At 38.7% G+C, this 144179-nt stretch overlaps 5 protein-coding genes and 2 long non-coding RNA genes across 8 annotated transcripts in view; 3 read left to right on the top strand and 4 right to left on the bottom strand.

Annotated features, from left to right (window-relative positions):
• Nucleotides 1-11207, top strand: part of arhgap25 (Rho GTPase activating protein 25) — a 43966-nt gene extending 32759 nt beyond the window's left edge. The window contains exons 7-11 of the mRNA XM_022664717.2: nucleotides 880-953; nucleotides 1981-2102; nucleotides 5705-5865; nucleotides 8085-8710; nucleotides 9605-11207. Coding sequence (XP_022520438.2) covers nucleotides 880-953; nucleotides 1981-2102; nucleotides 5705-5865; nucleotides 8085-8710; nucleotides 9605-9806 — 1185 coding nt within the window. The 3' untranslated portion in view covers nucleotides 9807-11207. The remainder of the gene's footprint in view (nucleotides 1-879; nucleotides 954-1980; nucleotides 2103-5704; nucleotides 5866-8084; nucleotides 8711-9604) is intronic.
• A 2352-nt stretch (nucleotides 11208-13559) lies between these two features.
• Nucleotides 13560-19149, top strand: bmp10 (bone morphogenetic protein 10). The gene is made up of 2 exons (XM_007228785.4): nucleotides 13560-14513; nucleotides 14671-19149. Exons 1-2 carry the CDS (start codon nucleotides 14114-14116, stop codon nucleotides 15747-15749), a joined length of 1479 nt encoding a protein of 492 aa, XP_007228847.3. The 5' UTR covers nucleotides 13560-14113; the 3' UTR covers nucleotides 15750-19149.
• A 33200-nt stretch (nucleotides 19150-52349) lies between these two features.
• ch25hl3 (cholesterol 25-hydroxylase like 3) lies at nucleotides 52350-61599 on the bottom strand. Its single transcript, XM_007228791.4, has 2 exons — nucleotides 61021-61599; nucleotides 52350-55841 (listed from the first exon to the last, which is right to left on the bottom strand). Exons 1-2 carry the CDS (start codon nucleotides 61446-61448, stop codon nucleotides 55451-55453), a joined length of 819 nt encoding a protein of 272 aa, XP_007228853.3. The 5' UTR covers nucleotides 61449-61599; the 3' UTR covers nucleotides 52350-55450.
• An 8074-nt stretch (nucleotides 61600-69673) lies between these two features.
• Nucleotides 69674-71707, bottom strand: LOC125786949 (uncharacterized). The gene is made up of 2 exons (XR_007428924.1): nucleotides 71248-71707; nucleotides 69674-71131 (listed from the first exon to the last, which is right to left on the bottom strand). It is a non-coding gene; the product is annotated as an uncharacterized LOC125786949 (long non-coding RNA).
• Nucleotides 71708-71709: 2 nt separating this feature from the next.
• On the bottom strand, nucleotides 71710-104721 carry erlin2 (ER lipid raft associated 2). 2 transcript variants are annotated; one of them, XM_022664727.2, is made up of 13 exons: nucleotides 104618-104713; nucleotides 102398-102460; nucleotides 100289-100407; nucleotides 99142-99223; nucleotides 95588-95634; nucleotides 94074-94135; nucleotides 93820-93945; nucleotides 92731-92804; nucleotides 82708-82766; nucleotides 81532-81623; nucleotides 81323-81412; nucleotides 75249-75328; nucleotides 71710-74302 (listed from the first exon to the last, which is right to left on the bottom strand). In XM_022664727.2, exons 3-13 carry the CDS (start codon nucleotides 100390-100392, stop codon nucleotides 74126-74128), a joined length of 993 nt encoding a protein of 330 aa, XP_022520448.2. In that variant the 5' UTR covers nucleotides 100393-100407; nucleotides 102398-102460; nucleotides 104618-104713; the 3' UTR covers nucleotides 71710-74125. The 2 variants fall into 2 exon arrangements, with proteins under 2 accessions (XP_022520448.2, XP_022520447.2); XM_022664726.2 differs by lacking the exon at nucleotides 102398-102460 and having other exon boundaries at nucleotides 104618-104721.
• A 6854-nt stretch (nucleotides 104722-111575) lies between these two features.
• LOC125786950 (uncharacterized) overlaps nucleotides 111576-144179 on the top strand; it is a 227710-nt gene continuing 195106 nt past the window's right edge. The window contains exon 1 of the long non-coding RNA XR_007428926.1: nucleotides 111576-111777. This is a non-coding gene — a long non-coding RNA (uncharacterized LOC125786950). The remainder of the gene's footprint in view (nucleotides 111778-144179) is intronic.
• znf703 (zinc finger protein 703) lies at nucleotides 128593-135445 on the bottom strand. Its single transcript, XM_007228778.4, has 2 exons — nucleotides 134851-135445; nucleotides 128593-130975 (listed from the first exon to the last, which is right to left on the bottom strand). Exons 1-2 carry the CDS (start codon nucleotides 135079-135081, stop codon nucleotides 129431-129433), a joined length of 1776 nt encoding a protein of 591 aa, XP_007228840.3. The 5' UTR covers nucleotides 135082-135445; the 3' UTR covers nucleotides 128593-129430.

The following is a 144179-nucleotide window of genomic DNA, read 5'->3' as shown; positions in this document are numbered from 1 at the left end:
AATGCTCATTTTGTTTCCAGTTATAACTCCAAGATGCACTTTTACCACACTCATTGACTTATAGAAGTCTATATTTCAAATTACACACGATACATTATAAATACAGTGGCTTCAAAAAGTTTTTGTTTTTGCATTTTTGTCATACTTCCTTGTTTTTAGATTATCAAACAAACTGTAACATCAGAAGAATATAACCTATGTAAATATAAAAAGCACTTTTTAAATGATAAATGTATTTATTAAGGGGTAAAAAACTATAAAAAACTAATCTAGCCCTGAGTGAAGAAGTGTTTGCCCCCATAAATTAACTGTGATTAATCACATTTTTTAGAATCAAGAATTTACCAGAATCCTAAAGGAGAATGATGTCTGTCCATTTGTTTGTGACCTCAAGCTCAGGTGTGCTTGGGTTCTGCAGCAGGACAATGACCCAAAGCTCACAAACAAGTCCAGCACCTCTGAATGGATTAGAATAAAAACTAAATAAAGGTTTTGGAGGAATGGTCTGATTAAAGTCTGATTGAGACGCTGTGGATGATCTTAAAAAGGACTTTTATGCTGGAAAATCCTCCAACGTATCTGAATTAAAACAATTCTGTCTTTTTGCCGCCAAGAGTGGAAAAACAGGGTTATTAGATTTAGGGGGAAAACACTTTTTCATACAGCGCAATATTGGTTTGAATAGTTTATTTTCCTTTAATAAAAATTAATTTATCATTTAAAAAGTGCTTTTTATATTTACTCAGGTTATCTTTGGGTCGTAAATGTCTTCAAATATTAATATAATATTTTAATATAATATATTAATATAATTTTCCACAGGAATTAATAGTGTCACTAATAATAATGATAATAAAAATATATATTTTTTCTGCACAGGGGAGGGAAAAGCTGGAGAAACAGATCAGCCTGCTTCCAAAAGTCAACTACAACCTCCTCAGTTACATATGCAGGTACATCACACACCTGAGTTCACACCTGAGTTCACACCTGAGTTCACACCTGAGTTCACACCTGAGTTCACACCTGAGTTCACACCTGTTGAACTGTGCTCAAGTTTTGAACAGTGGATTTAAAAAAGTACTCATGGCTCCGGGAGGTCCAGCAGTCTAAAGTGCTGCCACTATCATCAGATCACCACTGGTTCGAATCCCGGTCATGCAGCTTGCTATCAGCTGCCGGAGCCCTGAGAGAGCACAGTTGCTCTTGCTCTCTCTGGGTGGATACAGTAGATGGCGCTCTTCTTTCCCCTCATCACTCCTAGGGTGATGTGGATCAGCAGAAGGCTGCGTCTGTGAGCTGATGTATCAGAACCGTGTCGCTGAAGGCGCTTTCCTCCGAGCGTTAGCGTTGTGATGCTACTCGGCAAAAAGAGTTCAAAAAGAGGCGGAGTCTGACTTCACATGTGTCGGAAGAGGAGGCGTGTTCTAGTCTTCTTAACCCTCCTGGAGCATCACAATCCTGATGAGTGGGTTGTGTATATTAAGGAGAAAACTGGGCAAAAAAATACATTTATTTTATAAATGTATTTTATTGAGATGTTTAAAGAGTAACTAACTAAACCCCCTTAATTTTAGGTGACTTCAACCTCAGCTCAAATTTGAAAAATGCAACAAAATACTAGTAGTAGTTTGGTAGTGGCAATGGGTGATGTATGGGTTTAGGGGCGAGGCTGAGCAGTACTACTAATCATATCCAGACCTGATTACTGACAGACCTGTAGAATCAAAAATCAAGAATTTACCAGAAAATCCTAATTTGTCTGTTTGTGACCTCAAGCTCAGGTGTACTTGGGTTCTGCAGCAGGACAATGACCCAAAGCTCACAAACAATCTTAAATGTATTTTATTAAAATCTCAATAAAATACATTTAAATTTGTGGTTGTAAGGAGACAAAATGCGAAAACGTTTAATGAACGAGGTATGAATACTTTTGCAACACACCGTATAATTGTATATGTTTATGTATTTGTATTTAAGGTTCCTGTTTGAGGTGCAGCAGCACTCCAAAGTGAACAAGATGAGTGTGGAGAATCTGGCAACCGTGATGGGAGTGAACCTGTTCAAACCACAAGTGGAGGACGCGATCAGCATGATGAAGGGTGAGATCTTCTCATTACCTCTAGATAGAAAAGGGGTGGTGATACTGAGATAATCGATAAAATCTCAAGATAATTCTCTACGATACTTCACAGTATCTGTGTTTCTGAAGAGGATAAAATACTCCTAAATACTCAAATACATGCAATTACTGTATAGATTTATTGGTGTTTAAGTTTCACACAATTTAACAATCGATATTAAATCACCACAGGTTTATTAAACCTATTCATTTAGGGATTATTATAGCGCCACCATGTGGAGTAATAAAGCAGTAACGTTAGTAAGTCTGATTCGGGGGCGGAGCTTAGTGAGTTATATAAAAATAATACATACCGAATGCACAACATATACGATAAAGTCGATATTTTGTCCAAACCTTAATCTAGAAGTGTTCACCTTAGGCAACAACTTGGAAAGTTGTTAGGTGTTATCTTGTGAGTGAAGTAGATTGACCCAAGTTCTTCAGCTTCCTTGCTACACAAGCCAAAAATCATGGGACATGCCAAAAGTCATGGGACATGCCAAAAGTGATGGAACTCCATACTGTGTTTATTATATAGTAATTAAATAATACTACATCATTGGAACAGACAAACTGTTCCTTACATGAACGGACCAATAGAAACTCTTCAAAATGACCTGAAATAAACTCATATTCTGAATCTGGAAGTTGTTCTTCATACTGTATCAGAAATTCATGATGCAGGGACCAATAGAAATGCTCCAAAATTACATCGAATATATTGACTTCCATTGAACAACAAAATGTTCATTTTTGGAGTTTTCATCATATCTTGTCAAATATATGTTTTATGCATACAGTGGCATTAAAAATTATTTGCCCTCCTACAGATTTATTTTATTTTTGCTTTTTTGTCATATTGGCATTTTTCTGATTATCAAACAAACTTTAATATCAGACAAATATAACCCAAGTAAATATAAAATTTATAAATTTATTTATTAAAGTGAAAAAAAAAACAACTATCCAAGCCAATCTAGCCCTGTGTGAAAAAGTATTTACCCCCTAAATCTAATAACTTTACTAATAATTCTCTACAGAATAGTTTTAATTCAGACACATTGGAGGATTTTTCAGCATAAACGTCCTGTTAAAAATCATCAACAGCATCTCAATCAGACTTTAACTAGCAGTGCTTTAAATGTTGTTCTGGGTTCTTCTGGAATCTCCTGGATGAGTTCTTCATGCCCTTTTGGAGTAATTTCGGTCGGCCGGTCACTCCTGGGAAGGTTCACCAGTGTTCCATGTTTTTTCTCCATTAGTGAATAATAGTGAATCACTGTGATTCTCTGGAGTCTCAAAGCTTTAGAAATAAATGACTTTTTAACCTTTTCCAGAATGATGGACAGTGTTGGGAGTAACGGCGTTACTTTTTTTCAGTAACGAGTAATCTAACTAATTACTCTGACTGTAACTATAACGCCGTTACCATTTCCGACACCCCGTTACTGCACGTTACTTTAGCAGCTCTATTAACTTTTTTTTTTTTTGTTGTAACTTCGCTTTGCCCTGGTTAACCCCTCCTCTGTCCGGTGAACTTGAGCTTCTGGCCGCTGTGCCTGTGGTTTGGCGTGGTAAAGTGAGGCACAATTGTGACGATTTGCTGCTCTAATCAATTCAGTGATTGCCGTGGACAACCCAAGTTCCGAATTAAGGACGTTAAGCTCTTTTTAGCTGCTCCGGTTTTTGTGGTGCTGCTGCTTTCTATTTTAGAGCTTAGATTCTCTGCCCGAACCTGACCTGACCCGAGGACCGACCCGAAATCAGGCTCCTATTTTTATTTTATATAAAGCTCTGGTGTGATAATCACAATGTTGCTAAGTAACCAATTATTATTGTTCACTAAAGCGAACGAAATAGCGAAAATTGAAAGTGAAAAAACATTTGTGTTAACTGAATCTAATAAAAACGGTAATTAAAAGGAAAAACATAACTATCTCGAACTGTATTTTGTGTTTATAAAACTAACTAAAACGAACTGAAATTACTGATAGAATACCCTCATTTTTGTGTTTAATTTATTTATAAGCGCTGTTTTCACTCTTGGAGTTGTACAGCGGGCGGTGTTGTGCCGATTCTGTTTGCTAAGCGGAGTCTGATTCAGCAGGGAGTCGGATTCAGCACAGCAGCAGCAGCTCGCGGCACCTCGCGGTCCGTGGCGATAGTTCTTGTTTAAAGCGCTCGTGCCGCAAAATACGACAGAAAACACTGAGAAACTGCAGAATTAATGTATGGGATTACAATATGAGCGCGAGGAGATAAAAGAGAAACAGGAGATACAGTGTGTGAGAACATTTACCTGTGAGTAGCTCATACCAGAAATCTCTCTCTCTCTCTCTCTCTCTTTCTCTCACGTTTATTAGATTGATCTCTCTGATAAGATGTGTGAAAACTAATAAAAACTAGCAAGCCCACCCTAAAAACATATGAAAACTGAATGAAAATGAAAATGAAAAAAAAAAAATTAAATTAAACTATAATAGAAATGAAAAAATGTAATCACGTGAACGCCTCCGCGTTTGACTTGCAGCACTGCTGTGTGTAGCTGTTCTTAAAAATCATTTAAATTAAATAATAGTTCTATGCTTCTATGTTACAGTGTTAATTAACATAATTCTGATCATATTTCACTCATTCAATCAGCCCGAAAACAGACAGTTCATATTTCGGGCTTGGGCAGAACGTGCTCGGGCTGGGTCGGGTCAGATTTTTTGGGCACGATCTAAGCTCTATTCTCTTTTGGTGAAGCTGTTATATTAATACCATTTTAACGGTCATTAGATTGCTGTTTTTGTCCATTATTTTGTTTTGTTTATATATACATATTTCCTTTGAGTGTGGCTTGGTTTGTTAAATTTCATCCCCAGACGCGTTTTTCATTTTTTTCCGTTTTTTTTCAGTATTACATGTTTTAGTAATTTTCTTTGGTTGTGTGGAGAATTTCGTTTTTTTTTTTTGAAATTCATTAGATTATATTTTTGTCAACATTTTGGGTTTATTTTCGTTTGTTATTTTTTGTTATTTTTCTAATAATAATAGTAAATGCATAATTGATTTCCTTTTTTTTTGACAGACAAATAATAAAAGTAACGCCATAGTTACTTTTACAGGTAACTAGTTACTTTTATAGTTGAGTAACTCCGTTAGTAACTCAGTTACTTTTTTTGGAGAAGTAACTAGTAACTATAACTAATTACTTTTTCAAAGTAACGTGCCCAACCCTGCTGATAGATGATCAATAACTTTGTTTTCCTATCTGTTGTTGAGTTTCTTCAGATGGGGGTGTAATACAATAATGTGTTGCTTTTTGGGATCTTTTATCTGCTTCATGTTGTCAGAAAAAGTCTATAATAAAAAAGTGATTTATTGATTCTACAGGTCTGGCAGTAATCAGGCCTGGTTGTGGTTAGTAGTGAAACTGAAATCAGCTTTATAAAAGTGTGAAATCATTTAGAAAGTGCTTTTCATATAAACTCAAGTTATATTTGTCTGTTATTAAAGTTTGTTCGTATGACAAAAATGCAAAAATGTAATATATGACTCATATTCTCACATTCTCACTCACATCTGCTCCTACAGGAACTCCTATGATTCAGAAGGTTATGACGGTGATGATTCGGCACCATGAGCTGCTCTTTCCTGCCCATAAAGACCTGCCCCCAACTCCGCCTCCCAGCAAGAAGACCAAGAGTCAGAAAGCCAGTAACCCTCGCAGCTTCGTGGGCTGGGAGTCTGCAGAGGTACTGCATCACTACGCATCACTACAATCAAGACAAGAACTACAATCAATCACTACAATCACTGTCCAACTTCTATTTGTGCACACGTTTCCATGCTATAATGTTTTTATCAACTGGAAAAGCTAACAATGCTAACATGTTAAAAATATTAGCTGCTTCAACCCTTATATTTCTATTTACTTAATGCTTTAACTCATAACTTTATTAATGATTTGGCACTGGACTGTTTGCAAGTTTGCAAGTACGCACCATGTGGCCTCGGTTGCTCGGTCCTGCCGCTTTGCGCTCTATAACATCCAAAAAATTAGACCGTTCTTGACGCAACAGGCCACCCAACTCCTGGTGCAAGCGGTCGTCATCTCACGCCTCGACTACTGCAATGCCCTGCTAACTGGCCTCCCGGCCTGTGTAGTAAAACCACTCCAGATGATCCAGAACGCAGCAGCACGTCTGATCTTCAACCAACCAAAACGGGCACATGTCACCCCGCTGCTCATTGAGCTCCATTGGCTACCAGTTGATGCTCGCATCAAATTCAAAACTCTTACTATCCCCTACAAGGTGATGACAGAACAGGCTCCTTCCTACCTGCACTCGCTCCTGAAGGCTTACGCTACCTCCCGGCCGCTGCGCTCCTCCAATGAACGTCGCCTCGCTTTGCCAAACATTCACACAAAGCAATCCAGACTGTTCTCATACAGAGTTCCCCAATGGTGGAACAAACTACCTTCCACTACCAGATCAGGAGAATCTCTCGCTATCTTTAATAAACTCCTGAAGACAGAGCTCTTCAAAGAGCACTTACTCTCCTAACACCTCTAACTAACTACCTTCTACTACCAGATCAGGAGAATCTCTCGCTATCTTTAATAAACTCCTGAAGACAGAGCTCTTCAAAGAGCACTTACTCTCCTAACACCTCTAACTAACTACCTTCTACTACCAGATCAGGAGAATCTCTCACTATCTTTAATAAACTCCTGAAGACAGAGCTCTTCAAAGAGCACTTACTCTCCTAACACCTCTAACTAACTACCTTCTACTACCAGATCAGGAGAATCTCTCACTATCTTTAATAAACTCCTGAAGACAGAGCTCTTCAAAGAGCACTTACTCTCCTAACACCTCTAACTAACTACCTTCTACTACCAGATCAGGAGAATCTCTCACTATCTTTAATAAACTCCTGAAGACAGAGCTCTTCAAAGAGCACTTACTCTCCTAACACCTCTAACACACTAACTACTTCTAACCTCATTTCCTTCTTCCTCTCCTTCACTCCTCTATCCTATTATTCCCCTTTGACCTCCTTTTATCCCTATCCAAAGATGTTTTACCTTTAAACTTATTTTACATTGTACTTGAATATTGTAAGTCGCTTTGGACAAAAGCGTCTGCCAAACGTAATGTAATGTAATGTAATGTAAGTTGATTTAACTACGTATTACATGCTTTTAAATTTTGAAATACAGAGAAATGTTTAGTACAACGAGTTTTTACTCATAAGTAAAACCCATCCATACAGGCAATGGTAACTTGCTCTGATAGCCTTCAACAATGAGGCTTTTGTAAAGCATAACAACAGAGTACACTAGGGAAGATAGACTGTGGGGGAGGGTGGGGGGTCGACTACCTACACACTGATGGTAAGTAAAGGCAAGATGGAGAGACATGCACTATGCAAATAAATAAATTTTTTTAGAAAACCTATGTAGTTAAGACCAGGGGCCTGATTCATTAGTTGCCACAAAAAATAAAATTAATAAAAAAAATTAATAATAATAATCTGTATATATATATATATATATATATATATATATATTTCACCTTTGAATTGAGCATAAACATAATACTACATAGAATATATATAAAGCAGAATAAAATACGGGATGCATCGACACTTTGTACATGCAGACAAAAATCCTTAATCTTCTGTTCTTAATCTTGGTTTATGTGGTATGAACTAATTAATATGCTTATATGTTAATTATTATGTTATTTTCACTTGCAGTTCCATGCTTTACCACATGATGTCACTAATTCCCGCTCTTTTTTCAATCTTATAAAGACATACAGACACCTTATAACCTCGATTAAATATATATTTTCTGATCCTGTGAATTTTCCCTTTTTAAGCTACAAAGTTTTTGCGTGACATGTTTAAGTTGTGGCCACCACATGCCCACACACGTCCTCTCTCTCTCTCTCTTTTTCCGCAGTGCGAGGTTTCGTCCCTGTCCGAGTCCCCAGAAGAAGAGGAGGTGGACACGCCGGAGATCGAGAGGAGAGGACAGCAGTCTTTTGACTCAGGCTCAGAGTTTGGACCCATTTCCCCGTCCTCTCCGTCCTCCTCGTCTCCCACAGGAGGAGGAGACATGTGGTCTGGAAGCCCCAGGAAGCGGACGCAGACCCTGCCCAGCCTGGGCGGCCCCGCGGTGGGTAAAGTGTCTCGGGAGCCGTCCTGGGACCGCTGGAGCCGCCTGCCGGGGTGCTTCGACGAGAAAGACGAGAAAACGCTGTCTGAGGACATCTTTAAAATCCTGGACCTGCAGAAGGTCCAGCTGTTCCCGGGGAGACAGAGCAGTGAGGACAAACCTGCGGCCGAGGATCCGGTGCTGGAGAGGAGAGGAAGTGATGTCACCATCGTTCAGGAGAATCTTCCGGAAGCGAAAGAGACAGTGGTGGCGACGGCGACGGACACGAAACCACAAGGAAGCCCTCAACAAAGTGCACCAATCACGGCTAAAGAGGAGAAAGCCACGCCCACTACTGGAGCATCTCCATCACAGAACCTCACAGCAAACCAGAAAGACCAGAGTACCGACCAGCAGGACCTTATCGTCAGGTACCTGATCTGTTAATATTTTATTATGTAGAACCTCTATAATATGGCCTGTCACGATACCATTTGTTTTTTGTGCACGATATATCATCCCAGAAAGTATTGCGATAAACGATAGTCATTTTAAGATTATCTTAACATCATTGACCTGGTTATGCTGTATTAGTATCATTAGGTCAATGATGTTAAGATAATCTTAAAATGACTATCGTTTATCGCAATACTTTCTGGGATGATATATCGTGTTACTGTTATTCATAATTATTTTTATTCTATTTGCAATTTTTTACGCTGTTCCTTCCACAGCTTTCAACAAAAAAATGCATAATTTTGCGAGATGTTAGAAACTAGAATTACTGAATTACGTTGCTTGTGCTTTTTGTAGTGATTTGTGGTACAGTTTTCGTACAATGGACATTTTTAGTAGATTTTAGGGCCACTTTTGATGTAAATGCCCAGAAATTGCAGTAAATGTCCGGAAAATTCTGTAAAGATTGGAAACCACCCCCAGAAACCATTTGAAACCGTTCCACTGTAGCTCTGGCTGTATGTTTAGGGTCATCGTCTTGTCGGAAGGTCTCAAGTCTTTTTTACAGCCTCCAACAGGTTTTTATATCTATCCATCTTCCTTCTATCAATTCTGATCAGCTTCCTAACTGGGCATCCCCACAGAATGATGCTGCCACCACCATGTTTCACAGTTTACCATTTTATTTGATTTTGTTTGATTTCGTTATACTTCACAATTATGTGCTACTTTGTGTTGATCTATTACTTAAAATCTTGATAAAAAAAAAAAATAAGTTTGTGGTTGTGAGGAGACAATATGGAAAAGTATAAATGGTATAAATACATACCATTTTTTAAAGCCTCTGTATGTTTTTTGTGTGTTTTTAGTCTCCAGCAGAGGAATAAGGAGTTGGGTGCGACGGTGGCGGAGCTTCAGTCCCAGCTGGAGGCCGAGCGTCGCCGTAAATCTGCTCTGGAGATTCTGCTGCGTAACGCAGAGCGCAGCAGAGACGAAGCTCTGAGACGCAACGAGCAGCTGGACAGGGACATCCAGGACTTCCTCAACAAGTCCAGAGCTGGACCAGTATAGGACACTGGACTGCTTTGGACTCTGGACTGTTTTTTGGAACTGGCTGGTATGATAAGGAAGTTCTACTGGGTTTATTGGTCCTTTAATTTCCGTAGGATCTGTTTTTTTATCAGTGGACTGGAATAAAAGATTTAGGAGTCTTTATTTTCTATTTAAACGCACTTAAAGGACATTAATATATGAAATTTATAAAATTAGGTAATAAAGACTGGGTGCCCTCTGCGAGGTATCATTTATTTTTTTTAGTGAAGATGTTTTATAATATATCATAAATACAGGTGAAACAATAATCGGCAGGTACCGATAGTTGTTTGGGGATGTGTGTCCGATGTTTTCAGAACAGAACGATCTAATGTTCTAAAATAAACCCAAACACTGTGTTGGTGTGAAATACCTGCTAGTGCCATTGAGTGCTGTAATTGTGTGAGTGTCATTGGTTGCTGTATCTGAGAGAGTGCCAGTGACCTGTGTGAGTGCCTGTGTGAGTTCCAGTGACTACTGTGGCTGCTGCACCTACAAATGCCAATGGCTGCTGTACCTGTGTGAGTGCCAATGAGTGCTGTATTTGCATGTGTCAGGGCTTGTTCCACCTTTGTGTGCCAATGAGTGCTGTACCTGTGTGAGTGCCAATGAGTGCTGTGTTTGCATGTGTCAGGGCTTGTTCTACCTTTGTGTGCCAATGAGTGCTGTACCTGTGTGAGTGCCAGTGACTGCTGTGGCTACTGCACCTCCAAATGCCAATGGCTGCTGTACCTGTATGAGTGCCAGTGATCGATCTACCTGTGTGAGTGCTAGTGACTGCTGTACCTGTGTGTGTGCCAATGAGTGCTGTATCTGTATGCATCAGGGCTTGTTCTAACCGTGTGAGTGCCAGTGAGTGCTGTACCTGTGTGAGTGCCATTGGTTGCTGTAACTGTGTAAGTGCCAGGTACCTGTGCGAGTGCCAATGAGTGCTGTATTTGCATGTGTCGGGGCTTGTTCAACCTATGTGTGCCAATGAGTGCTGTACCTGTGTAATTGCCGGTGACTGCTGTACCTGTATGAGTGCCATTGACGGCTGTACCTGCATGTGTCAGGGTTCATTTTACCTGTGAAAATGCCAGTGACTGCTGTACCTGTGTGAGTGCCAGTGAAAGCTGTACCTGAGTGCCAGTGCCTGCTGTACCTGTGAGCGCCAATGACTGCTGTACCTGTGTGAGTGCTAGTTACTGCTGTACCTGTGTGAAAGTGCCAGTGCGTGCTGTACCTGTGTGAGTGCCATTGGCTGCTGCACCTACATGTACCAATGGCTGCTGTGTGTCAGTGACTGCTGTACCAGAGTGTGCCAGTAATACTTTAGAATTAATGTAATATAATTTTTAATAAAAGTTTTTTTGTTAAGAAGTGATGTGAAGTGTGTTCTTTGAGCTCAGAATACACACTGGTTGCTGAGTATAAACCAGATTCAGCCCAATTCAAGCACGTCCGGTGCCTAATCAAAGCCGATACTGCCATAAATTAACCAAACTCAGGCTGAAACTTCTAATGCATGCTGGGTTTTGGACTTTTTCACATTTTCCTTTATAAAACAAGGTTTGGAGCCAAAAAGCAAGACAGCGAGAGTGTCCGCGAGTGTGTCCAAGAGTGTGGGATTTAGGCACAATATCGTGCCATTAGAAATAAACAAACGATCAACAGAGGGAAAACATTACGTAAGAAAGGAAGGAAGGACTGCTGGCGGGATTGACAAAAATTGACAGAGAAACATCAGGCCTTCTCCAGATCAACAAGAAAACATCCAGTGGCCTCTTGATAATCTGCAGTTGGGTCGTCCATAGCAGAAGCACAGATTCCAGACGGTCCAAGAATGTTTGTCTGAGATGTTTCTGGAAGGTTCTGCGCAACACGGTCGGTGACAACGGCCAAGCCAGTCGGCGATAACCAACGCAATCGGCGAGTGTGAAAAGACGAACGTGAGCAAGAGAGGAATGCTGGAACGTTCGGTCACTAGGTCAGCTTTCTTCTGCTCACTTTTCTGAGGAACCATCTTTGGCACCTTTGACCTTATACGTCATTTGCAATCAGAGACACATGAGGCAGCCTTTCGCATATCTGACCCCCATCCTGGACCTTTCCTTTGTTAAGTGCTGGGAGATGTTCCCCTCATTCACACTGATCTCAGACCTGTTGCTAAGTTCACTCAGTACCCAGTACAAGTCCCTCAGGCTTGCTGGAGCTGATCCCAAACCAGCTCTAAGTAGTGCACAGGGTGGGCTACTCCTAAATGCCTTGGAGAATTTGAACTACGCAGAGCATTGCTGCTGGATGTGACCGTATTCACTATGCGGGGCCACACCAGGGGACATTTTGACGTACCCTCGGCCCCGCTGCAGATTTCTACCGGCTGCAAGGCCTCCTCGGTCCCAGAACAACCGAGATAAGGATTTCCCAGCACTTCCGAAAAGGCTGTTTGCTTAACGCGTGAGCGTCACCAACGAAGGACTGCTACTTTGGAAGCCACCGCTCTGACAGCCAGGCACTGATAAGGATGTCAGGGCAGTGGAGGGCGGAGAGTAGAGATGTTTTCAGTGCAAAGCAAAAGTAAACTGCAAATTATACTTCAGAAATATCTACTTTACATTACTTTGCATTTAGCGGATGTGTTTTTTCCCAAAGCCACAGCAGTAGGTAATTTGTTTTACCATTGGGGAACTCAGTATGAAATCTTTTCACAAATCACAAATAAAAAAACATTTTTAGCATTAAGTTCTTGAAGATTTGAGACTGAAGATTGCTGGACTTGGAATAGTCCATCATGAGTCAGCAACTTCTTCCTAATGGGAAGTAATTACTATTATTCCACATATGTGTTTCCTAAATGTTTTATTTTGAGGCATATGTTGCCAAGAGTTACACCCTTTTAAATGTCAGAATCTTTGTAAAAACTATTTTCTTCTTAATGACATTTGTTGAAAAAGACCCCTTGCCTTTTGCGATAGTTTCAGATTTTTTTGGCATTGTATTCTTGAAGATTGGAGACTGAGTGTGTAAGTTATGCAATGGTACAATAAATGTTCACAAAAATTTGCAACAGAAATGTTTCTTTATGATTCTTTGAATGGATGTATGGTTTTAGGGGGGGAAACTAAAATTTCGTACAATTGCATTGCCTAAAAGAAGACTTATTGGTCCCCATGAATCAGCAACTTCTTCCTAAAAAGTGAAATCATTTCTGTGATCTCCACTAAGATCACACAGTGTTTCTGAACTCACAACAACAAAGAACCTTCAGTCGTTTCTTTTGATTCACATTCATGTTTCCTAAACGTTTATAATTGTGGATTATATGTTTCCATGAGTCACGCCCTTCTAAACCATGGTAAACCTCAAAGATCTCCAGTATAAATTCCTGCTAGATGGTTCTTTGTTGAGGACATGGCTCCTCACACCTCATTTCATTTCAATTTCCAACATCAATTTCCCTGTTTTGATGAGTCGTGTCCCCAGATATCATCCGACAAAACTCCAAAATATCAAGACCTCTTAACAACTTTGTCCGAAAGAAACGCTCAATGAAGCGGTCGCCCAACACTTGAACCACACCATTGGAAAAGCAAATAAACAGTAGGCCCAAATCTTCCCTGGCTCACCCACCCAAACAAAAAAACACCCTAACAAGGAAGGGGCTTCTGCTGGTATCGGACCAATGTTTACAAAGTCCTCATTAAGGAAAGAAAGTAGATAACGTAACGTACACACACACACACACATACACACACACTGGGACACCACCAGCAGCAATGCAGAACTTCCCAGCTCATAGATAAGGGTCAGAGCAGGAGATAGTGAGAGAGCAAGAGAGAGAGAGAGAGAAAGAGAGAGAGAGGAAAATACACAAGAAAAGAAGAAAAGAGATGCCACAGTAGAGCTCAGTGAAGTCACCCTTCAAGCCAAACTCTTCAGACATCAAACAAACATCAAAAGGTGTACGAAGGAATAAATACGCCAAGATCTGGACCACCAGGAGCACTGCACCGCTGTGACCATCAGCGTCCAGCAACTCTAGGCAACACAGAGCAGGAAACCAACACCAGCATTCAACTTTCACCAAGCTTATTTTCTTGCAAGAACCTTCAGGAACCATCTGGATCTGCAAGGGCATTCAGGGATCTTTTTTTTTTTGCGACACAGGCTTGGGATTAGTCAATTTCTTTCTGTATCTACTGGATCTACCAAGATTTTTTTCTTCTTGTGTAAGACCTCCTGCACATTGGAAAGCGCCTACAGCTGATACAAGCTACCCCACACCCCTTTTTGCCCCTCTAACCATGGCAGCCACTGGGGTTTGGAAACATGGGTTTGTCATCGCCACCTTGTCTTTTCTACCCTTTCTCCTGCTTCTCTTGGTGCCTCTTTCCCCGGGAGACTCCAGCCCTATCAGCTCCCCGGAGAGACACCGTCCTGCCCCGGGGCTAGAGGACGGGCGTGGAGGGTTTGTGGACCCTTCCTTTCTGGAGCAGGACAGTGAGGTGGACTTGCAGAGCTTGCTGGAGAATCTCAAAGGGCAGTTCCTCAGAACCTTCAACCTGACGGGCCGTGGGCCACCTATGCAGCCTGGTGCACCACGAGTGGAACCACCAGAGTACATGCTGGAGCTGTACAACCGATTTGCCAACGATCGCACTGCCATGCCGTCTGCCAACATTGTGCGCAGCTTCAAGACCGAAGGTAAGGTTTTTATTAAAAGATGTTTTCTTCATAAGTTTGTTCGAAATCTATTCTCAATTAAACAAATATAAAAGTGACATTATGGGAATTGTTAGTACATTGTGGCCCTTACTCATAATTTTACTCATTCTGCTGTTGATGTGGTTGCACTTCACAGACTCCTCCCTGAGCAACGTTGGAAGCGATGGCGTAAGGCGTCACCCTCTCCTCTTCAACGTTTCAATCCCGCATCACGAACGAGTAATGGCGGGAGAGTTACGCCTCTACACCCTCGTCCAAGCTGACCGCCACCTGTACGCTGGCGTTGACCGCAAGGTCACCATTTACGAGGTGGTACAGCGGGCCATAAACAGTAGTCAGCCCAGACGAGGAGACGTTTTTGAAGAAGGAGGAGAAAAAGAAGAAGAGACGCAGTTTGTGGAGTTGGCCTCTCGGCAGGTGTACGGTATGGACAATGGCTGGGAGTCGTTCGACATGACTTCCGCCATCCATCACTGGCACAAGTCTGACTCCAGCACGACCCACAGACTGGAGGTCCATATCGCAAGTATAAACACACAGAACATGGCTGAGCAAAATGAGTCCGAGGTCGGAGGCTCTTCTACGGGAGGGAAAATGGAAATCGACACCAGCCCGGAAGAGAAGCACAAACCTCTGATGATCGTTTTCTCCAACGACCAGAGCGGCGACCACAGAGGCGACAAACAGGAGCTGAGCGAAATGATCAAGCACGAAACGCCTGGCCCCGGACTCAACGATAACCTGGAGCTGGAGTTCACAGACCTCTTGGAGGAGCTGGGGACTGTGGGACACGGAGGACAGGACAAAGAGGAGGAACCGGATGAGGAAGCTCTCCTCCAGATGCGATCCAACCTCATCTATGATACAGCGTCCAGGATTAGAAGGAATGCAAAGGGCAACCAGTGCAAGAAGAGCTCCCTCTACGTTGACTTTAAAGACATCGGCTGGGACTCTTGGATCTTAGAACCTCAAGGATACGAGGCTTACGAATGCACTGGGATCTGTTCTTACCCCCTGACCAAGCACGTCACTCCAACTAAGCATGCCATCGTGCAGACTTTGGTCAGCATCAAAAGTCCAGACAAGGTCGCCAGAGCTTGCTGTGTCCCCACAAAGCTTGATCCCATCTCGCTGCTGTACCTGGACGATGCAGGGGTGGTCACCTACCAGTATAAGTTTGAGGGAATGGTGGTGGCAGAGTGTGGTTGCAGATAGTCCTCATTGGGCCTAAGGGCTTGAGGTCTTGACTTTGGATTGGAGTGGTTCTTGGCCAAAGATACTGAGAAAAGAGGGACCTTTGTATGTCTTAGTTTCAGAGGAGAAAAGACTTTTATGAAACTGTGAACCAGGAGGAAGTAGTTCAGGACCAAGCAGACCAAGGCCAAGATCAACACAGAAGAAGGATGGCTCCTTTGCGAACTCAAATTCCTACGTGGAATCTAGAATTACTGAACGGACAAGGTGTTGGGAAACTTTCAGCATTGTGATATGACTGCATTGTGGCGTAACTGTGGACTTGGCGCTTATTATAAAATTATAAGAGAGTTATATTAAAACCTTACGTTCATTTCAGGAACAGAAAAAGGGAACGCGAAGAGCGAAAGACATTAAGACTTAAAATTTGTATAAGTCATGATGGCTCTGACTAATCTCTGCGTAGGAAGTTCTAAATTGAGGAGAACTTGCAGAACATCCCCCTTGATGAAGTGCAATAACTTATCACAAATCATCAAAAAAAAAAAAATCATAGTCAGAATGTATAGAAAAGCAGATAAAAACAGATAAGAAGAGCATCTTTTGGAATTACTTTTCCAAACCAATTCGCCTATTGGCCAATTTCTTTAACCAGTTGCAACAACCACGTTGGACTGCTGGTTCTTTCAATTTTCAACATTTCAAAATCAACAAAGCTCTAAACTGTGGGCGGGCTCTAAACCCACCCAAGAGGGCCAACGAACTCCAAACACTCTAGGGTCATCCTAATGACCCTGGCAGAGGCAAGATGCCTGCAAAACCGCCTAGATCCAGTCTCCTCAGAGGCCTATCTGCATCCCCCCTCTGCCCTGTGTCAATACGCCGTTTCCTGCTCGGCTGAATGCATTTGATATGGACCATCCCAGGCAGAGCAGCTTTGTTATCTGGGAAGTCTTCTCTCGAAAGGAAATGTGTGAAACTAAGCAGAATGATTTGGAGTGAGATGTACTCTCTGAGGTCCATGAGAACAGAAATCTCTAAAGCTCAAAGCTACAAACTCCAACGAGTTTTCCTTTCCTAGTGCATGTTTTGCTTCATGTAGACACTATTTATATTGCCAAAAAATATAATGAGGACCAGGTACTGTACTGGAGTCCTTCTATTGCAGGTTTTGACCAGATCTATAATCTATTTGGCTTTCTTTTCTTTGCCCCATGCTTGACCTCGTTTTTGATCTCTCACCCTGGAATTCAAAGAGAAAGTAGCACTTCTGATAGCTGAGATACTATCAGGTCAAAATAAAGAGCAGATGTAGGGAAACCGTACGGTCTTTCCAGTGTCCAAACTGGCGGTTGGGAGTAGATGTGTGTTGGGAATAGATGTGGTTGATGTGGTGGATGTGGGGTGCAGGGGGTTATCTAGGCTCTTTGCCTTGCATGGCGTGTGAGCTGAGCTCCCAGTCCTTAATCGGTCTGAGATAAGAAGGTGTTGGGGCTGAGAAACATGCGACTGGCCATTCCAAGCAACTGCGGAGGTGGGAACGAAGGCTGTCAAGATTCTGAACTTCTGAAGTCCCAGAGAAAGAATGAAGTCATCATTTGCAGAGACAGACGCAGACATCTTCCTCTCAATGGTTTGATTTTTTAGCTTCTTCTTCTTTTTCTTCTTCTTTCTCAGACCGAGAGAATAGAGGAAAAAGTATGACCTCAACTTTTAAGAAGCTTCTGGACAATATACAGTGCTCCAGATTACAACAAGGACATTCAATTTGATTGTTGACTCATTTATGCAATAAAAAAAAAATCTGTAAAGTGCCTAATAAAGCAATTGGGTCAACTTTAGCATTTTGCGTAAGGGACGTGTGGTGGAAGAAGTGGTGGCTAGTGTAGTGGTGGCATCAAATAAGTACTGAGACACCTTCTCGTTCCTTGGTTCTTTCCAAAGTAAGTATTTTAAAAAGGTATTACAAAAGAGTGTTTCCTCCTCAAAAGCATTGCTTGGAACATTGCATTCAGCCACTAGTTAGCCACAAATTTTAAGTTATTTCAGAAAAGGTCATGATATTGGATGATCACCACACCAACTTATCTCATCCAAAAGTATTGCATGGAGATGGTGTTCCAGAGATGTTCCAGAGAACATTAAAGGGGATTTATACCAACTGATTCACGTTACCAGTTTCAGAAAGTCCTATTCAATTGGCAATAAGTCTCTACAGCTGTTTGTGCAAAGTGAATTTGCAATGGATGCCAACTAAAGTTTGGACATACAGTTTTGCATCGCATCCTTTGCTAAACTGACTCTTCTGTGGACATTTTTTCGGATTGCCTTTTCTTTTCTTTTCTTATTGATGACAAACTGACTTTTTCGGACTAGGACTCTAACAGGGACCTTATTGGACCTTATCGGACCTATCGATAAAGTGTAACTGCTAAAAACTGACAAGACTGAGGTTCCTTCAAACCTGTCCACATCATGAAGCTCCTGAAATATGGTTTTTGTACTGCTGCTTTAAGACAAATGCCTATTTATTGACTAATTTATTAATTTTATTGTGTATTTTAAGTCATTTTGTATAGCAGTATATGTAAATAGATACACTACAGACACAGATGACACAGATGACGGTTTATACGGTTTATAGAGCTCTTCTGTTGTTGTGCCTCACTAATGCCTGTACAATGCTCGAGTCAAGAAACTGCCTGAGCAGCTTTGATAAACTGCATTTGAGCAGATGCGGGGATTTGGGATGCTGTGCAGATCTTTCAAAAAAATCACCCCCCTCTAAAAAACAGCAGATATATTTAGACGCAGGACCCTTTATTTAAACACAGCATGGCGGAGCAGCAATTCATCACTTTTAACTTTCCATTCAGAGCCACTGAGTGTTATCTGCGCCGGGGCCAAAAGTGTTAGAAACCTCTGAACTCATGGGAAACTGAGTGAAAAAGTGAAAACGCTAAAAGCTAATGACCACATCCAGCGATCTGCTCAAATACACAAAGTCCTGCGGTCTCCTGTTGCTGCTCTCGTGACGTTTTTTTTTTTCCTCTGCTTTAAAGAAATATTCACTCTTCTGTGGATTTTGGGACTTATTGATGTTGAAACAGTGATGTATTTGTATTGTATCTCCTGTCATGAATGTAAATAAACTGTAAAAAGACTGTGAAAGAAAATGCCGTCTAGTGTCTTAGTCTACGAATAGTAATACTATTTATTAATATATCCTAATACTTAAATGTTTAAAAGATAATATTTGGGTTTATGTATAATGGACTCATTTTACATCTCAGAATGCAATCACCAGAATTAATTATTTAGCCATGCAAATATTAACTTTCTTTTTAAACAGATTTGTTAGGATTAAAATAAAATAAGTTTTATTACTTTCTTTAGGGTTCAGACCTGTACCCGTTACATTAAAGGCAATAAAGGCCACTAAAACAACTAAATCTGTCAACGTCTAAGTCTGTTCTTGCCCTGAAAATAAGTAAATTCATATTCTACAAAAAAAAAAACGACAATTTCAACTTATTTCAGAAATATTATACATCAATATATTGATTCACTGCAGGACTCTTATTATTTATTGTTCACACTTTTAATTCCACCTTAAAATATATCCCCTTCCACCTTAAAAAAAAGCATATGTGTTACACTAAGCCTGTAATAATGTTAAGTGATATATTTCTGCTTATGACCACAGTCCACATACATCTAAATGTTCCACCTTAAAAGCATGACACAATCAGTTCACAGTACCTAAAAAAACACATCTTCAGCCTGAAGCCTGTGTGGAACTACAGCAGCATTTAAGGTGGAATGTTAAATTATGATAAATTAGCAACATTAGGAATTTGGAAAAATAACAGCATTTAAGGTGGAATGGTAAATTAGCAGCATTTAAGGTGGAATATAGTAAATTAGCAGCATTTAAGTTGGAATATGGCAAATCATCATTTAAGGTGAGTTGGTAAATTAGCAGGCAGCATTTAAGGTGGAATGGTAAATTATCAGCATTTAAGGTGGAATATAGTAAATTAGCAGCATTTAATGTGGAATACGGTAAATAAGCACCTTTTACGGTGGGGTGGTCAATTAGCAAAATTTTAGGTGCAATGGTAAATTAATAGCATTTAAGGTGAAATGGTAAATTAGTAGCATTTAAGGTGGGATGGTAAATTATGGTAAATTAGCAGCATTTAAGGTGGAATGGTAAATTAGCAGCATTTAAGGTGGAATGGTAAATTAGTAGCATTTAAGGTGGGATGGTAAATTATGGTAAATTAGCAGCATTTAAGGTGGAATGGTAAATTAGCAGCATTTAAGGTGGAATGGTAAATTCGAACAATCCATCAGGCAGACCAAAGTTAACAATGAATGATGATGTCCACCTTTAGTTTCTATTATAAATGACTCAGTATCTATTAGAAATTACTCTGTATCTATTATGAAGGATTCAGTATCTATTATAAATAATTCATCATACCCAGACTGATTGTTTCAGTAACAGTCGGCCTGCGATCATCATACCCAGACTGATGGCTTCAGTAACAGTCGGTCTGTGATCATCATACCCAGACTGATGGCTTCAGTAACAGTCGGTCTGTGATCATCATACCCAGACTGATGGCTTCAGTAACAGTCGGTCTGCGATCATCATACCCAGACTGATGGATTCAGCAACAGTCGGCCTGCGATCATCATACCCAGACTGATGGCTTCAGTAACAGTCGGTCTGTGATCATCATACCCAGACTGATGGATTCAGTAACAGTCGGCCTGTGATCATCATACCCAGACTGATGGATTCAGCAACAGGTCTGTGGTCAGTCAGTGGTTTTCTCAGGCTCAGGCCGTGTTCTCAATGTGATGTTGGAACGGGACAGTCTAAATACAGAACTGGGGTTCAAGCACCTCCACCGGTTACACAACACCCCCCCCCCCCCCCCCCCCTTTAAGCCTTTGAGCTTTTCCTCATTAATGAGATATTTACTGTCCTGCTGAGAAATTCCCATCTGGACTCTGTCATCTAAAACCCAACCGCTGCTGTGATGCTGAAATGGGAAGTTATTAGTGTGTGATTATCATAAACACACAGCGTACAGATGTTCTGTACACACACCCTCAGAGAGAGAGAGAGAAAAATAACAGAGGAAGATCTGATCAGACTGTATTTAGGAGAGATATCAGCATGGGTTGGGATGTCTAAATAAATATTTAATAAACTATATCTACATTCATGTATTACTCTTTCACATCTTGTAATTTGTTTATTATATTTCATTTTTGTCATAATTTGATTATAATTTTTTTAATATGGTGATTTGTTTGCTTTGGCAACAGTTATTTGCAATTTATGCCAATAAAGCCATTTCTCTCAAATTCAAATTCTCTCTCAAATTTGAATTTGAGAGAGAAAGTGTAAGAGAGAGAGAGAGAAAGAGAGAGAGAGTGTGAGTGTGTGAGTGAGTGTGTGTGTGTGTGTAAGAGAGAAAGTGTGAGAGAAAGAGTAAGAGTTAGAGTGAGGAAGTGAGAGAGAAGTAGTGTATGTAAGAGTGTAAGACAGAGAGAGAGAAAGAAAGAGAGAGAGAGAGAGAGAGAGTGAGGTAGAGAGAGAGAGTGAGGTGGAGTGAGGTAGAGAGAGAGAGAGAGAGAGAGAGAGAGAGAGAGTGAGGTGGAGTGAGGTAGAGAGAGAGAGAGAGAGAGAGAGAGAGAGAGTGAGGTGGAGTGAGGTAGAGAGAGAGAGGAGAAATTGCTTCACTGTAGCTCTTAAAACTTTTGCAAATAAAAATGAGATAAACCAAAGAAAACTTATGGAAACTCCTAATTCTTGCGTGGTCAGTCTCAGTGATATGAGTGAGAGAGAGATAGAGGTAGAGAGAGAGAGAGAGAGAGTGAGAGAAAGTGATAGAGGTCGAATCAGGCGTGGTCATGCTGAGTAAAATGACGTGGGCGTGTGATGAAGCTCGCTGCCTCAGTTCAGATCATCACACGACTCCATATCAGCTCATCACCCCCACAACACCTCCACCCACAGCACACTGTGATCTTCCTCCTGTCCCTGAAGACCTGCTTATCCATCTACAGGACCTCCTCAACCATCTAAAGGACCTGATACAAGTTTTCCATATACTAATGTAATTTTATTTGCTGTATACAACCGAGTTCCATACATTCTGATTATACATGTAATATATGCAAACCAATATGTGTTGGTACAGTACATATCAATATATGTCAAAAATACATGGTCCATATTTGGCATGTGTCTAACATAAATTACATATATTACATATATCTCATTATGTTACAATTATCTTAATGTGTGTAAACCTTTGCTGCATATTACTGAATTCCATACTTTCTAATTCTATATGAAATATATTCAAAATATTTTCGACATTTAAAATATATTATCTATTATACAGTCACATGCCCCTGTTCTGCTGGTCAATGTTTTTTTTTTTTTTTTTTGCAATATAGATTGTACATGCCATGTGTGAAAAAACTGAATATATTTATGGACATAAAATGAAAGAAAATACATTCGAACCAATGTGTGTTGGTATAGTATATATATCAATATATGGCAAAAATATATGTTCCATATTTCCAAAAAGAGCCAGTCTTACATATATCTTAATATGTTACATTTATCTAAAAAAATGTGTGTTATATTGCGCTGCATAGTTCTAATTCTATATGTAATATATTTAAAATATATTTGAAATTAAATTATGAAATATATTATTTTTGATACTCTCATAAGCCCCTGTTCTCCTGGTCAGTGATTTTTAATATAGACTGTATACGCCGATTGTGTAAAAAATATATATATTTAAATATATATTTTGGATATATGGCGTATGAACTGAGCATGACTAGTAAAGTAAATCCTAGGCGTACGTGTGTTCGGAAGTATTTCTACTGTACACACATGATTGGGAGTAATTATCTTTAGTTTGAGCCTTGCGCAAGTGCCAGTGCCAGTGCCAGTTCTAGTGGCAGTGGCAGTTCTAGTGCCGGTACCAGTGGCAGGAGTATGGACTGTTCACTTCAGGCTGGCAAATGAGAATGCCACAGCCTTTAGCATTAGCATTGTAGCATATTAACAGCAGAACTTGGTGCCAAAAGAGAGGGAGAATGGGAGCATATAAAAGAGAGAGAGAGCACGTGATCAGACAGAGAGAGAAAGAGAAAGAGTGCGAGAGCAGAAGTGCAGTAACGTGGGTATTTACTGGGCGGATGCTCTGTAATTGCCTGTAATGAGGCAGGAGGGAGGTCTGGCGGAGGGTGACGGGTGCCGGCTCGTTCAGGCAGCGCTGGGATGGAGTGATGGAGGGAGATAAAGGGCACGGATGGAGTGATGAAGGGAGTGATAGAGGACTCGCTCGCGGGGAGAGACGTCACGAGGGCCGGCGCTGTGGCGGGCGGGGGGCGTACAGTGGGCTACGTGTGAGACTGCAGGAAGACCGCGGGACCCCCGCCCACATAATACTCAGCACTGCACCATATTTCATCATACGCTAGAGAGCTCGCCGATACGGCCCTACAATACACGAGATCACGATATTTCAGGGAGTTTTTGAGATAACGATATTTTTGGCAATATGACACTAAAAAAAAAAACCTGAATAATAGTTTATTTATTTCAAGCAACAAAATAAATAATTCAACACAAAATTAGTATAATTAAACTGTGTGTTGGTACCAGAGCTGGGTATACTTTTAAAACTTTTGATACTGATACTTTTTTCGATACCTTTTTTTGACTGAGAAACAGTGCAAGTAAGTGAGAAGCAGAGTAAGACAGCGTGAGTGAGTGAGCGACAGACTGAGCAAGAGACAGCTCAAGCGAACGAGAGACAGACTGAGTGTGCAGGACAGTGAGAAATGGAGCGAGAGCAAGAGACAGCACGAGAGACAGTGCGAGTGAGCAAGAGACAGCAACACTATAGCAACCACCTAGCAATGCCATAGCACCCTCCTAAAAAAATCCCATAGCAACCACCTAGCAACACCATAGCATCCTCCTATAAAAATCCCATTGCAACCACCTAGCAATGCCATAGCATCATCCAAACACTATCCCGTAGCAACCACCTAGCAATACCTTAGCACCCTCCTATAAAAATCCCATAGCAACCACCTAGCAAGGCCATAGCATCCTCCCCTACAGCAACCACCTAGCAACACCATAGTACCCTCCTGTAAATATTCCGTAGCAACCACCTAGCAACACCACAGCACCCTTCTGTAATACTCTGTAGCAACCACCTAGCCACACCATGACACCCTCCAGTAAATATTGCACAGCAACCACCTAGCAACCCATATTTAATTATATACCTTTTATTTTTGTTTAAAGTTTCTTTAAGGCTTTTAGACCATGCCTAGTGCCTAAATTTGATGAATTAAACAAGTATTACTAGTAGCAACCACCTAACACCACCATAACACCCTTCTACAAATATCCCATAGTAACCACCTAGCAACATCATAGCACCCTCCTGTAAATATCCCGTAGCAACCATACAGCAACCCCTATATAAATATATATACTTTTTAAGGCTATAAGACCAAGCCTAGTGCAAGTTTAGTTCATTAATCAGTATATATTTTTATTTTAAAAATGCCTTTTTAGCTGTAAGAGCACTTTTATTCGAATTAATTGTGCTAATTTTCCTTCTTTTAAATATATTGTTCTAATCATGTTTTATTCATGCTTTATTCCCATTTTATTTTTATTTCCATTTTTATTGTTATCCTCTTACATGTTTATGTGTCTCTCTTTGTATTTTCTAGTTTGTACAGCACTATGAACGACCGTTGTGTGTGAAAGGTGCTGTATAAATAAACTTACCTCGCCTAAAACAGTGTATAATCGTTTTAGAACATATATATTTTCATTCTTTTTCACACATATATTTCATTAATATATGTGCTCGATGTTTTGTAGCAAATGGTTGAGCCTCTTTTTCTTCAGTAGTTGTAGATGTGCAGACGGCAGCTGTTTGGGGGGTTTTGTTTATGAGGCTACGCTACACTTTTCAGCTGTTATATATATTTTATTTATAGTATCTTAAATCTTTAGAGTTCCTGTGGTTCTAAAGGAACCCAGCCTGACCCCCCTGATCTACAGACCCCTTCCTGTTCCAGCAGAACATCTCACCCGAGGCCGGGTCCATAAAACCGTGTGGAGGAGATTGACTGACCTGCAGAGACTCGGAGATGAATGGTGACGCGATGGTGATCCTGGTGTTTTAGAGCTGAACCCCTGCGGTTCTGATCCAGAACCGAGCAGAAGAAGATTCTCAGAGAAGATGAGGAACTGATCCTGAAACAGAGAGAAAGCACACACTTCATGTTAAACATCACGGCTGTGGAATTAGACGTTTAGCAGCTCCATAAACTCAAACACTGTTAAGATCTCTGGTCGTAATGTTGCTCTGGTATCCGCTAGCGTGTGACAGTAAGTGTGAAAAGTATTTTTTTTAAATATATGAATTAATAAAATACTTAATTCGTATGTAGTATACTTATACCTTAATGATACAACAACTCTAATAACATCCAAACAACCACAGCAAGAGGTACCACAGTAACCACTTAGCAACACTATAGAAACCAACAGGGAAAGTATAGTGACAGCCACTTATCTACAACAGCAACCACCTAGCTACATCACAGAATCCAGACAGTTACACCACAGCAACCACCTAGCTACATCACAGCAACTACCCTGTATCACCATGGCAACCATCTGGGATAATGTAGTGACCACCTAGCAAGACCACAGCAACCACCTAGCTACATCACAGAATCCAGACAGCTACACCACAGCAACCACCTAGCTACATCACAGAATCCAGACAGCTACACCACAGCAACCACCTAACAACATGGCAGCAACCATCTGGTATAATGTAGCGACCACCTAGCAAGACCACAGCAACCACCTAGCTACATCACAGAATCCAGACAGCTACACCACAGCAACCACCTAGCTACATCACAGAATCCAGACAGCTACACCACAGCAACCACCTAGCTACATCACAGAATCCAGACAGCTACACCACAGCAACCACCTAGCTACATCACAGAAACCAAACAGCTACACCACAGCCACCACCTAGCAACAACACAAACCAGGCAGCTACACCACAGCAACCACCTAGCTTCATCACAACAACCACCTAGCAACACTGCAGCAACTATCTGGGATAATGTAGTAACCACCTTGTAACATGATAGAAGCCACCTAACATTAGCAATGCAACCAATTGGGGTAATGTATCAGTTATCACATTGTGACATGACAGAATCCAGACAGCTACACCACAGCAACCACCTAGCTACATCACAGAATCCAGACAGCTACACCACAGCAACCACCTAGCTACATCACAGAAACCAGACAGCTACACCACAGCCACCACCTAGCAACAACACAAACCAGGCAGCTACACCACAGCAACCACCTAGCTTCATCACAACAACCACCTAGCAACACTGCAGCAACTATCTGGGATAATGTAGTAACCACCTTGTAACATGATAGAAGCCACCTAACATTAGCAATGCAACCAATTGGGGTAATGTATCAGTTATCACATTGTGACATGACAGAAGCCACCAGAAATACCATGGCAACCCCCTTGAGACACCATAGCAACAGTCTCATATAATGTAGGAACCACCTTGTGACACCATATAAGCCACTTGAAATACCATGGCAACCACCTTAAAACACCACAGCAACCCTCTGGGAAATTGTAGCAACCCTTGTGTGACATAATAGAAAGATTCAGGTTCCAGATGATCTCAGTATAAACTCTACAGGCAGGGAAACTAATAAAACACAGGAAACAGGAAACATTATCGTAATCCTCCCCCTCAAACTCCTGAGATCAGGAGATGATGAGATCTGTCCACAGTGTAATAATGATTTCACAATACAAGCACATCAATCACCCTGACTCCGCCCACAACACTAGAAACAATGAATCCTGATATGCACAATTACAACATTTCAGATATTTTAACAACTGACATTCCCTGTAAAATACACAAAAAAAATTCATGCATTAATTAATTATTCATTAAGAATTTAACTAATACTTCAATCTATGTCCAGCTATAAACTTTAGACAGAATAGAAAAGACTTTCTGAATACAGTTTCTATTTGACTGACCAAGTGCGGTAGTCTTGTGACACCACAGTAGCCACCTGAAATACCATAGCAGTCACCTTGAAACACCATAGCAAAAAGCTGATAATTCATGTATTCCACAATATTTTAATAAATAATATTAAGGAGACAAAAATTCACAATTTAGAATTATTATAGTATATTATAAAGGTCTCAGATTATAAAAAAAATCTTAATTCTTAATAATAATGCATACTTAAAAGTAAAGAAAAGAATGTAAGAATATTGGCAAAAGGAAACTCTTTCTATACAGTAAGGGGTGTCAATCTCTTTGTAATAATAACTGTTAACAAAAATATTATTCTTATTGTTTTTTTTATGTTGCTTTGTTTATATCGCTATGCAATGGTCACATGATTAATTTGTGTATTTTAAAAATTATGTTTTAAAATTAATTTTTAAATTAATTGCGTGTGTTAATGACAATATATTTTTTAGAATTACTGCAAAATGATTTGTTACAAAAACAGTGCTTATAACAGAATGTCTAAATTCATTATTACTTACAGCATTAATCATTCTGAAGCATGAATAATAATAATTAATTTAGTAACATTTAATAATGTCTTAAGTGTTCATTATTAATTGGTTAAATCATTACTGAACCATTTAACGATGTTTATTACTGCCGTAATTACTGTTAATTGATGTAGCTTTATTGTAAAGTGTTACCAATTGTTCTACTTGAATGAATTCTATTAAAATACAAAAAAAATGTATAACAATAATAATTTGATAATGGAAGGCAGAAGAGTTAAGACATCTCCTTGATTTTATCTCAGAGAAAGCAGCAGCAGGAGAGACAGAGGAGAGACAGGTGAGAGAGTACGACTGAAAGTGTATAAACTCTGGAAAATCAGCAGTATTTCTCTCTCAGAGACAAAATCTATACAGTGATGACCCCCAGTGGACTTCAGGGGTAATCAGCAAACTCCACATCCAGCTACAGTGGCTTGCAAAAGTATTCATACCCCTTGATCTTTTCCACATTTTGTCACCTTGCAACCACAAACTTAAATCTTTAGCATTTTATTGAGATTTTAAGTGATGGACAAACACAAAGTATTGCATAAGTGTGAAGTGTAACAAAAATGATACATGGTTTAAAAAAAAAAAAAATCAAATTAAAATCTGAAAAGTGTGACGTGCAAAAGTACTCAGCCCCCTTTCCTCTAAAACCCCTAAAAAAAATCCAGTGCAGACAATTTACAGCCTTCAGAATTCACTTCATTAGTTAATAGAGTTAATCCAGCTGTGTGTACTTTAGTCTCAGTATAAATACAGCTGTTCTTTTTTAAAGCCCTCAGTGGTTCGTTAGTAAACACTAGTGAACAAACAGCATCATGAAGACCAAGAAAGGATCTCAGCAGACAGGTCAAAAATAAAGTTAGATAAAGTTGTGGAGAAAAAGTTTATTAAAGCAGGGTTAGATTATGAAAACATATCCTAAGCTTTTAAAGCATCCCAAGGAGCACTGTTCCATCAATCCATCATCCAAACATAGAAAAAAGAAAAACGTATTCTACAACTATATTTCTACAAACCTACCAAGACATGAATCCATCATCCACCCAAACTAACAGATCCTTGGTTAACAAAGCACTGATCAGAGAAGCAGTTAAGAGGCCCATGGTCACTCTGGAGGAGCTGCAGTGATCCACAGCTCAGGTGGGAGAATAAATCGACAGGACAACTATCACAAGTCATGCGCTCCACAAATATGGCCTTTATGGAAAAGTTTCAAGAAGAAATCCTCTGTTTAAAAAAACATATGAATTGCTGTTTGCAGTTGCAGCAAACATGTGGAAAAAGGTTCTGTGGTCCGATGAGATCAATGTTGAACTTTCTGGCTTTATTTAATAAAAATGTTAATAAAAATACTTTGTGATTGTCTTTCACTTAAAATCTCAATAAAACACATTTAGGTTTGTGGTTGTAAGATGACAAAATGTGGAAAAGTTTAAGGAGTATGAATACTTTTGAAAGCCACTGTATTATAATATTAATAGTAATAAAAATATATAATAATAATAATAATAATAATAATAATAACAATAATCCAGACTTGAAATGGAGATTTCACATAGATGTTACTGTAAATATCTCACATTATTTATATATAATGAGAGAGTAGACTCTGGAAACATGGGCTTAATCCCATTTTACACTTTACCTCTAGCACTTTAATGTTTTGCATTTTTAAATAATTGATATTTGTGACAAAAATCACAAGATATGCATGCACATTGTATTGTTCATTTTTCTAAAAGATGCAAAGCCCTAACCTGAAATTGATCAAAATTATTACCATGCAGTTTATTAAACAAATGGATAAATGATGAACCAAAGAGAATTGAAAAAAAGTGCTTTACAATAACTAATATTCACATTAACAATTCAATAATCCAGGGGACTCTACTCACTCCTGTTACTGATTTCACACCTGTTACTTGAACTCACTGCTGTTACTGGCACTCTCTCCTGTTACTTTTTATGTTTTGAGTAACAGAGATGAAAGTAACAGGAATGAGTTTTTAACATAGAATTAGCAAAAACATAGAAAATAGCTAAATGGAGGCTATGCTAATAGCATGAGAACACGGAGCACATTTTAGTGATTTTCCCAAAATTTGTATTTTAAAAATATATAAGATGTAAGAATTAAAGGGGACATGAAACACTTCAAGTATTTAGTTTAATTCACAAGATGTATTTTCACTCTAATAAATCTGATAAGTTTAACAGTTGTCAGTGAAGCGGAATTAAAATAATAAGCAATCTAAATGTCATTTTTTTAAGTAAGGGCAGCGCCATCTTGTCCCAGCGCTGAAAGTGACGTCACGAGGTTGGTTCTCGCACGCCTCACTACTATAATCTATGAGAATACCGTAATTTAGATCCTCAATAGATCATAAAATCCAAACCAAAACTCAATGCAGAGCGGGGGGGGGGGGCACTTTTGTATTACCCCTGTGTGTAGCAATACTGGGAGTAGTGAATTTTAATAGGGTGAGGAATGAGAAATATTTACTTTCACTTTCATACCTTCAGCGGGGGCTCGCAGCACTGAAGCGTGAGAATCCTCCGGTTAGCTGCTAGGGGTTAGTGGCGAGCACTTTCTAGACCAGGACTATGTGAAGGAGAGGGGTTTGAGTCAGGAGCATTAGCGCCGGATAAATAAGCTGCAGTCCGAGGCTTTTTTCCTCCGTTTTTTATTTTTCCTCTGATCAGCTGGAATGTACAGACCGTCCGACTGATGGTAACGTTACTATGAGAGCAGCAGCTGTGAGCCGCACCAGCCAAACAACACGCTCACCCAGCAGAGCAGCGAGAGGTACCGTTACCGAAAATCTAGATAAAATTACAATTTAAAGATAACATAGCTAGCGTTAGCTACTTAGCTAGCTATCTTATTCTAGCTAGCCAACGCTAGCTAACTAGCTAACACTAACTAGATGAAGCTAAGTACCCAGTAAGCTTTCTAACTTCTAAACTGAACGGTTTATCAACCAAACAGCGCCTGGATGTTTCAATATCCACTTAAATCATGTTCGTTTCATTCAGTCTTAATGAACTCTGGACTTTACATGTTAAATAGCTAAATGTATATAAACTAGCTGGTTAACTGGATGGCAGTACCTGCTGTGGACGCGCTGCAGGGTTCTGCACGGACCTCCCATAGAGAGAGAATAAACACTCCCAAAACGTCTCTCTCAGAAAAGCATCTGAAAAGTTCTGCTCAGGTTTCTGCAGGAAAGATCTCTGAGCAAATGCTCCATGTTAGCCTAGTTCAGCTTCATCTTCATCCATAATCTCGACAAACAATACGCTCTTTTCCTCTAGCTATATGCCTGGGATCTTAAACCAACCAACCTCGTGACGTCAGCAGTGCTGCACGGGCAACATGGCGGCGCCCTAGCTCAAACGTAACAAACATAAATATATTATAATTTAGTGTGTAAACATTTTATATAAAAAAAATCCCCCCCAAATAAATTCCATTATATTTAATACCTTAGAAAACTTGCACAAACTGAAATGTTTCATGTCCCCTTTAATGTAGGTAACAGGACTGGAGTGTTGAGATGGATCTCCTCAGTCAGAGATACAATAAGATCAAATATACACGATTGCTATGCAACGTGCAAACACATTTTAATCTCATTTATGCAAATACATTACCTAGTAACCACCATAGCAACAACTTAGCAACCACCTAGCAAACATTTAGCAACACCATAGCAACCACCACAGATACCATAGCAACACCTTAGCAACCACCTAGCAACCACCTAGCAACCACCTAGCAACCACCTAGCAACCACCTAGCAACACCGTAGCAACCACCACATATACCATAGCAACCGCTTTGCAACCACCTAGCAACCGTTTGGCAACCACCACATATACCATAGCAACCGCTCAGCAACCCCATAACAACCACCTAGCAACCACTTAGCAACACCATTGCAACCACTATGGATACCATAGCAACACCTTAGCAACCACCTAGTAACACCTTAGCAACAACATAGCAACCACCACAGAATCCATAGCAACACCTTAGCAACCACAAAGCAACCACTTAGCAACAGCTTAGCAACCAGCAAAGACACCAAAGCAACCAGCCATAAATCAGCACTGCAATATAGTTACATATCTTACTTTTGCAATTAGTTCAATGTACAAAACACTACGCTTAATGATAAAAATGTATTTTAAATGTATTTTATGTGCACATTTATACATGTAATTTCCTTTAGACAGAAATGGCACAGATTCAGCAGAATGGACCTAGTGTTTATTTCCTCCATTAAAGCTCTCAGTTAATCTCAATTAATCTCAGTTAATCTCAGTCAATCTCAAAATATTAAATATTCTTGTTTTATAAGCACGGGGTAAAAAGGGTACAGAAGAGAAATGGGATTAGGTCTTAATTAGACACAGCCGTACCTGAACTGCATGTATATTTTTAGGCCCCGCGGGCTGAAGATTAACGCTGATGATGTTTTTATAAAAGTCCTGCAGATCCTGAGAAAATCTACAGCCAGTCTGACTCCTGCCCTGAACTGGGAACGCTCCGCTACGTCCCCTCAGAACTCAAACCATAACAAAGCGTAATGAGAACAGCATGACGGAGTTTCAGGAAAGGTTCGAGAGAGAAAACCCACGGTTTATTATTATATAAAAATGTGCTTTTTTAATAAACACTCCTAAATACAGAAATAATCACTGAAAACCTGATTCATAATCCAGATTCCTCACACACACATTCACATTATAACCAGTTACAGACAGATTTACACTCAAACGGTTTCACATCCAATATAAAATACAAGATATAGAGAATAATATAACTACAACCCAGCAACACCTCAACAACCAACTGGAATACCACAGCAATCATGGTCAAACACTGTAAAAACCACCTAGCAAAACCATAGCAACCACCTGGAATACCACAGCTACTATATTGGAACACTGAATCAACCACCTAGCAACACCACAGCAACCATACAGAAACACTGTAAAAACTACCTGGCAACACCACAGAAACCTTGTTGAAACATTAACATCCCCCTAGCAAAACCTCAGCAAACCACCTGGAATACCACATCAACTATATAGGAACACAATCAACCACCTAGCAACAACGCAGCAACTACCCAAGATACCACAGCAACCACATAAACACACTGTAAAATACACCTAGCAACACCAATAACCACCTAACAACACCATAGCAAACAAGTTGAAACACCACTTAAAAAACCACTTAGCAACACCACAGCAAACACCTGGAATATCAGCACATCCACACAGCAACAATTGAGAAACACTGTAAAAACAACCACCTAGCAACACCATAGCAACCACCTGAAATGCCAGAGCAACGAAATAGAAACACTGTAAAAATCACCTAGCAACACCACAGCAACCATGCAGAAACACTGTAAAAGCAGCCTAGCAACACCACAGCAACCATGTAGAAACACTGTAAAAGCAGCCTAGCAACACCACAGCAACCATGCAGAAACACTGTAAAAGCAGCCTAGCAACACCACAGCAACCATGTAGAAACACTGTAAAAGCAGCCTAGCAACACCACAGCAACCATGTAGAAACACTGTAAAAAAAACATCTAGCAACACCACAGGTATCATTCAATTCAATTCAATTCAATTCAATTCAATTCAATTGAAGGGGACACAAACAATAGTTACAATAAGATTATTGGTATGTTTATGTTTGTGTGATGAGGTACTGTTTAAAGTTAAAGTGTTTAAAGTGCAGTAGTGACAGCGGTACATTGTATATAGTCCATATGTGTATAATAGTAGAGGTAGGCCAGGTTGATTAAAGTGCAGAGTGCATACAGTCTCTGTGCTGAAGCAATCAGTGGCCATGTAGGAAACTGGGAGTGGTCAGTGGTCAGTCTGTGTACTGTTCAGGTTGAAGTTAGTGTTGCTGGATTCAGCAGTTTCACAGCACGTGGGAAAAAGCTGTTCTTCAGTCTGGTGGTTCTGGTTCTAATGTTCCTGTACCTTTTCCTGGAAGGCAGGGGTTGGAACAGGAAGTGGCTGGGGTGGGTAGGATCGGAGGAGATGCTGATAGCCTTCCTCAGGCATCTCTTGTTGTAGAGGTGATGTATGGATGGAAGGGTAGTTGCGGTGATGTGTTGGGCAGACTTCACCACTCTCTGCAGGGCCTTGTGTTCAGCAGCAGTGGCACTGCCGTACCATACTGTGATGCAGCTTGTGAGGATGCTCTCTACAGTGGCTCTGTAGAAGTTGCAGAGGAGCTGTTGCGGTAGATCGACACTCCTCAGCCGCCGGAGAAAGTGGAGGCGTTGCTGGGCTTTTCTGATGATGTGAGATGTGTTCAGTGACCAGGTGAGGTCCTCGGAGATGTGGACACCAAGGAACCTGAAGCTGCTGACTTTCTCCACTGTTGCTCCCTCGATGCTCAGGGGTGCGTGCACTCTGTTCCCCCGCCTGAAATCAACAATCAGCTCCTTGGTTTTGTTGACATTGAGGGAGAGATTGTTGACGGTGCACCACTTTGCCAGGAGCTCCACTTCCTCCCTATATGCTCCTTCATCATTGTTGGTAATTTTGCCAATGACTGTAGTGTCGTCAGCAAACTTGATGATGTAGAAATATTGTAAAAACTATCTAGCAACACCTCAGCAACCACCTGGATTACCACAGCAACTATGTAGAAACACTGAAACAACCACATAGCAATGCCACAGCAACTAAGTGCCTATTTTTATCTGTATGTTAAAATATCACAATAAATATTATTTTAAATATTGTGATTTAATATTTTTGCCATATCGCCCACCCTTAACTCAGTGTAAATATAATTTTGATCAATGCAATAATTTGTATAGAAATAATAATATAAAATTATATAAAAGTATAAACTGTGGATTATTTCCCTGTTTAGAATTTAAGAAGCTCCATGTTCAGCTCAGCCTTTCTGATCAGGAATTTTAGTATCTTTAAATAAATCTATACTTGTTTTATTTATATAATATAATAATAATATAATATCCCCACACTGAGCAGCTCTCACCATAACACTGAGATTATAGTTATTATAGGATTTTACCATTTAAACAGCCGGGTTTAAACCGCAGCCCAAAACTTCTCTCCAGAACTTTCCTCTCTGGTCGGGATGCCAGTTCTTTCCGACTGCGTCTCAATTTTCCACTTTTCCACTTATTTCACTTTCATTCTGACTGTGTGTCTAAAACACATTTTTTTTGCTGCAGCGCTGACCAGAGATCATCCAACATCTTGTTCTCACTAAATACTCATTATAATTAAAAGTTAGCTGCTATTTAAATGTAACATAAAGGCATTATTATTATTATTATTATTATTATTATTATTATTATTATTATTATTATTATTATTATTATTATTATTGTACTGTATTGTCTCTATGTCGGTGCCATAAATGGTCTAAAAGTGAAAATAACTGTATATGGCAAAAACAATCTAACTAAAAATTAGGCTACACTTTGAACTAGAGCTTAACTTACCCTAAAATTAAAATTAACATACACCTCAACCTAAACCTAAACTTTACATACATCTCAACCCAAATCTAAACTTAATCTACACTTGTACCTAAATTTAAAATTAACCTACACCTCAACCTAAAATTAAAATTCACCCACACCTCAACCCAAATCTAAACTTAACCTTCACCTCAAACCTAAACTTAAGATTAACCTACAGTTTAACTTTAACCTAAATTTAGCCTACACCTAAACCTAAAATTTAAATTAACCTACACTTCAACCTAAAATTTAAATTAACCTACACTTCAACCTAAACCTAAAATTTAAATTAACCTACACTTCAACCTTAAATTTAAATTAAACTTCACTTCAACCTTAAATTTAAATTAACCTACACTTCAACCTAAAATTTAAATTAACCTAACCTTCAACCTAAAATTTAAATTAAACTTCACTTCAACCTTAAATTTAAATTAACCTACACTTCAACCTAAACCTAAAATTAATTAACACTTCTACCTAAACCTAAAATTTAAATTAACCAACACTTCTACCTAAAACTAAAATTTAAATTAAGCTACACTTCTACCTAATTCCTAACCTAACCTACACCTCAACCTCAACCTAAAATTAACCAACATCTAAACCTAAATTTAAAATAAACCTACACCTCAACCTAATTGTAAACTTAACCTAAACCTAAAATTTTAATTAACCTACACCTCAACCTGAAATTAACCTACACCTCTATCTTAAATTATCCTACACTTCATCCTAATTCTAAATTTAACCTACACCTCAATCTAAATCTAAACTTAACCTAAATCTAAACTTTACCTACACCTCAACCTAAAATATTAATTAAACTACACCTCAACATAAACCTAAAATGTAAATTAACCTACACTTCAACCTAATTCTAAACTTAATCTACACCTCAATCAACACCTGAAATTAACCTTCACATCAACATAAACCTAACTCTAAATTTAACCTACACTTTAACCTAAAATTTAAATTAACCTACACTTCTACTTAAACGTAAAATTAATTTACACCTCTACCTAAACCTAAAATTTAAATTAACCTACACTTTAACCTAATTCTAAACTTAACCTACACCTCAACCTAAATCTAAAATTAACCTACATCTCTACATAAACATAAATCAAACTTGACCTACACCTCAACCTAAAATTTAAATTAACCTACACTTCAACCTAAATCTAAACCTAACCTACATTTCTGCCTAAACCTAAAATTAAAATTAACCTACACTTTAAATCTAACCCTGAACTTAACCTACACTTCAACTAAACCTAAATCTAAAATTAACCTACACCTCTTTTTTTTTTTTACAATATATGAGTGGGTTGGTGTCTAATAACTGGTACTTTTTGTTTTTTCTTGTTACTTTTATCCTTATAGTATAAATTTTAGTGTAAAATATCTGAATGGTTGTGGCCGAGTGGTTCTGGTCGGTAAACCCACACCAGTGGGAGCTGAAACCGCAGCCCTGTGACATTAATCTCCTTCCAGTCAGTAAAATCAGCTCAGATTAAAACCAAAAGCCCACTGACTGAACCGACTGACTCAGAACAATAACGAAACCATATAAACCACCCTGCTGCTCAGGAATTACAGCCACCAGGCCTTCAGTTCAGTGAGAGTCGCCTCATCATCCGCCCACACTGAGGACCGGCGGCTGGAACAGATCAACACTGCTGCTATTGTTCTGATCCGATTCACAACAGAACCGCTGTGCTCTGATGGCTCTCAGATCAGACCCTGAGGGCGGAGAGAAGCTCAGCCCTGAGATAAATGTGGCAAAACACTGCGGTAAAAATCTGCAAAAACTCCAGACCACCAGCTAAAACCAGCAGACCATCATAAGCACAATATTTGGTGGAATAACCCTGGTGGTTTTTAATCACAGTTTTTTTTTTTGGCGTCTTGGCATCATGTTCTCCTCCTCCACCAGTCTTACACACTGCTTTTGGATAACTTTATGCTGCTTTACTCCTGGTGCAAAAATTCAAGCAGTTCAGTTTGGTGGTTTGATGGTTTGTGATCATCCATCTTCCTCTTGATTATATTCCAGAGGATTTTAATTTGGTAAAATCAAAGAAACTCACCATTTTTAAGTGAAATCAATTTTTTTTATTCAGAGCCATATGTCCTCTAAATTTAGGATTATTTTACACAGCTGTATATAATCTATAATCAAATGAATAGATTTAATAAACCTGCTGTGAAAAATGTTGGATAGTAAATTGTGTGAAACTGAAACACCAATAAATCCATAATTCCTGGTATTTGATTATTTAGGAGTCTTTTATCCTCTTCGTCAGTTACGTCTTGTGATATATCGACTATCGCAGAAGCACAGTATTGTGAGAGTATAGTGTTGTGAGAATATTATGTGGCAAAACTAAAGCAACATCTCAAGACATCAGCCAGGAATTTAAAGCTTTGGCGCAAATGGGTCTTCCGAATAGACAATGCCCCAAAGAATACTCAATGTTTTGGAGTGGCCACCAGTTCTGTCGGGAGAAATCGGCCCAAATTTCTGCCAACTATTAAAGCATAGAGAAGCTTGTGGGAGGATACTGAAAATGTTTGACCCAAACCAATCATTTTAAGAGCAATGGTACTAAATACTAATAAAATATATGTAATTTTTTACTTTGTGAAAGTAATAAAAATGCCTTAACAATTCTCTCTCTCATTATTCTGGCTTTTGCCAAATATAAATCATATTAGTAATCCTAATTGACCTAAAACAGGAAAGGTTTATTCTGAGAAAAACATGCATACGTGTCTTTTTATATATTGATGTATTACACATATATATATATGTATTTATTCCAGCAGTAGTTTTAGGATGAGTTGGGGACTCACCAACACTCTTGTGGTTGAATGTAGTCAGATCTTCACAGCATCCCGTAGAAATCCATTTCTCTGGTCAGTTTTTCCAACAAAAGCAGGATAAACCTAATTTCAGAAAAAAATAAATAAATTAGAAGCTGTCCCAATACTGGAAAAATGCTTGTTTTTCCCTAATAATGGATATTTAACCCTTTCAGACCTTAATTACATTCCAGGGATGGAAAAATATAAGAATGCTGTTTTCTCTCTGTACTAGACACAAAATAAGACACTACTATCCTAATATAAAATCTATTTTAAAAAAATAAATCCAACTAATTTTATTCTTAACATGACAGGATTTGTGTCAGTTGTCTGCCTGACATCACATCACTAAATCTCGAGGATTTCTATTCAAGCATTACATTAAAAGCTTTCATGTTTAATAAGGATAAGGAACATGACTGAAAAGCATAATTGTAATTATAAATGAAAATATAAAAAAATATATTTCTAAAAGTAAATCTGCTAATGTAAAAAATATATAGTGAATACAATTATAAAATTGTCTCTTTCCTGAACTTTTAAACTTTTAAAATCAATATTTTCCTGAATACAAATCAAACAGTTTATGTCCTCCAAACCTTTAGTTTCATTATGTTTGTCTAGTTTTATAGTTTTTACTTCTATTTTAAACCTGCAGAATGTGGGTTGATTTCTGTTAATGATCTAGAATTATTATTAATTATTAAGTGGAGTAGAGAGAAAACAGGCAGAGATTTCAAACCCTAAACATTTTCAGAATGGAAAAAAAAAACTTATTTTACTGCAGAAAAAAGGGTTTTGGCATTTTAAGGGGTTTTAAACATAAAAAAAGGGTTTTCTAAATCACAGGAATTAGTAAAAATGAGCTTGTGTTGTACTTTGCCTCATTCGTTCTGTATTGATGACATGCTCTAACGTCCAAATTGCGTTTTATTTTTATTTTATGTATTTTTCTGTCCAGTGCAGTGTTTCACTGGCTGGTTTATGATCTATTCTGAGGGACAACGGGTCTCAATTAGTGTTCTGAGCAAAAACACATTTTAAAAAAGAAACTATATATGATTTTGTTTGTTAATGTTTTGTGCCATATCAGCAACATATTGGCTATTTTATGGCATCGACACTGTTCATGACTTGAGCATCACAGACTTAAATCAGTGTCTTTATATGAAGGATATGAAGAAAATTAAGTATTTTAACTGGTGGAATGTTTTTTAAACAGTTCTTTGGAAACTATATGATGTCTGGCACAGGGTCTGAAAGGGTTAATAAGTAAAACATTGTGTAACCCTATAAATCCTCTCTTTAACAGTTATTTGGAATAGTGTTTAACCAACCACTGTCACAGATCCTTCTTATCCAAATTATTGCTGTACTTTTCCTTAATTCCATTCAGATGCCGGGACAGTTCTGATGTAAGCATACCTGTCAAGTCTCCCGTTTTGGCCGGGAAACTACCGTATTTTACTCCTCGTTCCCGCCGTCCTCCCGTATTAGTACTTTCCCGTAAATTTATTATTAAGGATACGGGGCACTGACCGCGGTGTGCCTCTAAACCAATCGTGGTGCCGGTTCAAGGAGAAAGTCCCGCCTTTCAGAAGAAACAGCCAATCAGCGGAGCGCAGAGGAGGGTCAGTGTGGGAAAGACCCAAACTGAACTGATCAGGGGTGGAGTGATCAAAAGAAAGAAGTATCAATTAAAGATTAGCAATTGTTTAGGCCCCTTAGGACTAATTTTTGCTGTCCTATTAGTAAAACCTCATAATACTATTTTTAGGTCACCAACAGTCATTTTGCAGAATTTGTGCACCCTTTGTTCAATTTAAAGGATTTTTAATTTGGCTGTATTAAAAGAATGACATATGTAGGAATGTCCACAACATTTCAGTGTCAACAGAGGTATAGACCTATCAGATTCTGATAATCTAATTGTAGTGTGTAAGTGGTTCACATGTGGTTATTTTAGATTTTTTGTAAACCTGTCTTAAAATGTAAGGGATACTGAACCTCGGTTGGGCTGGTGGGACGGCTTTAAGCGGACAGATGAAAATATCCCTTATTTTTAAATCCAAAACTTGACAGTTCTGATGTAAGACGTTTGCTGGGAAAAATATGATTCATGATCTAAAGCATGCCGGTGGTCTGGAAACACGTAGGTAATAAATCATGAACAGCGTTACGCAATCAGGAGCAGTTTAGCCAAACATTACTGTACTTTTTCCATATATTCCTGCAACACAAAGCAAGGAATCGTATGGTATTTAAAGGAGAACTCTGGTGTTAAATGTGTAAAATGGACTTTTAGAGTAACTAACCTTTGTTAGTATGTTGAATAGCACACCTCCGCTCTCTGAGAGATTTCTGAGATGCAAAGTTTTGTGCTTTTTTCCCTGATAAATCACTTTTTACACCGTTATCCAGCTCAAAGTAGCTCCACACCTCCTTACTAGAATCCAAGAGGAGAGTCCTGATATTTAAAACGAGGCATTAATAACTTAAAAAGTGCACAAGAAGCTTATTAAACACCACTGATATAATATATAAATATATATATATATATATATATATATATAAATATATATATATATATATATATATATATATATATATATAAGAACGGCAGAGGTGTGCTATTCAACAAACATAAGTACTTTTTATGTTTTACTACACCAAAAGTCCATTTTACACTAGAAATCTCCTTTAAATAAACAAGGAGGCTGAATTCTAACAAAACATTGAATTATTTTAAACACATTGAGAGTATATACAACAATATATATATATAGTGTAACAAAATAAAAAAAAACGTAACAAAATAAAGGTATGTATCTACCACATAACTAAAGAGCAGCATATGTAGTGCTTACATGTAATCAGCAGAAAAAAAATGAATTAATAAATCAATAAAAGTTAGTAGAATAAAAGGAAAAATACAAAAACAAATACAAAATAGCGCTTTCAAGAATATCACACTATTTTGAGAGTTTTTCTTTATCGCGGCAAAGATTTTGACGAAATTATCATGTGTGTTACAATACAACACATTACCATTAGTTGGTATCAGTGTATATATATATATATATAAAATACACACACACTAAATGTGTGTACCTATAATTATATAAAATTTATTCATTTATACATTTATTAATATGCTAAACCATATGTCTGTTTTTTTGGGGCAAAAAGCACAAACTTACTGGATCTCAGAAAGCTGAGGGAGAGCAGAGGAGAGCTAATCAACAAACTAACAAAAGGTTAGTTACTCTTTTTTTTGTGTTTTACTACACTAAAAGTCCATTTTACACCAGAGTTCTCCTTTAAATAAACATAAACAGGCCGAAAATCTAACAAAACATTGAATTATTTTAAATACATTTCAAGAGTATTTACACAACAACTAAATATATACAAATGTTTTATTATTTAATTAATTAATTAATTCAGCAGAAACAAAAAAAATTGTAGATATATGTGTCTATATGCCTTTCCCCAAACAGTAGCTTACCAAGACATATATATAGTGTAACAAAATGTAACAAAATTTTACAAAAATAAAAAATAAAATCAATGTATCCACAAACATCTACCACAGAACTAAAGTGCAGCATATATTAAAAGTAAATACTATTAATGGAAAAACAAATACAAGTCCAAATACAAGTCCTCTTCATCATGATTTACTAACTTACACCAAAAATCAATTTTACACCGGAGTTCTACTTTAAATACACAGGTTAAAAAGAGGCTGAAATCTAAAAATAACAATAATAATAATAAAAATAATAATAAAATCCTGTTTAAGCTAAACCAGTATTTAATTAATATAATTGACATCAACATCACTGTACTATTTATCAGTTCAATTTTCTGACTGTTTAACGCTAACGCTAGTCTACCAAAAAAAAATAATTGTTAAAATCCTTATTATACATTTTTAGTTGTTTCATTTCTCTCACAATCCAAATTTCACCAATAAATAATTAAAAAAATGGCTAATAATCAAAGAAAACATCAGAAAATTGCTGAACAAAAACACAGTTTAGCGTTTTTGGCTGCAGCTGCAGTAGTGTTGGTTTGTGTTGAGTGTGTTCACTCTGTGGTGTTTAGTGTTTGGTGTTTAGTGTGGTTAGTGGTGTTTGTTAGCTCTGTTACTCACTGATTGTGCTGAAAGATGAACTCTATAGAGAAGTTTAATCCGGTTACTGTGGTTAAAATCTTCATTTTCTTTCCTCCACGAGGTGAACTAGTTCTACAGGAGCAGAGCGAGAGACTGTACCTGATTACAGCTGATGATGATGAGCTTCACCTGTAGAAAGGTAGACTTCCTCAGCGGCTCCTCAGCTCTGTAGCTCCATCTAGTGGCTGGAGGAGGAACTGCAGCTTCCCCTGACTGAGGAGCTTCACTGATCTACACTGTATAAACAAAAACTCCTGAATGAGATTGACTATTAGCACTATTGACTATTAATAAATTAATAATAATTAATTAATCACAATATTTTAGGGTGTTTTTTGCGGCAACAATATTTTTAGCGATAAAGAAAACACTGAATTATTATTTAAATAAATTTCAAGATTGCACTATTGCAATAAAATGATTATAATTTTATTTAGTACATTCATCAGAAAATATATACTTATGTGTATATGTCAGTAGCTTACCAAGACATTATAGTTTCTCGAAATGAAAAATTTCACAAAAATAAAAAATAAAAGTAATGTAACATCCAGCACAGAACTAAAGTGCAGCATATATTAAATATATATATTTAGTGCATAAAATCAACAAAAAAATACAGTAAATGGCAAAACAAATACAAAACGTCGCTTTTAAGAATATCGCAATATTTTAAGAGTTTTTCTTTATCGTGGCAAAAATTTTGTGAAAATTATCATGTGCGATATAAAACATTCCTATTTTTTATTATGGCTAAAAAAATAATGCCTGATACAGATAATTATCTGATTGATCTTTCCATTGCTACAATATATCTCATGTTCATCTAGAGCTGAATATTAATAAAAGTTCTATTATCTCATCAGATGAAATCGAGATATATAAAGATATATATTGTATATCACTGTTCAGCTAAAAAGATATCGAAACATTACTTTTGATCCATATCGCCCAGCCCTAGAAGTTATTTTTTGTTAATTTTACTCAAACATAAACCTATTAATAGTCGAATCAGAGAACACGATAATTTCGACATATATTTGTGTACATTGAATCGATCTTTATTGATTTTTTTTATTCATTGTTTTTACATAATTTGAACATACAATGCAAAATTAAGTTTTTGTTTTTTTTAATGATATGAAAAACATCTAGTGATAATTATAAGATAGTGAGACACAATCTTCCTAGAAAATTAAAATAAACACTGCTGCTCCACCTTTTATAACTCTATAATTTTAACCTCTGCTAAAGCTAATGCTAATGCTAATGCTAATTCCTTAATAAAGGACTTTGTTATGTTTGGCTTTGGCTTTTCTTTGTACTGTAAATAAGTGGAATTAAATCCTGGGTTTATTATTAAACCGCCTGCCAAGCTCTGAGTTTTCCTCCAATAATATCATAATAATGACCCTGATCTTATAAAACTAACTAATGAATGAATGAATGAATGAATGAATGGATGAATGAATGGTGTGTGATTGAGAGTTATATAATGCAGATTACAGATTCAGAAACTCTAAAGCAGGGATAATTCAGTCTGCTGGAGACGAGGGACGGATCAGATCCGGTGTTTTATTTGGCTTTTAGTCTTTTCCCATCTGGAAGATCTGCTGCAACACTACAGTTCCAGATGTTTTACATAACACATGATTTATCCAGCTATTCTGAGAGCACTTTAAACACAGCGGTTACTCAGAGACGCCCACGGCCTCCACATCTTTAACCTGGGTCTGAGTAAAAGCCGTGAAGAGAAGTCTGAGAGTCTGAAGTCTGAGAATCTGAGAATCTAAAGTATGAAGTCTGAGAATCTTAAGTTTAAGAGTCTAAAGTCTGAGAATCTGAAGTTTGAAAATCTTAAGTCTGAGAATCTTAAGTTTAAGAGTCTAAAGTCTGAGAATCTGAAGTTTGAAAATCTTAAGTCTGAGAATCTGAAGTCTAAGAATCTAAAGTCTGAGAATCTAAAGCCTAAAAAGTCTGAGTCTGAGAGTTTAAAGTCTGAAAGTCTGAATTCTGAGAATCTAAAGGCTAAGAATCTAAAGTCTGAAAAGTCTGAAGTGTGAGAATTTGAAGTCTGAGAGTCTGAAGTCTTAGAAGTCTGAGAACTTGAAGACTGAGAATCTGAAGTCTAAAAGTCTGAAGTCTAAAAGTCTGAAGTCTGAGAATCTGAAGTCTAAAAGTCTGAAGTCTAAGAATCTGAAGTCTAAAAGTCTGAAGTCTAAAAGTCTGAAGTCTGAGAATCTGAAGTCTAAAAGTCTGAAGTCTAAAAGTCTGAAGTCTAAAAGTCTGAAGTCTAAAAGTCTGAAGTCTGAGAATCTGAAGTCTAAAAGCCTGAAGTCTGAGAATCTGAAGTCTAAAAGTCTGAAGTCTAAAAGTCTGAAGTCTAAAAGTCTGAAGTCTGAAAATCTGAAGTCTAAAAGCCTGAAGTCTGAGAATCTGAAGTCTAAAAGCCTGAAGTCTGAGAATCTGAAGTCTAAAAGTCTGAAGTCTAAAAGTCTGAAGTATGAGAATCTGAAGTATGAGAATCTGAAGTATGAGAATCTGAAGTCTAAAAGTCTGAAGTATGAGAATCTGAAGTATGAGAATCTGAAGTATGAGAGCCTAAAGTCTGAGAGTCTGAAGTCTGAGAGCCTAAAATCTGAGAATCTGAAGTCTAAAAGTCTGAAGTCTAAAAGTCTGAAGTATGAGAATCTGAAGTATGAGAATCTGAAGTATGAGAGCCTAAAGTCTGAGAGTCTGAAAGTCTGAAGTATGAGAATCTGAAGTATGAGAGTCTGAAGTCTGAGAGTCTGAAGTATGAGAGCCTAAAGTCTGAGAGTCTGAAGTCTGAGAGCCTAAAATCTGAGAGTCTGAAGTCTGGGAAATAAGAGAACCTCTAGAATTGCATTTTCCTTCATGATGAACTCCATTAGCAGGGCTGTGTAATGCTTTATTGAGTATTTTTATTGAGTTGTTTGATGTATAAAGTAAGCGCATGGCTTTGATCAGACTAAAAAATGCTCAGACTTGCTTTTACAAGCCTGTTTCTACTCTAATAAAACTGTTCAGTACTCTGTTTGATTAACTGTTTTTTGCTTGTAAAAAAACACTGTAATGGAGGAGGTGAGTTTAATAAAAATGTCTGTTTAAAAAGACAATGATCTGTTTCCTTTTTTCCTCTTGCTCAGTTAAACTTTTACAGGAAATCAGAATAAAAGTGTTAAAAGTAGTTAAAAATGTTTTTTTTTTATTTTGGGGAAAAGAGCACAACATTCACAGTTTTATCAAAGAAAGATTAATTAGTATCTAAAGCAGCCAAAAAAGCTAAATCTGTTTTAGTCATTTTCTGCTAAAAGTGCATAACTGTCCAAAACTATAGCTATAACTTTGATGTTTTACATTAAAAAAGGTGAAAAAGAAAAAAGAAAAAGACAAAAATTGAAAAACTGATCGTTTGTTTGCTTGTTGCTTATTGATTTGTGGGAGAAAATACAGAAAATTTACTAATTACTATTACAATTTAATAATTTAATAATTTATATTTTACTCTAAATCTGGTTTCAATCAATTTCTGCTAAAAGCTCACAACTGCCCAAAACTGTTGCTACAACTCTGATGTGTTACATTCTAAAACATAAAATAAATATATTAATAAAAATGTTAATAAAAATCAGAGTAAATTACTTTTTAAAACAGCAATTCTGGTTTCAATAAATTTTTGCTAAAAGTGCATAACTCTCCAAAAATATAGCTACAACTTTAATGTGATACATTTTAAAAAGAAAAAAAAAGTATTATTATGTTTAACATGACAAAGCTTAACAGAACAAAAACTTCAAAAAAACTTAAATTCCATTTTTCCTCTTTTTCAAAGGAAACAGAATAAAAGTGTGTACTACAAAAACAGATTATTTGTTTGCTTCATGCCAATCTATTGCTAAAATATATATAAATATATATACAAATATATAAATATATATAATTAGCAGTTTTGACAGAGAAAAAATAGTCTAATTACTATTTAAAACAGCAGCTTTTAATCCGCTTTCATTCTATTTCTGCTAAAAGCTCATCACTGTCCATCATAATTTGCTAAAACTTGGATGTGTTACATTAAAAAAAGAAAAAAAAAACATGTTTAACACGGCAAAGATTAACAAAACAAAAACACTGTTTCCTTTATTTCTCTTGCTCAATGAAAATATTTCAGATTATTTGTTTGTTGCTTGTTGCTTTTACCAATTTTTTGGTAAAAATAAGTTATATCTTAATAAGTTATATATAATATATTGGACTAATTACTATTTTAAACAGCAGCTTTAAATCTGCTTTCAATTTATTTCTGCTAAAAGATCGTAACTGTTCAAAACTCTTTGATGTGTTACATAAAAAACAAACAAAAACAACTTTCTTCATCTTGGTTAATAAAACTATAAAAGAACAAAAGTTATGGCTATTGATGTATTGGTAAAAAAATAGAATAAATTGACAGTTTTGGCAAAGAAAGACTAGTTACTATTTAAAGCAACAAAAGAACAGCTAAATCTGTTTTAGTCATTTTCTGCTAAAAGTAAATAACTGTCTAAAACTATCACTACAAAACACAAAAAAATAAATATATTATAATGTTTAATAAAATAAAAGCTTTCCTGATCAGTGGATCAGTTTCTCAGGATTTGTGATGTTTATTTGGTGATGATGATTTACTGAGGAATGTTTCAGCGGCTCCAGATAATAAAATAAACCCCTCACTTTTACAGAATTACAGTTTTACAGTAAAGCGCTGTGATTGGTGGATGTGTCACATTCCAGAGAAAACTCTTTATCTTCCTCCCCTTCATCACCTTCTTTCATCTTTCACCCGAAAACAGACAGATGTTTCCTCACCATCCATTACATCATATATACACACATATATCATATATTATATATCATATATCATCAGTTTTTCTCCTGAGCATTCTTCTCTTATCTCTCCGGGTATATGTGCACTGGTTTAACTCCATTATTTAATATATTCCCCCGAATCAGTGCTTTTTCCGTCCCCAGGAAATTACATGTTTAAATGTGCACAAAAATAACTTTAAAATATATTTTATTATTAAGCATAGTGTCTTGTACACTGAACTAGTTGCAAAAGTAAGATATATAATTAAAAACATTAAGAAAAACTACTTAGAACACTGAAAACATAGTATTTGTTACCTGTCCCCACTCTCTAACTATAAACTTTTCCATGAAATATAATTATTAAAATCCTTAAGAGATGTATATATATATATATATATTTTACTTTGTTGTGTGACTCCAAACCCTATCTGTGCTTTATTTATTACTGTGCTATGCAGTATATTTAGGTTAAAACACACATTTTAGTTGTGTCCCTGTGTTGAGGTTTCACTCAGTCCTGTTACCGTAACACATTACCCTGATCATCTGAAACATTCTACAACAGGAAGTCACATCTACAACAGGAAGTGACATCATCAGCTGGTTCTTCTGAAGATCATAAATTAAGTTCCCTCATTAGTTTTGTTCTGTGAATTTGATCTTATTGTAACGATTACTGAGGAGCTCAATCTCAACACTCAGTCCTGTTACCTACATTAATTCTTACATCTTATGTGTTTATTTTTTAAAAAGTGCCAGTAACAGGAACTGAGTGCCAGTAACAGGAATGAGTGCCAGTAACAGGAATGAGTGTCAGTAACAGGATTGAGTGCCAGTAACAGGAATGAGTGTCAGTAACAGGATTGAGTGCCAGTAACAGGAATGAGTGTCAGTAACAGGATTGAGTGCCAGTAACAGGAACTGAGTGCCAGTAACAGGAACTAAGTGCCAGTAACAGGAATGAGTGCCAGTAACAGGAATGAGTGTCAGTAACAGGAATGAGTGCCAGTAACAGGAGTGAGAGCCAGTAACAGGAATGAGTGTCAGTAACAGGAGTGAGTTCTAGTAACAGGAATGAGTGCCAGTAACAGGATTGAGTGCCAGTAACAGGAACTGAGTGCCAGTAACAGGATTGAGTGCCAGTAACAGGAACTGAGTGCCAGTAACAGGATTGATTGCCAGTAACAGGATTGAGTGCCAGTAACAGGAACTGAGTGCCAGTAACAGGAATGAGTGCCAGTAACAGGAATGAGTGCCAGTAACAGGAATGAGAGCCAGTAACAGGAATGAGTGTCAGTAACAGGAATGAGTGTCAGTAACAGGAATGAGTGCCAGTAACAGGAATGAGTGTCAGTAACAGGAGTGAGTGCCAGTAACAGGATTGAGTGCCAGTAACAGGATTGAGTGCCAGTAACAGAAACTGAGTGCCAGTAACAGGATTGAGTGCCAGTAACAGGAACTGAGTGCCAGTAACAGGATTGAGTGCCAGTAACAGGAACTGAGTACCAGTAACAGGATTGAGTGCCAGTAACAGGATTGAGTGCCAGTAACAGAAACTGAGTGCCAGTAACAGGAATGAGAGCCAGTAACAGGAATGAGAGCCAGTAACAGGAATGAGAGCCAGTAACAGGATTGAGTGCCAGTAGCAGGAGTGAGTATTGTGCTCTGGTTTATTGATTTATTAATGTGAATATTAGTTCATGTAAACCACTTTTTTCTAATTCTGTTTGGTTCATCATTTATCCATTTGTTTAATAAATTGCATGAAAATAAATTTTATCAATTTCAGGGTTGGGTTTTCTTGATGAGATAAAAATGGCTTTGCATATTTTAGAAAATACAATGTGGATGCGTAGGGTGGAAAATAGGGTGTAAGATAGCAATGAGCATCAGGACTAAGAAGAAGTGCCTCCAATATATATAATTTATATTAATTAAATCAAAGAATAAAGCAGGTTTTTTACAGTGACCACCACTATCTGAGTTTAAAGCTTATCTCTGAAATAAAGCGTGAAGTGAAGCGAGTCCACACAGTGTTTCGGTGTTTTCAGACGTGGTTCCTGATCTGCTCTGAAGCTTCTTTTCGGAGGTATAAAAGCCGAATTCTCCAGCGGTCGGTCAAACATAAAAGCAGGAGCTACGGTTGGTTGTTTCAGACTGTGGTGGAGATCAAGTCCGTTCTTGTAAAAGCAGCAATTAAACTTTAGAGGAGAAAAGAAAAGAGAGAAAAGCTCTACACACCTCTCAGCACACAGCAGATTACATAACCCCACAAACTGAGATAAAAAATTCATTTATATAACAATAATTTCACTGCGCCTCAAGATTTCGCAACCCGAGCCCTGCAGCAGATCTGAGCTTTACTCCAGCAGCTCTTTATCTGTGATGGAAGCGAGCTGCTGTATGCTGTATCTGAGGAATCTGACAGCTTAAATTAACCGTATCATAAATAAAGAGGATGGATGGCGGACGCTTAGCATGTTATTTATCAAAAAGCTTAAGAGTGAGCAGAGCGTGAGGCCGAGACCTGCAAATTCCATCCTGTACAGAAGTCAGATTGAGACTGTAAAGAGAAAACGTTCTTGCTGCTTCATGGTTTCTTTTCCGAGTTGTTGAATGATTGTGGAATATGGAGCTAGTTTGTGCTAATTTCCACCATTAGCACAAATACAAGGAAGACGTACACTTCTGAAAGAGAACTTTATGAGAACGTTAAACAACATTTTTGAAAAGGTTGCAGAAAGGTTAGATTGTAGGTTGTAGGTGAGCTCTGACGGATTTGGTGGATTGCTATTGTAACGGTGCAGCTACAAACTCTTCTCAGCAGAGGAAACTGAGCTGCTGGTTGACGCTGTGAAGGAGCTCCAGCAGCTCATTTACGGGAACAGCAATGTTATTTTATTTACTATTCTGTTTATTGTTGATGTAAAAGTTGGGTTTGCATTTGTGCACTGGATTGACCAGATAGCGATGAACGTCTGAATGTTGCCGTCTGTCTAGGTTGTATTCAGTCAGTGGCGCTCCAGAGATGTACCAGAACACACCTCATTTCATAACCAGACCACCACACCCTTCTTCTTCTACAATACAGGTAGAAGAAGAAGTGAAAATAGACTGTTGGCAGGGTGTAAGATAGCAATGAACATCACAAAGCACCTTGTGCAGTGTATAAGATAGATCCCAAGGTGTTTAATCAACAGAATTCTGTGATTGGTTGAAATTAATTGTTTAAATCGATTAACACCACTGCTTAAAACTCTACTGTGCAAAGAAAAAAGCAGCATTATGTTCATCATGTCCAAAATCAGTGTCCACTTCTCTGCTTTTGTTGGAGTAACTGTCTCTAGAAACCGTCAGCCAGAAAAACTAGAGTTAACTGGGTCAGGATGTTGGATCCCCAACATATTTTACTAGTGCATCTCAATAAAATAAAATTAGAATATCATTTAAGAGTATCATAAACATATTATATAGATGTTTTTCACATATTTTAATTTAATTTAATTTTATTAAGTTTATTTATTTTATTGTTGATGATTATGGCTTACAGCCAATGAAAACCCAAAAATCAGTATCTTAGAAAATTCATGCTTCCCTCCGCTGAAAACAACTTTTTTCAAGATGTGGATTTCATTTTCCAGCAGGACTTGGCACACTGCCCACACTGCCAAAAGTACCAATTGGTGTTATATAATATTCTAATTTTCTGAGATTATTTATTTGTTTGTTGCTTACATTACATCATATTATATTATATTATATATACATACATTTTTGGACTAATTACTATTAAAAATCGACAGCTTTAAATCCAGTTTCAATCAATTCCAGCTAAAATCTCGACAACTTTGATATCGTACATTAAAAAAGAACAAAAACAACTTTCTTCCTCTTGGTTAATGAAACTGTGCAGTATGGGTTTTGATGTATTGGTAAAATACACAAAATTGTCCATTTTGGCAAAGGAAGACTAATTACTATTTAAAGCAGCAAAAAAAGCATCTTTTTCCATATACAGTTCAAAACCTAATGTGTTTAATCAACAGAAATCAGTGATTGGTTGCAATTAATTGTTTAAATCAATTAACACCACTGCTTAAAAACTCTGTGCAAAGAAAAAATAGCTTTTAAAAGCAGTGTGCACTTCTCTGCTTTTGTTGGAGTAACTGTCTCTGCTGACCTGAGAAGACTTTCAGCATTCAGCAAGAAAAACTGAGTTAAAACTGAGTTAAAACTGAGTAAAAACTGAGTTAAAACTGAGTAAAAACTGAGTAAAAACTGAGTTAAAACTGAGTAAAAACTGAGTTAAAACTGAGTAAAAACTGAGTAAAAACTGAGTAAAAACTGAGTTAAAACTGAGTAAAAACTGAGTTAAAACTGAGTTAAAACTGAGTAAAAACTGAGTTACAACTGAGTTAAAACTGAGTAAAAACTGAGTTACAACTGAGTTAAAACTGAGTAAAAACTGAGTTAAAACTGAGTAAAAACTGAGTAAAAACTGAGTAAAAACTGAGTTAAAACTGAGTAAAAACTGAGTAAAAACTGAGTTAAAACTGAGTAAAAACTGAGTAAAAACTGAGTAAAAACTGAGTTAAAACTGAGTAAAAACTGAGTTAAAACTGAGTAAAAACTGAGTAAAAACTGAGTAAAAACTGAGTAAAAACTGAGTAAAAACTGAGTTAAAACTGAGTAAAAACTGAGTTAAAACTGAGTAAAAACTGAGTAAAAACTGAGTTACAACTGAGTTAAAACTGAGTAAAAACTGAGTTACAACTGAGTTAAAACTGAGTAAAAACTGAGTAAAAACTGAGTTAAAACTGAGTAAAAACTGAGTAAAAACTGAGTAAAAACTGAGTTGAAACTGAGTTAAAACTGAGTTAAAACTAAGTTAACTGGCTCAGGATGTTGGATCTCCAACTCATTATACTAGTGCATCTCAACAAAATAAAATTAGAATATCATTAAAAAGTTACTTTATTTCAGTAATTCAGTTAAAAATGTGACCACATATTATATTGTTATATCGATGTATTAAACACAGAGTGATTGTTGATTATGGCTTACAGCCAATTAAAACCCAAAAATCAGCGTCTCTCAGAAAATGAGAATATTAATATACAGTAAGAACAACTGGTATTTTGGAGCTCAGTGTGGCAGTGTGCCAAGTCCTGCTGGAAAATAAAATCTGCATCTCTATAAAAGCTGTTTTCAGCAGAGGTAAGCGTGAAGTGCTGTAAGATATAAGGTATATAATATACGAGTTTCACTTTTTTTAACTGAATTACTGAAATAAAGTAATTTTTCAATGATCACTTATACAATAATCAAACTGAGTTGCAGAAATAAAAACATATAACTCAACAAAACTAATCTGATTCGCAGTTTAAAGGACAAAAGACTAACTCTTAACCATTTAAAATCTTTATTTAAAACATAAAAAAATAAAAAGACATTCATTAGAAAGAGAACGAATTAGACAGTAACTGCAGTCAGACAGAACATCTACACTATTTATGCTGTTGTGTTGTTTGGCAACTGAACTAAAACGTAAACTTAAAACTTAAAACAGATTTTACTTCAAATTAAAAAAAATTAAAAAATACGTATCAAAATGAATATACTGGTATTTAAAACAACTCTACTCTTAAACCCTGTGCAACATTAAAAGGCCACTAAAGTGCAAAGTACATAGCTGTTCATTGGTTTACTAGTTTCAGGAGTTATTTACAATAAACACAATACAAATTTAGACACATTTTTAACTTCGTTAGATCACGCACATTTTTAACACACAAGACACAACTACACACAACTGCATTAAAAAAAACACATGTTTAAATCACATTACTGAATGAAAAAACATGAATTAAAAAGCAGAAATTGGTGTTTTTCTCTCGGCATTAAAGACTTATAACATATAAGTAGACAAAAACACTCTGTTATTAGGGTCTTCCAAGGCTTTTACCACCAAAAAGTACTGTAATATTTCCAAATTCACTAAATCACACATACAGCTCTGTAAAAAAATGAAGAGAGCACTTCAGTTTCTGAATCAGTTTCTCTGATTTTGCTATTTATAGGTTTATGTTTGAGTAAAATGAACATTGTTGTTTTATTCTATAAACTACAGACAACATTTCTCCCAAATTCCAAATAAAAATATTCTCATTTAGAGCATTTATTTACAGAAAATGAGAAATGACTGAAATAACAAAAAAGATGCAGAACTTTCAGACCTCAAATAATACAAAGAAAACAAGTTCATATTCATAAAGTTTTTAGAGTTCAGAAATTCAGTTCTTATTATGCATCTTGGCATCATGTTCTCCTCCACCAGTCTTACACACTGCTTTTGGATAACTTTAAGCAGTTCAGTTTGGTGGTTTGATGGTTTGTGATCATCCATCTTCCTCTTGATTATATTCCAGAGGTTTTTAATTTGCTAAAATCAAAGAAACTCATCATTTTTAAGTGCTCTCTTATTGTTTTTTCAGAGATGTATATGTCCAAAGGTATCTATGGCTGCGTTTATGTGCACCATTCCTTTATATTACATCATTTCCAAAGTCATTTCCATAGAAAAGCACCGACCAACTGAACTGAACACAATGACTGTAAATAAACATGGATGCCGTGGCTCCGTTCACTTTCGTTTTATAGAAATCAAAACCAAAAACTGTTCACCATGTTGTCAAATTTGCAACCAGAGCCAGAATCGCCTACTCATTGCCCACCCTTCTGTTTCCAGAGCAAGCGTCTCAGACTGCCTTCATTGAGCTGAATGATTAGAATGTAAAGTCCCAACATTAAAAATCAGGTTAACGTATTTTATCACTAAATCCTTCACATTTCCAACAAATTGGAACAAATAGTTCTGGAGATTAGCTCTGATTATTCGTTATTTGTACTCGATCCAGACCAGAAAATACATAAACATGACGAAAGTTCTGACCAAGCAGTAAGTACTAGGCTGATTTTACATTTATTTTTTTTTAAAGGGTTTATAAATGGTTTACAATTACTTTATTTTCTAGAATTTCCCCTCGGGGATCAATAAAGTATCTATCTATTAGGGCTGGGCGATAGGGCTCTACAACAATATCACGATATTTCATGGTATTTTCGCGATAACGATACTCTTGCCAAGATGACAAAACACTGAACTGACAGAGTGACTGAGTGACTGACTGAAAGAGTGACTGAGTGACTGACTGAGTGACTGACAGAGTGACTGAGTGACTGACTGAAAGAGTGACTGAGTGACTGACAGAGTGACTGACAGAGTGACTGACTGACTGACTGAGTGACTGACAGAGTGACTGAGTGACTGACTGAAAGAGTGACTGAGTGACTGACTGAGTGACTGACAGAGTGACTGACTGACTGACTGAGTGACTGACAGAGTGACTGACTGACTGACTGAGTGACTGACTGAGTGACTGACTGAGTGACTGACTGACTGACTGACTGACTGACTGACTGACTGACTATCTATCTATCTATCTATCTATCTATCTATCTATCTATCTATCTATCTATCTATCTATCTATCATTAATGGTTACTAATTAGGTTGTAAATGCCTTACAAATCATTAATAATCAGTTATAACACATACATAGAAAGGGCAACAATATAGATGGCTGTGGGTTCACTATTTGGCAAACAACAGGTCATTGTTGCCCTTTCTACGTATGTGTTATAACTGATTATTAATGATTTTTAAGGCATTTACAACCTAATTAGTAACCATTAATAAACTAATTGTAAACCATGTATAAACCCTTTATAAAGTTAGCCTTATTTTAAAGTGGTACCCTCTTACCAAAGTGTCTACAGAGCATCATAGACTGGTTGGTTAAGTTGAATAAATATTTGAAGAGGTAAAAAATAGCACACATTTTTTAAAAATACATGTACTAATTATCTTAATTAATTATAAGTGTGGTTAATTTTTGGCGTAATGTTTTATTGTTTAGTTAAAAGACAAGTTTGTGCTCTGCAGCAAGTGTTTAGTGAGCTCCTGTTTGGTTAAGATTGAAGAATTGGGCAGCTGACTGTTGACTGTTGTCATGGTTTTAATCAGTCAGTTGTGCACCTTTGTTTCTTGTTGCCAAGATAGAAACATGCCAAGAATTGACCTGAACACACCTCACTGTTGACGGGGTGCAAGATAGCAACGAGCAATGCAACGAGCTCTGCAAAGTTGTGTAAATACAGTTTTCTGTTGAAGTTATGAGCCGATAAAGAGCAAAATATTCTGCTCTTGATTTGGTTTGGATTTCAGTAGAAACTCAGTAGAAACTCTAATCCAACAGGCGTCCAAACACTTTTGGATATGCTTCACTACTTTAAGCCCTTTAGTCCTACCTGTTCCAGGTATGAAATGCAGCATTTCGGGCCACAAAATCCCAAACTAATGAAAAATTAAAGCATGTCTGCTGCAGTAATCTTCAGGAATCTCCAGTTCTTTCCAGAACTCGTCCGATTGATCAGCTGCCAGGTTCTCAGTGAGCAGGACCTCCAGTCTCGGATTCCTCCATGCAGTTGGGCAGCGAGGTCCCAAAGATCAGGTCCCAGTGTCTGAAGTACGGTGCGTAGTTCCCCCGGAAGTGCTGGTGATGGGCGTGGTGGAAGGGCGGGCCTCCAAAGCAGGGCAGCAGCCGGTGCGCCGCCCACGGGAAGTCGTAGCCGCAGTGGTCCTCCACCGCCAGCCAGACATTCAGCAGGTGAAACAGGATCTCGCTCATGGGGTGGCAGCCCACCAGCCTGGCGCTGGAGAACGCCAGAACCTGCTGGAACAGCAGCTCCTCGATGCTGGAGTCCTGCGCCGCCAGCGCGAAAGTGTCCCGGTGCACGTGGTGCGAGCGGTGGAACTTCTGGAACAGCCACGGGTTCCTGCAAAACAAACCGACACGGCAGGTTTAGTCTGGAGTACCAACATCTGGAGACGAGGAGAACTGATTCAGATTTATTAGTGCTTCAATAAATATCTATACACTGTAAGCCCATTCCCATTGTCTGAAAATGATTTGAGTCTGTTTTACATTAAAAAATTGGATATTTCTAAACAATACTCAAAATAGATTTTGAGTTAGTTGAACATTTGTGTGCACAAATACTACTTTACTGTACTATTCAAACTGAGATCTTTGAGTTGAACCAATTTATTATAACTGAGTTTAGTCTGTTTTACCATTAGCAGCTTCTTTTCCATTGGCTTCTGTCACAATCTATTTGCATACTGGGCGTGTCCAACAGTTTCTGACTAACACTCACCATCAGTGTGTAGTGATTCCCCCTGGGCTACCTTACAAATAAATCAACTTCCCCTTTAGTTGTAATAACTTGATGTTCTAAGTTTTCTTTCCCCATTTCTTAACTTTTTAAAGCAACCTGTTTTTCCCCAATTTTTAAGTAAATTAAACTTATCTGGGTTTACAGAGTAACTTTACACTAATAGATGTGACTTGGATTAGATCAAGAGCCATTCCACCGAATGGGTACCATTTGCTTGTTGTAACTCTTTTTATTTAGATATTTATTTTTTATTTTTATCTTTATTTTTTATCTTTTTAAAACTCTGAATCTAATAACACATATATTGGTCAATCTCAGGCAGCTTTACTTCATTTTACACAAGGTTTCTAATCTGAATATGGTTACAAAACTCAAAACTCATGTGATTTTTTAAAAACATGTTTAAAAGCAAATCCACTAATTCCTTTCATTTTCTCTCAAGAAAGTATTTTTCTTTTTTTAAAGAAATGGTTTTACTGCATGCTCAAATTATTGATATTTATGAGCAAAACAAAAAAATCACTCCTGTTACTGGCCCTCAATCCTGTTACTTTTTATATTTTGAGTAACAGGAATGAAAGTAACAGTAACAGTAACGGACTCAGTCCGTGGAAATTTAACGCCCCATCCATCTGTGCTCACTATCAGCTTCACTATCACTTACTCCAACTCCCATATTGCACCTGGCCTTACTAGGAGCATAATGAGCAGTGTTTAATCAATCAATTAATCTCTCTCACAAGATAACACCTCACAACTTAGTAGTACCAGTCAAGAGTTTGGACACACCTTAAATGTTTAAACGTTCTGCATTGTAGATTAATACAAAAAAATATGTGTTTTCTATAGGTGAGCCATCAACCATGCAGCTTGATTCAGTGTGTCTTTGCTATCATAACGACAGGAAAAGTACACCTTGCGCAGCTCAAAACGCAAAGCAAAAGTCATGTACCAATTCTCTTAATTAATCATGGGTGTGGTTAATTAATTTTGGGGCGTAACGTGTAATACTAAACCAATCAGAGTGTCTCTTGCTCATCATTCTCTTTAAGAGTAGAGTCAGGTGAGCTCTGACTTTGGTGGATTGCTATTGTAATGGTGCAGCTACCTGGACGTGTTCAACAAACTCTCAGCAGAGGAAACTGAGCTGCTGGTTGACGCTGTGAAGGAGCTCCAGCAGCTCATTTACTGGAACAGCAATGTTATTTTATTTACTATTCTGTTTATTGTTGATGTAAAAGTTGGGTTGCTGAGATAGTGATGAACGTCTGACTGTTGGCGTCTGTCTAGGTTGTATTCAGTCAGTGGAGCTCCTGTGTTTTCTGTTACCAAGATAAACAAGATAAAACTCCAGAAATGTACCTGAACACACCTCATTTCATAACCAGAACACCACGCCCATCAGTGTAGATATATTCAGAAGCTCTGCTGATATTTAAACGAGTGAAAATAGACCAATGTTGAGGGGGTGTAAGATAGCAATGATCAAGTTAAGATAGGATGTTTAATATCTAGTGTCTATTAGGATCTGTTCGAATTAGAGCGTTTGAGATCCACAGTTTTCAGCAAATTGGATGCAGATTCTCAAACTTTTACAGCTTTAAACACAAATAAAACTCTTCTGAACCAACTCTAAAAGACCTCTGATCTTCTGTGCAGATGTCTGAGTGTGTGGAGGTGATGTTGATCTGTGTGTGTAGTGGTTGATGATATAGGATAATCGTGTTGCTGCATGTTGGACGGGTTGTAGGACGGATTGTTTGCGTAGGATGATCAGTTCAGAGGAAATTACAGCCTGTCATCACTTTATACACACAGCCTTTTATCTCCTCTCCTTTTATCTGCCTCTCTTTAACTGAGTGTGTGTTTATCTCTGAGAAACTACACATTTATCAAATAAACAATAACAAAGTATTGAGATAAGGGTATTTTGTTAGGGGTACCTGTCTGTACTCTTTTTATTTTAGGCTAAGTTCACATTATAAGAAGCCACATTGCTTAAATCAGATTTTTTGCTCAGATCGGATTTGTCTATCTTGACGGTGAAGTGATCTGTTCCTGAAACGCCGTCTCACATGCTGCACATTGATACCTGTATAAACGCCTCCTTCTTCACCAACAACAAAAACCCTCATATTAGAGAGAGGAGAGACTCGTAGCTTTATAAAGGGAAATGGATGAGTTAGCAGCTCATATGTGGAGCATCTTTTGCTGGAGTGGAGAGTAAACAGCTGCTCTGAAGTTCATGCTCAGGTCCAGGAGGTGCAGGAAAAAGGACAGGTGGTTTGCTTTTGCTGTTTTTTTGCAGCTATAGCTGCTGCACAGCTGCACCAAAAGATGCAGTGTGGGTACAAGAGAGAAGCACCTAGCGCTAATGCTAATGCTAATGTGTAAAAGCAAAAAGATGCATAAATTCCGCATTATTTGACCGTTCACATTCATGTTGCGTACCCGTGGATCGGACATGTTTTCGATTTAGAACCACATATGAAAGTGATTCAAATCTGATTTAAAAAAATTGGATTTAGGACGTTCACACAGTAATGAAAAAATCAGATCTGAGCCATATTGAGCAGAAAATTAGATTTGAGTCACTTCAGCCTGGTAATGTGAACGTGTAAGCTTTAACCATAGCGATCTATAGCGCATCGGTCAATTGTGCATCATGCAGCTGGATTTAGGGTGTTTTAAGGGAACAGCACGGTGCTCCTGCATGGCTAAGATAGGATTGGGCGGCTGACTGTTGACTGTTGTCAGGGTTTTAATCAGTCAGTGGCACACCTGTATTTCCTCCTGCCAACATAGAAACATGCCAGAAATTGACCTAAACACACGTTACCTCACTTCCAGACCACCACACCCATCAGTGTACATATATTTCTAAACTCTGATGCTTTTTAAACAGCGCAGGCGCAAAGCATAAAAATACTGAAAAGGACTGTTGACGGGGTGTAAGATAGCAATGAGCATTGTGAAGCGCCTTACGCAGGGTGTACGATAGGGTCCAGAGACTTTTTTGTATCTGATTGCATCCCTAACTCAAAATTAACTCATCCCATCCAAAATTATTAACCATTATAATTTATAATAAAGATGGAAATTGTGTTTTAGTTTAGTTAAACTGAAGGTAAAAACTGATGTGGCATCATCAATGTAAACACTATATTCAGAGAGTTTAGTTTATGTAAAGTACTTTGAATTAATTTAATTGGTTTAGGTGGACATTATGACTTTGATTTGGATCAAATTGGAGCACCACTATGCCTCAATGCACGCTTCACCATTACAAATAAATACACAGATATAAAGATTTTTCTCTTATTTTAGAAGTAGTACCGCGAATCATTTATACAGTATTTGTGGGTTGACAGTATTTGGTAGGTTGCACAGCGACAAAAAAGGATCTTGTAATCAGATAAGACTTCCAAAAACCCACATTCCCAAAGGATTTAATGAAAATACACAGACTTCAGCAGAAAACTTGTCATACAGGCTTCTAGCTGTTTACATTAATGTTAATGCTAATGTAAACTCCCGTGGTGATTTAGGGACTTTCTGCATTATTCTGGGAGTGTCTTACACTCTAGTAACATTAACTCTACTCTGGTAAAAAAAAAATGTTACGTAATTTGGAACTTAACCTTTATTAGAAGTCAATGCAATGCAACAATGGAACATTTCTATTGGCCCATTTATCATAATATATATATATATATATATATATATATATATATATATACTATATAAAAAAACAACTGCCTGGTGTATTTTATGTAGAAAAGTGGAAAAACAGCATTTATTGCATGAAATTTATGATATTTATGAGAGTAAATTTCTGACTTTTCTGGACTTTCTGAATATTAGTGGAGTTTATACCCTGATAACCAAAACACAAATGGTGATTTTCTAGAAAATGACTGGGTCAGAACATCTCCAGAACATCAGGTAGGTCTTCTTGGATGTTCCTGATATGTTGTGCTCAGTACAGACCAAAAGTGCTCCACCTGGCAACCCTACAAACCCCATCTAATACCCATTCAGCAACACTAAATAAAATATCTAGCCAATAATCATTGCGCAACACCATGGCATCCACCTTAGATACTACAGCATTTAACCACTAAGCAACACATAGCATCACCAGAAATACCGCAGCATCCACATACTAATCACTGAGCCATAGCAACCACCTTATAGCACACCATCTGAGACACCATAGCATGTAACCACTAAGCAACACCATGTCAATCACCAGAAATACCCTATTAACATAGTATTTACTATGCAACACCATCACTCTTTGCCAAATAGGATACCACAGCAACCACATGAGACACCACAGGAATCATATGAGATAGCACAGCATGTAACTTCTACGCAAGTTCATAACAATTAGCAGAAATACAACAGTATCCACATAGTAATCATTGAGCAACACCATAGCAACCACCTTAGATACCAAAGCACACCACCTGAGACACCATTGTAACCACATGGGATACCATAGCAAGTGCTGAGTAACCACTATGGCAATCCATTAGCAACACCATAGCACATTGCCATCTAGCATGTAACCACCATAGCAATCAATAAGCAACACCATAGTATCCACCTTAGATACCATAACACACCATCTGAGACACAATTGCAACTAAATGAGAATCCATTAGCAACACTAGCACATTACCAAATAGGATACCACAGCGGAATAGCATAGCATGTAACCACTATGCAACTCCATAGCAACCACTTAAGATACCAGCATGCAACTACTGACCTGTGGAGGGTGTAGTGCGCGGCGAAGAACAGCGTGTCGAACACCAGCAGGCACGTGAAGCAGTCCGAGAGCGCGCGGAACAGCGGCGGTGCCTCGCGGTTCTCCCCGGCGCTCCCGCGATCCAGCTGCTGCACGAGCACGGCCAAAGGCAGCACCGCCACCGCGTATTTGCCTGCGATCCGCGCGAGGCAGCGCAGCCACCGGCGGGGGTCCGCGGCTCGCGCTTCGCCCCCGATCCGGTACCGGTGCACGCGCAGCAGCTCGAGCAGCAGGAACGGGGCGGAGAAGCAGAGGTGCGCGCAGAGCGCGGCGCACGCGGCCGCCACCGGGGACAGGAGAAGCGCGGGGCGCGCGCGCAGAGCGTCCCACACGGGCTGCAGCAGCGGCGACTGCGGCGGCGCGAGCGCATCGGAGGCATTCGCGCACATGTTAAGCGCGCGCAGTCCGAGTCGTCATGGTTTCAGGCGGTGAGGGTGGGGGGGTCCCGGTGGTCCCGTCTCGTGAGATTTAAGGGCTCGCGGGCCGGTGTCCTCCTGTGAGATGCTGCTCGCTGTCCCGCGCGCGACTCCGACCCTCAACTCTGAGCAACATCCTTTAAACGACTCGTTTTAAGTGAATCAGATGAGTCGATTCACTCGTGAACACGTGATTCAAGTTTCATCCGAGCGCGAGCTCCATATGTGGAATCTTTTTGACATATATTTTATTTTTAAAGCTGTTCTAATGCATGTTTTCTATTTCTTAATTCTAATATTACAAGAAGAAAGAATACATCATGATAAAATGATCATAAACTATATTAATCCTTATTTCATTGGTAGGATTCTGAGAGCCCGGACATTTAAGAGTTGCTGAGAACTGGTTGCTATGGTATCCTAGGTGGTTGCTCAGTGATTACTATGTGGATACTAGGGTATTTCCAGTGCTTTCTATGGTGTTGCTTAGTGATTACATGCTGTGGTATCAAAGCCCTATAGTGGCTTAGAACATTTGCAGAATTACATATAATCACAAAAAAAATACAAAATACATTTTTTCTGTACTTCTGTTTATTATTAGTTAAATCTAACTAAAGGTGATTTAAAAGTTAAAACCTAAACATGTTACTCCACATTACATGTACTATTATTAGAAAATATTATGCGTGCAATGTCTAAATTATTTACATATAAAACAAAAACTGATCAGTTATCACCTAATATTAAAAATAATATAACAGATTTGGTTATCATTATTATTATTATTATTATTATTATTATTATTATTATTATTATTATTATTATTATTATTATTATTGGCATGTCAATTTTGTTGTACTTACATTTTTTCCAGTCTTTTAATAATAAAAAAAACAATTGTTTTTACTGAAAGCACTTCTTACGATGGTGTCCTCTTATAAAAATAATGTAATTTTACATTTTATAGAGATTTTTGGCAGCAGTTAATTTAAACATTAGATGACCCAAACCCTCCCAGTCTGTTAGCAGAACAAGACATGATCCTAAAGCTGTTTTTATTGTTTTAAATTGTGATTTATTGTTGTGATTCATTGCTCTCATCACAGACTTTGCGTGTTAAAGCCGGTGTTGTGCTGAATTCAGCACCCCCACCAGGAAAAGCACCCTCTCTTGGGAGCCTGCACCCACGTCTTCTTAATAAAATCAGAGATTTTAGCTTTAGCTAACTTTAATTAGAAACTCCTGCTCCTGAGAGGAGGTGCTTTGGGTGCATATATAGTACAATTTCTGCAGTATCATTTTTAGGGGGGACAAATGCACCCATTTTCCTACCATCTCCCTACCTCTCGGTCCCTATGCCAATGCCTCGTCTACGTTTGAAAGTCTAGTTTAAGGTCTTCTCTGGTCAGTATAGACAGTTACTCCACAAAAAAAAGCAGAAAAAACTCGGCACCATTTCAATACAGAATAATCTGGAAGACGAAACATTGATTAGGAAGATGTCTCAATACTTTTGCATCATCATTTCCGATCAATAACAAATTATCTATAATGACACATACTTACGCTGAAAGAGCAGCTCACATTCTTTCCCAGTGAATCAGTGAGTCAGTTAATTATTGATTCAGATGAATCAGTTCAGTGATTATGAGCACATGGGGGAGTGGACAGAATGCTAGAGCTTTGCCAACAGCAGTAAATGAGTTGGCTGGAGTTTGTTGAGACAAACTGTAAGCTGAGGAATCTATTGAATCTAACAGTGTCTGTCTCTAATTAGACTTGAACGTGTGGTGGGATGGGATTCAGAGCGTTCGTCTTTAACCCTTTATAACCTGTATTTAGAGACAGTAGATCTACACTTCAGTTGTTTTTGTTTTATAGAGCTCCAAACTTCATGTGGCTTTTAGATTAGCTCAAGAAAAGTAGAGCATGGGGAGCTTTATAGACTGGGTTTCCATGGTCGAGTAGCTCCATCCAAGAATTAAATCACCAAGTGCAAAGCAAAACTGCATTCTAGAGCTGTGGAGACGTGTTGTCTGGAGTTATGAAACATGCTTCTCCATTTGGCAATCAGAAAGACGAGTTAACGAAGGACTGGCCAGGGTTTGCCAGGAGGACAATGCTATTCTGACTGCATTATGCTGAGTGTAAAGTTTGGCTGAGGGGGGATCATTATTATTATTATTATTATTGACATGAACCCTATGCCCATTCAACACATACAGTTTAAAGACGGCTACACAAATTAGGGTGTTTCCACTGACATAAGCACAAGAATCTGAGACACTTTCAGAAGAACCAAAAACAAACTGATAATCTAGACGACGACTGGGTCAGAACATCTCCAGAACATTAGGCAGGTCTTGTTGGACGTTGCTATTATGACTGCATTGTGCAGAGTATAAAGTTTGGCAGAGGGGGGATCATTATCATTCGCAGTAAGCTAAAAAATCAACAAAAATTGGCATTGGAGATTTTATTGGACAGCGTCAATGTGCTCTAAATTTACTGAACCCTGTGCACATTCGACACATACAGTTTAAAAACAAAAGTTACGGCTACATGAATCAGGGTGTGGAGGAAGAACTTGACTGTCCTGATCTCAACCTGATAGAACACTTTGGGGTGAATTAGAGCGAAGACAGTGAGCAAAGCCTTCTCGTCCAACTTTAGTGGATGCATAAACACACTCCTAAACCTTGTGGAAAGCTTTTCCAGAAGAGTTGAAGCTGTTAAAGCTGTAAAAGATGCGCCAAAATCATATTTAATTAGTTTTGTAGTCAAGACCGCTAGAGCCAAGTCAAAGTCCAGAGCAAGGCTTTTAGTAGTTGAGTCTGAGTCAAGACCAAGAGTAGATTAAGATTTAAAATTTTTAATTTTCTTATTCTAAAATAACAACAGCTTGACACTAAGGTTAGCTAGCTCATCACTAAGGTTATCTAGCTCATCGCTAAGGTTAGCTAGCTCATCAGTAAATGGTAGTTCTCTCCGCGGTAACATTAGTATTTTAGCTAGCTTCACACTAAGTTAGCTAGCTTCAGTTCACTTTTTGTTAATATTTGTGTGTAATTTAGCTAGGTTAGCTAGCTCGTCACTAGCTTTAGTACTATCCCAGGTAACATTATTATTTTAGCTAGCTCGTCACTAAGGTTAGCTAGCACTTTGCTAGCTTCAGTTCACTTCCCGGTAATATTTGTGTGTAATTTTGCTTGTTGCTAAGGTTAGTTAGCTTGTCACTAGCTTTAGTACTATCCCAGGTGGCATTATTCTTTTAGCTAGCTTGTTGCTAGCTTTGGTTCTCTCCCCAGTAACATTATAATTTTAGTTAGCTCATTGCTAGGGTTAGCTAGCTTGTCGCTAGCTTTAGTTCTCTTCCCAGTAACATGTGTGTAATTTAGCTCATTGCTAAGGTAAGCTTGCTCATCACTAGCTTTAGTCTTATCACAGGTAACATTAGTATTTTAGCTAGCTTGTCGCTAAGGTTAGCTGGCTTGTTGCTAAGGTTAGCTAGCTGGTCGCTAGCTTTAGTTTTTTTCCTGGTTATTTTGTAATTTAGCTTGTTGCTAAGGTTAGCTAGCTCGTCGCTAATGGTAGTTCTCTCCCCAGTAACATTAGAATTTTAGCTAGCTCGTCACTAAGGTTAGCTCGTCATTAGCTTTAGTTCTCTCCCTGGTAACATTAGAATTTTAGTTTAGCTAGCTCATTGCTAAGGTTAGTTCTCTCCTCAAAAACTTTCAATGGAAGTCAATGTAAAAAGAGTTTATTTCAGGTCATTTTGAAGAGTTTCTATTGGTCCATTCATCAAGAAATGTTGGCTGAGTGTAAGAGACAATTTGTCTGTTTCAAATTGTGTATTAAACTAAAAATCGACAAAAATGATCCAACTTTACTGAATCCAGTCCAATATTTTAAGCCTCCAAAAGCACATTTGACACATAGTGTTTATAGACCAAAGTTGTGGCAACACACTTTTGCAAGATACAAACATAAACAGATGTTCTAGACCACGCTTGGGTCAGAACTTCTCCAGAACATCAGTCAGGCCTTGTGGGTTGTTCCCGGTATGGTTGGTTGGTAAGGCAGGTGGTTTTAATTTTATGGCTGATTGCAGTAAATTATATGAGTATTTTAGACAGTTTGTTTCAGAGTTTTTCAGAGTCCTTTCATCAGGTAAGTAAACTAATCCAATGTGACACATCAGTAAACCTGTGTGGAAGTCTAGGGGCTTTTTGGGGGCGTGGCCTCTGTTGTAGAACAGTGTTCCCACACCACAGAGCGCTTATCTTCTCAGGTGCGTAGAGAAGAGGAGCGAACACTACGCCAAAAACCTCCTGCAGAAACATTCTGACTGAAAACAGTTTTTTGCAGAGAATAAAAATTCACATTAATAATTTATACTGGATTACAATTACATTGATATTCACTAAATTGTCAATAAATTGTCAAAAATCTATTACTGCTGTTCTTCACCTGTCAGATTAACTCTAATTCTTCTCTTCTCTACTGAAACTGAGACTTTGAGATTGAGTCTAATCATGTTAATCTGAGCTAAACGCTAAAGCTGTTTCCATGTGGGTCAGCCAGACGTTTTCCTGTAGCAGTTTTCTCCTGTTTCCTAGTCTTTTAAAGGTGTAGGAAACTATTACTCTAATATATAATATGGCTATTATATATAATGTATATATATATATATATATATATAATGTAGTGTTTACCAGACATGGATATACTTTAGAGTAGTCAGAGGTGAAACGAGTTTTAATGGGATATATTATGCTCTTACTCACTGAATGCTGATTGGCTGACGCACAGACACTTTGTAGAGAACAGGCCAAACAGAACACTCTCTGTTTTGCATGTGCTTCATGAATATGCACATTAGGAAAGCGTCTCTCACTCCTTCCCTTTCTCTTTTACACATGTTCTCCTTGTTCTAGATTCCGGGAGACTTCTGAGAGACTTGAAAGTCTGCACATTCACACTTTCATCATCATCATAAAATGATTACAGATACAGAAGCCAGAGAGCGGTGAGTACTGTTTTCTACACCTTCAAATAAAGACTCTTAGAAACTGGAGAAAAAAAACTGCTGCAGGAAGACGTCTGGCTGACCCACATGGAAACAGCAGCTTTAGCCTTTAGCGCTTTAGTTTAACATGATTAAGAACTGAGTCTCAGTTTCAGGAGAGAAGATTCAGAATTAGAGTTAGTCTGACAGGCGAAGAACTGCAGTAATATAGTCATTAATAAGATAAAAATTAAATAAAGAAGCAGTTTGTCTGACTAGTAAACTATGGGTTTTTTTCTAAAGATTTTGGACTAGAAGTATACAATTACAATGTTTTTATTTTATTTTACTGCTAACATTAGTACCATTTCTGCTTCTGGTTATTAACTGTATCTGAAGAGTTTTAATGTAAAAAAATAAGTTCTTAAACTTTTGAGTTGTCTTGTATTACCAATCCTGACCATGCTGTTTAACCAACCAAACCAGCATCACCATCATGACCAAGCATGTGCACCAGCATTACTTACAAGAGCTTATTGCACCACATGAAAAAATACAAAGACAAATATTTCCATGGCGTTTCGTAACGTTTTTTTATGTGACTCAATCCTAAAAAACCCTCATGTTTATAAATCTTAACCTTTTATAGTGCATTATCTTCATTAAACACCTCAGAACTGTGACCAATCTCAGACTTTCAGACTTCCAGACTTATGACTCAAAAATGTTCACCTAGTTTAATCAGTTCCTGAACAGAGTTTTAAAGATAAATATGTAAGTAATACAGTAAGATTAGAAAGTATATAACTGATTTTGGGTTCTGCTATTTCTTATCGGCGTCTAAAACTGATCACACAGCTGTTATTGTGTAAATATGTCAAGAGTGCCAATATTTTGTGTGGCTACTATTATTTTGTAGCAATGCCTTACCTTTCTTGGGTATGCAATTAACTACTGGAGCCTTCTGTCAATCTTCCATTATGGCATCACGAAGCTGGTGGATGATATACACCTTGTGCTCTACCTCTACCTCCACCTTCTGCTTGAGGATGCCCCACAGATGCTCAACTGGGTTTAGGTCTGGAGACATAATCAGCCAGTCCATTACAATTAACTTTAGCTTTCTCAGCATGGCAAAGCAAGGCAAGTTTGGATCTTGGAGGTGTGTTTGGAGTGGCCTTCCACGCATTCAACCTCTGCAGCAATGATGGCAGCACTCAGGCGTCTATTTCATTAAACCAATCTCTGGAATTGATGCTGAAAATGTGGGTTTAACTTCCTTAGTCAACCCCTGGCAAAGCCTGTTCCAAATGGAAGCCATCTTGGAAAACTGCTGTATGACCTTGGCAATAGAGCTATAGCTCAGTTTTAGCGTTAAAGGCTTGGCGATCTTTGTGGAGAGAAACAATTCTACTGAGAATGCCCCACAGGTGCAAGACAGTTTTCATCTTGGAGGTGTGTTTGGAGTAGCTTCCTATGTACTCAACCTCTGCAGCAATGGTGGCAGCAATCAGGCGTCTATTTCATTAAACCAATCTCTGGATTTGACGCTGAAAATGTGGGTTTAACTTCCATAGTCAACCATGGGGAGGCCTGTTCCAAGTGGAACCCATCTTGGAAAGCAGCAGTATGGTCTTGGCAATTGTGCTATAGCTCAGCTTTAGCGTTAAAACCTTGGCGATCTTTGTTGAGAGCAACAATTCTACTGAGGATGCCCCACAGGTGCTCAACTCGGTTTAAGTCTGGAGATATAATCAGCCAGTCCATTATATTTACTTTCAGCTTCTTCAGCAAGGCAGTTGACATTTTGGAGGCATGTTTGAGGTGGCTTCCTACATCCTCAACCTCCGCAGCAATGCTGGCAGCACTCATGCATTTAGTACATCAAACCAACCTCTGGATTTGATGCTGAAAACGTAGATTTAACATCTTTGGTCGATCCTGGTGAAGCCTGTTCCAAGTGGAAATCGTCTTGAAAAAAACCCTGTACGACCTTGGCCATCGTTATATATCTCGGTTTTAGGGTTAAAGCCTTGGCGATCTTCATGGAGAGCAACAATTCTACTGAGAATGCCCACAGGTGCTTTATTGGGTTTAAGTTTGGAGACATAATCAGCCAGTCCATCACATTTACCTTTAAATTCCCCAGCAAGACAAAGCAAGGCTTTGTTTAAATCTTGGAAGTGTGTTTGGAGTGGCCTTCCACGTCTTCAACCTCTGAAGCAATTATGGCAGCACTCATGCATGAATTATTTGTTACTTAAATTCTGGATTTGATGCCGAACACGTAGACTCAACTTCTTTGGTCAACCATGAGAAGGTCTCTTCTGAATGAAACCAGTCTTCGAAAAACGCTGTATGGTCTTGGCCATCGTGATACATCTCAGTTTTAGGGTTAAAACTTTGGCGATCTTTGTTGAGAACAACAATTCTACTGAGGATGCCCCATAAGTGCTCAATTGGGTTTAGGTCTGGAGACATAACAAGCCAATTCATTACATTTGCCTTCAGCTTCCTCAGCAAGGCAAGTTTGGACCTTGGAGGAGTGTTTGGAGTAGCTTTCTATGTCCTCAACCTCTGCAGCAATGCTGGAAGAACTCATGCGCCTATTTCTATAAACCAATCTCTGGATTTGATGCTGAAAATGTGGGATTAACTTCTTTAGTCAACCCTGGCAAAGCCTGATCTAAATGGAACCCATCTTGGAAAACTGCTGCAGTTTAGGGTTAGAGCCTTGGCCATCTTTTTTGAAAAAGCAACAATTTTACTGAGGATGCCCCACAGGTGCTCAATTGGGTTTAAGTCTGGAGACATAATTAGCCAGCCCATCACATTTACCTTTAAATTACACAGCAAGGCAAAAGAAAGGTTTTGTTTAAATCTTGGAGGTGTTTTTGGAGTAGCTTCCTACGTCCTCAACCTCTGCAGCAATGCTGGCAGAACTCATGCCTCTATTACTATAAACCAAACTCTGGATTTGATGCTGAACACATGGACTTAACTTCTTTGGTCAACACTGGCAGGTGTTGGGTAGCTGTCTCCCAGGTGGTTGCTCAGGTACCTGATGTTGATGGATGATTATTACATTGCCATGATCCAAAATCGCAACTACAACAATAAATGAAGTCTTAATCTCAAATATATCATACATTTGAAATAGCAGATAAATGTGGAAAACCAAACCATATCAAATCACCAGAAATATCTTTTATTAATAAATTATATGGAAAATAATAAAAAAGACCATCCTTCACCAGCATCACACGTTCTGATTTCACAATCATAACCAAACATAAAGTAAGAACAAATGCTGGTCTTAACACAAAAATACAACTCTATTTTACAAACCGTTGATAAACTCATGTCTTTTTTATTTTTTTTTATCTGTGACTTCAAAATTTGGTCCAAATATTCTCTAAAACAAATAAAAAACAAATGTACCAAAAATTTGCTAAAATAAAATAGTAAATCGTAAAAAACAAAAATGTGAATAAAAATTATATATAATCATAAAAACGTAAGTTATCTCAAGTAAGTAATCATAAAAAAAAATGATGCAGCATTTTTTTAATCAGTGTACATTCAGAAAGAGTTGGACATCGTATTTCTGTTCTTTATTTAATCCGGTTAGTTTTGGTTTCGCACTAAACAACTTTACTACGTTCTGTTAGTTATCATTACCAACATGGGCGGAGTCTCCCTATACTCAAATCTGATTGGTTTGTAGAATGTTGTCAATTCCTTTTATTAGTCTTCATAAATAAGGATTAATCTACAGTTACAGTAGATACAGAATCACCAGCACCTGACAACCAAGGGGAGTCGGATTTCGGCATAACATCTCTTCTTTTTCTTCTTCTATTGTTTAAAATAGGTGATATAACCTGATGTAACGTACTGTAATTGGTCCTGTAATGCCCTTGTTAAACGGCAAACCAACTTGACTATAATTCATATTTTTGGCCCAGATCAAACAAAGTAGGTATAGAAACAGCAAAAAATGTTTCAAAAGATAATTTAATCCCATCCGGGATTCCCATAGGGCTAGAACTGTAGATGTAACTACCACCTCCATGTTTGAAAGCTTTTAGTACTTTCAGTACACAACATTTATTATACTGTGATTGAACACGAACACACTAACTGACACACTGCTGAAATCACAGTCACAGACAATCATGGCGGTGTCTGTTTTTGTGTTATCTGTAACTAAAAAACAAAAAAAACATAAAAGGGAAACAAACAAATAGAACAAACAAACCAACAAACGAAACCAGTAAAACTATATATTATAAGCCCTTATATAAAGATGCTCTGACCTGGTGGCTTATCAGTATTTCAACAAGTGAAACTACAGTGCATTTTGTATGTTCAAAAGTGAATAAATCAATTAAATAACTAAATAATAATTAACAAAATAAAAAACAAGACTAAAGCACCCTACTGTCTTGGTCTGTGGTCCCTTGGATTAAACCCACTATCCATACTATTCACCAACCGGCCACTTTATTTATGTACTGATGTAACTATCTCCACCATGTTTAAAAGCTGTACTTTATCGTGGCTAGCTCTCACTGCGAGTGGTTGTAGATGATGTAACTACCTCCCCCATGTTTAGAAGCTGTTTTTTAGATGATGTAACTACCTCCACCATGTTTGAAAGCTGTACTTTATCCTGGCTAGCTCTCACTGTGAGTTGTTGTAGATGATGAAACTACCTCCACCATGTTTGGAAGCTGTATTTTTAGATGATAAAAATACCTCCACCATGTTTAGAAGCTGTACTTTATCCTGGCCAGCTATCACTGTGAATTGTTGTAGATGATGAAACTACCTCCACCATGTTTGAAAGCTGTACTTTAGTCATCCAAAATCCATAAATACAGTAAATGCTACATATAAATCAAGGTCTCGTATTCTTTATACACTCTATAAAATGATAAAAAACCTCTAACCAGGTGAAGAAACTTAAAGAACCTCTATATTGGTAAGAGAATATCAGCATTAAGAGATTTTGGATTTCGTTTTTGGTCCAGAATCGCTGTTTTCGGACCGTCCCCAGCCTCTGCAGAACTCTGGTCCTGGAGTCCCACAGACCCAACCCAGTCCCCGGTTCCTGTAGTTCCTTCAGTGCATGTTAATCATCATGTCCGAGATTAGATCCGGTCCAATGCCAGCAACAACTCCAGAACCAGCGCTGGCAGCGGTCGGGGGGGGGGGGGGTATCGGACTTTCTGGAGAGATGTTCCAGTGATGAGTCATTCCATAATCTACTTATCTCACCAGCAGAACCCAGAACCGGATCAGCGCCGCTGTGTAAACATAAACCGATCCGGCTCATGCTTCAGTCTAAACTCCAGAACCCAGAGATCCAGAGATCAGTCTACCAGGACTGTAGAACCTTCTGGAGGGACAGAGTCCAGAAGAGTGAGAGTGAGAGAGAGAGTGAGAGAGAGAGAGAGAGAGAGTAAATGTGAAATAAAATAGAAAAAATTATAGAACAGAAAGAAACAGGGTGAAAAAGAAAAAAAGCCAAAAAAGACTAAAAATGGGAAAAATGGGCAAGAATAAAAAGAAGACAGTGACAGAGAAAAAAAGAGAAGAAGATAGAATTGAAAAAACAGAAACAAGAAAGGCAGGAAAAAGGTTAAAAAAAGGAAGAATCAAAGGGTGAAAATGAAAGAACGAAGGAATCAGAGGGTGAGAAAGAAAGAAAAGATAAAAAGACACTAAGAAAATGGGGGAAAGGCCGAGAAAGAGCAGGGAGAAAAATACCAAAAAAAGACAGGAGAGGGAACCAAGAAAGAGAGAGAGGAAAAAAAATAAAAAAAAAAGAAAGCAAAAGAAAGAGCGAGGGAGAGAAAAAGAGTGCTGAATTGAGTCAGAGAGACGGAGAAGGACACAGAAAGAGAGAGAGAAGAGTAAAGTGTAAAAGAAAATAGAAAGTAAAGAGGAAAATATATAGAAAAGAAAAACAGATGGTGAAAAGGAAAAAAGAAAGAAAAAAGAAAAACAGAGGGCGAGAAAGAAAGAAAAGACGAAAATAGACTTTAAGAAAATGGAGAAAAGGCAGAGAAAGAGCATGGAGAAAAATAAAAAAAGGATAGGAAAAAAGAGGAGATAGAATGGAAAAAATATGGAAACAAGAAAGAGAGCAAAAAATGAAGGAAAAAAAAGCTAAAAAGAAAGAGAGGGAGAGAGAAAGAAAGAAGAGGTGGAGATTAAGGGAATGAAACAGAAGAGAAAACCAAAGGGGAAAAGAATAGAATGAGAAAAGAGACAGAAACAAAGAACATAAAACGAAAAGAGAAAGAGCAAAAGAAAGAAAGTGAGATGGGGAAAAAGGAATGCAGAGGGGGAGTAAAAGTAGCAACAAAAAAAGAGAGAGAGAGTGTGTGTGAGAGAGAGAGTGTGTGTGTGTGTGTGAGAGTGTGTGTGTGTGAGAGAGAGAGAAGTGTGTGTGTGTGTGTGTGTGAGAGAGAGAAGTGTGTGTGTGTGAGAGAGAGAAGTGTGTGTGTGTGAGAGAGAGAAGTGTGTGTGTGTGTGTGTGAGTGTGTGTGAGTGTGTGTGAGTTGATGGAGGAGGACGGTGGGGGAGTTGTGTTGAATACAGACACAGAGACTGAAACACTTTCAGTTAAAAACACAAAGCGGCGCCGCAGGAGCCCCCGACCCACCAGAGCAGTACTGCCAACTCCACTATACCTGTCTCTCTCTCTCTGTCTCTCAGTGTGTCTCTCTTTCTCCCTCTGTCTCTTTCTCTCCCTCTCAGTCTCTCTCTCTCTCTCTCTCTCTCTCTCTCTCTCTCTGTGTTTGTCTCTGTCTCTTGCTCAGTGTCTCAGTGTGTCTCTATTTCTCACAGTATCTCTCTCAGTCTCTCACACTCTCTCTCTCTCTCTCTGTGTCTCTCTCTCAGTGTTTCTCTCAGTGTCTCTCTCTCAGTGTGTTTCTCTCAGTGTGTTTCTCTCAGTGTCTCTTTCTCACTGTGTCTCTCAATGTCTCTCTCTCTCTCAGTGTCTCTCTCTCTGTGTGTCTCTCAATGTCTCTTTCTCTCTCAGTGTCTCTCTCAGTGTGTTTCTCTCAGTGTCTCTTTTTCTCTCAGTGTGTTTCTCAGTGTCTCTCTCTCAGTGTGTTTCTCTCAGTGTCTCTTTCTCTCTGTGTGTCTCTCAATGTCTCTTTCTCTCTCAGTGTCTCTCTCAGTGTGTTTCTCTCAGTGTCTCTTTTTCTCTCAGTGTGTTTCTCAGTGTCTCTCTTTCTCTGTGTGTTTCTCTCAGTGTCTCTTTCTCTCTCAGTGTGGTTCTCAGTGTCTCTTTCTCTCTCAATGTGTTTCTGTGTGTCTCTTTCTCTCTTTCAGTGTGTTTCTCAGTGTCTCTCTCTCTCTGTTTCTCTCAGTCTATCTCTCTCAGTATGTTTCTCATATTGTCTCTCTCTCAGTGTGTTTCTCTGTGTTTCGGTGTGTTTCTTTAAGCGTCTCTCTCTCCCAGTGTCTCTCTCTCTCTCTCTCTCTCTCTCTCTCCCAGTGTCTCTCTCTTTCTCTCAGTGTGTTTCTCTTTGTCTCTGTGTGTTTCTTTAAGCGTCTCTCTCCCAGTGTCTCTCTCTCTCTCTCTCTCTCTCTCTCTCTCAGTGTCTCTCTCTCCGGTTCAGTCGAGGTTGAGGATGTCCTCAGACAGGGCGTCTATAGCCTGGGCGGTTCTGGAGGATCCGGTGGGTCCGGAGTCCATAAACATGTGAGGAATTTCACTGCCGAAGTAGATCTTACTGTTCGCCGCTATCGCCTTATACTTCATCAGCTGCAGATACTCCGGAGTTAACTTCAACTACAGCACGGAGAGAGAGAGAGAGAGAGAGAGAGAGAGAGAGAGAGATTATTCCATCATTCCATCGTTTTGCCATGAGAGCTGTTTTTTTCGAAAAAAAAAAAAAAAAAAAAGTGCTCCGGTGATCCAGTATAACCCTGCTTTACTCCCGTGGAGGAGTGGGGGGCTGGGGAACACGATAGGATTTTGGCTTTTGCTCATGAATATTCATACATGCAAACATATCGCCTCTGATTGGCTAACAGCACTGTGACACCAGGAGGCAACAAGACGGACAACAGTTAGAAATGTTTTAAAATAAAGACATTTTTACACTAATAACAGTCTTTACAATGTCATATGTTACTTTACAACATGTGTCATAATGCCCTGCTAAGTGCAGTTCAGCCACTGACCTAGTCTTAGAGTCTCTGTAAAACACAAAATCCACCGGAGATCCTATTTAAACCTATAGTTACTCACACAGAGGTGGGTAGTCCAGGTCCAGAAAGTAAAAATCCACCCCGGGGTTGATTTTTACTTGTAACTAGTGTAAACAGAACTGTTCTAAACATCTAAACACCTACCTATCTCAATAGTACTTGGCTGGTGGTGTTTTTCCTCCATAGACTAATTCTAACCATTTGTTCCTTAGCTCTGAATTACTGGGTAAAGTATATAAACACTGATGTGTTATTTGCACAAATGACACAGGAATGAACTGCATGCTGTTTCTAGCGCTGTTAGTTATCTCCTATCTGACGATATGGCGTCGCCGCCCGGCTTTAGCTCTCTGCCTGTGGGCGGTCCCGAACCGAAGTGGGCGGGTTGATGTAGACACGACTCGTTTTTCGCAATATTTTCTTTTACTAGCTGCTGCAGAGAATGAGGTTGAGGAAGAGTGTTATCATGTGCAGCATCATAAACAACTCAGAAAGTCGTTTTTAGTGTTTTAGTGTTTTCTCACCTTGTTGGCCTCGGCTGTTCTCTCAGACGTATAAAACTCAGCATCTGCTTTCGCTTTCTGCCTCGCCACAAACGCACTGTCTGCACAGAGAGAGAGAGAGAGAGAGAGAGAGAGAGAGAGAGAGAGAGAAAGAGAGACTGTTAAAACATTTATTTTGAGTTAGGTTTTGTATAGTTTGGCATTTGACTATAATACCTATAATTTCACTTAGTCTAGCTGAATTAAAAGTGCAGAAACTGTACTAAAAAAGAGCATTAAAACATTTACTTTTGATAAGAGAGCACTTCAGTTTCTGAATCAGTTTCTCTGATTTTGCTATTTATAGGTTTATGTTTGAGTAAAATGAACATTGTTGTTTTATTCTATAAACTACAGACAACATTTCTCCCAAATTACAAATAAAAAAAATCATTTAGAGCATTTATTTACAGAAAATGAGAAATGACTGAAATAACAAAAATGCAGAGCTTCAGAAAACAAGTTCATATTCATGAAGTAGTTTTAAGAGTTTAGAAATCAATATTCCTGATGGTTTTTAATCACAGTTTTTTTTTTTATGCATCTTGGCATCATGTTTTTTTCCTCCACCAGTCTTACACACTGCTTTTGGATAACTTTATGCTGCTTTACTCCTGGTGCAAAAATTCAAGCAGTTCAGTTTGGTGGTTTGATGGTTTGTGATCATTCATCTTCCTCTTGATTATATTCTTTATTCTTTTATTTTCATTATTTTACAGTTTCTGCTCTTTTATTTGAGTTAGAATGTTTTAGACTCTCATATTTCATATTTTTCCATTCCTGCATTAGCTCTGCTAATGATATCCATGTTTTCCACTGGTGAAGTTGGAGGCACCTCATAAACTGCTCTATAAACAGTCTTTTCTAACGGCCGGCTGCACTGTGGGTTTTTGCTCAATTCCATTCTTTACTGGCAGTAATACCAGGCTAGATGCCATCTGTGGACGGCACTGGCACTGGAACTGGCACCGGCTCGGATCTGAATAGTGGGGATCTGTTTTTGAGAGAGTTGAGATCATTCTAAATAGAGCCGCCAGCATTTATCAACAAAAACAACAGAACAGACCTTTAAACACAGCGTGAAATCACCGTAATCATAGCAGCTTATTATTAGTTAGAAGCTGCTGTGGGAATATATGAATATATACCCTGTTTTTATACATGCTTTTACTTTTGATTAGTTTTATCTGGTAAAATTGTGTTATTCCATTGATAGATATATGAGACATTTTCCAAAACACTGTATCTGAGTCTTAAAGACACAGTAAAACAGTTTATTTACTTTCCTCAATAGAACCATATGCAAAAGTTTGGACATGAGTGGGTAAATGACATATACTGTTTCATATATATAAGTCACAAGTTTCTGCACATCTTAATAAATAAGTATATACAATTATTAACTCTAAATTCTGCAAACATGCCAAAATATGTAATTCTGGAGTTTTTTTTCTTATAGAAAATCTATTCAAAGAGAGTGCTTGAATTTTTGCACCAGGAGTAAAGCAGCATTAAAATGATCCAAAAGCAGTGTGTAAGACCAGTGTGTATGGTGGAGGAGAACATGTCAAGTAATTGCAATGTTGTTGCTATGGTGCTGCTACAGCGTGGCTAGGTGGTTGCAAGTGTGTTGCATGGTGGTTGCTAAGGGGTTGCCAAGTGATTGCAATGCTGTTGCTATGGTATTGCTACAGACTGGCTAGGTGGTCGCAAGGGTGTTGCATGGTGGCTGCTACATGGTTGCCAAGTGATTGCAATATTGTTGCTATGGTATTGCTACAGTTTGGCTAGGTGGTTGCATGGCAGTTGCTATGGAATCCAATGTGGTTACTACGGGGTTGCCAAGTGATTGCAATGTTGTTGCTATGATATTGCAACAGCGTGGCTAGGTGGTTGCAACGGTGTTGCATGGTGGTTGCTATGTGATTGCTATGTTGTTGCTATGGTACTGCAACAGCGTGGCTAGGTGGTTGCAACGGTGTTGCATGGTGGTTGGTACGTGATTGCAATGTTGTGGCTATGGTGCTGCTACAGCATGACTAGATGGTTGCAGCGGTGTTGCATGGTGGCTGCTATGTGGTTGCCAAGTGATTGCAATGTTGTTGTTATGGTACTGCTACAGCATGGCTAGTTGGTCACAAGGGTGTTGCATAGTGGTTGTTATGGGGTTGCCAAGTGATTGCAATGTTGTTGCTATGGTACTGCTACAGCATGGCTAGGTGGTTGCATGGCAGTTGCTATGGAATCCATGGTGGCTGCTACAGGGTTGCCAAATGATTGCAATGTTGTTGCTTTGGTACTGCTACAGTGTGACTAGGTGGTTGCTAGGGAATCCAATGTGGTTACTACGGGGTTGCCAAGTGATTGCACTATTGTTGCTATGGTACTGCTATGGCATCGCTAGTTGGTTGCAAAAGTGTCCCAAGATGCTTGATGTGGAATACAATTTGGTTGCTACAGTGATTCCAAGTGATTACAATGTAGTTGTTATAATACTGCTACAGCGTAGCTAGGTGGTTGCAAGGGTGTTGCATGGCAGTTGTTATGGAATCCAATGTAGTTGCTACCGGGGTTGCCAAGTGATGGCAAGGTTGTTGCTATGGTACTGCTAAAGCTTGGCTAGGTGGTCACAAGGGGGTTCCGAGGTGGTTGCCAAGGAGTGGAGATATAAAGCATTGAATTCTGGAGCTGGTTTTAATGTTATGGCTGATTGGCATACATAAAAGGTTGTAACTGAAAATTATATGACAATTTTTGTGTAATATTAAACAGAGATATGATCAAAGTAAAGGTCAGCTGACTAAGTCCATTTTTATTGCAAGGCTTTCTTTAGAAAAGCCATAAATAATCTGCATATTATTCCATTAATAATGTAAACAGGCAGCGCTACAGGAGGAATGTTCTGGGCCCCCAGCAGAACAGAATCAGAACCAGAACCAGGGGGGTTCTGTTCGGGGTGAACGAGCTGCAGCGGTCAGGCTGCGGTGAGGACGCCCCCAGCCCCCCGAGGCGGTACTAAACCACCCCGACATAAACCCCCAGCTTCTCCAGTTTCACCACTTTCACTGTGGGAAACACAGAAAAACATTTTATTTAGCTTCCGCTCTTCTGAGAAACGTGTTTTTACTGCGACAGAACATTTATTTATAAATAAAACACTGAACCCACATCAGAACACAGACACTAACCTCACCAGTTCTGGTACTAGCAGGGGCGGTACCAATTTACCAAACCCAGAATTCAGTGGGGCTTTGATTTGATACATTTTCAGCGCATTATTTTATTACACAGTACAAAATTTTACATTTAAATATAAATGTGTAAAGTGAGTCTCACTATTTGTTCTGTAATCCCAGGTGGTTGCTGTGGTGTTGCCAAGTTTCTGCTAGCTTGTTTCTAAGTACTGCTATGGTGTGGCAAGTTGGCTGCAAAGCTATGGGCCCCGCTACAGCGTGGCTAGGTGGTTAGGAAAGTGTTGCAAGGTGGTTGCTGTGGATAACAATATTGTTCCACCTATCCACCTCATGGAACATAATGTGGTTACTATGGTGCAGCCAAGTGGTTGCTAGGTTGTTGCTATTGTCCTGCTACAGCGTGGGTAGGGGTTTGCAAACATGGTTGTTGTGGTCCAGCCAAGTGGTTGCTAGGATTTTGCTTTTGTACTGCTGTGGCATGGCTAGGTATTTGCAAGGGTGTTGAAAGACGACTGCTATAGAACCCAATGGGATTGCTATGGTGTTGCTAAATGGTTGCTAGGTTGTTGCTATTGTCCTGCTACAGGATATTTAGGTGGTTGCAAAAGTGTCGCAAGGCTCTTGCTGTGGAACACAATGTGGTTGCTACGATGTTGCCAAGTGATTGCAATGTTATTGCTAAGGTACTGCTACAGTGTGGCTAGGCGGTTGCAAGGGTGTTGCAAGATGATTGCTATGGAGCCCCATGCGGTTGTTATGGTGTTGCTAAATGGTGGCTAGGTTGTTGCTATGGTACTGCTACAGCGTGGCTTGGGGGTTGCAAAGGTATTGCAAGACTATTGCTATCGAACCCAATGTAGTTGCTATGGTGCAGCCAAGTGGTTGCTAGGTTGTTGCTATGGGCCCGCTTCAGCATAGCTACGTGGTTGCAAAGGTGTTTCAAGACAAGACTGCTATGGAACCCAATGGGATTGCTATGGTGTTGCTAAATGGTTGCTAGGTTGTTGCTATTGCTGTTGATATTTAGGTGGTTGCAAAAGTGTTGCAAGGTTCTTGCTGTGGAACACAGTGTGGTTGCTACGATGTTGCCAAGTGATTGCAATGTTATTGCTATGGTACTGCTACAGCGTGGCTAGGCGGTTGCAAGGTTGTTGCAAGATGATTGCTATGGAGCCCCATGCGGTTGTTATGGTGTTGCTAAATGGTGGCTAGGTTGTTGCTATGGTACTGCTACAGCGTGGCTTGGGGGTTGCAAAGGTGTTGCAAGACTATTGCTATCGAACCCAATGTAGTTGCTATGGTGCAGCCAAGTGGTTGCTAGGTTGTTGCTATGGGCCCGCTTCAGCATAGCTACGTGGTTGCAAAGGTGTTTCAAGACAAGACTGCTATGGAACCCAATGGGATTGCTATGGTGTTGCTAAATGGTTGCTAGGTTGTTGCTATTGTCCTGCTACAGGATATTTAGGTGGTTGCAAAAGTGTTGCAAGGTTCTTGCTGTGGAACACAATGTGGTTGCTACGATGTTGCCAAGTGATTGCAATGTTATTGCTATGGTACTGCTACAGCGTGGCTAGGCGGTTGCAAGGGTGTTGCAAGATGATTGCTATGGAGCCCCATGCAGTTGTTATGGTGTTGCTAAATGGTGGCTAGGTTGTTGCTATGGTACTGCTACAGCGTGGCTTGGGGGTTGCAAAGGTATTGCAAGACTATTGCTATCGAACCCAATGTAGTTGCTATGGTGCAGCCAAGTGGTTGCTAGGTTGTTGCTATGGGCCCGCTTCAGCATAGCTACGTGGTTGCAAAGGTGTTTCAAGACAAGACTGCTATGGAACCCAATGGGATTGCTATGGTGTTGCTAAATGGTTGCTAGGTTGTTGCTATTGCTGTTGATATTTAGGTGGTTGCAAACGTGTTGCAAGGTTCTTGCTGTGGAACACAGTGTGGTTGCTACGATGTTGCCAAGTGATTGCAATGTTATTGCTATGGTACTGCTACAGCGTGGCTAGGCGGTTGCAAGGTTGTTGCAAGATGATTGCTATGGAGCCCCATGCGGTTGTTATGGTGTTGCTAAATGGTGGCTAGGTTGTTGCTATGGTACTGCTACAGCGTGGCTTGGGGGTTGCAAAGGTATTGCAAGACTATTGCTATCGAACCCAATGTAGTTGCTATGGTGCAGCCAAGTGGTTGCTAGGTTGTTGCTATGGGCCCGCTTCAGCATAGCTACGTGGTTGCAAAGGTGTTTCAAGACAAGACTGCTATGGAACCCAATGGGATTGCTATGGTGTTGCTAAATGGTTGCTAGGTTGTTGCTATTGCTGTTGATATTTAGGTGGTTGCAAACGTGTTGCAAGGTTCTTGCTGTGGAACACAGTGTGGTTGCTACGATGTTGCCAAGTGATTGCAATGTTATTGCTATGGTACTGCTACAGCGTGGCTAGGCGGTTGCAAGGTTGTTGCAAGATGATTGCTATGGAGCCCCATGTGGTTGTTATGGTGTTGCTAAATGGTGGCTAGGTTGTTGCTATGGTACTGCTACAGCGTGGCTTGGGGGTTGCAAAGGTGTTGCAAGACGATTGCTATCGAACCCAATGTAGTTGCTATGGTGCAGCCAAGTGGTTGATAGATTGTTGCTATGGTACTGCTACAGCATGGCTAGGTGGTTGTAAGGTGGCAAGGGTGTTGCAAGGTTCTTGCTGTGGTATACAAAGTTTTTGCTACGATGTTGCCAAAAGTGATTGCAATGTTATTGCTATGGTACTGCTACAGCGTGACTAGGCGGTTGCAAGGGTGTTGCAAGGTGGTTGCTAAGAAGTCGGGATATAAAGCATTGAAGCATTTTTACACTCGTAATTCAGTACGTACCCTCGATCGCCGAGATCTTTTTCTCCGTCTCTTTCTCCATCACCTTCTGCCCATATTTTATCTCAGCGACTTGAGCTACCTTCTCAGCCTCTAAAAACAGAAACAGGATCACATTAACCACACACACACAGATACAACACTAATGGAAAACAGATTCCAGTACACAGCTGTATTTAATCACAGTCTAGCTACAGAGCAGATCTAATCACCAATCACAGCTCGTTTCCTCTCAGTCTCCGCCTCCTTCTCCACCACCTTCTGGGTTTGAGCAGCAATCAGCAGCTTGGTCCTCTCGCTCTCCCTGAAATAACACACACACACTTAATCACAATTACTAATATCATTAATATAGAAGATTTCAGCTCTTTCTCATGAATATTCATACATGCAAACATATCGCCTTTGATTGGCTAACAGCACTGCAACAAAACATTTTTACAGTTATAACAGTCTTTGCAATGTCATATGTTGCTTTACAACACGTGTAATAATACCCTGCCACTGACCTAGTCTTAGAGTCTCTCAGAGTAAAACGCCCAATCCACCGGAGATCCTATTTAAACCTAAAGTTACTCACACACAGAGGTGGGTAGTCCAGGTCCAGAAAGTAAAAATCCACCCCGGTTTTGTTGGCTGAGCTGCAGCAGAAAGAGCCGACCAGGCAGTTGAAACAAAACCCCGGGGTGGATTTTTACTTTAACTAGTGTAAACAGAACTGTTCTAAACATATGCTACACCTATCTATTTCAATTGTAATTGGCTGGTGGTGTTTTTCCTCCATAGACTAATTCTAACCATTTGTTTCTTAGCTCTGAATTACTGGGTAAAGTATATAAACACTGATGTGTTATTCGCACATATAACACAGTAATGAACTGCATGCTGTTCCTAGCTCTGGTAGCTCCTATCTGACGAGGCGGCGTTGCTGCCCGGCTTCAGCTCTGCCTGTGGGCAGTCCCGAGCCGAGGTGGGCGGGGCCACGAATACTATTTGACGGGTTGATGTAGACACCGTGCTTTTCCTGATCGACTCATTTTTCTGAATATTTTCTTTTACTAGCTGATGCAGACAATAATGAAAAGGAAGAGTTTCATGTGCAGCATCATAAACAACTCAGAGAGACCTACTGTACTGATCTGATTAGCTCTCGAAATCGACTAATTACTGGTGATTCTACACCTAAAACAACTGATAGTCGATCAACTTAACAATATCTTGCTTTAGCAGAGCACAAACATTTTTCATGCAGTAATAAAACTTTGCGCCGTTTCTGCTTGTGTTTGATTGGCGATAACTTACTGGAGCGCTAAATAAACTGTGTTACATAAAAACAGTATTGATTCTAGATTACTGTGGTGAGCGAGTAAAAACGAGAGCAAACTTACATGAGCTCATAGTTCCTGCGAATCGACTCTGGTATGTTGGGTTTAGTGACACGAACAGCCTGTGGGAAAGAGAGAGGGAGATAAATAGAGAATAAATGATTAATCTAAGCTAATGATTATACAGTATAAATCTGAATGTGTGAGAAAACACTGATGGAACATTTCTGCTTGATCTGCGCATTTAAATAATCAGCTGTAACTGTAGATTAATTACAGAGTAGTACGGGTACAACAGATTACAGTGCTGGTGATTCTGTATCTACTGTAACTGTAGATTAATTACAGAGCAGTATGGGCACAACAGATTACAGTGCTGGTGATTCTGTATCTACTGTAACTGTAGATTAATTACAGAGCAGTATGGGCACAACAGATTACAGTGCTGGTGATTCTGTATCTACTGTAACTGTAGATTAATTACAGAGCAGTACGGGTACAACAGATTACAGTGCTGGTGATTCTGTATCTGTATCGGCTCATAGATTCAGCCTTGTGCTGATCCACATCACCCTAGGAGTGATGAGGGAGAAAGACCGCCATCTACTGTAACCACCCTGAGAGAGCAAGACCAACTGTGCTCTCTCAGGGCTCTGGCAGCTGATGGCAAGCTGCATGACCGGGATTTGAACCAGCCAACTTGTTGCAGAGTCTTAGTTGGAGCTCGGAGCCATATTAACCCTTACTTATAAAAACAAAACCATTACACTCATTCTGCTGCTGGACAAACCTGCACTACAAACCAATCAGTGTGAGGTATAGGGAGACTCCGCCCACATAGGTAAGTAACGATGACGGGATGTAGTTTGTAAGTTGTTTAGTTAGCTTATTTTTTAAAATACAAAATACCCCACCCAAGATGGCGGAGCGTTAACACGCAGCGGCCGCTCCGGGTCCGTTAAATGGTGCTTTTGTGTTACTATTTGTCGTTTTTTCCGTTTATTTCCTGCAAATATGTGCATCGGAACACCCATGCACATGTTCTACCACCGCCAGACCCTGCTACAGTGGAGAAATCAGCCAGAAAACACGCTACCGGACGAGGTTCTGCAGACGCTACTTGAGCTTAGCCTGCTAAGAGACCCAGGCCACCAGCCCGCGGTGTTTCCTGATGCCGGAGCCCAGCGGAAGTGCCATCGCAAGCGGTGCAAGTGTAAGCGGAAGCGCGGAAAGAGAGCCGGGATCCACGCGAGGCTAAAGGCTAGTCCTAGCCGGCCGGCTATACCATCGCTCTTTCTGGCAAACGTCTGTTCCCTTGACAATAAACTGGACTACATCCGACTCCAGCGAACAACCCAGCGTGAGTTCAGAGACTGCTGTGCTTTGTTTTTTGTGGAATCGTGGCTGAACGACAACATTCCGGACAGCGCCATTCAGCTAGACGGGCTAACCGCGTTCAGAGCGGATAGGAGCGCGGCTCTATCCGGGAAGACCCGTGGTGGAGGCGTGTGGGTTTACATCAACACGGAATGGTGTAACAACGCTGTGACTGTCGCCAAACACTGCTCTCCGCTGGTGGAGTTCCTGATAGTCAAGTGCAGACCTTTTTATTTAGTACGGGAGTTCTCCGCCGTGCTAATAGCTGCTGTCTACATCCCACCCAGCGCTAGCATTGGTGCTAATGCTAAAGAGGCTCTGTGTGAACTCTATCGGTCTATCAGCGATCTGCAGAACAAACACCCAGACGGACTGTTTATTATCACCGGAGATTTCAACCACGCAAATCTCAAGTCAGTGCTCCCTAAATTCCATCAACATGTGAACTTTGCAACGAGAGGAGCGAGCGCGCTGGATCTTGTTTACACAAACATCCCCAGCGCGTACCGGGTGGAGCCCCACCCCCACCTCGCTTTCTCGGACCACATGTGTGTTTGGCTGACACCAACATACACACCACTCATCAGACGCTCCAGACCAGTTCAGAAGCAGGTGAAAACCTGGCCGGCAGGCTCCATCTCTGCCCTTCAGGACTGTTTTGAGTGCACTGCATGGGACATGTTCAGGGAGGCTGCTACTGAAGGCGATTCTGTTGATTTGGAGGAGTATGCAGCATCAGTCACTGGCTACATCAGCAAGTGTATTGATGATGTCACTGTCTCCAAGACCATCACTACACGCCCAAACCAGAAGCCTTGGATGACTGCTGAGGTACGTGCGCTGCTGAGGACCCGCGACTCCGCCTTCAGAGTGGGTGACAAGGTGGCCCTGAGGAAAGCGAGAGCCGACCTGTCAAGAGCCATCAGAGAGGCAAAGCGCGCACACGCCCAGAGAATCAACAGCCACTTCAAGGACACGGGTGACACGCGGCGTATGTGGCAGGGCATCCAGGCAATCACCAACTACAGGACAATGCCACCGTCCTGTGAACGTGATGCCTCCCTCCCTGATGCCCTGAACAACTTTTATGCACGGTTTGAGGCACAAAACAACACGATGGTGAGAAAGACCATGCCCAAGCCGGACGAGCAGGTGTTGTGCCTGACTGCAGTGGATGTGAGGAACACTCTGCGCAGAGTCAACCCACGAAAAGCTGCAGGACCAGACAACATCCCCGGCAGAGTGCACAGGGAGTGCGCAGACCAGCTGACAGATGTTCTCACAGACATCTTCAACATCTCCCTGTGCAGCGCCACTGTCCCAACGTGCCTCAAGTCCACCACCATCGTTCCCATGCCGAAGAAGTCCACAGTGTCCTGCCTCAATGACTACCATCCCGTTGCACTTACACCCATCATCATGAAGTGCTTCGAGAGGCTAGTCTTGAGGAACATCAAGACACGACTGCCCTCTTCACTGGACCCCCTGCAGTTTGCGTATCGTCCCAATCGCTCCACGGACGATGCCATCACCACCACCCTTCATCTCTCCCTCACCCACCTGGAGAAGAAGGACACTTACGTCAGAATGCTGTTTATAGACTTCAGTTCAGCATTCAACACCATCATCCCACAGAACCTCATCAGGAAGCTAAGCTCGCTCTGCCTCCACACCCCCCTCTGCAACTGGATCCTGGACTTTCTGACGGGGAGACCCCAGTCAGTCCGGTTCGGGGGCAGCACCTCCAGCACCATCACACTGAACACTGGGGCCCCCCAGGGCAGTGTCCTGAGTCCTCTGCTGTTCACCCTGCTGACTCATGACTGTGCTGCAAAACACAGTTCTAACAGCTTTATCAAGTTCACCGATGATACAACCGTGCTGGGTCTCATCACCAAAGGCGACGAGTCAGCATACAGAGAGGAGGTGCAGCGGCTGACAGACTGGTGTACAGTCAACAACCTTCACCTGAATGTGGACAAGACAAAGGAAATGGTTGTTGACTTCAGGAGAGCACAACACACCCACTCTCCACTCAACATCGACGGGTCCTCTGAGGAGATTGTTAAGAGCACCAAGTTCCTTGGTGTCCACTTAGCAGATAACCTCACCTGGACCCTGAACACCAGCTCTACAGCCAAGAAAGCCCAGCAGCGTCTCTACTTCCTCCGGAAGCTGAGAAAGGCCCGTCTCCCTCCACCCATCCTCACACTCTTCTATAGAGGGACCATTGAGAGCATCCTGAGCAGCTGCATCACTGCCTGGTTTGGGACCTGCACCGTCTCTGACCGCAAGACCCTCCAGCGTATTGTGAGGACAGCTGAGAGGATCATCGGCGTCTCTCTCCCCTCCATCACGGACATTTACACCACCCGCAGCATCCGCAAAGCAACCAGCATTGTGAATGACCCCACTCATCCCTCACACGAACTGTTCTCCCTCCTGCCATCGGGAAGAAGGTACCGCAGCATCTGGTCCAGCACGACCAGATTCTGCAACAGCTTCTACCCCCAAGCCATCAGACTCCTCAACTGCAGAGACTGAACTGATGTTTTTTCTGTACATGCACACACACTCTTACCCCACTTACCCCAGAAAATGGAAAGCACTAAAAACCCTACTACCTCACTGGACTCTATTTCACACTGTGTAATAGAGGTAATTACTACCTCACTGGTCTTTTTTGCACACTGCATAATTTGCACACTGTCTTGTTATTTATTATTCTTTGTCTGTATGGTGTTGTATTGTCTGTCTGCACTTTTGTACTGTTGCACTATTGTTCTGTCTACACCGTGTTTATGTGCACCATGGTCCCTGGAGGAACGTTGTTTCGTTTCACTGTGTACTCTGTATATAGCTGAAATGACAATAAAAACAACTTTGACTTTCACTTTGACTTTGAAACTAATCAAAATTAACAAACTATACAGAACTCAGAGTAAGAACAGCTGAGAAAGCGATTTAGAACTCAGCTCCCCCAAAAACACTCCCTCCCACTCTTACATAACCTACTATAACTCCAGTCCTGGCACAGACAGAACACACACACACACACACACACACAACCATTTACCGTAAAGCACACCCCAGAGAGAGAGAGAGAGCGACAGCAAAAGAGAGAGTGAGAGAGACAGAGGGAGAGAGAGGAACTAAGAAAAGAAAAACACAGAAAAGGAAAGTTCTGCTCGTTATTGTTATTCTATTATTACTGATGACAGTGTGTTTATTATTCCCATAAAACCTCTGCTCTCTATTCTGTTCATTTTCCTGACATTTTTGCTACAGTTCTTTTTGGCTTTTGATTTCCATGTTCTACAAAAGAAAGACAACAGGAAATAGAGAAGACAAAAAAAAAAGAAAAAAAACGGATAAAACATAAAAGACAAAGATAAAGAAAGTGAAACAAAAAAGAAAAAACAAAGAGGCAGAAAGAAAGAAATGGAGTAAAACAATGAAGAAAGAAAAAAAGATGAAAAAAGCTAATGACAAAGAAAGTGAAAGAGAGAAAGACAAAGAACAAAAGACAATGAAACAAAAAGAACAATGAAGAAAGAATGAGAAAAGGAAAGGGAGAAAGAGAAAAGAGAGAAAGAAAAGCAACAAAGATGAAACAAAGCTAAGGAAGTAAAAAGTGAAATAGAAAAAGACAAAGAGTAAAATGAAAAAAATGAAGTAAAATGAAATAAAAAAAGAACAATGATGAAAGAATGAGAGAAGGAAAAAAGAAAAGGCAAGGAAAGTAATAAAGATGAAATAAAGCAAAGTGAAAAGTGAAATAGAAAAAGACAAAGAATAAAAGAACAATGTAGAAAGAATGAGAGAAGGAAAGGAAGAAAGAGAAAAGGAAAGCAATAAAGAAAGGTATATAGATAACGAAAGTAAAAGAGAAAACAAAAAATGAGAAAAATGAGAGAAGGAAAAAAGAGAAAAGAGACAAGAAATAAAGCCAAGGAAGTGAAAAGTGAAAGAGAAAAAGACAAAGAATAAAAGACAATAAAATAATAAAGAAAACAACGAAGAAAGAGTGAGACAAGGAAAGCAATAAAGAGAAAAGAGACAAGGAAACCAATAAAGAAAAGATATATAGATAACGAAAGAGGAAAAGAAAAAAACAAAGAGACAGAGATAAATAATTGTGGTAAAAGAAAAAAAAAAGATGAAAAAATCGAATAGAAAAAAGTGAAAAGTGAAAGAACAAAAGACAATGAAATAAAAAAGAGAACAATGAAGAAAGAATGAGTGAAGAAAAGGAAGAACAATGAAAAGTAAAGAGAAATAAATCAATCATGAACAAAAGAAAAGAAATGAAAAAAAGAAAGAATAATGTTTATTATCTGTAGTTTTCGGGTCATTTCAGGAGAATTCATTCTCACTTTGAGACTGAATGAGATAAATCTGAATCAGTACCAGCAGAGTCAATCTAAACTAAGTTCAGGAAACTGAACTGGATCAGTTCAGGGCCGCTGGCTGCTGCAGGAATGCAGGTTTAAAGTGTGAGCTGATCTCACGCTGAGTTAAACACAAAGCTGCTTATTTGATAAACTCACATTAAACCCAGCAGTATTTACACTCATTACCCCCCCAAAACTCTTCATCCTCACGCTCTACAGACCACCCGCACCGATCTACAGCAGATAATAACACCCACCTGCAGCACTAAACAGCCCTGTCTCATTACTGCTCACACTAAAACTCAACTCTCATAATTAACTCAACATCATAAATATCAACATGAGAAAATCACAACTAAACAGAACCATGAGACGCTTTAATGGTTCTCTGCCTGATTACAAGACTCTCTGCTGGGGATGGAATTCAATAGATGCATTAAACAGTATGGATGCATGGATGGATGGAGAGATGGACTGATGGATAATCACAGATGGATGGACAGTTGGACTGATGAATGACCACTGATTGATGGATGGATAGACAGAAGGACAACCATGGATGGACTGACTGATTGATAATAACAGATAGATGTATGTATGGATGGATGGATGTATGGACTGATAGATCAACACAGATGGATGGATGGACAGATGGACTGATGGATAATCACAGATGGATGGAAAGACGTATGGATTGATAACCACTGATGGATGCATGGATGGACAGATGCACTGATGGATGACCACTGGTGGATGGATGGATGGATGGATAACCATGGATCAATAGACTGATTGATAACCACTGATGGATGGATGGATGGATGGCTGGCTGGATAACCATGGATCAATGGACTGATTGATAATAACGGAGGAATAGACAGATGGAAGGACGAACGGACAGATAGATGAATGCAATACCCTAGATCAATGGAGAGACTGTTTGTTATCCAATGATTGATGGATGAATGAATGGACGGATGGACAGATGGATTATAATGGATGGATGGATGAAACACCATGGATTAATATGAATACCTTCAATGGATGTATTAATTGATGGATGGATTTCCATGGATAAATGGAGGGGTGGATGGTTGGAATACAATGGATATGGAATAAGATAAAACATTGATCAGTAAACCATGGATTATTGGTTGGAACACCATTGATGGATAATAGAAAGATGGATCAATGGATGGGTAGAACGTGGGCTTGGTGGTTTCCACTTGGGTTTATCCATGTATTTCTATTGAGACACAATCAGAGTTCTTAAAAATGGCGTCCCTCACTGGCGTCTATAAGTAACTATGTAACCCCTCACTGGCGTCTATAAGCAACTCTGTAACGCCTCACTGGCGTCTATAAGCAACTTTGTAACCCCTCACTGGCGTTTATAAGCAACTGTGTAACCCCTCACTGGCGTCTATAAGTAACTATGTAACCCCTCACTGGCGTCTATAAGCAACTCTGTAACCCCTCACTGGCGTCTATAAGCAACTCTGTAATGCCTCACTGGCGTCTATAAGCAACTTTGTAACCCCTCACTGGCGTTTATAAGCAACTGTGTAACCCCTCACTGGCGTCTAAGTAACTGTGTAACCCCTCACTGGCATCTATAAGTAACTGTGTAATCCCTCACTGGCGTCTATAAGTAACTGTGTAACCCCTCACTGGCGTCTATAAGTAACTGTGTAACCCCTCACTGGCATCTATAAGTAACTGCGTAACCCCTCACTGGCGTCTATAAGTAACTGCGTAACCCCTCACTGGCGTCTATAAGTAACTGCGTAACCCCTCACTGGCGTCTATAAGTAACTCAGTAACCCCTCACTGGCATCTATAAGTAACTCAGTAACCCCTCACTGGCGTCTATAAGTAACTCAGTAACCCCTCACTGGCGTTTATAAGTAACTCAGTAACCCCTCACTGGCGTCTATAAGTAACTGCGTAACCCCTCACTGGCGTCTATAAGTAACTCTGTAACGCCTCACTGGCGTCTATAAGTAACTCAGTAACCCCTCACTGGCGTTTATAAGTAACTCAGTAACCCCTCACTGGCGTCTATAAGTAACTGCGTAACCCCTCACTGGCGTCTATAAGTAACTGCGTAACCCCTCACTGGCGTCTATAAGTAACTGCGTAACCCCTCACTGGCGTCTATAAGTAACTCAGTAACCCCTCACTGGCGTCTATAAGTAACTGCGTAACCCCTCACTGGCGTCTATAAGTAACTCAGTAACCCCTCACTGGCGTCTATAAGTAACTCAGTAACCCCTCACTGGCGTCTATAAGTAACTGCGTAACCCCTCACTGGCGTCTATAAGTAACTGCGTAACCCCTCACTGGCGTCTATAAGTAACTGCGTAACCCCTCACTGGCGTCTATAAGTAACTCAGTAACCCCTCACTGGCGTCTATAAGTAACTGCGTAACCCCTCACTGGCGTCTATAAGTAACTGCGTAACCCCTCACTGGCGTCTATAAGTAACTGCGTAACCCCTCACTGGCGTCTATAAGTAACTCAGTAACCCCTCACTGGCATCTATAAGTAACTCAGTAACCCCTCACTGGCGTCTATAAGTAACTCAGTAACCCCTCACTGGCGTTTATAAGTAACTCAGTAACCCCTCACTGGCGTCTATAAGTAACTGCGTAACCCCTCACTGGCGTCTATAAGTAACTCTGTAACGCCTCACTGGCGTCTATAAGTAACTCAGTAACCCCTCACTGGCGTTTATAAGTAACTCAGTAACCCCTCACTGGCGTCTATAAGTAACTGCATAACCCCTCACTGGCGTCTATAAGTAACTGTGTAACCCCTCACTGGCGTTTATAAGTAACTGCATAACCCCTCACTGGCGTCTATAAGTAACTGTGTAACCCCTCACTGGCGTTTATAAGTAACTGCATAACCCCTCACTGGCGTCTATAAGTAACTAACTGGGAACCCATTCAAGCATGTGTTAACTCTAATGGCGGAGCGAGACCCATTCTTGTACTCGAGTTCTGATCCGGCCCGGCTGCAGTGTAACAGAATGTGTACAGAACAGCATGGGGCTTGTTCTGGCCTCCATCAGATATTCTTTGTTCTCTGGGAAGGACCGCTGGGCCCGGCCCAAGTGTGGGTTCGGGTCCTGCTGGGAGATTTGAAGTTAATGAGAATTTTCTGGCAGGCAGGACCGTCCACAAACAAGCACTGCATTTATTGCGCAAGGGCGTCTTTTTTTACGATCTCGGGGGAAACATTCACACTAATGTCTCTCTCTTACGTAGCGAACAAAGCATCCGCCCAAATTTAGCCATCTATCATCTTTTATTGGGACTATTATTCACGCCCGCTGCGCACAAGTGTTCATCACCACAGATTACAGGCTGTAGAGATCTCCAGGTCGAGGATCTGTAGCTTTATTTAAGATGTAGTTGATACTTTACATTTTTAATAGATGATGGAGCTCCATTAATTTAAAGAACACAGTTCCACTGCACCACATCTCAATACCAGGGGGCGCTATACCCCTTTATATAGCCCATTCCAGGGATTAGGCATGGTGGCAGTAGGTTTGTGTTTGTTTATGTGCTCCAGACACTCCTATTATATCTGAGTTACATCAGCAATGGGTGTAAACAAAAGCAGCTGCAACCATTCATTAGATGGAGTGTCCGTAAATATTTGGACCAAAGATATAATAGTTACGTTTGAAGGAAAAATAGGTAAAAGTATTTTTACAATATATTTTTCAGTACTGTTTGCCTTAATTAGTGTAATTAACATATAATATGAAACAAAATTGCAATGTTATGTTTTATTGTTGTGTAAAACTATTGTGTTTTATATGTTGGTCTTAGTAATTAAGTAATTAAGTAGTGAAACTTAAAAAAAAAAAAAAAAAAAAAAAAGTTTTGAACATATATATATTTTTTTTGAAAAACGAGAGAATTACCTGAATTGAAGCATTACCTGTTAGAGGTAAGAAACAAAATTGCACTAAATATTGACAGAATAATTAGTAATGGAGTTAGTAATAAAATATTTGTGCTGCTGCCCGCTGTAAAACTGCTGGAGTGTGTACAGCGCTTACAAATACATTAACAAACACAAAAACGAAGGGTATTCTACCTGTTCTATATGTGATTTCACTTTGTTTTAGTTAGTTTTATAAACTCTCAATTCAGTTGCAGTTATTTACCGTTTCTATCAGCTTCAGTTTCATGTTTTTCACTTTCAGTTTTTTTAGTTATTTCCATCGTTTTCGGGTAACGATAACCTTAATTTGGACAGATAGTGCAATATTGTAATCGTGATGAAGTGAACACACCTGAATGATCAGACCAGGAGCCATTACAGTCAGATCTTCCTGCAGGGTCAGCTTCAGATTCTCATCAATCTGATCTGCAACACACACACACACACACACACACACACACACACACTATAATTTAGGATTAACCCTCCTGTTATGTTATGGATCAATTTGACCCATTTTAAATTTTGAAGATAAAAATTAATAAACTTAATAAATTGTTAAAAGTATTTTTCAGTATGAAACATATTCTGCTTGCCTTAATTACTGTAATCAACATAAAATATGAAAATGGTTCATCTCACATATTTGTAAAAAACACCCCCTGCAAAAACTAAAACTAACACAAATTTATTTATTTATTTTTTACTGTTTTATACGTTTTTTAAAACTATTGTTTTATATGTTGGTCTTTCAAAAGTAATAAAGTAGTGAAACATTAAAAAAAAAAAATATATGAAAAACGATTGAATTATCCTAATTGAAACACTGTCTGTTAGAGGTAAGGAACATTATTACACTAAATACTAAGAATAATTAGTAAAATAGTTAGTAATAAAATATTCACACTGCTTATTAGGATTTTTTTTTTCAGATATATTTTGGAGAATTAAACATGCACCGGGTCAATATGCTGGTTCTGACAAATGAACATAACAGGAGGGTTAAATTCACTGTACTATTATTAAGTTCAGACTGAAACAATCAACAAACAATGCAAATTCATACTGGATATCGTCGCTGTCCAATAAAAAACACTTTTTTCATTTTTTTAGATTACTTTTAGATTATTTTTAGATTACTACATAATTTCAACAAACCAACTGTTTTTTACACTGTGTCAAAATTGTGTAAACTCTTCAAAATGACCTGAAATTAACTCTTTTTACACTGACTTCTATTAAAAGTTAATAAGTTTTTTTTTCTCTCTCCTGTAAAGTTGCTGTTTTGGAGATACATGTTCTTCATTGGACAGCAAGGATATATAGTTCCTCCCAAACGTATTGGAAAATTTGTTTTTGCTTTTATTTATTTAAAGATGAATATGAGACGAAATAGCAACACCAATGTAATTTGGTGAGTGAGAGTATTAATAAATCTTACCGAACAGGCCGATGTAGACCTCCTGCAGAGTGTGAACACTGCAGAACTGGTTCAACTCATGGTGAACTTTATTAAAGATCAAAGCCTTGTCGTAATCCACTGTGAAGTTCCTCACAATGCCGTACACTGTGGGCGAGAAACAGATTTATGGGCAAATACACACCCAGAGACCTACAGACACACTGTAAGAATTAAAGCTGAATTACAGTAATCAGTGTTTCTCGGGTCACAAATCAAACAGAACTGTAATTTACCGGCTGAGGGAACCAGGTAGTTCACCACCTCGATCCGATCAAAGTAGATCATCACTCCACCACTGAAAAATAACCATAAAATAATCAATTACAATTAAATACCTACAGTAACACATGAAAAATAATACTTATCACAGGTTACAGTTCTTATCTAACCACTTAAACCTGCTCAAGTACTGCATAACTACTTAGTATCTACTCAGGACTGAGTACTCAAATGCTGAGCAACTACATAAGTACTGAGGAATGAATGTGTACTTAAATACTAAGAACAGAGTACGCTGGTGCTGAGTAACTATGCATAAGTACTGAGGGCCTAGTATCTACTTAGGACTAGTTAAGTAAATACTGAGGGATGAGTACTCAAGTGCTAAGCAACTACAAAATTACTGGGGACTGAGTACTCAAGTACTGTGTAAGTACTGAGGAATGAGTACTTAAATGGTGAATAACTACATAGGTACTTAGGGATGAGTATACAAATGCTGAGTAAGTACATAAGTACTGAGGACTGAGTAATTGTGCATTAAGTAATTACATAAAGTACTGAGGAATTAATGTGTGCTTAAATACTGAGAACAGAGTACTCAGGTGCTGAGTAACTACATAAGTACTGAGGGCCTAGTATCTACCTAGGACTAGTTAAGTAAATACTGAGGGATGAGTACTCAAGTGCTGAGTAACTACATACATTCTGAGGTATGAGTATCTACCTAAACAGTGAGGACTGAGTTCTCAAATACTGAGTCATTACATAAATACTGAAGGAGGAGTATTCAAATGCTGAGCAACTACAAAATTACTGAGGACTGAGTACTCGTGTGCTGAGTAATTACATAATAACTAATGAAAGTGTACTTAAATACTAAGAACAGAGTACCGGTACTCGAGTGCTGAGGGCTTAGGACTAGTTAAGTAAGTACTGAGGAATGAGTACTCAAGTGCTAAGTAATTACATAAGTATTGGGGACTGGGTACTCAAGATCTGAATAACTACATAAGTACTAAGGGCTTAGTATCTACTTAGGACTAGTTAAATAAATATTGAGAGATAAGTGTCTACACAAGTACTGAGGACTGAGTACTATAAGTAAGTATATAAAGTATAAAGTATATAAATACTGAATCTATTTAGGACTAGTTACGTAAGTACTGAATACTCATATGCTGAGTAACCACACAAGTACTGAGGATTGAGTACTCAGGTCATGAGTAACCACATAAGTACTGAAGACTGATTACTTAAGTGCTGAGTAACTACATAAGTACTGAGGGTTGAGTATCGACTAGAGTGCTGAGCACTTTAATTCTACGTAACTGTTACTATTCTAGTCCTGTACAGCTCATCTCACACCAAGTTAGATAGATTTGTTTGATCTCATTTAAATAGTATGTGATTTTGCACATCATGTGATCTGTGATGTTACTGTATTAATGGGAGGAGCTAATTAGTATATATAAGTATATATATAAGTATATACATAAATTTATATTAGTATATAGGCATATCTTACCTTGTACCACACGGAACATTTTTGACTTCATCTGTCTGAAGGGTGGTCTGTAGGGAAAAAAAGGAATAAAGGAAAATCTGACATTAGCAGAACCCTGACCAATCATAAGGCTAACATAGCTCTGCCCTCTCTTCGAGTCTGAGCAACTGTAACCAGAGAGCTGATAAGCTGTCGCTTAGCAACCTTATAAAGCTAAAACTAAAAACGCAACTAGTCAAAGTTTCTCCATCTCAAGGTTTTGTGTATTCAGTTCAAAATGTGAAACGTATATATTATATATGTATTACACACAGAACGATCTATTTTAATTGTTTATTTCTTTTTATTGTTGATGATGATTATGGTTTACAGCCAATATAAACCCAAAAATCAGTGTCTCACAAAATTAGGATATTATATAAGACCAATTGGTACTTTTGAAGTGTGGGCCATGTGCCAAGTCCTGCTGGAAAATACAATCCGCAATAGCTGTCAGTCATCTGCTGGTGTTGATCCACTGTGTTTTATTATCAAGTCTAAAGTCAGTGCAGTGTTTTGTTTTCCCACAAAATCTTACAGCACTTCATGTCTTACAGCTTCCCTCTGCTCACAACTTCTATGGAGATGTGGATTTCATTTTCCAGCAGGACTTGGCACACTGCCCACACTGAGAACCCAAAGTACCAATTGGTCTTATATAACATTTTACTTTTCTGAGACACTGATTTTAGGGTTTGTATTGGATGTAAGCTTCATAATCATCAACAATAAAAGAAATAAACACCTAAAGTAGATCACTCTGTGTGATTAATATAGCTATATATTATGTTTTTAATATACATGCACAGTCTAAAGCAGGGGTCTCAAACTCGCGGCCCGCGGGACGATAGTTTGTGGCCCCGCCTTAATATGAAAGTTTAATGTTAGCGCGGCCCGCGAGTTTGAATTTGTCATTATATGCACGCGGCGCATGCGCAATTCCCGCGGCTGCTCCCGCTTCACGCGCTGTCTGAACCCGGAAGTTGCTGTTCCACAGGACAGAAAAAGAAGCAGAAAAGACTCATCGGCTCAACTTCAACGCGACAGCGACACCAAGTGGAATTATATATATTATACAGCCCCAAACATGTCTTTTTCAAAGCCTGCAGTGAAGAGAAAGATTTGTGATGAGCACAGACAATTTCAGGAAAAGTGGGAAGTGCAATTTTTCTTTGTTGAGCACAGGGGCATCCCGACGTGTCTTATTTGCACAGAGAAAGTTGCAGTGCACAAAGAGTACAATTTGAAACGTCATTACACAACTAGACATGCTGAGGAGTATGCAAAATACCAGGGAGATGAGAGAGCCAACCGGGTTGCTAATCTTAAAACATGTCTACTGAGGCAACAAGATTTCTTTAAGAAAGCAACCAAAGAGAATGATGCAGCAGTCGAAGCTAGCTACGTGGTTAGTGAGATGATTGCTAAAGCAGGAAAGCCATTCACAGAAGGTGAATTTGTCAAAAAGTGCATATTACAGGCTGCAATTATTGTCTGTCCAGAAAAGAAAGGTCAGTTTAGCAACATCAGCCTTTCTGCCAACACCGTGGCAGAGCGCATTTCTGACCTGTCAAGTGACATTTATGATCAACTGTGTGAGAAAGCAAAACGTTTCAGTGTATACTCAGTCGCTCTTGATGAGTCCACAGACATCACCGACACTGCCCAGCTCGCAATCTATGTCCGTGGTGTTGATGACAATTTTGAAGTCACAGAGGAGTTGCTCACAGTAATTCCAATGCATGGCCAGACCACTGCTCAGGAGATATTTCACCAGCTGTGTGATGCCATTGAGAATGCCGGTTTGCCATGGAAGAGGTTTGTTGGAATAACAACCGATGGAGCGCCATCAATGACAGGGAGGAAAAATGGACTGGTGGCACTTGTTAAAAAAAAACTGGAAGAGGAGAGTGTGGAGGAGGCCATTGCTCTGCACTGCATTATCCATCAGCAGGCCCTTTGCAGCAAATGCCTGAAGTTTGACAATGTGATGTCTGTAGTTGTGAAATGCATCAACCAAATCAGGTCCAGGAGCTTAAAGCACAGAAGGTTCCGTGCTTTATTAGAGGAAATGGAGTCAGAATATGGGGATGTACTCTACTTCACCGAGGTACGTTGGCTCAGCAGGGGAAACATATTGAAGAGATTTTTTGAGTTGAGAGCGGAAGTGAAAGCCTTCATGGAGAAAGATGGGGTTGCTGTTACCGTGCTAAGTGATCCCAAATGGCTCATGGACTTAGCTTTTCTTGTTGACATTACACATGAGCTTAATGTACTGAACAAGAAGTTACAAGGCCAGGGGCAACTTGTCAGTGCTGCCTATGACAACGTGAGAGCATTCTCTGCGAAACTTATGTTATGGAAAGCCCAGCTTTCTCAAACAAACCTTTGCCATTTCCCAGCATGCAAGGCACTCATGGATGCAGGCACACCATTCAGTGGTGAGAAGTATGTGGATGCCATTTTGATGTTACAGGAGGAATTTGATCATAGATTTGCAGACTTCAAGACACACAGAGCCACATTTCAAATTTTTGCGGACCCCTTCTCCCTGCAAGATGCCCCCCCTGTGCTTCAAATGGAGCTCATTGACCTGCAGTGCAACTCTGAACTCAGAGCCAAGTTCAGGGAGGTGAGTGGAAAAGCAGACAAGCTCGGGCAATTTTTGAGAGAATTGCCTCTCAGCTTCCCTGAGCTTTCCCGAATGTTCAAGCGGACCATGTGTCTTTTTGGGAGCACATACTTGTGCGAAAAGCTCTTCTCTACCTTGAACTTCAACAAGTCCAAGTACAGGTCCAGACTTACTGACGAGCATCTTCAAGCCCTACTGAGGGTCTCAACTGCCTCCTCCCTTAAGCCAAATGTGGCTCGGCTATGCGAGAGGAAGCGCTGCCAGATCTCTAGCAGTAAGAAGTAGGCAGAAGAAGCCATGTTCATAACAGTTTATGTTCAATGTTCCATTCATGTTCAGAAAGTTAAAGGTTAAAGAACTGTTAATACAGACATTTGAATCTGAATAATAATAATTACATTTCTCTAGTCAGCAACTATATGTGGTTTCTTCAGTGTTATTCTTCTTATTCTTCTTATTCTTATTATTATTATCATTATTATTTTCATTTAATTTATTTTTTACTGATTTTTATTTTTTTCTTATGAATTGTTAATTAATTTATTTTTTCATCTTATTTTGTGTTAAAAAATAAAGACATTTGATAACATTGGAATGTTTTTGTAAGAGCTTTTCTTGTGGAAAACCTGATGCGGCCCAGCCTCACCCAGACTCTACCTCCAGCGGCCCCCGGGTAAATTGAGTTTGAGACCCCTGGTCTAAAGCCCTTTTTATATACCTAAACCCTATTGAGCAACTGTGGGGCAATCCTCAAGCTCTAGTAAACTCCATGTCCAAGACAGTTAAGCCAGTAATGAAAAATAACTGTAGTCACACAAAATATTTAGATTTTAGCCACAATTGGGCTATTTTCCCCATCATTGCAGGTTTTCCTGAAAGGGTTTAAACTGTGTTTCCTGCTCACCTGTACAGATCTGAAGGAGGTGATGAACGGCAGCATCAGGTGGAAACCAGGCCCACTGGTGGTAGTCAGTAAAGCTCCGCCCCTAAAGCAAGAAACAACAGGTATCAATACTACTTATCTAATACAGACTAATCAGGTAAATACAAACAGAAATGTACAATAAAGTCAAAAGTTTGGACACACCTCTTTTCATTCAATGTTTTTATGCTTTATTTCTTTCTTTAATGTATTTTCTACATTGTAGATTAATATTTTTGTAGATTAAGACATGAAACATGATTAAGGGACACTTATAGAATTACGTAGTAAACAGTTTATATATATATATAAAAAAAAGTGTTATTCCTCCACATTAATCCCCTGATCTGAACCTGATGAACTGAGATTTAGGTGATTTAGAATGAGCTGGAATATGATAAATATGATGCTTATAAAGAAGAATCTAAAGTATAATTCTAACATATTCTGGCTTATTTAATGCATTTTGTTTGCTAAATAATTTCCCGTGTGTTCCTGTATAGCTTTAATATAGTCTTCAATATGAAATCCACAATAAAGAAACTATTGACTGGTACTGTACATAGTCTGGGTCTCTCTAAACCACAGCGCCATCTTCTGGACTACAAAAAAAAAAGGTTTATGTTTGAGTAAAATGAACATTGTTGTTTTATTCTATAAACTACAGACAACATTTCTCCTAAATTCCAAATAAAAATATTCTCATTTAGAGCATTTATTTACAGAAAATGAGAAATGGCTGAAATAACAAAAAAGATGCAGAGCTTTCAGACCTCAAATAATGCAAAGAAAACAAGTTCATATTCATAAAGTTTTAAGAGTTCAGAAATAATCAATATTTGGTGGAATAAACCTGGTTGGTTTTTAATCACAGTTTTTTTTCACGCATCTTGGCATCATGTTTTTTTTCCTCCACCAGTCTTACACACTGCTTTTGGATAACTTTATGCTGCTTTACTCCTGGTGTAAAAATGAATTCAAGCAGTTCAGTTTGGTGGTTTGATGGATTGTGATCATCCATCTTCCTCTTGATTATATTCCAGAGTAACTGAATTACGTTGGGAAGATATGTAGGTAAAACACATTATTATAAAGATAAGATTGTATAATATTAGTGGGAGATACTAACCTGTAGTAAACCCCAGTGTGTCCCTCTTCAATCTTGTGGATGGAGGAGAACAGAGCAGCTCCTCCTATTGCCAAAATCACCGACGCTACCGCACCCAGCGTCATCCTCACACCAACAAACTAACAAACAACACAGAGTATAATAAATACCTATTATAATTACACCATTACACTTATAACATGTTTTACAAATGACATTACTCAACAAACACAAGTACTCACTCAGGGTGACAGTATTTACTGAGTATTTATACTCATTTACTACTGTAGTACTCAGTATTATCGGTATTCAAGTATTGACATACAACCAACAATACATTACTCACTACTAACTAAGTAGCAAATAATTTATTTATAATAACTACTCAGTATCCACTATAAATTATTCAGTATCCATTATGTATTACTAGGCCCTGTCACAATAAAACTCTTTTGTGGACGATCTATTGTCCCAAAAATTATTGCAATACACAATATTTTTGTCATTTTAAGACAATTAAATGCCACTGACATAATGATAGTAGAATAGAATAACAGAATCGCATAAAACAGTAATTATGCACTTTTTAAAGACAGCAAAAAGTTTAATTATCATTTATTATGATTATTTTGGGAATTATCTACTTATTTTTTCATCTACTTCAGTCCACACTGTGTACGTTATGGAGTCACAGTTACTGAAGCGTGACTGGCTAAAATACTGTTCACTGTTATATATGTGAACAAACATACAAATAAACACAATAGATGACATCACGATTATCAAAAATGATTGATGTCATGTTCATTTATTGTTTGATAAATCGATATTGCAATTATTGTGACAGGCCTATACATTATGGTACTAAAGGTCTACTGTGAATTATTAAGTGACTGCTACAATGTTTTAGCATCCGCTGTCTATTAATTAATTACTATTACTAAAAAACGATTCAAAATCCTCTGTCATTTATTCAGTTTATCCACTATGAATTGTTCTATATTGTTTATGTGAATATTGATTAAGAATGATTTGGTATCTATTATTAACTATTTTGTGTCTTTTGTTACAATTGAAGCTGATGTCTGTAAGCTTTCGGATTTGGGAGATTTAGGGCCCTCTCTGGCGAGAATGGGTAATTGCACCTAGCAGGCGGAAGAATCATTTTAAACTGGGCAGGTGTGATGCGGTCTCCTTTTAGAGCAGATGAATCCGATTCCAGGTTATGTTCAGTCAGAGAGAGAGAGCTTTGGTTTTACTATGGGAGAATTTCCTCTTCTGAAGTCTCCATTGCTCCACCAGCCGCTCTTGTTCAGTAAAACTGAGCCGGATCCTCTTTTAGAGGCTGTACGTGTGACGTAAGTATGTAAAGACGCATCACGTGGCGAGAAGAAGAACTCCCGCAGTGACCCGACACCCCAGTTTTTTAGAATGAATATATTATTAGGCTTAGCAGGGATGGTGGTTTCCGCACACTGGTACCATTAAACACTAGGGGTGGGCGATATGGCTCTAAAATAATATCACGATATTTCAGGGTATTTTTGCGATAACGATATACTTGGCGATACAGGAAAACTAAAATAATTCATTCATTTTTAGGAATATAGTATAATAGTATAACAGAATAATCATAATGTGGCAAAATAAATAATATAGCATAAAATAATATAATGCAGCAAATAATATTGCAGAATATTTAGTGCATGCATATAAACTGCAACCTAAAACAATTATACAATAAATACACATAAAGCTTCACAGTAAATAATAGACTACTTTTAAGACAGAACAGCCCTTTTATCACGATATGGATTTTTAATATCACGATATTTCTGTGTCACGATATATTGAATACGATATAATATTGCCCACCCCTATTAAACACAATATTTAATCCATACTCTTCTCCACTCAGAAATGCTTCTGCTTAAAGTTTAGAAACTAAATAATACAGAATGACACTATTACACTATGAACTATAAAAAAAAAAAGAGTATTTACTATCTACTAAACATCGCAAAGAACCAACAACTAATTATTCTACACAGTAAATGTACAGCGTTATACATGTTTTAAAGTGTTCTATACTCTGAGATACTGAGATAGAAGCCTAAGTAAGTCCTGCACCTTTAGGCCGAGGTGCTGATGTTAATCTTCTTATCTCCGTGGAAGGTCACCACAGTGCACTACCTGAGTAAAACAGAACGTGAGTGATCAGTGAGGATTCTGTAGTGAAATTAAAAGTACGATTAGCAGCTCTAAAACTGAGTTCTTACAGTAAATCCTGAGTGCTGAGCAACTGCTTAAACCTGCTCATGTACTGAGTAACTTCTTAAGGACTTAGTATCTACTTAGTATCTAGACTGACTAATGAAGTACTAAGTAACTACTGTACATGAGTGTCTACTTGAGTGCTGAGTACTTAATTATTGAGTACGTACATAAATGCGAAGTACTTGAATACTAATAAAATAATTGAATGCTAAGTACTCCAATACTGAGTAAACGCTGATTAATTACTACAGTGATAATTGAGAACTTGAATACTAAGTAACTACTGAAGTTGTTAAGTAAGCACATACATTGAGTAATTAATACTGAGCTTATATACTGAGCAACTACTAAGATACTGAACAAGTACTAGATTGAGTACTAAGTGCTACTTAAGTGCTAAGTAACTCATTGAATAATGAATAATTAATGAGTACCTACTTGAATAGTAAGGAACTACTGAAGTGCTAAGTAAGCACATACATTCTGAGTAATTAATACTGAGCTTAAATACTGAGGAACTACTAAGATACTAATTACAGAGTACATACTTGAATACTAAGGGACTACTAATTACTAAGTGCTAATTAAGTTAAGTACAATCCATTTTAAGTAATTGCTTCAATACTGAGCAACTACTGAGATGCTAATTGAATACGGCAAAATGAGTACTAGTACTCACAGATTATTCATAACTCACAGTGGATACTTAATTATAAACAGTGGCCACATAATAATTGATTGTAAGTACCACATAATTCATGCTACACAATAGAATAAATGATAACTAATTTAAACTAGATGCTGAATAATTAATAATGGATACAAAATGAGTCTAAATGAACACTATAAAATTCATGGTGGAACCTACATGATTCACAGTCAGTACTCACTCAGTAATGCATTGCACAGAATTATTCATTACAGAATTATGTATTAACATTGAATAATTCATACTGGACACGGAATAACTCACAGTACATAGCGAAGAATTGATACTGGATACAAAAAGAGTCTAAGTGAATATAGAACAACTCATAGTAGATGCTAAATAATTCACAGTAGATGCCAAATAATTCATAGTAGATACAGAAGAATCAATACTAGATACAGAAAGAGTCTAAGTGAATCCTGAATAATTCATAGCGGATATTGAATAATTTATAGTAGATACCAAATAATCAATACTGGATACAAAGAGAGTTTAAATTATTGCTGAATAATTCATAGTGGATACTGACAAAAACCATAGTAGATACTGAAGGCTTGATACTGGACAAAGAAAGAGTTTAAATTAATACTGAATAATTCATAGCATATACCAAATAATCAATACTGGATACAAAAAGAGTTTAAATTTGAATAATTCATAGTAGATACTGAATAATTCACAGTAGACACAGAGGATTTGATACTGGATACGGAAAATTCACAATAGACACTGAATAAAAAAAAAATCATAGTGGATACTAAATAAAAGTAGTTAGCTAGCTAGTTGACCTCTAGTTAGTTGACCACTAATTTAAAGTGTTCTTGAAACCAAAAATAAGGTTTAAAAGACTATAAAAACTTATATTAAAGACTTATATTTTGTACTGACTGTAAATATATATATATATGTAATGTTATATATCGTTAAATATTGAAAATTAGCTAAGTAAGCTAACTAACTTACCTCTATACTAATGCTAACTAATACTAATGACTTAAAAAGACATATAGCCAGTTAGCTATCGTTAGCTTAGTTAGTTTATCATTAAATCGCTCCCTAATACTCCTTTATACATCAAAATATTCAAAATAACTGAGTAATGCTGATTAATTTAGCTGTACAACACCTTTAGCTAAGCTAACAGCAGGTAAATTAGCTACTTAGCTTAGCTTAGCTTAGCTAAGCTTTCATTGAGTCCTGGTACACAGTTTATACACCCAGGCTAAGCTAACTGTGCTGTTTCCCCGTAATTCTCCTGTATTAAACGGTTAAACACTCAACCTGTCCGCCTGTATTAATCCATATACAGTTGATTATAATGTATAGAACATTTATAAAATGTAGAACCGGTAATAAATGGTTACCTGCCGCCGGTCTCTCCGCTAATCCCCGGTTAAACCCGCTCTGCTGCTCCTCAGCCCGGGTCGCTTATCTCGCCTCCATCGCTCAGGCTCTGTGGCAACCTGACGCAGCCTTGCGTCTGACGTCACTCGCTCCATTTAACTGCTGGGGAGTTTGACCGGCAGGTGGCGCCAGAGGCAAAGTTATCATATGGTTGTGCCTTTTTTTTTTAATTCATAGTGGATACACTGAATAATTCATAGTGGATACAATTAATATTTTTTAGTAAGAAGTTAATAGACTGTACTGAATATGCCATATGGGATGCTAAAACGTCATAGCAGTCACTGACATTTCGTAATACATAATGGATACTGAATAGTTCATAGTGGATATGCTGAATAAATCATAGTGAATATGCTGAGTAAATCATAGTGGATACACTTAATGCTTTTTAGTAAGTAGTTAATAGACTGTACTGAATATGCTGCAGTGGATGCTAAAACATCATAGCAGTCACTGACATTTCGTAATACATAATGGATACTGAATAGTTCATAGTGGATACACTGAATAAATCATATTCGATACACTTAATGCTTTTTAGTAGGTAGTTAATAGACTGTACTAAAAATACCATATGGGACGCTAAAACATCATAGCAATCACTGACGTTTTGTAATACATACTGGATACTGAATAAATCATCGTGGATACACTGAATATTTTTTTTTGTAATAGTAAGTAGTTAATAGACTGTACTGAATATGCCAGAGTAGATGCTAAAACATCATAGCAGTCACTGACATTTAATAATGTCTTAATACATAATGGAAAATGGAACTGAAAAAATCATAGTGGATACTGAATAGTGAATAGTTCAAAGAAATTGCTAATTAATTAACAGGGTATATAGAATATGACAAACTGGATTCTGGACAATTCATAGTAGATACTAAAGCACTTACTGTGGATACTGATAATTCACAGTGGATACTGAACATAGTGCATGCCAAATAACTTATAGTAGATGTTGAATAAATTGTAAGTGATACAGAAAAAGTCTAAATTAAGGACTGAGTAATTGATTACCAACACAGAATAATTCATAGTGGCCACTAAAAAACTCATAATATATACTAAAGAATTAATACAGGATATAGAAAAGGTCTAAGTGAATTCAGAATAATTCATAGTGGATACAGAAAGAGTTTACATGAATGCTGAATAATTCATAGTGGATACTGAAAAATTTAAACTGGATACAGAAAGAGTCTAAGTGAATACAGAATAGTTCATAGTGGATACTGAAGATTTCATACTGGATACAGAAAGAGTCATAATGCTGTAAATGCAGAATAATTTATAGTTGATACTAAAGAATTAAAAACAGGATATAGAAAGAGGCTAAGTGAGTGCTAAATAATTCATAATAGATACAGACGAATCAACACTGGATACAGAGAGAGAGTCTAAGTGAATGCTCAATATTTCATAGTAGATACTGAATAATTGATACTGGATATAGAAATAGTGATTGCTGAATAATTCATAGTGGATACTGAAGAATTGATATTGGATATAAAGAGAGTCTAAGTGGATACTAAAGATTTTATACTGGATACAGAAAGAGTAAGATTGCGGTAAATGAAGAATAATTCATAGTGGATACTAAAGAAGTAAAAACAGGATATAGAACAAGTCTATGTAAAAGGTAAATAATTCATAGTAGATACAGAAGAACTTCTACTGGATACATAACGAGTCTAAGTGGTGAATGCAGAATAATTCATAGTGAAAGTAAAAACAGGATATAGAATGAGTCTGTGTAAAAGGTAAATAATTCATAGTAGATACAAAATAACTCAAACTGGATACAGAAATAATGGTGAATGCAGAATAATTCATAGCGGATACTGAATTAAAGCAGTCGAGTGGTCTGAAAGCTCTTTGGGAAATCAGTGCGATGCTTTACTGTTTAAGTGGAACAGAGTGACACGTTTAGCGATACGTTCCGACAGCGTTACTGCGCTACAGCACACCTCAACCCCCGAGCACACGCGAAACGTGAGAACCCTGCGTGACCTGCTGCATTACACCACACTTACACTGAGAGAGAGAAAGAGAAAGAGAGAGAAAAAGAGAGAGAGAGAGACTTGGTGGAACACAATGAGAGAGAAGAAGTTTGTCAGAGTTCATTAAGTATCAGGGGAACATCTCTGGGCCTGGCAGGGCGAGGCGCGCCGGGGGCCGGGCGCCATTAATCACGGCTGACAGGGGAGCGCGGCGGGTATGCGGGTGCCGCTGCCAGCGACTCTGTTTGTGATTACAGCGAGGGGTCCTGACTGAGGCGGACGGGTCGCCCAGAAACCCCAGTGAAATTCAAAATGAGGAGAAAAGTGGAGCCAAAGAGAACCTCTCAACCTGCATTACTTACTAAACCCCCACTCCTGCCACTGCCGCTGCCACTGCCCCTGCCACTGTACCTGCCAATCGCCAATCGCCACACCACCAGCCCAGTATCACGCACTGCCAACACTGCAGCACAGAGAGGGAGCAGCAGGAGGAAAAAGAAAAAGGTGAAGAAGGAGGAAAACATGAAGGAAGGCTACCTGGCCACAGTGTTGTAGGTCATAAGAGCAAGTTACCACTTTCTATATATATATATATTTTTTACTAAATAAATAGATAAATATATAGTAAAGTATTACTTTATCTCTGCAGAGTTAATTCCAAAGACACAATTTCCTATTTAGAGAATGATAGAGATTAATAAAGATTGTACCAGAGTGATAAGGAGTGATAGACAGTGTGCAATGAAAAGCGTGTAGAATATACTTATGAAGAGTAATAAAGAGTGATAAAAAAGTATGGGAGAGTAATTAAGAGTGTATGGGGTGACAGAGAGTAATAGAGAGTGTAGGAGAGTAATAGAGTGATGGATAGAGAGTTGAGGGAAATGATAAAGTAGTAGAGAATAAAGATTTATAAAGATTGTATAGGAATGATAAAGAGTGATAGAGAGTGTAGGGAGTGTATAGGAGTGATAAAGAGTGTAGAAGTGTGATAGAGAGTTGTATAGAGTGATTAATAGTGTATGGGAGTAATAGAGCATGTAGTAGAGTAGAAGAGTGATAGAGTGATGGGTAAAGAGTAGTAGAGAAGTAATCAAATAATAGAGAGTAATAAAGATTGTATAGGAATAATGAAGAGTGATGGAAAGAGTGTAGAATATGCTTATGAAGAGTAATAAAGAGTGACTAAAAGTGTGCATAAAAAGAGTGTATAATATAATTACTGAGAGTAATACAGAATGTAGGAAAGTGATACAGAGTGTGCATGGAAAAAGTGTAAAATATAGTTATGGAGAGTGATAGTGATAAAGAGTGATACAAAGTGTGCATGGAACGAGTGTAGAATACAATTATTTAGAGTGATAGAGAGTGATACAGAGCGATACACAGTGGACATGGAAAGAGTATAGAACATAATTATTCAGAGTGATAGAGAGTGTATAAAGAGTATATGGAAGTAATATAATTATAGAGATTGCTGGAGAATCGTAAAAAGTCATAGAGAGTAATAGAGAGTCATTAGAAGTTAAAGTCAAGTCAAGTCAAGTCAAGTAGTTTTATTGTCAATACTGCATATGTACAGGACATACAGAGAATTGAAATTACGTTACTCTCCTTCCCAATTTTACAGCAAGTACAGATAATAGATATAATAAAGGAGAATGGGAGACACTATGTGTACAATACAGCAGGAACACAAATAGACATACATGAGACAAAAACAAGGTGCAGTAGTGTGGGGGAGAAATAGATATATAAATATAAGTAAATAAGTAAAAATAGATATATAATTATAATATAAAAGAGTGGGAGACACTATATGTTCAATACAGCAAGACACAATAAACATATGTAAGACAATAGTGCAATATTGATGGTGATTGAGATGGAATGACAGTAAAAATAGTAAATAACAGTAGTGCAAATATGGTATATGGTATATAGCTTAAGGCTGGTAAAGTGAATGGGTGCGTAAGTCCTTAAAGTTCACAGTTTAATTAAGTGGAATTAAAGTGCGTATTGACAGTGCAAGTATATCAGTAGTGCAGGTGTTTTGTAGTGCAAGTCCGTTTGGAAGGGACCAGTACTTTGTGCATTGTAGTGCAGAGTTTCAGTACTGTATTAGTGGGGGGGTCAGGATGCTGAGTGAGTGTGTGCTGGGGGCAGGATTGGGATGGGGGGTAGAGCAGGAAGAGAGTTCAGCATCCTCACAGCCTGATGGATGGGGCTGTCTCGCAGTCTGCTGGTCCTCGCCCCGAGACTCCGCAGTCTCCTCCCTGATGGCAGCAGGCTGAAGAAGCTGTGTAGTGGGTGAGAGGGATCTCCTGCCAGACGGAGGGCTTTCCGTGTGAGGCGGGAGCTGTACAAGTCCTGAAGGGAGGGCAGAGAGGTGCCAACGATCTTCTCAGCTGCTCTCACGATGCGCTGGAGGGTCCTGCGGCAGGATGCTGTGCAGGCCCCGTACCACACGGTGAAACAGCTGGTCAGGATGCTCTCGATGGCCCCTCTGTAGAAGGTGGTCATGATGGGGGTGGGGGCTCCAGCTCTTCTCAGCTTGCGGAGAAAGTAGAGAGTGATAGGGAGTGATAAAGAGTTAACAAGAGTGATATAGAATAGAAAAGGATGATAAAGAATGATAAAGAATGTGTGCTTTAGTGAGAGTGATAAAGAGTGATACAGAGTGACAGAGAGTAAGGGAGAGTGATAAAGAGTGATACAGAGTGACAGAGAGTAGGGCAGTGAGTGATAAAGAGTGAGCAATAGTCATCAATAGAGCAATAGAACAAAAAAGGTGTATGATAGAGAACTAGAGTGATAATCAGTGAGTGATAAAGAAGGAGTGTGATATAGTTTAAAAAAACTTTATTAGATCAGAAAAGAGTGATATAGGGTGTGCTAAAGTGATAAAGAGTGATAGATGAAGAGAACGGAAGATAATTAAAAGGTAATTAAAAGCAGGGGATCAGTTCAGGATCAGCGTTAAACACCAGGTGAACTGTTCCTCAGTGGGCGGGGCAGAGTTGAATCGTGGGCGGAGTCTGTAGGGGTCAGTGCTTATAAGCCACGCCCCCTCTCGGTATGTGATTCTGCAACTGTGTGATATTTCTTATTTTCTCTCTTCTGTTCTTCCCCTCCTCCTCCTCCTCCTCCTCTTCCTCCTCCTCATGTGAAGAATAAATAGCAGTGAGAGTGGCAGGGAGGTGTGTGTGTGTGTGTGTGTGTGTTAAGTGCTGTGATGGTGAAAGCACGTCGGGCCTCATTAGATGTCAGTTGTAACAATAGTGAACTGGCAGAGAGGACTGCCGAGGGTCTCCCAGCCATAAATCACCCACTGACAGCCCACTGACAGCACTGGGAAACACACACACACACACACACACACTACACACACACACTGTACACACACACACACTGCTCGCTCTGCTTCTCTCTGGTTCTTTATTCTCGTTGACGAAAAGATTTCGGTCTCTATATTTATTAATCTATCACCAATCCAGCATTTATGGAGCAGCTGAGACTCATCAGCAACCTACGAGTGTAGAGCAGGATCTACAGGCCCAGCTGTAGCAAAATATGTGGGTAAATGTGCTGTAGGATCCATACAGAACCTGTAGAACCTCCTCCAAACCCAACCCTCTCAATCTCATATCATCAACTAGATAAACAAATTCAGTTTCTGAATCAGTTTCTCTGATTTTGCTATTTATAGGTTTATGTTTGAGTAAAATGAACATTGTTGTTTTATTCTATAAACTACAGACAACATTTCTGCCAAATTCCAAATAAAAATATTGTTATTTAGAGCATTTATTTACAGAAAATGAGAAATGGCTGAAATAACAAAAAAGATGCAGAGCTTTCAGACCTCAAATAATGCAAAGAAAACAAGTTCATATTCATAAAGTTTTAAGAGTTCAGAAATAATCAATATTTGGTGGAATAATCCTGGTTGGTTTAATCACAGTTTTTTTTCATGCATCTTGGCATCATCTTCTCCTCCACCAGTCTTACACACTGCTTTTGGATAACTTTATGCTGCTTTACTCCTGGTGTAAAAATTCAAGCAGTTCAGTTTGGTGGTTTGTGATCATCCATCTTCCTCTTGATTATATTCCAGAGGTTTTTAATTTGATAAAATCAAAGAAACTCATCATTTTTAAGTGAAATCTTATTTTCTTTTTCCAGAGCTGTTTATATATAGAGAGTGCAGAAAGGCAGGGGGTGGCTCCTACGTCATGTCCATGTCTATTAGGGTGATGTGTGACGTACTTTCTGTCTGTGTGTGTGTGTAAGTATGAGTGTGTGTGTGTGTGATGTTGCTGCTGAGGAAGGAAGCAAGAGAAACAAGGCCTGTGGGTCATTAATCACAACTCCCCTTGACACACACACACACACACACAAACCATTTTTGCTATTACTCTCTCTGGCTCTAAGTGCATTGCCTCCTTTCTGTAGGCCCCCTAGTGGCCGTTCCAGCAGCGGGTTTTATGGTAAAATACTTTAGACAGTACACAGCAGAATTAGCCAGCAGACTTCGTCTGAGGGAGGAATCGGTTTCCTTGCAAACAGCTCATAGAAGTACAGGGGTTGGACAGTGAAACTGAAACATTTTATTATGGGATTTTAGGTTTCATGTCTAAATTAGAGCAGCCTGGTGTTCAATCTTCTTTAATTGCACATTGCACCAGTAATAGCAGAGTGTGAAGGTTCAATTAGCAGGGTAAGAGCACAGTTCTGCTCTAAATATTACAATGCACACAACATTATGGGGGACATACCAGAGTTCAAAAGAGGACAAATTGTTGGTGCACGTCTTGCTGGAGCATCTGTGACCAAGACAGCAAGTCTTTGTGATGCATCAAGAGCCACGGTATCCAGGGTAATGTCAGCATACCACTGAGAAGGACCAATCACATCCAACAGGATTAACTGTGGACGCTGTAAGAGGAAGCTGTCTGAAAGGGATGTTCGGGTGCTAACCCGGATTGTATCCAAAAAACATAAAACAACGGCTGATCAAATCACGCAGAATTCAATGTGCACCTCAACTCTCCTGTTTCCACCAGAACTGTCCGTCACCACAATCAATTACTGTGCTCTAAAACCAGGTGTTTCAGTTTCATTGTCCAACCGCTGTATATGATACTCTTTCAGCTGATTCACGGAAAACAGATGGATGGATTTTTATGTTTAGTGTTTGGAGTGTTTTATAAGGGCAAGTGGAGATACAAAAGATACAAAAGCGTGCAAAAAGTAATCACAGTTTTGCACTGGATCGTATTTTGCTGCGGATTTCCAGTGTGAGCGCGCCTGTCGTCCACCTCATCCCTCATACTGATAACAGCTAATTTAGAGTTTCTCTGTTCGTCTATCAGCCGGACCTCAGCCTGCCGGTCCTGTCCTTACCGGGCCTTTAGTCCAGCAGACAGAGACTGGTTTATCTGTGTGTGTGTGTGTGTGTGTGTGTGTTAGATAAACACTTCCTCTTCAGAGCTTCAGTCTCCTCCCTCACTATCACTCTCAGACTCGTGCACTCTAACAGCCCAGGGTTACTTTAAGGAGATCCTGCAACCAGTGTCTCTATGATCGGGAGATCGCTAGTTCGAATCCCGGTCATGCAGCTTGCCATCATGTACCAGAGCCCTGAGAGAGCACAATAGGCATTGCTCTCTCTGAGTGGGTACAGTACAGTAGATGGTGCTCTCTCTTTCCCCTCATAATTTCTAGGGTGATGTGGATCAGCACAAGGCTGCCTCTGTGAGCTGATGTATCAGAACCGAGTCGCTGCTGTGCTTTCCTCCGAGCGTTAGCGCTGTGATGCTACTCAGCAAAAAGTTCAAAAAGAGGCGGAGTCTGACTTCACATGTGTCGGAGGAGGCGTGTGGGTTGCTAGTGGGTTGCGTAATTGGCCGTGTAAATTGGGGAGAAAATGGGATAAAAAAATGTTAATTAAAAACGTTCTACTATAACCAAACATTATATGTTAGCTGGGGGGATGCTAACGAAGTTACAACGTCTGAACTTCTGAGCTGTTTAATGCAGTGATATTTTATACCAAGCTAATTTTGGAGGCAGTATAGTGTGTGTGTGTGTGTGAATGTGTGTGTGTGTGTTAGTGTGTGTGTGTGTTAGTGTGTGTGTGTGTGTTAGAGTGTGTTTTGTTGCTATGCTCTTTAAGTAAAGGTCAGCACTAGTGAAATAGCCAGGTATCAGCACTTTAGCAATGGCTGGAGGACAATCAATCACTGCAGAGGTCAGCCGACACACACTCTAAGACACACACACTAACACACACACACACACACTCTAACACACACACACTAACACACACACACTCTAACACACACACACACACACACTGGGCTGAATTTCTTGGCCGCAGAGCGAGCGCGAGAGCGAGGGAGGGGAGAATGGTCTGCTTTAGCTCTCGCACTGATGGCCGGCGGTTCGCTCTGAGCTACAGTGGGCCGTAATTATAAACATGTTCATTTATGGCTTAAATCACTCTGACGGTATTTACGCAGTCAGCTCTCTCGCCACGGCAACCGTACGCACAAACCTCCAATCCCAGACTTCCGCCGAGCTTCCGACAACCACCTGCGAAAAGCAACATCTGAAAAACTAAATGGTGCACTTAAAATCCTTCAATTTTACCAAATATTATCAGTGCACCTTATAATCTATTGCACCTTATGTTTGAATTCTATCAGTCTGGTATTGTAGCCTGTAGCCTGCTGCTAAGCCTGGTTAGCACTGCTGAAGCTGCATTAGCATTAGCATAATCGCTAACCAAACTAAGCGGTAGCTCTTTCGCCATTCAGAGGTGAGTATTATCAGTCTGTAGCCTGTTGCTAAACCTGGCTAGCACTGCTGGAGCAGCATTAGCATTACCTGCATACCGTGCTAAGTGCTTTCTCTGTTCAGAGCTGAGTATATCAGCCTGTAGCCTTCATGTTTACAAGCACGTTAAAACAAGCTATGCAGGACGAAGCGCTAGCTAATAGCAAATAAACAGTTTTCAGGAGAAAAATCTGTGTAGATTAACATCCATTAACACCCCTGTGCCTTTCTAGTGTCGCCTTATAATCCAGTGCACCTTATAGTGTAAAAAATGTGATACTTTAAAAGTGAAATCTGGAATTAAATGAACTTGGGTTGAAGTAAAACATGATAAGATAAAAAGCACAAACTTTTGTTAACTAACAGGCTTACAATACTAGTGATGCTAAGACATCGCTATTTTTACACAAATAATGAGCTCAAAGTAAATACACACTTCATTGGTAGAATTCTGAAGGAGCAATTTCCAAAGCAACCATCTGGCAACACCTTAGCAACCACATAGCAACGCCATAGCAACCACATTGGACCAGTGTCCAACATTTAGGGCCCTATCTGACACCCTGCCCAAGGTGTTTCACGATGCACATTGCTATCTGAATATATCTACACTGATAGGCATGGTGGTCTGGAAATTATGTGTTCAGGTAAGTGGAAAACACAGGAGCGCCACTGACTGAATACAACCTAGACAGACGGCAACAGTCAGACGTTCATCGCTATCTCGGTAACACAGGCACTGTGCCGAGCCGAGCATACACCCCCCACTTATTACACACACATGAACACACAGCAGCACAAACCCAACTTTTACACCAACAATAAACAGAATAGTAAATAAAATAACATTGCTGTTCCCGTAAATGAGCTGCTGGAGCTCCTTCACAGCGTCAAGCAGCAGCTCAGTTTCCTCTGCTGAGAAGAGTTTGTTGGACACGTCCAGGTAGCTGCACCGTTACAATAGCAATCCACCAAAGTCAGAGCTCACCTAACTCTTAAAAGGCACTGAACAAGAGAGCTTGGCGAACAGCGCAGGAGAGTGGGTTGTTTGGATGTTAGCATAGCCAGTTAGCTAACTCTCCTGCTGTCCTTCTTTCTCCGCCCTCCTCCGGCTCTTGGAGGTAGGCAGTCCGTCACAAACCCTGGAGATATCAGCCAATAGCATTTGCTGAGGAAAGTGACTCCGTATATCAAAACAGAGTTCCCCAATGGTGGAACAAACTACCTTCCACTACCAGATCAGGAGAATCTCTCACTATCTTTAATAAACTCCTGAAGACAGAGCTCTTCAAAGAACACTTACTCTCCTGACACCTCTAACTAACTACCTTCTACTACCAGATCAGGAGAATCTCTCACTATCTTTAATAAACTCCTGAAGACAGAGCTCTTCAAAGAGCACTTAACTCTCCTAACACCTCTAACTAACTACCTTCCACTACCAGATCAGGAGAATCTCTCACTATCTTTAATAAACTCCTGAAGACAGAGCTCTTCAAAGAACACTTACTCTCCTGACACCTCTAACTAACTACCTTCCACTACCAGATCAGGAGAATCTCTCACTATCTTTAATAAACTCCTGAAGACAGAGCTCTTCAAAGAGCACTTAACTCTCCTAACACCTCTAACTAACTACCTTCTACTACCAGATCAGGAGAATCTCTCACTATCTTTAAGAAACTCCTGAAGACAGAGCTCTTCAAAGAGCTCTTACTCTCCTAACACCTCTAACACACTACTACTTCTAACCTCATTTCCTTCTTCCCCTCCTTCACTCCTCTATCCCATTATTTCCCTTCGACCTCCTTTAGGCCCTATATAAAGATGTTTTACCTTTAACTTATATTACTTTTGTACTTGACTATTGTAAGCAAAATGCAAAATGTAATATAATGTAAAAACAATATGACTCATAGTGTAAAGTATTGCCAGTGCTAGAGGCTGGTACTGTTAGGCAAAGGAAGTCCAACTCTTGGATAATACTGTTGATTTGAGAAGAAACTGCAAAGAGAAACTCGCTTCTTTCTCTCTTTCTTTCTTTCTCTCTTTTCCTCTCTCTCTCTTACTGTTTTGCTTTTCTACACTCCGCCCCCCCCTCTCTAACCTCGCAGTGGCCTCAAACCAGCTCTGCCATAAATCAGTGGCTAAGATCTTGTCTGCCAGTTAGACTAAACAAGAGCATTTGTGAGGATTTGCTCTCGCTCATTAATCATCCTGACAGCTCCAAAAACACATTTCCCCTTTAATGACTGTATTTGGATAATCAGGTCTGTTACCCTCCCTCTCTCCCTCTCTCTCTCTCTCTCTCTCTCTCTTTCTCTCAGTGCTATTGGAGACAGCTGGCTTAGCTTATGGGTTTCTCCGAGGGGGTGAAGCGAGGGAGCGGTCACCGCCGCCACCAGCTGCTTTAAAAAGGGGTGTTAAAATAATCAGATCTCCCTGGAACACTTCGCTTTTCCCTTAATATAGAGCACTCTTACACTTACTGCCAACTTACACTGACTTAACAAAAGAGCTGAGACACTATACACTTCATAATCATACACTGTAGAAGTGTTTTGTTCTGTTTATCACAGTTTTTAACTGCAAAAATAAAAAGAAGTATGCAAGAAAATAAAAAAAGCAAAAAATAAAATAAATGTAATTATCAGTCAACCCTTCTGCCGGAAATGTAGTATGCTGTTATACTCTTAACAGGAGTATTCTTTCATAGACAGTTGCAAGAAAAAGTAAGTGAACCCTTTGAGATTATACTTGGATTTCTGCATAAATTAAATGTGTCATTAAATGTGTTCTGATTTTAATCTAAGTCCCAACAATAGACAAACACAGTCTGCTTAAACTAAAACCACACAATCAATTAAATATGTTTGCATGGTTTTATTGAACACAACATGTTAATATTCACAGTAAGGTGTAAAAAGTATGTGAACCTTTGTATTTAAAAACTTTTTAGCAGCAAAAACCTCAACCAATCGTTTCCTGTCTCTGCAGATCAGACCTGCAGAACGGTCAGGAGGAATTTTTGGAGCATTCCTCCAGCTGGGTTGAGGAGGTCAGGACTCTCCAGAAGACGTTCGGTTGCTGATTCACTTCTATGTTTTGGGTCGTTGTTCTGTTGCATCATCCATCCTCTGTTGAGCTTCAGTTGGAGGACAGATGTTCTTAAGTTTTCCTGCAAAATGTCTTGGTGAACTTGGGAATTTATTTTTCCGTTGATGACGGCAAAATCCGTCCAGACCCTGAGACAGCAAAGCAAAGCAGCCCCAAACCGTGATGCTCCCTCCACCATGTTTCACAGTTGGGATGAGGTTTTGATGATGGTGTGCTGTGCCTTTATTTTTCTTCACACATAGCGTTGTGTGTTCCTTCCAAACAACTCAATTCTGGTTTAATCAGTCCACACAGTATATTTAGCCGGAAGTGCTGTAGTGAAACATCCAGGTGCTCTTTTTGCAAACTTCAAAGGTGCAGCAATGCAATTTAATGTTTTCCTTATTGTAGATTTATCAACAAAAATGTATTTCTGTATTCAGTCTTCAGCTGACTTGGATTCTTCCTCGCCTCATTGATAATTCTGCATGTGCTGTGCTCTTGCAGTCACCTTTACAGGACATTACCACGCCTAGTCTTTACCGTGGACACATGAACATCAAATCTTTTAGAGATACTTTTTTAGTAACCCTTTCCAGCTTCATGCTTTAAGTCAACAATTCTTGAACGTAGGTCTTCTGAGAGGCATGTATGTATATTGAGATATACCCTGTTAGGAACCCCATGCTGCTTGTTGTGGCAGGAGCTCTGCACAGGTCTGCAGGAATGTGGCGTGGAGGATCTTCAGGAGGAGGTGGAGGGTGTAACGGTGGTTGGCGAGGTACGGAGGGGGGGTACATATGGGGCCGTTTCGCAGCAGAGTGAAGAATGGCAGGGTGTTGACAGCAGCACTTTCATCTCAGTGCAGTTCATTAGAGCCGACCTGACAGATTCCTGTGCCGGGCTTCACCTGCCTCTCGACCCGGCACTCCGACACACACCTCCAGCCCCTCACCACACTGCTTTACTCAGGGTTTACAACCCAGATACACCTTCGTCCCATTAAAAAAACAACGTAAATCAACTTGTGCAGATTTTTCAGAAATGGTGAACATCTTAAATCAGATGATATATAATCATTTAGAGACAGAAATCAAAAACAAAAACTATTAAATACAGAAGAGGTGTGTTACTTTCATTTTACATTACATTTGTATCCAAAAATAGCGTGTTTGAACATTTAGTGCCCTATTTTATGACCTATAAGCGAGTCGTCAACCGCTTTGCACCGTGCAGCTTGATTAACCTCCAATGACCTGGCGTCCACATATGTGGACGTATCACATTTTGGGTTGTCTAGACCACAAGACTAATTTCAACTAATGCTCTACAAAGGCCTGGTGTCCTCTTATGAGGCCATTATACTGTCACCTAGTGGTGGCTCAAAGGGGGACAAGTGCTGTTTCTGCTTTTGTTTTGCACTCAGGCAAAAAAATGCTGCCGTCTTCAGGCATCAAAATATAAAACTGAAGTCCTCATATGTGGACATCATTTTTTCTCGGAAACTACATTGCGTAAAAAGATAATTATTTCATTTTTGTTTTTATACTAATCAGGTGCCAGTTATCCCGAATAGCAAAGAGAAATTGCAAAAAAATACATGCCATGCAAGAGTTTGGGTTTTAGGAGGTTAAGGGCGTCTCAGTGTGTCTTTGCTATCGTAATGACAGGAAAAGTACACCTTGCGTGGCTTGAAATGCAATGCAAAAGATATGTACAGTACTAACTCTCTTCATTAATCATGTGGTTAATTTTAAGAGTTCAGAAATAATCAATATTTGGTGGAATAACCCTGATGGTTTTTAATCACCTAGTTTTTTTTTCATGCATCTTGGCATCATGTTCTCGTCCACCAGTCTTACACACTGCTTTTGGATAACTTTATGCTGCTTTACTCCTGGTGCAAAAATGTTTTCAAGCAGTTCAGTTTGGTGGTTTGATGGCTTGTGATCATCCATCTTCCTCTTGATTTTATTTTTAAAATTATTTTTCGAGCACTATTGCTATTTAAATGTCGCAGGCGAAAGTTGTGGGGGTTTAAGATTCTTTCTAAAAGGAGTCAAATAAGGGATTGATTCACTGATTCATTAAGTGATTCAGCGAGTGTTTTGAACTGACTCTCTGAACACTGGTGTAAATCTGGTAAGGACAGGTGTTTTGCCAAATTGTGAGCAGATTTAGGCTACCGTCAGGCGTGTTATGATTAGCTTAGCGCTTCGTTCCGACAGCAGGTGAAGGAGTCGGGATGTTTGGCCGGTCGGAGCTGAATCGGTCAGCGTTCTGGTCTTGACACATTATTGTGTCATTGCGGAACAGTGTGTCATGCCGGCGATGGCGGGTTTATGCGAGCTGTCACGCCGCTGACACTAACCCAAACTGAGTGTGACAGCCGGTTTAAAAGCGCCGGCGCTGCCGTGCCAAACGTCTGATGAATGACCCCGGGAAAGTTAAACAGCCACAAATCTGACTCTGTGACTAACACTGACACCTACAACCAAGTGTGTGTGTGTGTGTGTGTGTGTGTGTGGATTTTCACAGTGTGGGGATATTGTACAGAGTGTTACGTTAAATATACTGAGGCTTTAAAGGCTAAACCACTGTGGAAGCTGATTAGAATTATTACTGTAATAGTTCAAGTATCCAACAAACGAGTGAGCACACCACAACCCTTAAATTTCTGTGAATATTTAAATATTTAGTTTCATGTGAAAACACTAAAGAAACTTTGCCCTTTACTTCTGAAAATAACTCTTTTTAAAGCAATCTTCTTAAAACCTAGGCAATCTTTGTTAAGAGCAACAACTCACAACTCACTTACCCACATCCTCAGAGAGTTCTTTGCCATGGGGTGGAATGTTGAATATCCAGTGGCCAGAATGAGAGAATTGAACAGCCTTGCTCACCAATTCACACCTGAGACCTTGCAATTAGTTAAAACAGTTCATACCATCCTGATTACCTCAGTCGAATAATATAATGTGTCTTTGCTATCGTAACGACTGGAAAAGTACACCTTGTGTGGAATGCAACAAAAAAGGCATGTTTTAATTAATTTAATTAACCAGGTGAGCTCTGACTTAGGTGGATTGCTATTGTAATGGTGCAGCTACCAGAACATGTTCAACAAACTCTTCTCAGCAGAGGAAACTGAGCTGCTGGTTCACTCTTTGTTTGTTTGGCTGTCTGCTGATTAGTAGCAAGACTTGCATTCTGGGACACAGCGATGTTTACTATAAATTATGGGAGTTTATAGTGTCATTTTACGATTGAAAAACTCAGAGAAAAATGGCAGAGTAACTTAATAGTGCTCTAAATTGTAAACAGTAACTTTTGTCACTTTTTCGTCTTCAAAATTTACATCAACTACTGAAAACGACCCGGCCCAGCTGTGCAACCTGGAATCGGACAGACAGAACCATCTCCAGCAGCTCATTAACAGCAATGTTATTTTATTTAGCATACTGTTTATTGTTGATGTAAAAGTTGGTTTGCCAAGATAGCGATGAACGTCTGACTGTTGGCGTCTGTCTAGGTTGTATTCAGTAAGTGGAGCTCCTGTGTTTTCTGTTACCAAGATAAACAAGCAAAACTCCAGAAATGTACCTGAACACACCTCATTTCCAGAACACCTATTGCTTTTTAAATGATAAGGGTGTGAGGAGTGAAAATAGACTGTTGATCAGGTGTAAGATAGCAATGAGCATCAGAACTCCCTTTATGCAGGAGGTACACTACCTATATGTAGCCTTTGAGAGCCGATTTAGTTTTCCAGCAATCCTTGCATGGTGCATGAGACGTTAATGCTAGACAGCATTCTAACTAGAGTCCAGTAGCTCAGAAACCACAATACAGGTCTGTTTTAAGGTGGATCCATGGGTTTAAGGTAGCCTGTACTCTTACTGGAATTATTGAAACTTTCCCAAAATATGCCAATGCTAAGTTCACTAGTTTGTATAATAGTGAACAAAAGTACAGCAAAGCTAACGCATCCCCGGTCCTGTTCCTCCAGCCGAGACGCCGGGACTGGTCCATGTCATCTGAAGCTGAACTGGACTTTGTTTTAACCCAGATCTCGGGCTGTTTCGGTGCCAGGGCACGTTTTTTCCCGCTAGCTCTGCGTTGGTGACGTCAGCGCCGAGCTCCCCCGGATCGCGGGTGAATGGAAAGCAGCTGCTGCGGCGTCTCGTAGCGTAATTACCGGGACGCTGCTGCTGTTTGCTGTTGTTGTTTGTGGCTCGTGTCGTTCTGCTTCAGCTCTGTGTTTAGTGGTTTTACTGAAGTTTAGTTTTAGACAGTAAAACCCTTAGTAGCCGAGATTAAAGCCTTAGAGGCAAAACCAAAAACCAACAGCACAGTATAAAATACATACAATATATTCTGACCTGTATCTTAACCTTCCTGTTCTGTTCTGGGTCATATTGACCTGTTATAAAGTTTGAATATCTAGAAAAAAATGTTAAAAGTAATTTTTCAGTATGAAACTTCGGTAACACTTTCTATGAATGTCATCTCTATAAGACTCTATAAACATATTCATAACACATTATAATGCATTCATAAGGCATTATAAACATGGCTATACATATTTATAAAACTCTATAATTCATCATAGCCATGTTTATTATGCATCATAACCTGTGATTATAATGCATTAATAGCTGTAGTGTTTATAACATTTTATAAGTCAATACCAAGAAACTCAGTCCCAGCTTGCAGACTTTATCATGACTAAAACAGCTTCCAACTTCTAAACACACCCTCAGTAATCCTATAAATATATTTTAACCACTAATGAGTTATACTTGTCTTGAATATAATATTAGTTATAGTCAATTATAATGCATTATAACAGGTCTTTGTGAGCTCTAAGTAAAGTGACATATTTTTTAATTCCAGGACTGGATTATTAACAATAGATATAAACTATTTTAACATGTATATCATAAGCATAGCTTATAATGTATTATAATCACAAGTCATAATGCTTAATAAACATGGCTATAATGGGTTATGCATTTTTATAAATATTTATAGCCATGTTTATAATGCCTTATGAATGCATTATAATATATTATGAATGTAGTTATAGAGTCTAATAAAGATGACATTCATAGAAAGTGTTACAGAAATTAGTGTAATCAACATATCATGTGTATAACACATATTTGCAACAAACAAAAAAAAAGAATATGTTTTACATTTTATATTCTTCAAAGTAAAGTAGCTCCTCTTGTTTAGATGATCAGTTTTGAACATCTCTGCTGGATTTTCTCAGTCAGTTTTATGAGGTAGAGTCACCTGGAATTTAGGCTTTCAGTTAACAGCTGTGCTGAACTCATCAAGAGTTAATTACTTGAATTTCTTGTCTCTTAATGTCTTGTGTTTGAGAGCATCAGTTAAAGTAAAGTAGTGAAGAGGTAGAGTTACAGGTATACAGTGAATAGTGAATATTTGTAATGTTCGAATCCAGGTTATGAGAAGCAACAACTACTCAACTAAATAAAGAAAAAAAGGACTTTTAAGAAAAACTGAAGGCCTGTCAGAGTAGTTCAGCTACATCCAGAGTAATGAGTCTAAAAGAGAGAGAGAGAGAGAGAGAGAGAGAGAGAGAGAGAGAGAGAGAGAGAAAGAGAGAGAGTGTTTTATAGTAGTTGCTAGCCGGTTTCCATGGTGTTTCTAAGTGATTGCTAGCTGTTTTCTACAGTGTTGATAAGCAAATGCTAGGCAATTGTTTTGATATTCTAGGTGGTTGCTGTGGTATTCTAAGTAGTTGCTTTCTGGTTTCTACAGTGTTAGTAAGTGGTTGGTAGGTGGTTGCTTTGATATTCTATGTGGTTGCTCTGGTATTCTAAGTGGTTGCTATGGGGTTGATAAGTGGTTGCTAGCTGGTTTTTACAGTGTTGGTAAATGGTTGGTAGGTGGTTGCTTTGATATTCTATGTGGTTGCTGTGGTATTCTATGTGGTTGCTATGGGGTTGATAAGTGGTTGCTAGCTGGTTTTTATAGTGTTGGTAAATGGTTGGTAGGTGGTTGCTTTGATATTCTATGTGGTTGCTGTGGTATTCTATGTGGTTGCTATGGGGTTGATAAGTGGTTGCTAGCTGTTTTTTACAGTGTTGGTAAGTGGTTGGTAGGTGGTCGCTTTGATATTCTATGTGGTTTCTGTGGTATTCTATGTGGTTGCTATAGGGTTGATAAGTGGTTGCTAGCTGGTTTCTACAGTGTTGGTAAGTGGTTGGTAGGCGATTATTTTGATATTCTAGGTGGTTACTATGAGAGAGAGAGAGAGAGAGAGAGAGAGAGAGAGAGAGAGAGAGAGAGAGAGAGAGAAAAGAGAAACTGAGGATGCAGCCAAGAAAGAGTTTGGTCGAGCGAGGCTTAGACACACAGAGAAAGAGGGAGAGAAAAAGAGGGAGAGAGAGAGAGAAAGAGAGAGTTTTATAAGTGGCTGCTGTAGTATTCTAAGTAATTGCTAGCTGGTTTCCATGGTGCTGCAAAGGGGTTGCTAACTTTTCTACAGTGCTGATAAGCGATTGCTAGGCAATTGTTTTGATATTCAAGGTGGTTACTGTGAAAGAGAGAGAGAGAAAGAGAGAGAGAGAGAGAGAGAGAGAGGGACAGAGACACTGAGGATGCAGCCAAGAAAGAGTTAGGGCGAGCGAGGCTTAGACACAGAGAGAGAGAGAGAAAGAGAGGGAGAGAGAGCCAGACAGAAAGAGTAAGACAGCAAAAGAAAAAGAAAAGAAAGAGACGATAGACTGCCCCCCCTCTCTCTCTTTATTTCTCTCTCTCTTTCTCTCTCGCCCTCTCTCTCTCTCTTTCTCTCTTTCTCTCTCGCCCTCTCTCTCTCTTTCTCTCTCTCTCTCTCTCTCTCTCTCTCGCTCTCTCTCTCTCTCTGTCAGGTCGGAGAGGTGGTGTGGACTTGGCGGCTAATTGGAGAGCAACTCCACACCCTGTCGTCATTAATCACCGGGGCTGTCGGCCGCCTGCCCAGGACACTGCAGAGCCTTAACACACACACACACACACACTCACACTCTCACACACACACACACACACACACACACACACACACACACTCGTTTTAATACCTTCTCTGGTCACATATACACTCAGGGTCCTATCTTACAGGAGCTCCACTGACTGAATACAACCTAGATAGATGCCAACAGTCAGACGCTTATCACTATCTTGGCATCACATGAACACACAGCAGCACAAACACAACTTTTACATCAACAATAAACAGAATAGTAAATAAAATAACATTGCTGTTCCCGTAAATGAGCTGCTGGAGCTCCTTCACAGCGTCAACCAGCAGCTCAGTTTCCTCTGCTGAGAAGAGTTTGTTGAACACGTCCAGGTAGCTGCACCGTTACAATAGCAATCCACCAAAGACAGAGCTCACCTGATCTACTCTTAAAGGGAGATGATGAGCAAGAGACACTCTGATTGGTTTATTATTAATTCACATTACACCCAAAATATTAATTAATCACACCCATGATTAATTAAGAGAATTAGTACATGCCTGTTGCATGATATTGCGCTATTTTTGAAAGCAGCCATTTACTGTATATATTTATCAAAGTTAAACAATTGTTTGTTTGCAGTTTACATGCACTAAATAAACTATACTTTTTTAGTTTAGTGGTACATTACTTATTATTTTTTTAATATAGTACTTTACAAAATCAGGGTCTTGGTAAGTTACTGTTTATGAAATGTTTATGTCAAATGTTTATTTTTTTTCTGACTAAATGTACCAAACTCTTATGTTTCCACTACTTGGGAAAAAATAAAGGTCCTCCTCCAAGTCATAGTTTTGAGATACAAAGTCATAATTACAAGATGGTAAGTCATAATCACGAGATGGTAACTTAATTATGAAATACTAAATCATAATTATGAGATAGTAGTTCATAATTATTAGATAGCAAAATAATTATGAGGGGTATTATCTCGTAATTATGACTTACTGTCTTATAATTGTGACTTAGCATCTCGTAACTATGCTTTACCATCTCATAATTATGACTTAGTATCTCAGTATTATGACTAAGTATTTCATAATTATGACTAAGTATCTCAACATTACAGTTTATAATAATGGTAGAGTGTAGTTATAGAATGATATATTTTTTAAGATACTGTCATTATTATTTTAGTGTTCTTATTTTAACGCACTTTCTTATTATTTTAAGATATTTGGGGTAAGAGGTGAGATATGGTGGGCCAGTGACCTTGCAGGAGGAATGGGGGTGGGCGGGGCTTCTGGGGTGATCTATTTAGTTAATGGCTCTGTCACCTGGACACCTGTGCAGTGTCCTCTCCTGTCTGAAGTGCTAATGAACTGCGAACGAGTGTGTGTGTGTGTGTGAGTGTGTGTGTGTGTGTTCAGGCTGCTAACAGGCTGTTTAAAGGTTGTGAGCTGATATTTATACACAGAGGAATTACTCTCACGGTCTCACTGCGTATGTATTACAAACACCAACACACCACTCAAACACTCAGTCCAAACACTCCTATATATGTTTAAATAGGATGTTATAATATATAATAATATATATAATAAAATACTATACATCGTCACTGTCCAATGAAAACATATATCTTCATTTCTGGCTATTTTTAGTCATTCTTTGTGTTCTGTCAATATTTTGTGAGGATTAAACCAATATTTTAATGCATAGCATGAAAATATAAAAATATTAATATTTTATTAAAATATTTGATCTCATTTTTTCAGTTCAAAATATTTACAAAAAGTGGACAAAAGGTTACAAACAAACTGAATAGTACAATGTCCCAGGTGGTAACTATGCAAGGCAATTGTATTGATGTGGCTAGGTGGCTTTATATGGCGATTGTTTTGATATCATAAGTGGTTGCTGTGGTATTCTAAGTGGTTGATAGATGTTTTTTGCCAGCTGTTTTCCATGGTGTTGCTAGGTGGTTGCTATCTGGTTGATATGATGTTGCTAAGTGGTTGCTTGCTGCTTTATATGGTGTCGATAAGCAAATGCCAGGCATTTTTTTTATATTTAAGGTTGTTGTTGAGGTATTCTAATTGGTTGCTATGATGTTACTAAATTAATGCTAGCTGGTTTCTACAATGTTGATAAGTGGATGATAGATCAATTATTTTTTTATATTATAGGTGGTTGCTGAGATGTTATAATTGGTTGTTATGATGTTGTTAAGTGATTTGGTGGATGCTGAGGTATTATAATTGGTTGCTATGGTGTTGCTAAATGATTGCTAGCTGCTTTCTGCAGTGCTTATAATATTTTTTTATATTATAGGTGGTTACTGTGGTATTCTAATTGGTTGCTATGATGTTGTTAAGTGATTGCTAGCTGATTTTTACAGTGTTAATAAGTGGTTGGTAGGCGAGTCTTTTGATATTATAGATGGATGCTGAGGTATTATAATTGGTTGCTGAGGTTTGATATTATAAGTGGTTGCTTCGATGTTGTAGATGGTTGCCATGATGTTGCTAAATGATTGCTAGCTGGTTTCTGTGGTGTTGATAATGTGTTTAGATCATTGTTTAGACCGTTACTAGGTAGTCACTTTGGTATCACTTTGGTGTGGATGCTATGGGTTGCTTAGCGGTTGCTAGATGGTTGCTATATTGTTGCTAGGGGCTAGCTTGGCTACAGTATAAAACCTTCTGAAAAAAACACAATAAAACAATGTTTAAGGCATCGTCAGCAGCATCAGAATCTGTAAATATCTCAATTTAATTCGGCTTCCTTTCATTTAGACTGGTGTGAAACACTCCTTATAACTTCAGTGTGATAAGGAGTGTGGGGGAGGGGCTTAACCGCTGTATACTGGCATAGTTTAAAGGGGTTTCTTTAAAAAAAGGAACAGATACTAAACGTGTAAATACCTTAAGAGAAACACAGGGTAGGGGGGTGAAAATCCCCCCCAGCACTGAGCTTAAAAACTTCTTACGAATTCTCTTGTGATCTTCGGAATGCAATCTTTTAGAGGATTCCCCCAGGAATGCTTCTGATCCTCCACAGCAGGCTGAACGTTTCACACCCCATACTGAGCTTCAACAATGGGGGGGGGGGTCGTGTCGGAGAGGTTGATAAATATTTCTTGGTTAAAGCCTCCTGTCATCGTTTTTTGGGCTTTGTGTGGTGAAGCGATCAGTCAGCGGTTCTGCAGGCAGTGAGTTCGGGTCTTGCGGGCTATTAAAGGCCTCCTATAGAGCGGCATTTAAGAACCACCGGCCCGTTTACTGCTGAAGCACTTTACACTGCGGAGCCACAAACGAGCAACACTGAGGAACACCAAGCAACACTGAGAAATACTGAGCAACACTGAAAAATACTGAGCAACATTAAGAAATACTGAGCAACACTGAGAAATACTGAGCAACACTGAGCAACACTGAAAAATACTGAGCAACACTGAGAAATACTCAGCAACACTGAGAAATACTCAGCAGCACTGAGCAACACTGAGAAATACTCAGCAACAATGAGCAACACTGAGAAATACTGAGCAACACTGAGAAATACTGAGCAACACTGAGAAATACTGAGCAAAACTGAGAAACTCTAAGCAACACTGAGAAATACTGAGCAACACTGAAAAATACTGAGCAAAACTGAGAAACTCTAAGCAACACTGAGAAATACTGAGCAACACTGAAAAATACTGAGCAACACTGAGAAATACTGAGCAACACTGAAAAATACTGAGCAACACTGAGAAATACTGAGCAACACTGAGAAATACTAATTAACACTGAAAAATACTGAGCAACATTAAGAAATACTGAGCAACACTGAGCAACACTGAGAAATACTGAGCAACATGGAGAAATACTGAGCAACACCAAGCAACACTGAGAAATACTGAGCAAAACTGAGCAACACTGAGAAATACTGAGCAACACTGAGCAAAACCGAGCAACACTGAGAAATACTGAGCAACACCGAGCAACACTGCAATTACACCTTAACGCCCAGAACCAGCCCAAAAGAGAAGGTTTTGGACCAGATCAGCTGAAGAAGTATATAGAGGTAGGTGACCATCACTTGTTAAACAATAGAAGAAGAAAAAGACATCTAATAGGGCAACTCACCCAAACTACATTTTACAAGCCAATAAATGGTAGATGGTTTCTGTGGTGTTGCTAGGTGGTTGGTAGGCAATTGCTTTGATATGATAGGTGGTTGCTGTGGTATTCTAATTGCTGCTATAACGTTGCTAAGAGGTGCTAGCTGGTTTCTAAAGTGCTGATAAGTAGTTTGTAGGCAACTGTTTTAAGATTATAGGTGGTTGCTGTGGTATTCTAATTGATTGCTATAACGTTGCTAAGAGGTGCTAGCTGGTTTATAAGGTGTTGATGAATTCTTGGTAGACAATTGTATTGATATTATAGAAGGCTGCTAAGTGAAAGCTAGCTGATTTCTACATTGTTTCTAAGTAGTTGCTAGATGGTTTCTATAGTGCTAATAAGTGGTTGGTAGACAATTATTTTGATATTATAGGTGGTTGCTGTGGTATTGTAATTAATTGCTATGATGTTGCTAGTTGGTCACTAGCTGGTTTCTACAGTGTTGGTAAGTGGATGGTAGACAATTGTTTAAATATATGTGGTTGCTGTGGTATTCTAATTGATTGCTATGACATTGGTAAGGGCTTGCTAGCTGATTTCTTCATTGTTACTAACTAGATGAGCGGTTTGTAGGTGATTGTTTTGATATTATATGTGGTTGCTGTAGTATCCTAGGTGGTTACTATGATGTTGCTAAGTATTTGCTAGTTGATTTCTCAATTTTTTCTAATTGGTGGCCAGCAGGTTTCTACAGTGGTGATAAGTGGTTAGTAGGCGATTGTTTTGGTATTATAGGTAGTTGCTGTGGTATTTTAGATGGTTGCTATGGTATTGCTGTGAGGATTTGATTGCATTTCAATCACAAGAGCATAGTAACAGCACAGAGAAACGAAAAACACAGGAATAAATTGTAACCAAATTTCATTTATTACACAAAATAAGACATTCTGTTAAATGGATAGCACCGCCATCTCTACATATTACTCTTATTGTATTAATTTCCCGCCCTGCCCCCAAATCCTTCAATAAGCTCGCAGAATCATCACTCACAATAGAAAATATAGCTGGTCTGTCTTTTTGTGTTTTATTCTTTGAATTGTACTGCTACAAAACAATAAAAGTGTCCGATCTTCAAGTACAGCGTCTGTAATCGGCGAAAATCCAGAGAAAGAGCCAAAAGGAACGAACAAAAGGAAAGAAGTGACATAGAAAAGGAAAAACAAGAAAATGAGTGATGACTGAAAGATCAATTCGCCCAACGTCCGTATCTGCAAAGCTGTATTGTTATAAAATGCATTGTGGGAACAGCAATCACTTGGAAAATACATTTGTATTTGTTTTTGTACCAAAGTGACGGAGAGTGGATCTGGTGAATGTGTCCAAGCCAAGCGCTCCAGAGAAAAATAAATATACTTATTTTTTAATAGATTGAAATAAAACTTTGATCATCAAATAAAATTTAAACAAAGCAATCAGTTCTGTTCTGTTGTCGGTCGGAAGTGTGGTAGGAAACTTCCGTTCATTCTTTTTTTTTTTTACTTATATTTTTGCTGCGACAGCAGAGAACATTCTTGTTGCACGTTCATCCCATAATGGCCATCCCGTTGTTCCATCCCGTTGTTTCATTCCGTCTCGCCTCAGGGTTTGGCGTAGAGGGGACCTCTTTTGCGGGGACGCCTCTTGCCCTCGTCTTGTGGCCTCGTCTTGTGGCCTCTTTGTCGCCTGTCCCCTTGCTCTGTCCATCAAGGGTACCCCAGCGCCGATGCCGATCCCAGTCTCTGCCCATAGAGGGCGTACGGCGAGTAGTAGGGCGCCGTGGCAGGGAGAGAGTGCATAGGAAGTGATGGAGCTCCAGACAGATGGGCTTTGCTGTAGGGGTGATACCTCGCCAAGCTGAGGCCGGGCGACCCTCGCAGGGAAAACGAGCTCGGAAGCGCCCCTGGACTGCTGGGAGGTGGCAAGTGAAGGTGGCAAGAGGACACGGAAGACATGGATGAGGGATACCCGGACAAGAGCTTGCCGTCCATTCCAGGGAGGGCAGTGTGTGTACGCAAATGTGCCAAAAGTTCCTCGGAAGTTGCGAATCGCTTATCGCAAGGTCCTGCCATGGACACCCAGTTGCAGGCGTGCGGCAGGGACTCGCTAGGTAACATGAATCCATATGTGAACAGCGGATGTGAGAGGGATCCGGTAGCTGCCGAGGACAGAGAACCGGAATGAAGGGCGTGGAGGTGCGGGGAAGGGTACATAAGTGGGAATCCAGACTTTAGAGAAGACGAGGAAGGGTCGTGGACGCAGCTGGTGCAATTGCTGCCCCCGCTTAGGTGCGGCGCATTCGGGTAGGTTAGGCAGTACGGGTCCCGGCACAAGCCTTGCATAAACGATGGAGGAGAAGCGCCGGTGAGTGGACTGGAGCTTGGATGCTTCCCTGGGATGCCCATTCCTGCCAGGCCGGACTTGGCGGGATCCAAGCTGGAGACAAACTGGGAAGGGTACCCTGCGTAAGCACCGATGATTGAGCCGTGGTAACCCATGGTGGATGGAGGCAGGGGGAAGACGGAGTGTCCCGGTTTGAATGGAGACACCGGGGCAATGTGTCCAGAAGTCAGGGATGGTTGGGATTCAGCCTTGCTCTCTGAAGGCTGAGGGCTGCTTGAGGAACTTCCGCTGCTAGAGTTGACGGTAGCACGTACGTGGCTAGAGTTAGCAAGCTGGGTATTGTCGAGAAGACTTGCTTTGCCGTGATCCGAGTCTTTCTTGCCGGTGCGGTCGCTACTGTTGCTGATGTTTATACTGCTACTGCTGCTGCTGCTGTCCGTGCAGTCTTTGGAGGAACAGTCCACCTGAGGAACATGAGCTTGGGCTTGGGACGGCTTCGGTGTCGCCGGAGACTGGGTCTGCCGGTGCACGTGAGGTCCATGCTGCCCTGATCCGTGCTGAGACGGTGAGCCGGTCCTTGGGGATGATGAATGAGGAGGGAACGTGGGACACGAGGAAGAAGACGAATTGACCCTGAACCCAGATTTGTCGGACGCACCGTTGGCGATGACCCCGTCCTTCCTGCAGCCGTCCAATCCGCCTTTGGAATACGGCTTGAAGCTGGACTTGTCCTCCTGGTTCTGGTGCTGCTCTCCGGACTTCAGACCAGAACCGGACGATCGGCCGTCCTTCTCGCCGAGGCCGCCGGAGGACAAAGAGCCGAGCTTAGAGGACGGAGTCGGGTCCGGTTTGCCGATCTGGGAGCAGGTTTGAGCCAGCAGGGCTAGCGGGCTCTTCTTAGCATCCAGCTAAAAGAAGAAACAGCAAAGAAAGCAAACAATTAGACTCAAATCGTTTTATATGAATTTTAACTTTAAAAAGATATACTGATTTTTGTATATGAACAAAATACATCAACACATTTTATATTTTTTCAATTAATTTATTCACCACATTAATTCAGTATTAATGTTTGGCATTAGACATAACTTAATACCTACATAAATGAGGATTCATTTTTTTTGATATCTTGACTTCTTATATTCTAATATATTGTAATAGTTTCCTTTTTTCTTGAAAATTTGACATAGTAACATTTAAGTATTTATATTTTTCATTTTTACATATAATATGAAAATACTGATTTAGTTAACATCTCAAAATAAAATATAAAAAAACCCAAATATTTGACATACTTGACATTATTTTTAAATAAATAATTTTAAGATTATTTCCCCCAATTTTTTATCTTAAAAGTGTGACATTTTGTTTAACACGCTGCTTCAGTGTCTTAATATAACTTAATTCCTTTACAAGTACCTTGAAAGAATTTTAGTAAGAATCTTAAACTATTAATTAAAACTATAAATAAATTTTAATTTAACACTTTGAAATAATTTCTTATTTTCTCAAATATTATTAGATATATTTAAATTATGAATTTTGATGTATTATGTTGAAACATTTTGTTTACTGTTTTTTAATTTTATCTCAATAGAAATGGTTGACTTATCCTAATGATCTAAAAACATGTTATTTTATCAAACATATCAAAGATTTAAACTAATTTAAATAAGTACATCTCAAAATATAAAGCCTATTTTGCCCAAATTATAATATATATATATATATATAATAAATAATAAAACATTATTATTTGCAACTGAGTTACAATTTAATATTAGAAATGTGATTCTTAAAATTGTGACTTTCTACTGTTTTTAAATAATTAATGGCTTTATGGTTTTGATTTAGTATTTTTAGTATGTTAATGGGTTATTTTCACAAATTATGATTGTGTATCTCAAATTATGGCTCAGTTTCCCTAAATTACAATTTACTATCTCAAAATATTGACTAATTTTAAAAAATAAATTAAGCTACTAACTCAAAATAATGAATTTATTATGAATTACCAAATAATGTAAACTAAAATCTGATTTATTTCAAATTATGTCTTATTTTTTCTTATTTTCTCAAAAATACAAAAAATACGTTAATGTCCAAATGTTTGGCTTAAGGAATCAAAATGTGTTAAAGGTTCTTGGGCCTAAAATCAGTTTAGGTCAAAATACAGCTTTTTAAATACAGCTGCCATATCATTAAATACAGTAAACATGAAAGTGTTTAAACATTAAATTAAGTAAAGGCATAAAATTCGCTGTTTTTTCATTATTACCGTCTAAACAAATCTGAGATTAATGACCACTGTCTCCTAAAATTCAGTATACTGCGCCCTCCCAAAACCCGAGAAACAGTGCTGGAATAAATGAAGAAAACGAGTGGAGGAAGTGAATATACTGAAAAACACTATTAATATATTTAATTCTAATGTGTGAATCAGTTCCACCTTTATCTGTGTTCCATTGTATACCCATTTTGTTCTTTTGTATTTCTGTAATTTTGCTGCTAAAATGTGTTTTATTCGTATATAAATCATGCACACATTTGCAGTAATGTTAATAATGCAGTGACAACTAAATAATAATACCCAATTTATCTTCATAATGCATGATTTAATATCTAACTGATCTTCAGATAGCCAGTACCTGCTTTACTTCATCTAGTTTATTTGTAACTTTTATTTCTAATTTTAGGTCTTCTTTTAGATTTTTGTTTCCTTTTTATTTCTTTAATTGTATAATTTTATTCTTATTTCTTTTTTTATAATTTTTTTATGTACTTATTATTTTTTAATTGTACTATGTAAAAGTTAGTTTTAGCTTAATTTTAACTGTTTTTGTTGTATTAACTTATTTTTTTATCTACTTTTATCTTTTATTCACTGTTATTTTTAAATAATTAAATGTAGTTATTATTATATCATAGTAATATACAATATCAGTATTTATATCACAAATATATAGCAACATTTCTTATATATTAACAATAAATAAATGATGCATATATAACATTGTTTATAACATATTAATATTAAATAATATCATCTTCCTAATGTAGTAATAGTAAATAATAGTAGATCTAAACACTGTTTATATAATACAGTAATATCATAGTAATAACAACTCCCTTGCACTGTTTATAGCACAGTAATAGCTGCCTAGTTATATAGTAAAACTAGATATATCTAGTAACAGCTTTATAATAAAGTAAATGTAGGTCTATATAACTGGTTATAACATAGTAATAGCAGATTCATAATACAATAAAAGTAACTCTAAATAACAGTTTATAGAATAGTTATAGCAGCTTCATAACAGAGTAGGATATATGTTATAAATATGCTATAAATATATGTTTAAATCAAATAAAAGCAAGTTTATATCACTAATAATATAATATTTAAAACAACTTCCTTATACTGTTTATAGCATAGTAATAACACTCATAACATAGTAATAGTAGATCTATTTAATACCAGCTGCATAATAGTATCTTAATCTATATAATAGTAATATGAGCTTTATAATACAGTAATACTAGGTCTATAGACATAGGTTATAGCATAGTAACAGCATTGTCATGATAACAGTAATAGCCACTAATATCTGCTTAATAATATAGTAATAGTGTGTTTATAACGCTACTTATTACACAGTAATAACAACATTACAGCCAATAGACCAATAGATAATAGGTCTATTGTATGTGTGTATAGTACTGTTTATAGCATGGTAATAAGATAATAGCAGATAATAACAGCTTTGTAATATTGTAATAGTAAGTAATAGCACTTCATTAATAGCACTGTTATAACACTGCTTATAGCAAAATAAATGAATGCTACAAGCTTGTGAGCATGTTATACAGCGTGCTTATAAATCCAGTTAAATAAAACAGTCCTGATTCACCTCAGTTAACCTCTGTTCAGCAGTAATTCAGTTCACTAAAGTCTATAACTGTGTTTATTAACATTTATTAACTCACATATACACTGTATTCCTCAAACCACTGTCACTGTACTCTTTATCAGTGTGTGTGTTTTAAAGTGTATATGCAGTGTATATTAAAGTATATATGCACTGTGTATGCAGTGTGTGTGTAGTAAAGTGTATATGCAGTGTGTATGCAGTGTGTGTGTAGTAAAGTATATATGCACTGTGTATGCAGTGTGTGTGTGTGTGTGTAGTGATGTATTTATGCAGTTAGTGTGAATGTAGTGTGCGGTGAAGTATATAGACAATGTGTGTATGCACGCAATGTGTATGTTTTTGTGTATATACAGAGTGTGTATATACATAGTTCAATTCAGTGTGTATGTTTGTGTGTATGCAGTGTGTGTGTGTGTGTGTAGTGACGTATTTATGCAGTTTGTGTGTATTTATTATGTAGTGAAGCATATGGATAGTGTGTGTATATAGTGAAGTATATACGCAATGTGTTTACAATGTGTGTGTATAGTAAAGTATATAAGCAGTGTGTGTAGTAAAGTGTATATACAGTGTGAATGCAGTGTGTGTGTGTGTGTGTAGTGACGTATTTATGCAGTTTGTGTGAATGTAGTGAAGTATATATACAGTGTCTATGCAGTGTGTGTATGTCGTGTTTGCATATATAGTGAAGTATATAAGCAGTGTGTATACAATGTGTGTGTGTGTGTGTAGTAAAGTGTATATATAGTGTGTGTATGTGCAGTGTGTATGTTTGTGTGTATATGCAGTATGTGTGTATGCAGTGTGTATGTAGTATGTGTGTAGCAGTGTGTGTGTGTGTGTGTGCTGACCTCGATGGTGACGGGCTGCAGGTAGTCCGGGTGCAGCACATGGCCCGCGTGCGCGCTCAGCATGGCGAGGATCCGGACGGGCAGCCTGTGCCCGTGGCGCGCGGGATCAAAGGGAGGGGGTGGCGCGGGCGCGGGCGCGTGCACGGGCGCGGGCACGGGGGGTACCGAACCGGGCACGGGGCTATCCTCCCGACTCGAGCTGACTGTGGATCCACACGGAGACTCGCTCATGTGGGTGGTCCAATCACATAGCGCGCGTCTTCATCTGATCAATAACCAATCAATACTGCCAATACAGATCAATACTGGAGAAGTATCCGATCAGAATCCGTAAAACAGCAGAATACACTCCGATATCCAAACAGAGGAAAAACACGCGCGTCCACACACGCTCCAGATATCAGCCCCAAAAAAGCGAATCCCAGCAAGCATCAGAAGTCACGATTAAAGCGAATTAAAAAAAGATAAATCCAGAATTCTCGCGCAGGAGCGAGACCCAGTCACTCCGCTCTTCGCGCTCCCGAGTCCTCAATACACTCTCACACACTCCTCACACACACTCCTCTCACACACTCACACACACTCCTCACTGCGCGATCTGCGCGAGCGCTTCAGAGGAGAGAGAGCGAGACGAAGACCAATCAGAGCGCGGGGAGCTGCATGCGGAATGAGTGGGCGGAGCTTCGGGGAGGAGTCGCGCAGGACGCTCCGGAGACAGAATGATTCAAAGAGGAAAAATAAATATTAAAATATAATAAATAAAAAAGAAGAGATATACAGTAAGTTTAAGGAAAATATACGTGTAATTAAACAAAAGAAAATATAAAAAAAAATTGTTTTAAAAAAGAAATAGGGAAATGTATTTATTTACACAACAAACAAAGAAATAATTTTAAAATAATACTTTTAGTATGCTAAAATAATTCAAATCATTACTGTATGACTTTTAAAAATTCACTGATTCATTAAAGTACCTGACAAATAAAAGTACATATCATTACATACATTTGATAAATAAATGAGTAAAGAGTCAGTGATTTAAACAAATAAATAAAATAAATAATAATATACTGTTTTTTAAAGTAAGGAAAATTTGATTCCCTCAGCAGCTTGTATTAGTAAAATAAAGCTTTAAATAAAGAAAAATAAAGAAAATAAGTAAATAACACATAATAACTGATTCAATTCCAATTTAATAATAACACGTTTAATATGCTAATATGATTCAAATCATTACTTTATGACTTTAGAATTAGTATTAGTACTGTAATTAGTAAAAAATAAGCTGTGCTAATTAGTAAAAACATTTTAATTAGTAAAAGTTAACTCTATTCCGATGGACAACACCTCTTAAATAGTGTTATGTGCAACAAAACATTTAAAAATTAAGAAATTCCATGATTTTATTAAAAAATATTTAAAAAAATACAATGTCCACTGTAACGGATGCAGGGTCTAAAAAAAAAGAGTTAAACTAAGATCAATTTAATTCATTTCATTCAAACAGTGCCTGCAAAAATAAAAGTGTATTAATTATGTTTTAAAAGACAAATTTATTATATGAATCAGTGATCCAAACGTGTAAATAAATCAATACTTAAACAAATGTATTTAAATCTTAGACAAAAGATGAACTTCTAGTTCTAGTTTTTGGTTGTTTTTGCAGCATTAATGTTAATTTTAGCTTCAGTAAATCTATTTTTGAATGTATTTTGTAGTGATATTAGCTTCTTGAAGCTTCAGAGTTGCATCAACTTGGACGTACTTTTCATTTTAAATCACAGTAAATGATATATTTCTCACTCTATAACCCGCGGTGTCGGCGTCTGCTGCTGAAGCTGGAATGTTAATAGCTTTATTACGTTACCTCGGGCCGCTTTGGCTTCGCAGTAATTTAGCTAAACCTAATTATGCAATGAATTGGCTTCATTACTTAAAAATGAAGGCTGGCAGAAGCTGTAAGGACCGGGCTGGAAGAGTCCCGCAGCCGGACAGCTTTGAAGCTGGGAATATATTTCAGGGCTTATTTATGGCTGTTTTTAAGGAGGAACTCGGGCCGGGCTGCTGGATTCACTGCAGGGCTGGTTCTGGGGGGGGGGCTGAGGGGGGCAATGCCCCCCCCAAATTTTGTTTTTGCAATGCGAGCAACGACTATATTTATACTATCTTTGAAAAAATCTCTGATTCAATGTATTTTATGAATGTTTCATTTAATAAACAGAAAGGAAAAAAATGTAGGAAACCTTATAGTGCCCACTTGTGATGTTCACTATAAACCCAAGATATTTCATGTTTTTTTCCACAGAAGTACCTTTATCAGGTGTGCAGCATGTGCTTTTGCATTGACTTGTTGAAAAATTGGGTGGACAGGAACTTCTCATTACAAATACCTACAAATAATTTGACTTTTATTTGATTGCAGACATTATAAACCCAAAATATTTCATGTTTTTTCAGGTGTGCAGTGTGTGGTTTTGCATTGTCTTGTTGAAAAACTGGATGGGCAGAAAAGTCTAAGTAAAGATACTTACAAACATTTAACTTTTCTTTGATTGCAAACACTATAAACCCAATATATTTCATGTTTTTTACCTCATTGATGGATTTATCATGTGTGCAGCATGTGGTGTTGCATTGTCTTGTTGAAAAACGAAGTGGAGGGTAACTTCTTTATGAGAAAGATTCTCATTTTTTGCTCAATAGGCCTGATTATACTACAAACACAAATAAAAAAGGTTAGGATTCTGTTTATTACAAATACTTTGACTTTTATTTGATTGGTCAAGATAAACCAAATATATTTAATGTTTGTTTTTCACAGTAATGCCTTTATAATATGTGAGGCATATGGTTTTGCGTTGTCTTGTTGAAAAATTGGGTGGGCAGGAACTTCTAAATACAGATACTTTGACTTTTATTTGATTGCAGACACTATAAACTCTATATATTTCATTTTTTCTACCTCATTGATGCCTTTATAATGTGTGCAGCATGTGGTTTTGCATTGTCTTGTTGAAAAATGAAGAGGGCAGGAACTTCTAAATACAAATACCTACAAATAATTTGACTTTTTCGTTGATTGCAGACAGTATAAACTCAAGATATTTCTTTTATTGTCAGCAACCATGCATTTGGTAGGTCTGCAGCATGTGGTTTTGCATTGTCTTGTTGAAAAATTAGGTGGGCAAGAACTTATAAAAACAAATCCTTACAAATACATTGATTTTCTTTGATTGCAGACATTATAAACCCAGGATATTTAATGGTTTTACCTCATTGATGCATTTAGCATTGTCTTGTTGAAAAATTACACAAACCTCCTTTATGCTCCCCAAGACACTTTGATTATAGTACTTTTATAGACTGTAGACACTATAAATCCAAGATATTTATTTCATTGTCTGTAGCCATGGTTTTGCAGTATGTGTGCAGCATGTGGTTTTGCATTGTCTTGCTGAAACATCCCATGAGTACATTTTTAATGTATTTTTTTTGTATTAAAGTATTTTAAAAGAGGATATTTTGCGGTGTCATCATTTCTAAACACAATATTGACTAAAACTATAGTTTTTTTTTTTCTAAAGAACCCCAGAAGAACCTTTTATTTTAGAACCCTGGAATTGCAGCCAAGCTATTAAACAAGCCAAGCTTTTACAGCTCTTGTTTTAACAGTTGTATCACGTCTGTTGATCACTGTAGAGCAGCGCTTTGTAGAGCAGGGCTTGTTCTTTTTATCTGCTGCTGTAAACTGAGACCCATAATCCTTTGTTGTCTTTACCGTTAATAACTTCACGTCTCCACAACAAGCTCCTGCCTCTTCTGCAGCTTTGCATCCATTTACATCCGTATCTCTGCAGTTCTGATAGAAGATGCAGGAGATGAGCCGGATAAGATCTGCACTGATTTGCCTACAAACACCAGCAGAGGAAGAGGATGTCGACGCAACGCCGAACGACAACAACCGAACTCACCAAACCTCCGCCAAAGAGTCTCGCTGGTCCTGAAAGAGGACTAAGCTGTTCCTGCAGGGCGCTGATGCAGGATCAGTTCCTTCTGTTTAATAATCCCCTTAATTAGCATGTAAATCACTTTAATCTGATGGCGGTTCTGCTGGTCGAGACTTTCCGAATGTACCTGCTCAACCAGCACCAGGGTTCTGCTCTGTAAAAGAACTGAATTCAGCTTCCTGCTGGGTCTCTCTCAAATCTGTTTCATCCTAAAGCTTCGGGTTAATCTTCCTTATAAACTCGTCCACTCGTATCCCAACTGGACCATCCTGAGAATCCCTGAGGAGGAGGGGCTCCCTGATATCAGTAGAGTGGTTCTTTCCTTATATCGTATTTTTTGCACTACAAGGCGTACCAGATTATAAGGCATATTATCAATAAACATCTATTTTCTGATCTATTTTCCTACTTAAGGCACATTTTGTGTGACATTAGAGCAAGATAATGGCAATACTAAGGTAATTGGCTATGTAAATTGAGAGAGAATGTGATAAAATTAGTATATAAAATAAGAAATAAAAAAGCCAGATTTCTCTCCTGAAAACTGTTTATTCGGGTGAGTAAAGCGCTTTCATTTGTTTACAGTAAGCCTAGATTTACAGATTTACAGATTTTCACTAAGGCTGGGTGCAGCAGCATTAGCATTAGCAGCTAACTGCTAATGCTAATGCTGCTGCACCCAGCCTTAGTGAACATCTCTACACTGAGTTTTCCAGTAAGCCAGGGTGATATTAGCTAGTGGTTCGTCCCACGTAGCTTGTTTTAACATAGGAAACGTGCAGACTACAGTTAGCGGTTAGAGACTAATGCTAATGCTGCTCCAGCAGTGCTAGCTGGGGTTAGCAGCAGGCTATAGGCTGATAATTCCCACCTCTGAACGAGCTGAAAGAGCTAGTGATTAGTGCAGTTAGTGTCTAACGCTAATGCTGTTCCAGCATTGCTAGCCGGGTTAGCTGCAGGCTACAGGCCAATATACTCACCTCAGAATGACAAAAGTGCCAGAACTTAGCATGATTAGCGGCTAATGCTAATATTGCTGAAGAACTAAACTCCTGTATAATGAATCTCCTGTATAACTCTGTACTTCAGCAGAGTGGATTTACTGCTCCTTAATACCTGACTGGTAAAATTCATACATAAAATGCACCAGATTATAAGAAGCTCTGATCATTTTTGGGGAAAATTAAAGGATTTTAAGTGCACCTTATAGTGCAAAAAATACGGGATTAGTTTAGTGGTTCTTCTATCGAGTCTTGATTCATATTAATCTGTTCTTCTCATCATCTTTAAAATTGATTACAGCAAAATAATCACCTCAGCTTAATTTATTTAGCTTCCTAATTCCTTAAATAATATTCAGTTTTGGCAAAACTTAGTTGAGGCCAAGCCAACTACTCTGCACTACTGCACATGCTCAGTTTGACTTGAGTTTTAGTTCTAGTTTTAATTAGTTTAGGTCTACTGATCAATTCTGCAGGTTTTTTCACCTGAGGTTAATCACGCTATTTGCATAATGGGCGTGTCCTCCCAGCTTTACTCACCATCAGTATGTAGTCATTCCCCACAGGCTGCTGCTGCTTCTCTTGGGGTTTATATACTGAAAATATGTGTTATATAATAGTTTATAACTGCCTGGTTTTAGTGTTGTAGGCTGTAAGAGCAAGTTACTAAGTTTTGTGTTGCAGGTTGAAATAAAGGTTTGTAGTTGCCACAACAGGTGGTGGTTTTCTTCAAAACGTAAAAGTTAGAAATCTAGTTGCCATGAAATATTATGTTTTTACAATGTTGTTTCTTTATGGGATTTTCTTGTTTTTGTCTGTGGTTCTTTGTCATTCTCTAATGGATTTTTGGTTTCTCTTAAAAGTTATTTTAGTCTCAATTCCTTTTAGTAGTTCTTACCAAAGTCTTTATAGGAAAGTCAGATCACTAGGTTGCCATCTTTGCAACTCTACCTTGCATTTATATCAACTTTTTTCTAGTCTTTTTGAAGCGAGACAGACCGAAATACTACACTAAACTGATGGTGCAATTCTCATTTTTAGCATGTTTTAAATTTGATAAAAACTTTGTGAATAGTTTGTAGAGTTTGGCTGGATTTGGTTTGGTCTGGCTGCTGCCCCTGCGCAGATCTCCTTATCAACATTTTTGATTCTCAATAAGACTCTGAGATTAAATAGAGTTTTATTGATTGATTGATTAATTGTTAGTTCGGTTCCTCTTAATGTTTGTTTTTCACATGCTTTTAGCTTTTAGCCTTTAACTTTTGTTTTGTACTTTTTGCGTCTTTGTTCTTTGGAACTTTTGCACTTTTAGTTTTACTTTTTGTTTGATCTTGTTAGGAATTACCCAGCTGATCTGAGCTGATCTGGTCCTGCAGTTGAACCCGGTCCTGCAGGTGGTGTCTGATGAAGCTGGTCTTCGGGAAAGTGTTTGACCTCTGTTCTCCTGAAGGTTAAACACAGAGCACACCTGTGGAGGAGGATGAAAGGTGACGTTAGATCACTGTAATAAAAATGACAATAAGACAGAGAGTGTGAACTGCTGACCCGGGAGGGGGCGGGGCCATGGGCCGCTGTGTGTTTACGTGGCTTTGTGTGATATAACTGGGCGGCGGGCCGGAATATTCAGGTTCTAATGGAGAGGGGGCGGAGCCTAATGGAGCCTCAGGACTCGGGCGGTGCTCAGGTGTTTTATGACTCTCAGGTGTCTCTCAGTATTCAGCCCCAGGTAACTACTTCCTGCCTTTCTGTCAACATGCAGCCGTTTACAATCCAACACAAACACACACACACATTCAATACACACACACACTCACATTCAATACACACATACACATACACATATGTATATATCAAATACAAACATATACACACACACACACATATATATATATACAAATACACACACAAATACACACACACACACACATATGTATATATCAAATACAAACATATACACACACACACACACACATATATATATACAAATACACACACAAATACACACACACACACACATGTGTATATATCAAATACAAACATACACACACACACACACATATATATACAAATACACACACAAATACACACACACACACACACACAGATATATATACAAATACACACACACACACACACACACATATGTATATATCAAATACAAACATATACACATATATATATATATATATATATACAAATACACACACAAATACACACACACATATGTATATATCAAATACAAACATATACACACACACACACATATATATACAAATACACACACAAATACACACACACACACACACACACAGATATATATACAAATACACACACACACACACATATGTATATATCAAATACAAACATATACACACACACACACATATATATACAAATACACACACAAATACACACACACACACACACACACAGATATATATACAAATACACACACACACACACATATGTATATATCAAATACAAACATATACACACACACACACACATATATATACAAATACACACACAAATACACACACACACACACACACATATATATACAAATACACACACAAATACACACACACACACACATATATATACAAATACACACACACACACATATGTATATATCAAATACAAACATACACACACACACACACATATATATATATACAAATACACACACAAATACACACATACACACACACACATATGTATATATCAAATACACACATATACACACACACACACACATATATATACAAATACACACACACACACACATGTATATACAATTACACACACAAATACAAACGCACGCACACAAATACACACACACACAAATACAAATACACACCAACACAAATATCCAAAAATGCAACAATACTCACACACACATAAAATACACACACACCCTAAACACTCCCTCAGACAGGCTGACAGGTGATCTAAGGTGATGGGTGTGTCTCAGGTATTACTACATCAGTCTCTTTCAGGTAATTAATGATCTGTACAGTTTTTATATGAGTTTACCTGTCACCCTGCGGTCCAGAGAGGGGCGGAGTCAGATCTGAGGATAGGAATGTGCTGAGGGGCTCGAGGAGGGACCGCCCTCACCTGTAAACCGCAGGTCATTTACTCAGTTATTTTTCTCAATGCAACCAAAAGTTAGAAAGAAGTTGGGACACAATAAACAATATATGCCCTGTTTTACTTAGAATTAGACTTACTGTCAATTTATTCAATTTTACACCAGCAGTTCACAAAGAAATGAAATTTCATTGCAATGGCAACAGTAATACTCTGGACAGTGTTCTGTGATTAACTTTGATTAATCTCACGTTTTTATAGTGGATATTTAAATGTAAATTAATGTAAAATGTAATTATATTTATATTAGTGGTGTCTAAAATGAAAATACTAATATATACTTGTATGTTTGAGCTGTTGAACTTTTTTTACTTTATTGTAAACATCTCAGCTTGGTTGTAAGGATTTCTGAATTAGAATTTAATTAGCTGAGTATAAAAGAGCGTTTTCACACCTGTAGTTGGTTTCTATGATCCGGTTGCGCGGCTGGGAGCAGTGAACGCTGCACAGACTGCAAGTGTAAACAGCATGGAGCAGCAAAGACAGTGTTTGTTTATAGCAGTATATGTTCTAGCTAATATATCAGATTAAACTGTGTCTTATCAGTCATTTAGCTCAGTAAAAAAGAAGTGTATCGAAAAGCTGGATCGGATTGAGACTAGATCACATTTCAATGGCTGCAGCACACTGTTTGTGTGCTGTTGTGTTCTATACCTGGCAACCCTGAGTGTGGAAATGGGCTTGGGGGAATGAATAACATAACGGTGGGTAGATTCGAAGGCTAAACTGAGGCTAAAAAGTTGCACCACTTGCAAAAAGATATTTTTTATGCAATGTACTTGAAGAAGAAATGAGAAAACAGTGATGCTACAGCTACATTCATTCTGCTCTTCTTTGTTATAGAGCTTTTTAAAAGAAATTGATGGATAGAAACAAAGAAAAGATACACCAAGCAGTCGGCCAAAACCAAAAGAGAGAGAGAAGGTGAGAAAGAGAGAAAGAGGAAAAATGAGTGAAATATGCGCAATTGTTCTAGGGCTCTAAATGTATAATAGTTAATGCATTGGATTGGGAGTCTTGCCAGTAAGAAGTACAAATAGAGGAAATTACAAAAAGTAATGGTGATTAATCGAAAAAATAATCATCAGATCAGTCGACTATTATAATCGAAATTCATTAGTTGCTGCAGAAAAATATCCAGCTCGCCCGTTTCCATTGTGTCTATACC

Source organism: Astyanax mexicanus, chromosome 22 (assembly GCF_023375975.1).
Source record: "Astyanax mexicanus isolate ESR-SI-001 chromosome 22, AstMex3_surface, whole genome shotgun sequence".
Classification (NCBI taxonomy): Eukaryota; Metazoa; Chordata; class Actinopteri; order Characiformes; family Acestrorhamphidae; genus Astyanax; species Astyanax mexicanus.
The sequence above is the reverse complement of the archived record's forward strand: the minus strand, read 5'-3'. Positions and strand labels throughout refer to the sequence as shown.

Excerpts from the sequence above, each read along its gene's own strand:
- ch25hl3 (XM_007228791.4), bottom strand. The coding sequence starts at position 61,448 with ATGTGCGCGAATGCCTCCGATGCGCTCGCGCCGCCGCAGTCGCCGCTG. Across the intron at positions 55,842-61,020 it reads GCGCACTACACCCTCCACAG|GAACCCGTGGCTGTTCCAGA; the intron begins GTCAGTAGTTGC and ends TTTGTTTTGCAG.
- bmp10 (XM_007228785.4), top strand. The coding sequence starts at position 14,114 with ATGGCAGCCACTGGGGTTTGGAAACATGGGTTTGTCATCGCCACCTTG. Across the intron at positions 14,514-14,670 it reads GCGCAGCTTCAAGACCGAAG|ACTCCTCCCTGAGCAACGTT; the intron begins GTAAGGTTTTTA and ends TGCACTTCACAG.
- znf703 (XM_007228778.4), bottom strand. The coding sequence starts at position 135,081 with ATGAGCGAGTCTCCGTGTGGATCCACAGTCAGCTCGAGTCGGGAGGAT. Across the intron at positions 130,976-134,850 it reads TGCAGCCCGTCACCATCGAG|CTGGATGCTAAGAAGAGCCC; the intron begins GTCAGCACACAC and ends TTCTTCTTTTAG.
- erlin2 (XM_022664726.2), bottom strand. The coding sequence starts at position 100,392 with ATGACGCTGGGTGCGGTAGCGTCGGTGATTTTGGCAATAGGAGGAGCT. Across the intron at positions 95,635-99,141 it reads CCTCCTTCAGATCTGTACAG|ACCACCCTTCAGACAGATGA; the intron begins GTGAGCAGGAAA and ends TTTTCCCTACAG. Across the intron at positions 92,805-93,819 it reads GGTCTACATCGGCCTGTTCG|ATCAGATTGATGAGAATCTG; the intron begins GTAAGATTTATT and ends TGTGTGTTGCAG.